This window comes from Nyctibius grandis, assembly GCF_013368605.1.
Source record: "Nyctibius grandis isolate bNycGra1 chromosome W unlocalized genomic scaffold, bNycGra1.pri SUPER_W_unloc_1, whole genome shotgun sequence".
Lineage (NCBI taxonomy): Eukaryota > Metazoa > Chordata > Aves > Nyctibiiformes > Nyctibiidae > Nyctibius > Nyctibius grandis.
In genome coordinates, this window is record NW_027167472.1 from 5,320,887 (window position 1) to 5,465,065 (window position 144,179).

The 144,179-nt window shown below is 43.3% G+C and overlaps 1 pseudogene; it reads right to left on the reverse strand.

Annotated features, from left to right (window-relative positions):
- Positions 1-25,110: 25,110 nt before the first annotated feature.
- On the reverse strand, positions 25,111-73,601 carry LOC137677097 (integrin alpha-1-like; annotated as a pseudogene).
- Between the last annotated feature and the right edge of the window lie 70,578 nt (positions 73,602-144,179).

Below are 144,179 nucleotides of genomic sequence, written 5' to 3' on the forward strand. Positions count from 1 at the left end.
GTCAGTGAGATTTTATGAGCTGGCAAACAACAAAGTGAGCATCAATGGCTATTAATTTGGGCTATGATATAAGAATAATCAGCAAGGTTCATGTATACAATTCCTCAAAAGGAAGGAAAGCTAATTACTTTTCTCAGACTGTGTCTACTGTCACAAAATTGCAAAACTTCAAATACTTTTTTAGGGAAAACTGAGGAGATCCTCTGATAAGATGCAAAGGCTTTGTAATGGAAGAATATATGAAGGAAACTTTCAGTAGAGAGAGTGATCCCATTCTATTACCCCAGGAGGAAGAATGATGTCACCCTTAATGTGAATAAACCTTAAGGACCATATGTAATACTGAACCAGATATGTGAAGCATTGCAATAAATATTAACTTCCAGTTATCAAATCAAGCTGAACCATAACTGAGAAGCAGGATTTCACTGTGGACACCTCTGAAAGTGAACAGATAGTGTGGAAAGAGGATAGACAAAGTGTGCCAAGACAACTGGCCTGCTAGATCTAAATGTGCAATCCACTTTGAATACTTCTGCTCCCTCTCACATTTCTTTAAAAATCCCTAGGAGGTGCAACATTCAGTGAGTCCTTGAGGAATGTCTGTCCTTTATGAGAAGACTTACAGCACTGAAAAAAGAAGGCAAAAGGGTTAGTGCACGCACAGGGAAAAGCAGTAAAGGAGCACCATACCCCACCTGTACTAAAGTCAGAAGAAAAAACTGCCTGAGGGTCTTTTACTCACCCTTTTTTTTTGACTGAATGAGCAAAGTCCAACATCTCTGGGGTATCAGCCCTCAGTCTTTGTAATTAAAACATGATTGCATTGAGGGTAGCTCACTTTATCATCCACTTCTTTAAAAAGAATCCAGTTGTGCTGTCTAAACTGCGGTATCAGCCCGTTGTTACTAAAATTTCAGTAATAAATAAGTTTTGACTCTTGATTCTTACGGGGCTCAAATCACACCCACCACATGAACTGCTATTGCTTTCAAACTGTGAAGTGTTAGGGCTACTTCTGCTAAACGCAATTAATTCTAATCCAGTTTTGTGCAACTGATGTATAATATTGCACTTATCGCTGTGAGAAGGTGATTATAGCTCTTTTTTAAATTCTATTGAAAAGCAATTTAAAAAACACACGTGTGCGCGCGTACACACACACACAGAAGTGGCTTTTTGTTGATTTTCGTTGAAATACTCGCATGGAAAATATCCAGCAAACTCTAATGATCAGATATGTAGAGAGTAGGACATTCGGTAAGCACTCCCCTATGACTAGACAGGATGTTGCTATTAGAGAATTGTGATTCAACATCAAAGTAGTCTCTGATAAGATAACAGTTAAGTAATTTAACCTTTACAGAATAGGTACGAGGCTCTGGGTATGGTAGACAAAGGACATGATGTGTTGAGGGATATTGTTACAGCTAACAGAAAGAATCAAGAGCTGAAGTCAACAAGCTCTCCAAGCAAGGCCACAGGCCAATCTCCTGTGTGCTTCCCACGGAGCCTCTGCATGCCAGACTTAGCACCTGCAAGGTCACAGGCCAATCTCCTGTGTGCTTCCCTCGGAGCCTCTGCATACTTGACCGCAGACATCACTGTGAACAGTGCTGGACTTGGCACCTGCAAGATCATGTTACAGCAGAGGGGGATGGTGAAAGGACTGACCAATGGGAGGTTGCAGAGGGGCACATGGACAGCGTGTGGCAGAAACGGGGCGATCAATCGGGTTTTGCATGGACAGTGCCTGGCTGCATGTACGGAAGCAAATATGTTATAAAAAGGGGCTTTTTTTGGTAATAAACGGCTTATGCTTGATTCATATTGGATCGTGTGCTGAGTCCTTTTCTCCGCAACTGGTGACCCCGACGTGATCGTCCGGTCGGCGAGACACGTTCGGAAGAAGGTTTTACTGGTGGAACAGCGGCGGGCAGAGCTGCTTTACCCGGGACTTAAGAGGACACTGTGGATTCGGTGAGCCACCAGGGGCACGATGGGGGGTACTATAACTAAAGAAGAAAGTACGGTCTTGTCTATGTGGCAGCTTGTCTTGAAACAACGGGGGGCAAGTCTCCCGGACCCATCGTTGTGAAAAATGTTGTTGTGGGGGAAAAAGCATGGATGTGATACATCTGCTACTACTGCCTTCAGTTTAACAGTATGGGAAGGATTAGGATCTGCCCTTTTTGAGGCAGCGACAAAGGGAGATAAAGCTGCCGTGGAACTGTTAACGACATGGCGTGTAATGAAAGAGACTGTACAAAAAGTAAAGCAACATCAAGCCAAAGAGGAAAAGAAGGAGGATTTGGAGCCTCCTGTATTAGTACCCAGCACTTCTGTGCCTCCTCCTCTGCCAAAGAATGAAGGGACAAATGTTCCAGAAGAAGGAAAATCAAAGAAGGTAATGACAGAAGAATCTACAAGTGCACCATCAGTTAAGGTGAAGTTGCCGATACCTACCACTCCTCATGCGGTGGCCGAGGATTATAAAGACTTATTGATCACGGGCACCCCAGAATCGGATGACGAAGGGGTGGTACAGAAGCCCCGGCACATAAAGCGACCACCCTCTGCGAACCCGAGATTGCCACCCTTCAGTGGAGCAACCCCGAAGATAACTGAAGGAGCTGCACATCCTTCTCCTTCTGCGCCACCTGCTGACGATGAAGAACTGTCTCAGGCGCTTAGTCGGCTAAGTATTAAAGCCCCTCAGCCCACACCAGATAAATCACTTAGTTTACCTGGGATTACTGTGTTCCCTCGGGATCCTGGGAAATTTTGGGAGGCTGTAAAATCATCGACAGCTCAGGAGGGGGAGTGGGAGGTAGTAGAGAAACTGGGAGGCATGGGAGGTGCAGCGGGTGAATCTGTGTCTTTTAGTACTGGTCCTTCTGCTTATCCTGTGATTTTCAATGACCCTGCAGCAGGACAGCCTCATTCACATGTTCCTTTTTCATGGAAGGTGGTACAAGATCTACAAAGAAATGTAGCTCGATATGGGGTGAATTCTCCCCCATGTATGCAAATGTTAAGGCTTTTGACAATGGATACTTTGACTCCTTGGGATTTTAAGCAACTAGGGAGGATAATTTTTCAACCTGTGCAATTTTCGGTGTTTATGTCAAATTGGAGAAGTGCATGTGAAGCGCAAGCTGTAATAAATTTTCAACTCAATCAGAATGACCCTAGGTATGGTAATGGGGTAGATGTTTTAATGGGAGAGGGTCAATTTGCTAATCCTAGCCATGAGGCTCAATGGGACCCTCTTATCCTGGAACAAATAAAAGCGCTGGGTATGAATGCAATTATAAAAACTGCACAATTGGTGTCCCCAATACGCAGATATACTACCGTAAGACAAGGACCCAAGGAGCCCTTTTTATCCTTTGTTGAGAGGCTACAAGAAGCAGTTGAAAAGCAAGTTTTTGATGTTGGTTTACGAGATACTCTAGTTAAGCAATTAGCTAGGGATAATGCTAATGCTGATTGTCAAAAAAATCATTGAAGCTTTACCTGGAGAGCCAGATTTGAATGCTATGATAAAGGCATGTGCAAAAGTGGGTACTGTGGAACATAAGGCTCAAGTTATGGCTGCGATTAGAACTCAGGAGATGCAATGTTATAGATGTGGGAAAAAAGGACACAATAAAACACAGTGTTCAAGGAATGAAGGCAAAATGACTCGACCTAATGTGCTATGTTACCGATGCGAAAGGTCTGGACATTTTGCGAAAGAATGTAAAGCAAAGTCAGGAAATGGGTGAAGGAGCGCGAATGGGCGCGCTCAGACACAAATACCCAAAACTCAGACAGGACTCAAGAATCAGAACTTATCGACACCCTCCATGGGGAGACCTCAGGGGCAGCAGGGATGGATGTATCCACCACCAAGTCAATAACAATCACGGACACAGTGGTCCATAAAGTACCATTAAATGCAAAGGGCTAAGTGCTTTATTAATAGGTAGATCTAGTAGCACAATTATGGGACTTACAGTACATGTAGGGGTGATTGATGCAGATTACACTGGGCGAATATCAGCTATGGTCTCTACAGCGACACCTCCTGTAACTATTCCTGCTAATACACGCATAGCACAATTGATACCATTCAGGAGTGCAGTTGCAAAAACCCTTGAAAATGAAAGAGGGGATCAAGGGTTTGGATCTACGGGACCTCCAGCTGTTTACTGGACACAAGACATTACTGCAAAAAAGCCAAATTTGATATGCACTATTCAGTCAGCCACACACCCACCCCGGTCCATCACCTTGAGTGGAATGTTGGACACAGGCGCAGATGTTACTTTGATTGCGCTAACTGCATGGCCAAATTCCTGGCCTCTAAAGACTACTACTCAAGGAGTGATGGGGGTAGGTGGAATTGCTATGGGACTGATTTCAACAGAGGTAGTAACAATCACTAATCCTGAGGGACAGCATGCTACTGTTCGTCCATATGTAACATCTGCACCAATTACCCTATGGGGAAGGGATGTGTTGTCCCAGTGGGGTGTTCGTGTCACCACGGATTTTTGACAGGGGTCACTGTCTTATTTGGTGTCAAGCAACCTACATTGGCGTTAACATGGACCACCGATACTCTGGTGTGGGTGGATCAGTGGCCCCTAACAAAAGAAAAGCTTGATGCCCTCCACCTTCTGGTGCATGAACAACTCACTGCTGGACATATTGAAGAATCACAAAGTCCTTGGAACGCTCCTGTATTTGTAATCAAAAAGAAATCAGGGAAATGGAGGCTATTGCAAGATTTGAGAGCAGTTAATAAGGTAATGGCTACTATGGGAGCGCTACAACCTGGGTTACCTTCTCCCACCATGCTCCCTTCAGAATGGAGAATTTTGGTTATAGACCTAAAAGACTCTTTTTTCACCATTCCTTTGGCACCACAAGATAAGGAAAAATTTGCTTTCACTGTACCTGCAATAAACAACAGTGGCCCTGCAAAGAGGTATCATTGGAAAGTATTACCTCAGGGTATGAAAAATTCACCTACAATATGCCAATGGTTTGTAGCTCAGGCCCTTAGTCTAATTAGAGAACAATTCAATCAGGAATATTGTTATCATTACATGGATGATATCTTATTGGCTGCTTCAACAGATCAGAAATTACAAGAAATGGAAAAATGTGCTATAAGTAGTCTTCATGCATTTGGATTCTGTATCGCACCTGAGAAAGTTCAGAGAAAAGCTCCATGGCTCTACTTAGGTTTAAAAGTATTGGAAAAACAGATTATCCCTCAACCAGTAAAATTAGAAATCAATATTCAGACATTAAATGATGTTCAGAAACTCGCTGGAACGATAAATTGGCTGCGGCCATACTTGGGGCTTACGTCGTCACAATTGCAGCCTCTATTCCAATTGTTAGCAGGGGACACAAATTTAACAGCACCACGACAGACTACTGCAGAGGTACAGCAATTGATTACAGAAATAGAAAGCAGGCTGCATTCCAAATTTATACATCATATTGATTTGAATCAGGAAATACAAATTATCACTTTGTTTGATAGGCAAATTCCGTATGCAATAATTGGTCAATGGAATTCAGAATGGTCAGATCCGTTACACATATTGGAATGGTTGTTTCTACCTTCGAAAACAAAGAAAACTGTCCCCATGATTGCAGAGCTATTGGCACAGATTATCATCAAAGGACGGATGCGATGTCGGGAGCTTGTGGCCAGAGATCCTGCATCACTAACCGTTCCTATTGCAGCTCAATACTTTGAGTGGTGTATGGCCAATAGCTTTGCTTTGCAAACAGCCATGGAGAATTTCTCAGGACAGGTTGTTTACCACTTGCCCTCCCATCCTGTTGTAAAATTGAGTGCGGAACTTCCAATTGCCACAGGAGTGTTATGCGCAGACACTCCTGTGGATGGAATTACCATTTTTACAGATGGATCTGGGAAAACAGGCAAGGCGGGCCTTGTCTGGTATTTTGAGGGCAAGTGGGAATCTATAGTAGTACAACAAGAGGGTTCACCTCAGGTGGTAGAATTACGAGCTGTATTAGAAGTATTTCAAAATTTCCTCACTCCCTTTAATTTGGTTACTGATTCAGCATATGTAGCTGGCATTGTAAAGCAATTGGATAGATCTGTCATAGAGCATACATGTAATCAGTGTGTTTTTGAATTGCTGCGAGCTCTGTGGCAAGAAATTCAAGTCCGAACTGCATTGTTTTATGTTTTATATGTAAGAAATCATACTAATTTGCCTGGGTTTATTGCAGAAGGCAACACCCGAGTCGACTCTTTGGTTTCTGACCCCACAAATTCTACTGCAATGACTGTACAGGTACCGGACATTAAACAGCAGGCACGTATGTCACGTGAGTTTTTTCATCAAGGATATCAGGCATTACGACGACAATTTCATTTGTCACACAGTGATGCTCGGAATATCGTGGCTATGTGTCCTGATTGTCAACAACTACCATGACCTATGCAGATACAAGGAACTAATCCTCATGGACTGCAGGCCTTGGACATTTGGCAAACAGATGTAACTCACATTGCTGAATTCGGCAGGTTAAAATATGTTCATGTAATGATTGACACTTTTTCTTCCTTGCTTATTGCTACAGTGCAAACAGGTGAGCATGCTGCCACATCATTCAACACTGGCGGAAAGCTTTTGCAACTGCGGGCATCCCTAAACAGATAAAGACTGATAATGGACCTGCTTATCGATCCACTAAAGTTCAGGCTTTTTTACTGGCATGGGGTGTTATTCATATCACTGGAATCCCTCATTCTCCCATGGGACAAGCGATCATCGAGCGAGCACATCAGACTCTGAAACGCATGCTTTTAAAACAAAAAGGGGGAATGAGTGGTGAGACACCTGAAGCTAGACTGGACAAGGCAGTATATGTATGGAACTTTCTCCAAATTCGAACTGATAAAACTGATCCTCCTGTTGTATTGCATTTTGGATCAATGAAAGGACGATCACAGATGGAACCTGGTGTAAAGTTTTTATTCGAGATTTGCAAACAGGGCAATGGACGGGACCACATGATTTATTAACCTGGGGACGGGGTTATGCTTGTGTTTCCACAGATGTAGGACCTCGTTGGATGCCAGCCAGGTGTGTGCGTCCCGCTGTGGGAAAGGAAAAAGAAGTAACTCAGAATCAGGAGACAGTCACTTGAAGATGGGAGGGTTGTATATAGCTGGTTTTCTATATACTCTCATAGCAAGCCTTACAGCATGGATACCATCTCAACCGAAAACCAATGTCTGGGTCACATTAAAAATTTTTGAAGCTTCTTTACTAGTGCCTGGAGCAGCTGCTGCTAGAGCGTTAAGTACCTTGAATAAGTTGGGATGCTGGCTTTCAAAACAGACCAATGCTACTTCTGCGGCCTTAAGTAATTTGCTGTTAAATGTAGACTCAGTTAGACACGCTACACTGCAAAATAGGGCTGCTATTGATTTTCTTCTATTAGCACATGGGCACAGGTGTGAAGATTTTGAGGGAATGTGTTGCGTGAATCTGTCGGATCACTCAGAGTCTATACATAAGGCGATTCAAACATTGAAAGATGGGGTCAGCAAGCTGAAAGAATCAGATGGATTTGGATGGTTGAATTCTCTTCTATCAGGTTGGGGCATTAAGGGATGGTTATTGGGATTAGTCAAGATGGGATTGGGTGTTATCCTTGTAATATTTTTGATATTGTTGTCTGGATGTTGTTTGTTGCGGTGTGTCTCAGGCATGATAGAATCAGCAGTGAAAAAGGTATGGATGGTTCAAGAACTTACGGGATCTGCTGATCCTATGATGCCTGAGGAAATGGTGGGAATGAAGGAAATACGGATGTATCCATGATCTTTTTAAAACAAAAAGGGGGAATTGTTGGGGGATATTGTTGCAGCTAACGGAAAGAATCAAGAGCTGAAGTCAACAAGCTCTCCAAGCAAGGCCACAGGCCAATCTCCTGTGTGCTTCCCACGGAGCCTCTGCATACTTGACCGCAGACATCACTGTGAACAGTGCTGGACTTGTGTCCTGGTTTGGCCCAAACCAGGCCAATTAGTCTTAGAGAAACCAAGGTCACTGCTAAATTCCTCACTGCTTATGAGTGAAGAGCCAAAGGGGGGTTGCAGCTGCAGGGGGGAGCAGACAGGGCAGGTGACCCAAGATTGACCAACGAGGTATTCCATCCCATACATGTCATTCTCACTTTCCTATTTATCACTAACCCACTGCCTCCTGGAGGTGGGGCCCAGGAGGGAGGGGCCCTCCTGTCTCCCACTGATTGGTACCAGCTTTGCCAATTCTCCAGTTAAAAGCCTGCAGGTGTGATGGCAGTGGGAGCTATTGCATTTTCCCATCTGCCCGTGCTGGGGGGCAGCTACCGCATTTTCCCCTCTGCCCGTGCTGGGGAGAGCTACTGCATTTTCCCATCTGCCCATGCTGGGGGAGCAACTTTGCCTGAGGAGGATTTCCAAGCTCTCAGTCTTGGTTTTGTATATATTTGTATATATTTGATTATTTCTATTATTATTGTTATTATACTCTTTTTCATTATTATAGTTTATTAAAACTGTTTTAACTTTCCAACCCATAAGTCTCTCTCCCTTTTCCCTTTCCCTTTCCCTTGGCGGGGGGGGGAGAGGGTTAACAGAGAGCATCTGCCACCTGATTAATAGCTGGCCCAGCTTTAAACAGTGACAGATTTAATTGGTGCCCAACGTGGGGCTCGGAAGAAGCTCCAACAGGTTGCTCTGATAAGTTGAATCCTGGCTCTGGTGGGAGGAGACCCGGAGAGCTCAGCTGAGAGAGTAACAGATTTCTTCCTTTGAGATTTACAAGGGGTTGGAAAGTTAAAACAGATAGTGAAGATGGTGATGTCATTTTTGAATGCTGTGTTATCTCATCTTTTTATGGAGTTTCTTTCACAGTTGAGTATTGCAATGATGCCTTACCTGCCGTGGGCACTGTGTTATTGCTTGCTTCTTATGAATGTTTACATGCAGTTTAGTAGTGGGCGCTGGTCAAAATGTATTGTTTTGGTATGGGGTTCGATACTGATTTATGCTGTGATAAACTGGGCAGTTAATATTCCGATCTCTTATCTCTATGACACAATGATGGGCAGCTTTAATCGCGAATCAGTAGCAGCAACTTCATCTGCACGCTCCAGGCGCCCTTTAGCAGATTCTGTTAATGATTACACTTCCAGTTTTACTTTGGGAAATAGTACCTTCTCCTTTTCTGCCAAGCTGATTCCACTAGATTTTGCGAAATTAGGATGGTGCTGTCTAGGTGGCATGTTTTTATTTTTGGTTGTCCTGAATGTGTTTCTGATGTGGGATAAGATTAAATATCGGTGCAGGGACAGTTGTAGGTGTTATGCAGCCACCTCAGATCCTACAGTGTGTACTGCCGCTACAGCCACTAAACCCACTGAAGCCTCGGCAGCCTGTACCACAGCTGCTACACCCCCCAAGATGGCCACTGCAGCTACTCAGACTCTCAGCACTCCCACGACAGCCACTGCATCTACTCAGACTCCAGCATCTATTGAATCTGTACCAATTGCTCCTGTAACCAGGAAGAAATACCAAAAGAAATCAGCTCATGAAGAGAAGGATGATGACTCAGAGCCTTCTAAGGCAGAGCCATCATATGACCCAGGTGAGGGCCCTTCTCAGGCAGAGTTAGGGCCTGACACAGATGGGGGTTTCCTCGATCGTCCTTTTAAAGCAGACCCATCACAGAAGAAAGGTCCTTCTAAAGCAGAACTATCACAAGAGGAGGACTCGGACGTAGAGATAACCTACCACTCTTTATCCCTGAAGGACCTGAGAAATATAAGGAAAGACTTCAGCCATTATGACGGTGAACCTATTATTACCTGGTTGCTCCGATGCTGGGACAATGGGGCAGACAGCATGCAATTGGATGGCAGAGAAGTCAGACAGCTGGGATCCCTGTCCAGAGATGGTGGTATTGATAAGGCGCTCGGAAGAAAGTCAAACACTGTCAGTCTCTGGAGGCGACTCTTGTTAGCTGTAAAGAGCAGGTATCCCTATAAAGATGATGTTATGAGTCACCTAAGCAAATGGACCACTATAGAAAAAGGTATTAACTACCTTAGAGAACTGGCTGTGCAAGAGATTACTTATAGACACCCACGGGAAGTTGTAGATCCTGTAGATCCTGATGAAGTGGAATGCAACCGATCCATGTTCCGGAAGGCTGTGAAGAGTGCTCCACCGACATATACCCATACATTGTCAATATTAGTATGGGGAGAAGATGCTATGGCATGATCTAGTGTGGGCGAAATGGCTAACTGTATGCGACAGTATGAAGATAGTATTTCTTCCCCACTGCAGGCCCGTGTCTCGGCTGTGGAAAAACTGACTAAGGAAAACAAGGACTCATTTAAACAACTGTCAGACAAACTGTCCAGGATCGAGAATAAACTTGACTCTCTACCTACACAGGCGCGCGTTGCAGCCTTTAGGAGAAAACGCTCTCCTACAGGACCAGCTCAAAGGAAACGGAACACATCACGAGGTATCCTGTGGTTTGCCCTGCGTGGTTATGGGGAGGACATGAGCAGATGGCATGGACAACCTACCAGTACCCTACAGGCACGAGTACGTGAGTTGCAAGCTAAAAGAAATACCAGAGAGAATTTTTCTAGGAGGATGGCTGCTCCAGTTACCAGTGAGCAGGACCCCAGTCAGGGGAGATGGGCCTCAAATCCCTTTTTCCCAAGTGTGAATAGGAGAAATGAAGGTCCAGTCCCTGTGAGCAGCACGAATCCATTTCTTAATTAGGGGGGCCCTGCCTCCAGCCAGGTGGAGGAGAGGGACAACCGAGTTTATTGGACTGTGTGGATTCGATGGCCTGGCACATTAAAACCACAAAGGTATCGAGCCTTGGTAGACACTGGTGCACAGTGCACCCTAATGCCATCGGATCATAAAGGGGCAGAACCTATCAGTATTTCAGGAGTAACAGGGGGATCTCAAGTGTTATCTGTATTGGAGGCCGAAGTGAGCCTAACTGAAAATGAATGGAAAAAGCACCCCATTGTGACTGGCCCAGATGCTGCATGCATCCTTGGCATAGACTACCTCAAGAGAGGGTATTTTAAGGACCCAAAAGGGTACAGATGGGCCTTTGGTATAGCAGCTGTAGAGACTGAGGACATTAAACAGCTGTCTACCTTGCCTGGCCTCTCAGAAGATCCTTCTGTTGTGGGGTTGCTGAAGGTTGAAGAACAACAGGTGCCAATTGCTACTACCATGGTGCACCGACGACATTATCGCACCAATCGAGACTCCCTGATCCCCATTCATAAACTGATTAGACAATTAGAAAATCAAGGAGTGATTGGCAAGACTCGCTCACCCTTTAATAGTCCTACATGGCCAGTGCAAAAGTCTGATGGAGAATGGAGATTAACTGTGGACTATCGTGGCCTAAATGAAGTTACGCCACCTCTGAGTGCTGCTGTGCCAGACATGCTAGAACTTCAATACGAACTGGAGTCAAAGGCAGCCAAGTGGTATGCCACCATAGACATTGCTAATGCATTTTTCTCTATTCCCTTGGCACCAAAGTGCAGGCCACAGTTTGCTTTTACCTGGAGAGGTATCCAGTACACCTGGAATCGACTGCCCCAGGGGTGGAAACACAGTCCTACTATTTGCCGTGGACTGATCCAGACTGCACTAGAAAAGGGTGGAGCTCCAGAACATTTGCAATATATTGATGACATCATTGTGTGGGGTGATACAGCAGCAGAAGTTTTTGACAAAGGAGAGAAAATAATCCAAATTCTTCTGAAAGCTGGTTTTGCCATAAAAAGAGGCAAGGTCAAGGGACCTGCCCGGGAGATCCAGTTTTTAGGGATTAAATGGCAAGATGGGCGTCGCCAGATCCCGATAGAGGTGATCAACAAAATAACAGCTATGTCCCCACCTACTAACAAAAAGGAAACACAAGCCTTCTTAGGCGTTGTGGGTTTCTGGAGAATGCATATTCCAGATTACAGCCAGATTGTACGCCCTCTTTATCAAGTGACCAGAAAGAAGAATGATTTTCAGTGGGGCCCTGAACAGCGACAGGCTTTTGAACAGATTAAACAAGAGATTGTGCATGCAGTAGCCCTTGGACCAGTCCGTATGGGGCAAGATGTTAAAAATGTGCTCTACACCGCAGCTGGGGACAATGGTCCTACCTGGAGCCTCTGGCAGAAAGTACCAGGGGAGACTCGAGGTCGACCCCTAGGATTTTGGAGTCGAGGATACAAGGGCTCTGAGGCCAATTACACTCCAACTGAAAAAGAGATACTGGCAGCATATGAAGGAGTTAGAGCTGCTTCAGAGGTAATTGGTACTGAAGCACAACTTCTCCTAGCACCTCGATTACCAGTACTAGGCTGGATGTTCAGGGGTAAGGTTCCCACTACCCATCATGCAACTGATGCTACATGGAGTAAATGGATTGCATTAATTACACAGAGGGCTCGAATAGGAAACCCTAATCGCCCAGGAATCTTAGAAGTGATCATGGACTGGCCAGAAGGCAAAGACTTCGGAATGCCACCAGAAAAGGAGGTGACACGTGCTGAAGAAGCCCCACCATATAATGAACTACCAGAGGATGAGAAGCAGTATGTCCTGTTCACCGATGGATCCTGCCGTCTTGTAGGAAAGCATCGGAAGTGGAAAGCTGCTGTATGGAGTCCCATACGACGAGTCACAGAAGCCACAGAAGGACAAGGTGAAACAAGTCAATTTGCAGAGGTAAAAGCCATCCAGCTGGCTTTAGACATTGCTGAACGAGAAAAGTGGCCAAGGCTGTATCTTTATACTGACTCATGGATGGTAGCAAATGCCTTGTGGGGGTGGTTAAAGCAGTGGAAGCGAAGCAACTGGCAGCGCAAAGGGAAACCTATTTGGGCTGCTGAACTGTGGCAAGATATTGCTGCTTGGCTAGAGAAACTAGTTGTGAAGGTACGTCATGTAGATGCTCACGTACCTAAAAGTCGGGCAACTGAGGAACATCGAAACAACCAACAAGCGGATCAGGCTGCTAAAGTGTTCCAAATAGATTTGGACTGGGAACATAAAGGTGAACTCTTTTTAGCTCGGTGGGCTCATGACACTTCAGGTCATCAAGGAAGAGACGCAACATACAGATGGGCTCGTGACCGAGGGGTGGACTTAACCATGGACTCTATTGCACAGGTTATCCATGATTGTGAAACATGCGCCGCAATTAAGCAAGCCAAACGGTTAAAACCTTTGTGGTATGGGGGGCGGTGGTTGAAATATAAATATGGGGAGGCCTGGCAAATTGACTATATCACACTCCCTCAAACCCTCCAGGGTAAACGCTATGTGCTTACCATGGCGGAGGCAACCACCGGATGGTAGGAAACATACTCTGTGCCCCATGCCACTGCCCGGAACACTATTCTGGGCCTCGAAAAGCAAATCTTGTGGCGACACGGCACGCCAGAGAGAATTGAGTCGGACAATGGGACTCATTTCAAAAACAGTCTCATAGACAACTGGGCCAAAGAGCATGGCATCGAAGGGGATATGATACACCCATATCATGCACCAGCCTCTGGGAAAATTGAACGGTATAATGGGCTGTTAAAAACTACCCTGAAAGCAATGGGGGGTGGAACCTTTAAAAACTGGGATAAACATCTGGCACAAGCTACCTGGTTAGTTAACACCAGGGGCTCTATCAATCGAGCTGGCCCTGCTCAGTCAGACCTTCTACATACAGTAGAAGGAGATAAAGTCCCTGTGGTGCATGAAAGGAATCTATTGGGAAAAACTGTCTGGATTCTTCCTGTAACGGGCAAAGGTAAACCCATTCGTGGGATTGCTTTTGCTCAGGGACCTGGATGTACTTGGTGGGTGATGTTGCAAGATGGTGAAGTCCGATGTGTCCCTGAAGGTGATCTGATCCCGGGTGAGAATACTTAATTCTGAACTGTATGTTGTTACTGCATAAGTGTCTTTCAGGTTAAGACAGTGGTGATGGGACCGGAGCTAGCTTCATCAAGTGGCGTCCAGTAACCTCCTCGAGTCTGACATCTTTAACCTGCAACCCGTGGGCACGAACCATGACAAAAGAGAGACTGCTAGCCAGAAAGACTGCTGAGAGACTGCTAGCCAGATGGAAACCCACAATCCTGAACCAAATGAACTTAATGAACTTTTTGTATAGAGATGAATCATAAACTAGTGATATGTGTATATATATATTTGAAAATGAAAAGGTAGTGGTGATCTGAGTATGACGTGAATGGTATGGAATAAGGGGTGGAATGTCCTGGTTTGGCCCAAACCAGGCCAATTAGTCTTTGAGAAACCAAGGTCACTGCTAAATTCCTCACTGCTTATGAGTGAAGAGCCAAAGGGGGGTTGCAGCTGCAGGGGGGAGCAGACAGGGCAGGTGACCCAAGATTGACCAACGAGGTATTCCATCCCATACATGTCATTCTCACTTTCCTATTTATCACTAACCCACTGCCTCCTGGAGGTGGGGCCCAGGAGGGAGGGGCCCTCCTGTCTCCCACTGATTGGTACCAGCTTTACCAAATCTCCAGTTAAAAGCCTGCAGGTGTGATGGCAGTGGGAGCTATTGCATTTTCCCCTCTGCCCGTGCTGGGGGGGAGCTACCGCATTTTCCCCTCTGCCCGTGCTGGGGAGAGCTACTGCATTTTCCCATCTGCCCATGCTGGGGGAGCAACTTTGCCTGAGGAGGATTTCCAAGCTCTCAGTCTTGGTTTTGTATATATTTGTATATATTTGATTATTTCTATTATTATTGTTATTATACTCTTTTTCATTATTATAGTTTATTAAAACTGTTTTAACTTTCCAACCCATAAGTCTCTCTCCCTTTTCCCTTTTCCCTTTCCCTTGGGGGGGGAGAGGGTTAACAGAGAGCATCTGCCACCTGGTTAATAGCTGGCCCAGCTTTAAACCGTGACAAGTTGGCACCTGCAAGATCATGTTACAGCACAGGGGGATGGTGAAAGGACTGACCAATGGGAGGTTGCAGAGGGGCACATGGACAGCGTGTGGCAGAAGCGGGGCAATCAATCGGGTTTTGCATAGACAGTGCCTGCCTGCATGTACGGAAGCAAATATGTTATAAAAAGGGGCTTTTTTTGGTAATAAACGGCTTATGCTTGATTCATATTGGGTCGTGTGCTGAGTCCTTTTCTCTGCAATGATGAGATAGAAGAGGAGGAATCTCTGCAAGTACTCCCACCAAAGTCAGATCAACCAACCCCTCGCACCAAAAGCCACATTAAGACCAGTGTAAAGAAGAAACAACAGCGAGTTATGATTACAGGTGACTCCCTCCTGAGTGGAACAGAGGCACCCATTTGCAGACTGGACCCTCTTTTCAGGAAAGCTTGCTGCCTCCCTGGGGCCCGAATCAGGGATGTCACTGGCAAGCTTAGTACAGCCTTCGGGCTATTACCCACTCCCGCTGTTTCATGTGGGTACTAATGATGTCGCAACAAGAAGGCCAAGGTCGATCAAAAGAGATTTCAGGGCCCTGGGAAGGATGCTAAAAGATTCAGGAGCACAGGTAGTGTTTTCCTCAATCCTACCAGTAATGGGGAAAGACTTTGAAAAAACAGGCGAGCCCAAGATATCAATACCTGGATCCAGGACTGGTGCCTCCTCCATAACTTTGGTTTTTATAACCATGGAAGAGTCTTTGAGGCACAAGGTATGCTGAGGCCTGACGGGATCTACCTGTCCTGATGGGGGAAATGCATCTTTGCTTGTAAGCTGGCAGGACTGATTGAGAGGGCTTTAAACCAGAATCGGTGGGGGAAGGGGATACAATTAGGAGAGCTGAAGGTAAGCCAAGGGTTGGCATGGCATCGCCTGAGGGTGGCAATGCTAAGTGGGAACATTTACGCTGCTCCTGGGAGCACTGAGGGCTTAGGAGCATATCTGAAATGCCCATACACCAACGCATGCAGTATGAGAAACAAACAGGATGAATTGAAAACATTGGTCCATTCCCAGAGCTATGATATCATTGGTATTAGTGAGATTTGGTGTAATGAGTCCCATGACTGGAGTGCTGGGATGGAGGGCTACAGACTGTTCAGGAGGGATAGACAGGGCAGGCGAGGTGGAGGTGTCACACTGTATGTAAGGGAGAGGTTTGATTGTACAGCCCTTCCAGTTAGGGATGATGTGGTTGAGAGCCTCTGGGTGAGGATTAGGGGGATGGAAAACAAAGGAGATGTTGTAGTGGATGTCTACTAATGATCACCTAGCCAGGATGTGAGCACTGATGAGTTATTCTATAGGCAATTAGGAGAAATCTCTGGATTGGTAGCCCTTCTCCTTGTGGGAGATTTTAACTTCCCAGACAGCCACTGAGAATATCATACTGCTGTGACGAGCAAGTCTGGGAAATTACAGAATCACAGAATCAACCAGGTTGGAAGAGACCTCTGGGATCATCGAGTCCAACCGTTGCCCTGACACCACCCTGTCAACTAGACCATGGCACTAAGTGCCATGTCCAGTCTTTTCTTAAACACATCCAGAGATGGTGACTCCACCACCTCCCTGGGCAGCCCCTTCCAATGTCTAATAACCCTTTCTGAGAAGAAATTCTTCCTAATGTCCAACCTGAACCTCCCCTGGCGAAGCTTGAGGCTGTGCCCTCTTGTCCTATCGCTAGTTGCCCGGGAGAAGAGGCCAACTCCCACCTCACTACAACCTCCCTTCAGGTAGTTGTAGACTGCAATAAGGTCACCTCTGAGCCTCCTCTTCTCCAGGCTAATCAACCCCAGCTCCCTCAGCCGTTCCTCATAGGTCATACCCTCCAGACCCTTCACCATCTTGGTCGCCCTCCTCTGGACTCGCTCCAACACCTCAACATCTTTCTTGAAGTGCGGGGCCCAGAACTGGACACAGTACTCAAGGTGCGGCCTCACCAGTGCCGAGTACAGAGGGACGATCACTTCCCTAGACCGGCTGGCTACACTGTTCCTAAGAGAGGCCAGGATGCCATTGGCCTTCTTGGCCACCTGGGCACACTGCTAGCTCATGTTTAGCCGGCTGTCCATCAGCACCCCCAGGTCTCTTTCTGCCGGGCCGCTTTCTAACCACTCTTCCCCCAGCCTGTAGCGCTGCATGGGGTTGTTGTGGCCGAAGTGTAAGACCCGGCACTTGTTCTTGTTGAACCTCATGCCGTTGGTCTCGGCCCATCTATCTAACCTGTCCAAATCCCTCTGTAGGGCCTTCCTACCCTCCAGCAGATCGACACTCCCACCCAGCTTGGTGTCATCTGCAAATTTACTGAGGGTGCACTCAATCCCTACGTCTAGATCATCTATAAAGATATTGAACAGCACCGGCCCCAGAACTGAGCCCTGGGGAACACCGCTAGTGACCGGCCGCCAGTTGGACTTTGCCCCATTCACCACCACTCTCTGGGCTCGGCCATCCAGCCAGTTTTTAACCCGTCGAAGAGTCCACCCATCCAAGCCCCGGGCAGCCAGTTTGTCTAGGAGGATGCTGTGGGAGACAGTGTCGAATGCCTTACTGAAGTCTAGATAGACTACATCCACAGCCCTGCCCTCATCTACTGAGCAGGTCACTTGGTCATAGAAGGAGATCAGGTTGGTCAAGCAGGACCTGCCTTTCATGAATCCATGTTGGCTGGCCCCGATGCCCCGATTGTCCTGCATGTGCCATGTAATGGCACTCAGGATGATCTGTTCCATCACCTTGCCTGGCACCGAGGTCAGGCTGTCAGGCCTATAGTTCCTATAAAAATATGGAGAAGATCATATTGGGTGCTATTGACAGGCATTTAAAGAACAATGCAATCATCAAGCACAGTCAACATGGGTTCACAAAGGGAAAGTCCTGCCTAACTAATTTGATACCCTTCTACAATAAAGTCACCTGCCTAGTGGATGAAGGGAAGGTGGTGGATGTAGTTTTTCTGGATTTTAGTAAGGCTTTTGCTACTGCTCCTCACAGCATCCTTCTGGACAAGTTGTCCAACTGTGAGATGAGCAGGTTCATGGTGCACTGGGTGAAGAACTGGCTGAAGGGCAGGGCTCAAAGGGTTGTAATGAATGGGGCTACATCTGGCTGGCAACCATCACCAGCGGTGTTCCTCAGGGCTCAATTCTAGGGCCAGTTCTGTTCAATATTTTTATCAATGATCTGGATGCAGGAGTTGAATGCACCCTTAGCAAGTTTGCGGGACAGGAGGCCTTGCAGAGGGATCTAGATAGATTAGAAAATTGGGCAATCATAAATGGCATGAAATTTAACAAGACCAAATACCTGGGATGGAGTAATGTGGGACACAAGTATAAATTGGGAGAGGAGTGGCTGGAGACCAGCCCTGCAGAAAGGGATCTGGGGGTGCTGGTTTACAGGAGGCTCAATATGAGTCAGCAGTGTGTCCTGGCAGCCGAGAGGGCAAACCGCATCCTGGGGTGCATCAAACACAGTATAACCAGCTGGTCAAAAGAGGTAATTATCCCTCTGTATTTAGCATTGGTGCAGCCTCACCTTGAGTACTGTGTGCAGTTTTGGGCCCCACAATTTAAGAAGAATGTTAAGGTACTTGAATGCATCCAGAGGAGGGCAATAAAGCTGGTGAAGGGGCTGGAAGGCATGTCCTATGAGGAGTGGCTGAGGACACTGGGTTTGTCTAGTTTGGAGAAAAGGAGGCTGAGGGGTGACCTCATTGCTTTCTACAGCTTCTTGAGGAGGGGAAGTGGAGAGGGAGGTGCTGATCTCTTCTCCCTGGTATCCTGTGACAGGACATGGGAAGCTGCATCAGGGGAGGTTTAGACTGGACATTAGGAAGCGTTTCTTTACCGAGAGGTTGGTCAAACACTGGAACAGGATTTCTAGAGAGGTGGTCGATGCCCCAAGCCTGTCGGTGTTTGAGAGGCATTTGGACAATGCTCTCAATAACATGCTTTAACTTTTGGTCAGCTCTCAAGAGGCCAGGCAGTTGGACTAGATGATTGTTGTAGGTCCCTTCCAACTGAACTATTCTATTCTAATTACATGGTTTGTAATATTTTTAAAAACTTAACTGTGATATAAAATGTGTAATCGTTGTCTTCTAGGAAGATTTGATACAAATGTTTAGTAGGCTATTAAGGAAGATGTGCTGAGGGAGCTGGCGGAAGTCATTGCTAGGCCACTCTCCATCATCTTTGCTAAGTCATGGGCAACGGGAGAGGCGCCTGAGGACTGGAGGAAAGCAAATGTCACTCCAGTCTTCAAAAAGGGCAAGAAGGAGGACCCGGGTAACTACAGACCGGTCAGCCTCACCTCCATCCCTGGAAATGTAATGGAACAACTTGTCCTTGGTGCTGTCTCTAGGCATATCAAGGATAAGAGGATCATTAGGGGCAGTCAACATGGCTTCACCAAGGGGAAGTCATGCTTAACCAACCTGATAGCCTTTTATGAGGATGTTACCCGGTGGATAGATGATGGTAAAGCTGTGGATGTGGTCTATCTTGATTTCAGTAAAGCGTTTGACACGGTCTCCCACAGCATTCTCGCAGCTAAACTGGGGAAGTGTGGTCTGGATGATCGGGTAGTGAGGTGGATTGTGAACTGGCTGAAGGAAAGAAGCCAGAGAGTGGTGGTCAATGGGACAGAGTCCAGTTGGAGGCCTGTGTCTAGCGGAGTCCCTCAAGGGTCGGTACTGGGACCAGTACTATTCAATATATTCATTAATGACTTGGATGAGGGAATAGGGTGCACTGTCAGCAAGTTCGCTGATGACACAAAACTGGGAGGAGTGGCTGACACACCAGAAGGCTGTGCTGCCATTCAGAGAGACCTGGACAGGCTGGAGAGTTGGGCGGGGAGAAATTTAATGAAATATAACAAGGGCAAGCGTAGAGTCCTGCATCTGGGCAAGAACAACCCCATGTATAAGTACAAGTTGGGGACAGACCTGTTGGAGAGCAGCGTAGGGGAAAGGGACCTGGGGGTCCTAGTGGACAGCAGGATGACCATGAGCCAGCAATGTGCCCTTGTGGCCAAGAAGGCCAATGGCATCCTGGGGTGTATTAGAAGGGGTGTGGTTAATAGGTCGAGAGAGGTTCTCCTCCCCCTCTACTCTGCCCTGGTGAGGCCGCATCTGGAATATTGTGTCCAGTTCTGGGCCCCTCAGTTCAAGAAGGACAGGGAACTGCTAGAGAGAGTCCAGCGCAGAGCCACGAAGATGATTAAGGGAGTGGAACATCTCCCTTATGAGGAGAGGCTGAGGGAGCTGGGTCTCTTTAGCTTGGAGAAGAGGAGACTGAGGGGTGACCTCATTAATGTTTATAAATATGTAAAGGGCAAGTGTCATGAGGATGGAGCCAGGCTCTTCTCAGTGACATCCCTTGACAGGACAAGGGGCAATGGGTGCAAGCTGGAACACAGGAGGTTCCACATAAATATGAGGAAAAACTTCTTTACAGTGAGGGTAACTGAACACTGGAACAGGCTGCCCAGAGAGGTTGTGGAGTCTCCTTCTCTGGAGACATTCAAAACCCACCTGGACGCGTTCCTGTGTGACATGATCTAGGTAATCCTGCTCTGGCAGGGGGATTGGACTAGATGATCTTTCGAGGTCCCTTCCAATCCCTAATGTTCTGTGATTCTGTGATTCTGTGAATCATTTACAATTATGCAAGACAACAGACTATTTGGGTCACAGGAGTAAGTTGTACGGAAAAATTACTGGATAGGAAGAATGGTTAAATGAGTGAATGTGTCTTCAACTTTTATGTATAGAATGTCATGAAAACAAGTCTATGTCAGGAAGTCATATGGTCCTTTGAAAAACTTTCAAATGTGGCTATAAGTACAAAATCCATACAATTAATGGTAATATATTTCTGAAAGCTTGACCATATTCAAGCTTTCCTTGATGTTATGCTGTGCAAGAACACTTATTTCTACAATAGCTTTCTATTGACAGGCAGATGGATTTGGTTTTAGGTACTGAGATTCCTTTATATTCATCTTATATCACTGAAAAGCAAACAAACTACACAGGAGGTTCACTAGACACTTTTAAATTTTTTTTTTAAATCAGTAAAACACATGGAATAATTTTACAGGAAAAAGAAAATTCTGTGCAGAATGTGATTTCTCTTTCTTAGAAAGGATGGAAATTCCTTCTCATTCCTGTTAAGTGGTATAATTAACAATGGTACATTCTGATTCTCTTGCTCTGCTTTTTTTTTTTTTTTTAAATAGGATCATAATTTATAGAATAGTTAATCCAAGAAATTAAAACAATTCGACTATGTGGAATTCATTAGATTATAGTGTCCCTAACTCCAGCCTCTCTGTGCCAAGTGAGAAAATGAAAACCCTTGGCTACAGTTGAAGGTGGATTCCCCCTACTCAAGCTCTGCAGAACAGGGACATCTCATTCCTGTTAAGTGGTATAATTAACAATGGTACATTATGATTCTCTTTCTCGGGGCTCAGGTAAGGGGTCAGTATAGGTGGGTTCTGTCTGCAGCAAGGGCTCAAAATACAGACCTAGAGCGACACCATACAAGCACAAGAACATAAGCAGCAGCCCAGGGAGATTGCTCTAATGTAGATGCTGTTTTCAAGTCTTCTAAAATTATATAGGGGATTGACAATCTCTAGAACAGCCTCAAATTGAAGCAGGAGTGATAGATTAAAGCTCTTGCTCCTTTCCAGAGTTGTTCTACGCTATAGCTTGTCCCTTCCCTCTAACATTAGCTACTTCAGTGCTGAAGTTCGGAACTGAGCTGAGCCAGACTCCCTCCATCACTTAAGATCTGGTTATATACCCAATTTATTTTTTCCTTTTTTACAGGCTTTTATTTGAATGAAAAAATGTTTAGCTTGCTAGTTATTAGAATCATATTACAACCCTAATGTGTCTTTTTATAGGAACAAAACAGATTACATGCTGTTCTGTTTTTGTGCCTGCCAAATTTCAATGAGATGTTCCTGATGTTTGCAATATTGCTTTCAGTAGGCTTTTCTGCTTTATATAGTGAAAAGCAGTAAAATACTGCTCTTGCAGTGCTGTGTGGAAAGGCTCTATGGATAAAAATAGTGATTTTACTAATTTAGCCTGTGTAAGAGTAATGTGCTATAGTGTTATTCCCTTTACATACTTATATTTTAAATAGATATTATAATTAATTGAAAATCTGATAATAGGACAAACATGAAAAGGGAAAAAGCATGATGACAAAGGAAAGCAGTGTGGTTATATGAAGCTTATTACTGCTTTTACAGTGCAAAGTGAGTCTAAAAAGAATGGAACACTGATCTCAAACATACTTTTCATTGATAAAATACTTATGTATTTGTGTGTAGTCTTTATCTAGGGAAATAGACTGTTCTATTGACTTTTTTTTCAGTTAGGCTGATGCTCTAAAATAAGACATGAAATGTCATCAGAAAAGCAAAAAGCTCTGGTTGACAGATTATCATAACAAAAAAGTGAAACACAAAAAAAAAGTATGCTAGATAAAGATGATGTGTGGCTTGTACAACTTAGTGTGATTAATTTTATGAAGCCAGGAAAAATGACCTCATCGTTAACAAACTGGCTGAATAATAATAAATATTTCTTCTGCTACTACAGACTTTCTATGTGTACATAGGTGAGTCACAATTCCTTCATAATTCTGTTCCTTTACAAAACCATAATAGGATAATAGCACTGCTATGCTTTTACAGAGATACTATAAGGATAAACCATTTATAATTCTGAGGCATTCAGATGCTACGGTGACAAGTGCCATTTAAATCTTTCAAATTGGCAAAATCACACATTTTCTTAAAATAAAACCTGCATCTCACATGGGACTGAAAACACCTCTGCAAATATTAATTTATTTTCATTGTTCAACAAATGGATTTTTGCCTTCCTTCAAGGACAATTTAACTCACATGATGAATGAAGCAAGGATCTTATCCACAACTTCTCTATGTCATTTTTTTTGCTTCCATTCAAGTTTTCCTTTTGTGTTCAGAACCAGGGCAACTCATCTTGTACCCCTTTGGATCGGGTGCGCTTTCAGGTGTGCAGACAAGCACAGCAAGCAAGTCTACTGACTTGGTGGCTCTCCCAGGCTCCACAAAGCACAGCCACCCACAGTGTTCCCATGGTGGGCTTTGCCCTCTTCTCTGAGTCATGCTACTACCTTCAGCAGACTTTTGTTATGAAATAACTGCCTTTCCCACAGACACAAGGAGTAATTTCAAACACCTTCAAACTTAATCCTACTTGCTGCATTCACATAAGTCTCAGCCTTTCCCAATAACTACTCTCTCTAATTTAGGAACTAAATAGAAGGGACTTAAGAGTGACAGCATCTTTCAAACAATAAAGCATCTTCTGGCACATTTCCAGAGTTGTACTTGCCAGCATGTTCAACCCAATCTATGGTCTCTGCTTAAAAACAAAAAAAAATCTTTATAAAATATATTACTGCTTTTTAAGCTATTACTATAAAGTCAGTGGAGCCTATCTGCTAAGTTAAAACCTTTTGAAAAACTCCGGTGATTTTTTTCATTTCAGTGAAATTTGTACCAAGAAGAGGAACAAATTATCCTGGCTTCCTTAGCAAGGCAAAGGCATTTCTGCAAATGAGTACACCTTTAGAAGTGTTCCTCAACATTTTCTGATCTAGTGGCAATCAATACTGAGTCATCTCATGCTGAGGCAACATTGCACTTTGCCTGTGGGCCTGCATTTTCTTCTGTTAATTTTGTGTGGCTGCGTGTAATGTAGGAAGCTCTTGAGGACAACGCACAGCCCAAGAGACCTGGGAAGAGATCGTCATGGAAGGAAAACAAGTGCATAAAAGAAAAAACCTGAATATTCTAAGTTTAAAGAAATCTTTTGCTATCTGCATTTCAGTGTATCCTCATATAAACTTTTAATCTTTGACACAAAATAAACATAATTTAAGTGCTTATTTAGTATGCAAATTCTTCATCACTTCTTAAACTCATAAGTAACAAAAGTGAGGTGTGGCTTATAATACTAGAAGCAGCTTGCCAGTGCTAAGTTTCCTATCTGTGCTCTTTTGTTAATCATCATTTTGTACACTTTAAACTCATTGGATTAAATAGCTACACAATAAATTTACAGTGACAGTTTATGAAGCACCCTCTTGGCTACTCCAAGATATACAGCAAGAGTCAAACTTTCAGGGTACCTCTAAACATTTTTTTGCATAAATATGGACATTTCAATTTGCAGATACGATTGTGCCCCTGCTTATTTGAGTACAGTGTGCAATCAGATGGGCTTGAATGTTTTGTGCATACATTTTTAGGCCTGCCAAAAATCTGTTTCAAGTTCAAAGGGTTACGTGATTTAACGGATCAGTCCTTTATGGTCCTCTTGACCATAAAAATCTCTCTCTTGGTGTATGCTTGGTTCAGCTGGACACACTAAAATGAGCAGAAAGAGAAGTCCAAGGTGTTTCAGTAATTTTCACCCAAAATTCTGCAGGTGTTTCTATCTTCTGAATTGTCATTACAGTATTTGGTGCATTCTCAAAGTTTGCATGTTCTACTGACAGTCTGCTTTCACAGAACTGACATAAAGAGGAAATTTTGAAAATGATGCTTTTTCCTTTTGAAAATCGTAAGATGATTAAAAAAAAGGGATTGCTACATACAAGCTGACTTGTTGCATAATTTGAAATGAAAAATGATTCCACATACATAGGTATATAAAAATATGATTACACATTTTCCATATTAAAAAAGTTAGAATCTTTGAACTCAGTTACTCTCCACAAATGAGTAACACTTGAAAGTATGTCCTTGAGTATCACAAAATGCCATAAGGCTGTTTATTCTTCCTTTGCATCATTCACCTACGTGCTTGACTTGCTTCTTGTTGTTCTGCTGCTTTTTTAATGCACCAGAGTTTAGAAAACATTGTGACCACTGCATGTATATCTAAGTTTATAATTTTACTGTAACAGTTTTGAGGCAGACCTAAGCAAAATTTTCTGCATTGGCTTTTTTCTTCATTTCTCCATTTTCTTCTTTAGTGGTCTCTTGAAAAATCCAGCCTGCAGAAGAGAAAAAAGTGACTAAGCATACAACCCATATTGGTAGCATTCATATGCTGGTTCTTACTACTATTTTAATACTTTCAGTACAGTAAAAAGTCATTTAATATTTTATCAGTGAAGAACAACATTGTTTTTCCTGGAACGGAAAAACTAAAGAGACATGTCATGAAAGCAGACAAAAGGAGTACAGTTAATATATAGTGAGTGATTACTGAATCATTGTTATGCTCACATAATGTCAAAGGCTAAAACATTTAATAATAGTTAGTACTCAGTTGAATAAATAATATTTTATATTTGTCATTTTTTTCAAGAGATTATGCATGTTGAAATTATAAACTGTAACCTTCTAACAAAAGTATAAACTGAATATTTATCTTGGAGAAGAGTGCCCACTTGTGGCAATACACCACAGGCCTAGCATCTCTTGCACTGAGAAAACCTGGTTATCAAAGGCCACAGCCAAAGCTAATAAACAAAAAAACCCTTAATAGTACTAAAAATCTCTTTTAATTTTTATTTTCATAGCATACTGGCAGTACAGGTTTCGGTTGGTTAGCATTGCATATTACACTTCAGAAAAATGTAGTGTTATTAGTTATTTTGTCGTTTCTACAAGATTTCACTCTACTTATTAGATACTATTAGTGTCTGTGAGGTTCTAGTTATGAGAAGGACATGGCAGAGAAGTTAAGCATATTTGTTTATTTTCATGAATACAAAAATGTGCAGCTTACCTTCCACAAAGCAAATATAAGCAGTGCAAGAATCAAAAGTCCAGTGAAGATACTCATGAGGATAACCCATAAAACCACAGAAAAGCAGTGCATTAGCCACCATAAACCTCTTGGAATAAAAAGTATTAAAGGATAAATAACAAATCTAAGAAAATTTCTTTCTACATTTCTCTTCATATCTGATACCACTGCTACAATGTTATATACAAGTTCTTATTAATAGCCTATGAATAAACAACTCTGGATTTTAATAGGAGCTCATTAGTGCAATGTTGTTTCAGATGTAGCATGTAAGAAAATGACAGGGAACTTCTGAAAAATAAAAGATCCTGTTTCAAATATATGTCCCGGGTAATGAAATGGAAAGAAATAATAAATAAAGAAATAATAAAGTAAATACAATGTACAAAGTAGGATCACTTCTAAATGACCCAGAACAATTTTAAAAATACTATCGATTCATTAAAAGAATAATTTTAATTATGCTTTTAATTTACATAGATGCAGGAAGCATTTATACTGCAACAGGCAGAAATACTTTATAGTACTTTTCACCCAGGTGCATTGGTGGGTAACAAGATTTCAGTATCATCAGCTGGCTAATTCTGACATTTTCTACTGTAATATGAAATCACTTACTTGTAATGAACTTATCCTACTCTGAATACAACAGCTAACGATCAGTTCACTAGTAATGAATGATAACGAATGATTCAGTAGCAGAATAAATCCTATGAAGAGTAAATCCATGAATTATCATGTTCTTACCTCCAGTTTTTGATGGTCATTTCTTAAAATCAGTGGTGAATTTTCACACCTAAGTAATGCTTTCACAACAAGGGTTAAGCTGTGAATATTTGCCTGGAAGAAGAGAGAAATGTCTATGGTTTATAATTAGGTGTTTTGAAGCCAAAAGCTTTGTAGAAATGAGAAGGGTGAAAGCAAAACTTAATACTAAAGTTTTGGGAGAGATGCTGAAAAATGTGTCAGTGAAGCTGCTCACGTGTGTCACCTTCAGCACACACATCACTGTTTGCAAGACAGCAATAAAGCTTTGAAAGAGTAGAAAGCCGATATTTCAAAGAAATACTAATCAATCCTGGAATACTACTTTGGCCACAGGGACAGATTCAGGCTTTCTAAAATTCTGCTGTATCTCCCCCTCCTGTCCCATTATTTTCCAGAGAAAAACAAAGATACAAAACAGGAACCCAGCATCAAAAATTCATCAACTGAGGAAAATAGACAACATTCTGGTGTTTGTCATAACCATCAGACAATACTGAGGTGTGCTCTGAGGTGTACTCTTGATACCAGACAGTTTAGTAAAAGTAGGCCTCAAAGTAGGCCCTAAGAGGCCTACTTTGTGTAACCTTTAAACAGAACCAATTTTCCTTTCAGTAATTTTCCTTTCAGCTAAAATAACTGCACTTTCTGAAGCTAACTGCATGTTTTGCAGACAGTGTCTGCTTCTAGGACTGATAATGCTTAAAGTTATAGTTATCACTGAGATACCAGTAGGAATGGTATGCAGAAAGACTCTTGCTTGTGCTTATTTTTAGAGAATCCAAGGTGTCTCTTAAATTCCTCACTAATTACAAAGAAGGGACAAAGATAAACAAGACTGCAAACAACATATTTGTTGTGTCTTAAATGACTTGATTCACAACTCTGGCGCCAGGAGAAGAGATAAATCCTGTAAGAACCAGAACAGTATCTTTTCCTTGGAGCGACCTCTGTGTGTGTGTGTGTGTGTGTGTGTGTGTCAACAGAAAGGCATCAACCATGCTTGTGCAGAAGCAGGGTCATACAGTGGACAGCAGAACTATGGGGGGGATTACAACCACTAGAGATCACCAGAGACCACCAAAGACCCCTTCCCCAATTTAGTATGCATACGCAAAGACAGTTACATAATGTATTAGCATATGCATAAGGTTTCTTAGAATAGGCGGGCTTTTCTCGGGAATTGTATGAATATTCATTTTTCTATAACGTATATAATGAGTGTGCTTTTGTCCCTAGGTGGACATATTAGGTGGAGTGATCCCCCATGTCCCTCAGACAAATAAAGTAATGCCTGCTCGTTAATGCTAAACCCAGCATTGAGTTTTATTCCCAATTTCGGTGACAATTTTGGCGACCCAGATGGGACAACACTTCTGACACTCGATGGATTCACAGGATCGTGAGGACTCCGGCACCACCAAAGTTTTTTCGGGGAGATCCTTCGATCCCCTGATCTGGTGAGTTCAGAACAAGACCCCTGGGATTTGTTAAGGCATTACTGAAGGATATATCCATCCAGTAAGTCAGGAGATGCTCTCCAGCAGGATCGGGTATTAAAGGATATAAGGGGGGTCCGGACAGGGGCTTGATTGCATGCTAATATGGGGATGCCTGGAGTGCCAGCCAGGGTAAAGGATAAAGGCTTGCTTGCACCTGGAGTGCCAGCTGACGGGTTACAGGGTATTAGTTACTGTCGAGTCCGTGATTGTAATTTGTATGTTTTGTTTTGTTTGATATTGTAGTGTTCATGTGTGTAACTTGTTTCTTTTGTGTGTGTAACTCGTTTACTTTGTTTTAATATGGGGTCTAGTCAATTGTCTAAGGGGTCTAAGGGGTTTTTCTATAATGTATATAATGAGTGTGCTTTTATCCCTAGGTGGACACGTTAGGTGGAGCGATCCCCCATGTCCCTCGACTGAATAAAGTAATGCCTGATCGTTAATGCTAAACCCAGTGTTAAGGAGTTTTATTCCTGATTTCAGTGACACTCATTCTTCTCTGCTCTTTTTGATCAAAAAAACCCTTTCTAGACCTGAGAAATCTTTCCAGATTAAAACTTATTTTAAAATTATATACTTCTATGTACCCCCTCCTTACATCTGCTGAATTAGAATTTGTGGATGCATAAATAACTAGCAAAAAAAAAGGACCATCAATACAGAATAAGGGGTGTGGTTTTTAATGTGTTTTGAAATTCCTGCTAAGTTCTAAGTACCTACTTTAAGAATAATAAAATGCATGTAAGTTAGTTTTGAGGAAATTTAAAAATAGCAAGAGAAATTATTTCAAATACTAGAGGACTATGGAAACTTAAGAAAATTAAAGATATAATTTCAATAGACATTACAAACAGCAGCTTAAGTTTTTCAAACCCAAGACTATTCCGAATGCAAATAGGATTTACTTACTTTTATGATGGTAGGTTTCCATACTCTTAATGAAACATTCACTTGAGATATGGCAGATGGGACCAGGACACAATTAATAGATGCACAGCTGTATGTATCACAGTCCTGTTTAAAAGTCACCAGCATGAGTTAATAGTAAGATATTTTTCACATTATTAAAATAAAAACATGTAAACTGGTACATATACATATCGTAGATTTTCTGTGACATCAACACTAAATTGATATTAATTACTAGGGCTTTTTACGTAAAAATGACACTGCAGTCTATAAAATGAGTTGAGATATTCATGCTGTGGTAGAATAGTCCCAGTTTTTGCAAGCTCACTTAGCCTTGAGGAAGCTCTGTTACTGTAGGCACACAGCAAAAGGCATCAGCAGAGCTCCTAAAGGAGGCATAGCCTGTAACAGCAAGAAGCGTTTTTATGCCAACACAGCTACGACTTCTCTGCAGTGTTTCTTAACCCTTTCAAATCGTGGGACACCTGAATCTTTCAAGCGGGGCATGGTGTGTGTGTGAAAATTTAGGTATCTTTACTTCCCAGTATCATTTGCCATCTGGGAGGGCAGCAGTAGTATGTTCAACACTTTGGAAACATTTGCTTAGCCTAGACCTTTATCACCTCTGTGAAGGACATATAATAAACATGGCAAAATGCTCCTCTCATGGCTTGGTTTCATTCACACCAGAAACTCAACTTGTACCACTATGCTGAGGAGGTAGTATGATGGTTTTCCCCTGACATGCCAACATAACTATGTCAGCAAAATTATACTTTGCAACACTTCCATCTAAATGTGAGAGGCTAATCCTTTCCAAATGGGGTCATCAATTATATTTCTACCAACTGTATGGAAAATCCGCCAGATCAGAGTGATAGCATTTGAAAGTATTTTCAACTGCATGTCTAAAAAAGTTGCAAGGGACATGAGAAGCTTTAAAAATATTATTTATTAGTTACACTGGGAATATAGAAGGTGAAGATTTACTCAGCCGTCAGATGTGCTACTGTTATTTATACATTTACTAAATGAAAAAAAAAACCCAACAAATTCAGTTCCACATACAGTTTTGTAGCCAAATAAAAATAAAAAAATATAGCTAGTCTACATAAAGATGCCTTTTCAGGCTATTAAGACAAAGTGAGTTACCATAGGATACAGTTTGAAAGAAGCTTTTACATATCTATTGCAGAAATACTCAGCTCAAAGATCTGGGATGAATATATATACTATATATAGGCTTATCATAATTGTAGCCTTTGTAGGGTTTTTTGGCAACAGAAATGTTTTCCCAATGCTGATCTTTAAGGGATCTACAGGGTAACTAGTTTGGCAGATGGCATTCTGTTAGCAAAATACAAATATTATTCTTATTGTCTGAATATCTAACCTATTACCAAGAAAAGCTCTGGAAACAAGCCAACATTAATAACATTAATAATATTTACTAACTGCAGTAAGTCGCTAAATGCAATTGTCACGGTTTAAAGCTGGGCCGGCTATTAAACCGGTGGCAGACGCTCTCTGTTAACCCTCTCCCCCACCCCAGAAGGGAAAGGGAAAGGGAAAAAGGAGAGAGACTTACGGGTTGGAAAGTTAAAAGAGTTTTAATAAACTATAATAATGAAAAAGAGTACAATAATAATATTAGAATAATCAAATATATACAAATATATACAAAACCAAGATCGAGCTCCCCCGATGTCGGCCATGTCACCACCGGCACTGCAGGGCAGGCTCTGGGAAGGCCCAGGCTGGGCCCAGCGACAGACAGGAACTGGATTCAGGGATGCACGGATCGGGATCAGGGGCAGCAGGAAAACGGACAGAGTCCTCTTTGGACACTGGCCAAAGGCTCAAGCCGCAGAAGCAGCCCGAAGCAGCAGAAGCAGCCCAAGCAGGCAGAGGCCCCCAAAACCAGGCCGAGACCCTCGTGATCCCCCCTGCTTTATACTGAGAATGACGTGTATGGGATGGAATACCTTCGTTGGTATTGGCCTGGTTTTAACTTTCCAACCCGTAAGTCTCTCTCCCTTTTCCCTTTCCCTTTCCCTTCTGGGGTGGGAGGAGGGTTAACAGAGAGCGTCTGCCACCGGTTTAATAGCCGGCCCAGCTTTAAACCATGACAATTGCATTTAGCGACTTACTGCAGTTAGTAAATATTATTAATGTTATTAATGTTGGCTTGTTTCCAGAGCTTTTCTTGGTAATAGGTTAGATATTCAGACAATAAGAATAATATTTGTATTTTGCTAACAGAATGCCATCTGCCAAACTAGTTACCCTGTAGATCCCTTAAAGATCAGCACTGGAAAACCATTTGTGTTGCCAAAAATAAAAGAACCTACAAAGTCTACAATTATGATAAGCCTACATGTAGTATATATATTCATCCCAGAATTGGCCTGGTTTAGGCCAAACCAGGACAGCAATAAAACTGCATATTGGGAGAGTGCAGAAGAAGAAATTCAGATGGTGTAGGTATTGAAGTATCATTATTCAAACAACAAATGACCTTTTTATGAGATAATTTAACCTAAACTCTATCCAGCTACTTAAACATCTGTAGAAGCAAACAAGAGCTTTCTGCAAGATGACCACTACATGAACCAGGAAGAGCTGGCTATTAAGAGAGCTAAACAGCTTTTGCACAGGAATCCACAGAGCTTCTGCCTTAGCAAGCAGACAGGAAGGTTAAGTGCAGGATTCAGGAGCCTCTGTTGTAGTGCCTGGGGAGGAGGAGTGGGTGCTGGAGCACTTCTAGCCCTCCATGGCTCCTTCAAAGGCAGCTGGCAAATCCTTTGGTGTCTTCAGTGCGGGGAAATTTGGTTTTTTTTGGTCCAGGTGATTCACTTTCAGATTACTAGTGTGAAGAGGATTGCAAACCCCCTGCAGTGAACTTTGGTACACTACTATCACTGTTTAGCTAATCGTAGATGAATTATACATACAGAAAAATGCAGACTTGTCACCTTATGTGCAAACTTGGGTCAAAATGTGGTGGTTGCCTAGGAACAAAAATAATGGGAGAAGGAATTTAAGAACAGACATAATTTCTTTGCAGTCTAAACATGAAATATTTTGTTGTTTTTTTTTTTTTTATTTTTAATTTTTTGTTTTAAAGTGAACCTTGAACTTTCATTTAGATTGTTTCTTTTGTTTTTCATTGGTGCATCACCTCAAAACTAAGTGAAATATTTGGAGAAAGGTGAGCATGCATGTATCTGAGAGAAAGATAAAAAAAAGAAAAAAGGAGGTTCAGGTCACAACTTAGTGATATTTGGGTTGTTCAGCCATCCAGTTATTGATATAGCTCTAGTTTTAATATCTACAGATCTGGAATCATGGGACTTGCTGTAATTGTGATCTCCTCCAGAGCAGCTTGAGGAGTAAATTGGAAAAACTAATCACCCTCAAATGAGGGCTGCAGTGAAGAGCATTTGAAAGACATGACCTACCACCCCCTTCAAGATGTCTCAGTGCCCCAGATAAGGAAGAAGCCAGAGGATTGTTAGTGCCGGAGAGCAGAAATTCAGGAAGACTAATTTCAGTAACAGAAAGAACTGAACAGGAGACTGAGCTCTAGATTTACATAGCAGAACTAGAGCATTTGCAAAACTAAGAAAGGAACTCCTGTCCCTCATATCTCAGTCTGGACCCCTCATCACTTGGCAATATATCAAATTAGCCTTGTTATAGTCCAATTATTGTTCAACACCATGTTAAATTTGCTTGTTTCCTTTTAAGAAAATTTATATCTCAGTCTTCTTATGCACATCTTTACATACTCTCAAAACACCATCATCTTGTCTTTTAGACTAAAAGCAAGATCTGCCTTGAAGCAAGGCATAATCCCAAATGTTTGCACTTTGCAGTTCCTTACACCAAAAAAAAAGTTTCAAATTTAAAATAATAATAAAAATAAAAATTCCTAGCTTACTTGGGAATGTGACAATGCAGTAAGGTAGAGAAGAGTATTCTTGGCTGCTGATACATCGGGAAATAAGATCTGCAGTGTAAGGTTTGGCATTGGAAAGTATTCACCATTTTCAATCTGTAAGAAAAAAATGTTTTTATTAGTAATTTCCTTATTTTACTGTGTTTTTTTTTCCCTTTTCTATGTTTTTTCTTTTCTTCTGTGTGTTTTTTTTTTATTTTACATTTCCACAGTCAGTTATGCAAAAAGTGTGATGAACTCTTACTTTTTCCCCTGAGAACAGCCTGTTGTGACTTAGCCGACACATTCTCCTGTGGTCTTTGGTAATGGAATGCTGTATTGAAGGAAATCAAATGAACAGGATGAAAGGGGCCATTTTGACATAAATTCCTTCTTGTTATCTTGTTTACTGCATCCTCTTACCATCCAGGACTTCTATCTAAGGTCATTTCATTGCAATTTTTAATAAAGCCCCCAAAATGCTTTAACATGGGAGAGGAGCCAATGCTGAGTACAGTGGCTCCTGCCGGTTCCTCCTCAGGCGTGCTGAGGCAACAGGCCACCTGCTCCTCTCCCCTTTTTTCCCTGAGAAGATCACAGGACATATCTGTAAGCTGCTGCTGCTCCTTCTGAACAGGCCTGCTGTGGCCGAGGATATAAAAAAACGCATTGGTGGAATTGGTGGCAGGGGAATTGGCAATCCTGTCTCAGAAGTGGACGAGCTTATTAAGTACTCAAGATCTTGTTTAACTTTTGTCTTCTGACTACTCATTTGTGATAATCTGCTTGCAGAGATGAGTTGCGCTCATGAGTGGTATGCTCTGCAGTCTACCAGCTTTTATATTCAGAAAGCAAAGATTTTGAAATGAGATTAATGTCTTAAACATCCACAAAAAACCTCAGGATTACTGGATTTGAACTTTTAGAATAAAAAAAAGTAGCTGAGTAAAACACTGTGGGTTAAAAAAATAGGAAAAAAAACCCTTTGCCATTGCTGTTTAGTGGGAGTGAGACCTTTCCCATGCCCATTTTTTATGGACAGAAAGTTGATTCAGGCACTTTTATCCTTTGTATATGGGACCCTTGTTCAGCTTTGGATTTGACACTGGGCAACAAGGACGTTCTCAAGATAACTAAATTCAGTCCTACTGCAACTTGAGGCTGGGCTTCTAGTCCATTAAATATCTTTTCCAAGTGATTTTAGTTTGCAGTATTCATTCCATTAGGAAGACAACGTTCTTAGAGTATGGCATTTGCCTTTTACAAAGCTGACCCGATTTTGGAAATATCTGTTCTAAACTGCAATGAATGTAGGTCAAGCTCTCATTTACCAGGGCATGCTCTCTTTACCCTGCTGAGGGCAGCAGCTCTAAAACCCACCAGAACTACTCCACAGGAGATGGACCACTCTGAGAACCTCTGACTCATCTTATTACAAAGCAAGCAAGGAAAAAAAAAGTGTTAAACACAAAATTCTTATGTAGAAGGTTTAACATATTGCATAGCTGCTACTTAAGTAATAGGTTATCACATTAAGTGATTAAAACCAAATTTAAAAAAAAAAGAAAAAAAAAAGAAGATATGAAGCCAGTACCTATATCATTCAGTTTTAATTGTTTCTTACCCTATAATGCAGAGTAACTTCATCCCAAATCTGCTCTGTTGTGTTAATAGCAATAGAGACGATATCATTTGCTGCAATTATAACATGGTGCTCTTTGAAAACACTGCAGGTTAAAAAAAAACCAAAACACAATAAGCACAAAAACTTCATAAAAACTCTAGCAGTTAATAATATGTCTTTTCATTATTTCATTAATCCTCCAGGACTAGTCTTGCAATTAAGAGTGCACTGCTACTTCCACTAAAGTACAACTCATCCATTTTCTGAGTAGTGCTCCCTTTTTATTATGTACATTTCAAATGTTTTGTTCAGATAAAACTATGAAATGAGCAAATATTGTTCCCAAAAATAATACATCAGGGCCTGATTGTGCTGTTCTTATTCTAGCTGTGTAGTTCCTTGTCCTAAAAGTATTGCCATGTGAAACAGGAAGTGTCCTATAAAAGAGAGGACAAAGTAAAAAGAGAACAAAACCAGCATGTTCTAAATTCAACCTCGTTCCCTATGGGACAAACAAAGGCTGGATTTGAGCTGTGAAATGCATCCAAAAGGAATTTGACTTAATTATTTACACCTGCACACCATGCAATGTACTTTACTGATAATATTTATAATGGTTTTCAGAGATGACTTTTAACTGAATTCTAGCTATTTCTGAAAATAAAATACACTACAAGACCTTCATTAAAGTTTATGTCTGAACTGATAAAACCAAACCCCTGAGAATCTAAAATTAAGGTTAATTTTTGAAGCTGGAAATCAAACCCTACACCATGCAATATTATAGTGATACAAACTCATGGCCATCAGGAAGCTGGAAGTGTTTGCTTTCTTATGTACCTGAAACACCTTTCAATGAATAGAGCAAAATACAAGAATCAACAAAAGCTGCTGTTGTACTTGCAAACTGCAGATCAAATATAAATAGATAAAAAGGCGCTACAGCAAGATAGGGACAGTGACTGCTCCATTATTTCATATAACTCCTCTTTTCAATGCAGCCTGTGCCTCCTATTTATGAGACTAGAAGCTGTCATTTGTAGATACTGAGCACAGCTCAACAACAAAACAATACTATATTCTCTTTGAACACCTGCTATTTATTGTGCTATGAAATAGAAGTACAGAGAAGCATCGATACCTTACAAATATTAATCCTACTTCATATTTTACTGGAATTGTAATGTGTCCTCTGTTGTCACTCAAGGTCTCAGGTAGTTCTTCACTGTCACTAAAATAAAACAACATATGCCACTCCGATCAGACTGTGATATCCATCTGCACATGCAACAGGACTACTAGGTGGGAAAGGACCTGAAGAAACTGAAATACCTACAGCTCTGGGTATGAAAACATACCACCCATTTCCAATTAATTACTTTCTCCTAAAAATAAATTCAAAAGACTATTTCCAGTAACTAAAAAGGTAAGTCCTGCACCAGTCCCAGCTCAGAGATGCATCTTTGTTAAAATTAGACTGCAGTTGACTGAATGAAAATGGACCAAATAAGGGCCACTACTCTTGCACCATCCCTGTATTATGCAGGGACAGTGAACACTCAGTGCATTCCTTTTACCCATCCAGCTCTATCACAGAAAACTTCTGCAGTGCTCTTGCTCTTTGAGGGCCAGACATTTTTGTTTAGCATAAACTGTGATTCATGCTAAAGTATGAGGCAATTTTGTAAGAGAATAAACCTTTTCTGAAAGCAAAACTACTGGGAATTATGACTCACTTATGATCCTCAGGCTCTAGAGACAAACAGCTATTTATTTAGTCCACTCAGTCTACTGCTGGACCAAGTACATCCATAAAGCTGCCAGCTCTACAGATTGTTTAACCACTTCTGAGTTTAGAAAAGTCATCCTTGTTTTACTTCGAAACACAAAGCTGTAGAGCTTTCTAAGAAAAAAACACAAGGTAAAAAAGCAATGACTGCAACTAACCTTGCTACATATACATGAATAGTAGCTTTTTCCAGGAAATATGATGCATTGAATTGGAATGATATTTTGAAGGGAATCTGTTTGGAGAAATACATTGCACATTTTAAAAGAAAAAAAAAAGGAAAAAAAGCACATTAATAAGGCTTGACCTAATGAAAAATGAGGAAAAATTTGCTACTTTTATCTATCTATGGAATCCTTATTCACATTTTAACCCTTTTCTATGAAGGAATCCACTTTTTTGAATTTGCCCCAACCAAGAAGGAAATCTAACAGTTATCACTTATTAAACAGACGCCTCCAATTTTCAGAACTGAGAAGCCTCAGTAAAACTTGTTATATAGTATATTAGAAATGCATAGATAAATAATTCTTAATACAAATCAACTGGTCTTGCAAGCAATTTATTTTTTTTCTCCAATGAGAACCGTCAAAGCCTGGCAATTGCAGTGGAGATGAGCTGCCTAGATAAGGCTGATAGAATCTCACTTAATATATAGTAAAACACCTAGAATACTGCACAGAAATGTTTACAATGTAAATAAATGACTACTAGGTCTCACAAAAATTCCCTACTGTCCTGGTTTCACTGGGATAGAATCATAGAATCAACTTTCTGTTCAGAAAAAGATGCACTTTTGAGAAGACTGCAGCACCCGATACAGTGGGAATAAAGTTGATAAGACACTTTGTTTTAGTTTGCTGCCAGCCATGGCATGTGGGTTTCCATAGTGATCAAGGCCATTAGCAGTTTCGAGTTAGCCAGGTGCTTAAGCTAGGAGGAGTGAAAGCCAGGGCAGCTGACCCAGGCTGTCCAACGAAAGTATTCTATACCATAAACGTCACGCTCACTATAAATTGGAAAGTTTGCTGGGGACGGCCCTCTCTCTCTTCAATGGTCGCCATCCCTGGAGGGTCTCACTCGTCATTCTGCTCCCAAGGCCTACTCTCCCATTCGTTGTGACCGTTGCGCTTTCGCTGGAGCTGTGGTGCTCGCAGTGTTTGACATCGCATTCACTGCTGGGAGTGGGAAGCTTGCGACCACTATATGGGCTGAGTATAACTGTGTATTTTATATTAGCATTAGTATTGATATTGGTTTTCTTATTTTATTAAATCTGTTTCCATTTCAACCCACGAATCTCCTTCCTTTTCCCGATTCCCTTTCTCAACTGGGGAAGGGTCATTGGGTGATAGAACAACTGGTTACTGTTTAGCCCTGGATGCGGGCTAAATAAAGACAGTTTATTTGGTGCCCAACTTAAATAGCTTACCCAGGAGAACCACAGACTTTTAATCTGAGAGTTTTGGAGGGTTGAAGTTTTAACAGATTTGACCGGATTCATTATGAGAATTCATTATGTTGGAGCGGGTAACGTGGTCTTTGGGTGGAATTCTCTGGTATTTCTTTTCAGAGTTGCTTTTGGAGTTTTGGGAAGCTTTACCACTGTTTGTTATTGGTTTTGTGCAGATTATTGCTTCTCAGCATGGGGTTATAGGTATTGTTTTGCTATGTTGTTTGGTGTTCATTTACGGTATTACAAATTCTTTTGTAATTGCTCCGATTTCTGATTTCTATGGAATGCTAGTGGGCGAAGTGCCAAGCAAAACAGCAGCGGCGGATTCCTCTGAATACTTTGGGAGTCAGATAGTGGACTTTGTTGCTAATTATACCTTTTTTTTCTTTTTGCACAGTCAGGCTGAGAGGGAGACATCTGTTTGGTGATTTCCTTCTCTCTCGAGGCTAATTTCAACAGTTTTTGAGAATTTTGAATACCCTTGGGATGTTTCAACAACCATGCTCATATTGTCAGGCCTTCTGAATGTCTTTCAGTTCTTGGTCTTGCTTAGAGTACAACATCAGTATAGGTGTGGGTACCGTGCAGCTGCTGCAACCCCCACAACAGGCACCGCAGCAGCTCCAGGCCCTACAACAGGCACCGCAGCTGCCCTGGCCCCCACAACAGGCACCGCAGCAGCCTCGGCCCCACAACAGGCATCGCAGATACTCAGACCCTGCCAGCCCCTACATCAGGCATCGCAGCTACCGCAGAGGTTAACCATATTTCTGCAACGGGTACTGTGATTACTCAACTCCAGGCGATACTCGCTGCGATTACGCAGACTTTGGCAACAAGCACTGCAGCTATTCAGCCCTCAGCGATGGGTGATGCAACTGACCTAGGGATTCAACCAGTGCTAGTATCAGTCACCCCTGAACAGAAGAAGAAATACACAAAAAGAGCAGGTTGTGAAGGCCTACCAGGGACATCACGGGAGGAAGAACCAGAGGTAAGCACTCGATCTCTATCCCTGAGTGAGCTGCGAGATATACGCAAAGATTACAGCCGTCATGAAGGTGAGCAACTTGTTACTTGGCTGCTCCGCTGCTGGAATAACGGAGCCGATGGTTTGGAATTAGAGGGTAGGGGCAAGCAGCTGGGACCAATGGCTAGAGAAGTGGGTATTGATAGTGGTCTTGCAACAGACGCACAGGCCCTCACTCTCTGGAGGCGACTCCTGCTGAGTGTGAGGAACGGATATCCCTTGAGGGACGATGTCGCATACCACCCAGGCAAGTGGGCGACCATTGAGAGAGGTGTTAAGAATCTAAGGAAAATATCTGTGTGGGAGCTGATTTTTGATGACCTGGACAACCCGCAGACACCAGTAGATCCAGATGCACTCAGAGTTACTGGACCCATGTGGCACAAGTGGGTACTGACCAGGCCACTGTCATATGGCAACACATCAGCATTATTTAGCTGGAAAGATGATGACGAACCAACAGTGGGTGACATAGATAATAGAATGCAGCAATATGCAGATAATCTCTCTTCCTCCCCACGGGCCAGCATCTCAGCTGTGGAAAAACCATCTGAAAAATCCACAGAACTGCTCAGTAAGGTGTTGGAAAAATTGTCCCAGATGGAGGACAGACCCCGCTCCCCACCTGTACTGAAAAATGTCTCAGCTATCAGGAGACAGCGTTCCCCTGCAAGAAATGCTCAGGAGAGACAGTACACATCATGAGGCACCCTGTGGCTTTTCCTGCGTGACCATGGAGAAGACATGAGAAAATGCGATGGAAAACCTACCTCAGCTTTAGAGGCACATGTATGTAAGTTGAGAGGTAAGACAATCACAAAAGGGGTTCTTCCAGGAAAATTGCTGCTCCAGTTTCCAATGGGAAGTTCTCCAGACAGTCTAGGTGGGCTTCGGATCCCTTTTTAGAAGACGTGAGTAATGGGGATGGGGGTCGAATCCCTGCGAGCCGCTTGAATCCAGATGTCGATAACAGACACTATCCTCAGGATTAGAGGGGCCTTGCTTCCAGCCAAGTGGAGGAGAGGGACAACCGTGCTTATTGGACTGTATGGATTTGATGGCCTGGCACATCAGAACCACAAGAGTATAAGACACTAGTGGACACTGGTGCACAATGCACCATAATGCCATCAAACTATAAAGGGACAGAATCCATTTGTATCATCTCTGGCGTGACAGGGGGCTCCCAAGAGCTGACTGTATTGGAAGCTGAAGTGATTCTGACTGGGACTGAGTGGCAGATGCAGCCTATTGTGACCGGCCCAGATGCCCCATGCATTCTTGGTGTAGATTACCTGAGGAGAGGGTATTTCAAGGACCCGAGGGGGTACCGGTGGATGTTTGGTGTAGTGGCTGTGGAGATGGAAGAAATTAGAGAGCTGTCTACCCTGCCTGGTCTATCAGAGGACCCTTCCATTGTGGGGCTGCTGAGGGTTGAGGAGCAAAAGCTGCCCGTCGCTACTATGACAGTGCACTGGCGACAATATCACACTAATCGGGACTCCCTGATCCATATCCATGAGCTGATCCATCAACTGGAGAACCAAGGAGTGATCAGCAAAACATGCTCACCCTTCAACAGTCCCATATGGCCAGTGTGAAAGTCCAGTGGGGAATGGAGACTAACTGTGGACTATTGTGGCCTGAATGAAGTCACACCACCGCCGAGTGTGGCTGTGCCAGACATACTAGAACTCCATTATGAACTGGAGTCAAAGGCAGCCAAGTGGTATGCCACGACTGACATCGCTAATGTGTTTTTCTCCATTCCTTTGGCAGTGGAGTGTAGGCAACAGTTTGCTTTCACCTGGAGGGGCATCCAGTACATGTGGAATTGACTGCCCCAGGAGTGGAAACAGCCCCACCATTTGCCGTGGACTGGTCCAGACTGCACTGGGGAAGGGTGGAACTCCAGAACACTTGCAATACATTGATGACATCATTGTATGGGGTGACACAGCAGGAGTTTTTGAGAAAGGGGAAAAAGTAATTAAAATCCTTCTGGAAGCCGGTTTTGCCATAAAACAAGGTGAGGTCAAGGGACCTGCAAAGGAGATCCAGTTTTTAGGAATCAAGTGGCAAGATGGCCGTTGTCAGATCCCAATGGATGTGATTGATTAACAAAATCACAATTATGTCTCCGCCAACTAACAAAAAGGAGACCCAAGCTTTCCTAGGCATTGTGAGTTTCTGGAGAATGCATAATCCACATTACAGTCAGATTGTGAGCCCTCTCTATGAAGTGACTTGGAAGAACAATGATTTTAAATGGGGCCCTGAGCATCATCAGGCTTTTGAACAAATTAATCAAGAGAAAGTTCATGCAGTGGCCCTTGGACCAGTCCAGATGGGACCAGAAGTAAAGAACATCCTCTGTACTGCAGCTGGGGAGAATGGTCCTACATGGAGCCTCTGGCAAAAGGCTCCGGGGGAGACTTGAAGTCGACCCCTGGGGTTTTGGAGTCAGGGATAGAGAGTATCCCAGGACCTTTTTACTCCAACTGGAAAAGAGATACTGGCAGCCTATGAAGGAGTTTGAGCTGCCTCAGAAATAATTGGCACTGAGGCACAGCTCCTCCTGGCGCCCTGATTGCCAGTGTTGAACTGGACAGACCCCATCCGCACATCATGCAATTGATGCTACGTGGAGTAAGTGGGTTGCATTGATTACTCAGTGGGCTCGAATAGGGAACCTCAATTGCCTGGGAATTTTGGAAGTAATCATGGACTGGCCTGAAAGCAAAGATTTTGGTATGTCGCAAGATGAGGAGGTCACACGTGGTGAAGAGGCCCCACCATACAATAAGCTGTCAGAAAATGAGAAGCATCATGCCTTGTTCACTGATGGATCTTGTTGTATTGTAGGCAAACAGCAAAGGTGGAAAGCTGCTGTGTGGAGTCCTATATGCGACATATAGATGGGCCCATGACTGAGGTGTGGATTTGACCATGGACACTATTGCACAGGTCATCCATGAATGTGAGACATGCACTGCAATTAAGCAAGCCAAACGGTTGAAACGTCTCTGGTATGGAGGACGATGGCTGAAATATAATTATGGGGAGGCCTGGCAGATTGACTATATCTCACTTCCACGAACCCGCCAAGGCAAGCAGCATGTGCTCACAATGGTGGAAGCAAGTACCGGATGGTTGGAAACATATCCTGTGCCTCATGCCACCACCCAGAACACTATCCTGGGCCTTGAAAAGTAAATTTTGTGGTGACGTGGCACTCCGGAAAGAATCAAGTCAGACAAGGGGACTCATTTCCGAAATAGCCTCATAGATACCTGGGCTAAAGAGCATGGTATCGAGTGGATATATCCCATCCCCTATCATGCACCAGGTGCCGGGAAAGTGGAACGATGTAATGCACTGTTGAAGACTACACTGAAAGCAATGGGTGATGGGACATTCAAAAATTGTGATGAACACTTAGCAAAGGCCACCTGGTTAGTTAACACCAGGGGATCTGTCAATTGAGCTGGCCCTACTCAGTCAGAACTTTTACATACTGTAGAGGGGAATAAAGCAAAGGCAAACACTTTCATGGTATTGCTTTTGGTCAAGGACCTGGGTGTGCCTGGTGGATGATGCAGGAAGATGGGATAGTTCAATCTGTACCTCAAGGAGATTTGATTTTGGTTGAGAATAGCCAATAATATGAACTGTATGATGCTAATTGTTATACGATACTGCTTGTCATCATTTCTCTAGTTATTTATTACAGTAAGAATCTCCACAGACCATGAACATGGGCCACACCAGATACACCAGCTGTGAGCTCCAGATGCATGACACATCATCCTGCTGCGCCCAACTTCACCAGTCCATCACACTGTATAGAAGCCTGGTCCCAATCTGCTGACCAAGTGAATCCCACATAATTTTTTCCTGCCTGAAAGACTATTATGACAGATTGAACTCACGGTTTTGGACTAAATTAATTCAATGAACTTTTTAGAGAGATGATCCATAGACTAAGGGAATGATATCTGCATGTATATATGTGTGTGTATTTATATATATGTTGAGAGACATGGAAAATAGTAGTGACTTGGGTGTGACGTAAATGATATGGAATAAGGGGTGGAATACTGTCCTGGTTTTGCTGAGATAGAATCATAGAATCAACTTTCTGTTCAGAAAAAGCTGCACTTTTGAGAACACTGTAGCACCCGATACAGTGGGAACAAAGTTGATAAGACACTTTGGTTTAGTTCATGGCCAACCATGGTATGCGGGTTTCCATGGTGATCAAGGCCATTAGCAGTTTCGAGGCACCTGGGGGCTAAAGCTAGGAGGAGCGAAAGCCAGGGCAGCTGACCCAGGCTGGCCAACGGAAGTATTCTATACTATAAACATCTCTCTCACTATAAATTGGAAAGTTTGCTGGGGACAGCCCTCTCTTCAATGGTTGCCATCCCTGGAGGGTCTCGCCCGTCATTCTGCTCCCAAGGCCTACTCTCCCATTCGTTGTGACCGTTGCGCTTTCACTGGAGCTGTGGTGCTCGCAGTGTTTGACATCTGGCATTCACTGCTGGGAGCGCGAAGCTTGCGACCACTATATAGGCTGAGTATAACTCTGTGTATTTTATATTAGCATTAGTATTAATATTGGTTTTCCTATTTTATTAAATCTGTTTCCATTTCAACCCACGAGTCTCGCTCCTTTTCCCAATTCCCTTTCTTGGTCAGGGAGGGGTCATTGGGTGATAGAACAGCTGGTTATTGTTTAGCCTTGGAGACACGACTCCATCCCAGTACAAGACTTTAGATTTTGTCCCCAGTTTTAACACTGCTGCTGTAAAAATTCAAGATGCCTCAGAACAAAATTACTCATTTATCAGTCTGGGAATTGGAGAAATATTTTTCATAGAAAAAAGATTATTCTACACACTTAACTTGCTTTGAGAGGGAAATAAAAAACAAACTTCCATGTTCTAGCATTCCTGGACACTGGAGCAATTCAAATTTGGTTCTAGACAGGAATTTCATTGCTAAAAATTATTACAGCTTCAAGGATGACTTTTTCTTTAATTATCTCTAGCTTTACAAAGGAAACCACTGAAAATTTGTGTGCTAATGGATTTAACTTTAGTTTTATGCCTTTATATTAAAGATACATTTTCAAGAAAGATGTTATGGTTCCATACCACCTCATTGTACCAATACAGAGAGATAGGAATGGAGAAGCAACAATCCAATGCAGCTTAAAAATTAATGAGAGAAAACAGGTGATTCCAGTATAGAATACACAAATACAGTGGAGAGTTCATACCAAATCTATCATTAATTTTTCCAAATTTCTCTATATGGGTTAACCTCCATCATGTTCATTCTCTCATTCAGCTACTAAGTTTGCTCTATGTGAAAATGACAACCTTAGAATGCCAGCACACATAACAGCCATAATAAACCTATTTTTTTTGTTGATGGTTTACATTTGCCTTTTTTTTTTTTAAAGTGGGTAATGTGTCTATAGAAATTGCTCAGATCATCTGAACTAATCCACTCTGTTCAATATTGCTCTTAACAAAAAGGATTAGATTTTATACTGCCCCTTAAACTCTTTCTCCTTTTTCTTCACACGCACACACGCCTGTCATCACCAGGAAGACAGATGCTTTTTCTTATGTTCTATAAAATCAGAAAGCAAATTTTTAATGTTTTTTTAAGCATCTTTCTTTTTTTCCTCTCTGAAATGATATTTCCATAAAGGTTCTGTGAAATGAACTTTTTAAACAGACATTATATTTGGAAGATGAAACATGCTTTAAAGATTCTGAATTTTTCCCCATTTTTCACCTACAGCAATAGCAAATCTCTGAATGTTTTCATCTTCACAATTATCAATTGCTTCTTTTAATCTGTAGTTGTCATGTGATTCCCCATCAGTCACAATAACCATTACTTTTTGTACTCCTCGTCATGCACCATGAGCCTCAGTAAAAGCCTCTTTCCTAAAGGGAGCATAAAGGGTTTGGAGAAAGACAATGTCAGCATTTAGTACATGCATCATTTTTGCAGAGTCAACCATACACTAAAAGATTTTATATTAATTAAGAAGCAGGAAAAGGAAATTATTATTAACCATGAACAAATACAAACAACAACAATTGGAACTTACACAACAGTTCATAGCCAAAGAGTTTCACAAGCATTCATTCATCTTTCATTCATTTGAGAGCGACAGCAGAAAACACAATGCTGGATAGTGAAGAATTCTTTTCCTATCCAAATAAACTTTTGACACCTTAAAACAGCTTTTGGCAGCTAAAAAGAAAAAACCCAAAACCAGCCAACACCCCCCTCTCCCCAAACCCACATACAAAGAAAAACTCTTTCCACCCTACAACAGAACTTCAAGTGGTCAAAGTATTTATTCAGCTACAAGCACATCTCTGCACATCTACAGCAAAATTGGTTGTTGTGGATGTGGCAGAAGTAGTTTGCAGGTGAGCGGAGGCAGGTTGGGGTGACCAGTTGAATTCTACAGCCGCAGATGGGCAAAGGGGCACTGAGGTTTTGGGCAGCTGCTCACCCAGAGTCTGGAGGGGACCAGAAAAGGCAAAGCCAGATTAGGGCTCTGGAGGAGAAGGAAGGGAAACAGGGCTTCCTCATTTTAGAAAAATACCACAGAGCTCTAAGATTGGCCACACGGATGAAAGCTAAGATCCACCGTTGATGATAGCCAAAAGTGGATGGGTAGGAAGATTGCAAGAACAGAGGAAGCTTTTCCTGATACTTCCTGTATTTACAAGCCTGCAACAGTTCATGGTGCACAGGGACTTTCTGAACCACATATGGTTTCTGAATATTTGGCAATTCTCAACTGGCTCTGCTTTCATGAACTTGTTAGGACTCCCTCAAACGTCTACTTGTATCTAATGAAAACATTACCGGTGAATATGTAAGAATTTCATTAGTTTTAAGACATAATATCAACAGAACTTTAATCAGATAATCAAATAGTTCATGAGAAAGATGCTGCACATTTCAACTAGATGGTTGTTTGGAAAGGGAGAATACAATCTTTTATGGAATAAAGTCATGCTGTCATGTTGAAAAAAAAAGTAGAAAAGAGAAAAGATATGAAAGGTTTAGTAATGCAGATCATTGCTATATTAATGTTTATCAGTGAGGTCCATTCTTAGGTATCCTTTTGTGCTAACACTATTTATGAGCATTTTAAATTACTTTGGAAACAGTTTTTATTGAAAAGGGCAGCAAACTAATGGCAAACTGTCCATTTGAGCAAGTACTTTCAACTATTTGCTCAGTAATGATTTCAATGAGCGCAGAACCAGGACAACATTGTAGGGTTTTGTATTGGGTGTAAAGTGCCTCTCACTTTCTTCTTTTTTAATTGTCCTCTGGTTTCTTATCTTTCACATAGTCCATAACCAGGTCTGATGGGCTAGGAGTGGAAACGGATAACTGTCTGCATCAGTCATCTGGGAGTTTGATTTTGCATTTTACTGTCTGTTCTACAAAAGTCAGATTTCATTTTTCTCATAAAGGAAGCATTTCTAAATAATGCTATTGCTACAACAGATCTTTAATCTCTCAATGATCCAGAAGCTTCAAAGACTTCAGATATAAAATTTCTAGACTTGCTGACAATTGTGGGCTCAAACCCTGTATTAATCTTAACCTCATAAGGAAGACAAATTAACATTAAAAAGTTCTATTTTCTCCCGTTTCCTCTGAAAAACTTAATTTCCTTGATCCCTCTACACACACAGTTCCTACCTGCTCTATGTGGAAAAAGATTGTCATCCCTTTGCTTAGGACTACAACCTTGTTTCCATGTCTTTTTTTCTTTCCCTATTTCCTCCATTCAAGAGACAGCTACCTTTTCTGGGTGCCATATACAACTACTCTAGAGGTTGGACAGAGTCTGTTTATCCACTCTCCTAAATTTCATTTGCTTAGCTAAAATTAAGTCAGATGCCAGCCACATCATATTTTTGATTTATAAAATCAGAACTGAGACCATTCCTACCATATGCAGGACAATATTTTGTGAATGTACCTCGCCGTATCTATTCCAAGGGCTGTCATAGTTTGTGTGCCACCCCACTGGTGTATTCTCATAGCCGCAGCCATCACGTCTTCTGTTATTGAGTATGTATTCAGGAAAAATTCATGGACTACAGTCTGTCTGTACTGAACAATTCCAACCTAAAACACACAGTTTATGTTAAAAATCAATCACCCTTAAAGAAAGCATGTCACTCTCTTGCAGTGGTGTAAATGCCTGTCTGTACCTAAGACAGGAAAAGAATTGAACTCTGTGTGTTTCCCCCAGTATGAAACACCTATTAGCATTTGAGCAATATTGGCTAGAAAACAGTCGATCTCATGAAATGTTTTGAATTTTCTACATTGGTTTTATTAAAAATAGGGACAAAGCCAAAAGCAGGCTCAACTCCTTGCTTTTCCTGACTTGCAGTAACCTGTGCTGCAGCTCTGCTCTCCTCTAGGCCAAGGCAGACTAATGCCCTAACCATCAGTCATAACTTCAAAAAATAGTTTTCCTTATAGCATATGAGGCTATGTTTCACTTTTACAACTTTGTTTGTTTTATCCAATTATAGTATTCCTATACCCAATAAGCTATTTACCCTAAACCTAGCCTAGAAATGGCATTGCAATGACAAATTTAGGTCCTCAGGGTGAGAGGAAGACCCAAATACCCTTCTCTTGATGAAGACAGCAGGACAGTCCAGGACATGGCCATTCTCCCAGCAGGAGGTCAGCCAAAGAAAGACACCTGACAAGTGCCAGAGGGCACAACATGGATAAAATAGTGGCTCCTGGAATAGGAGGATGATGGAAAGACTAAAGATGACCTCAGAAGGACAAATCTTTTTGTGAAAGAGCAACATATGGGATTGGAACCCAACCACAAATGCCTGAGGGAATCTGCTGCAAAAACAAACGTGAAATAAAAAGATGATAAGCAATATTCTTAAATATTAATTAATTTATCTCATTCATTTCTGTCAGTTTTAATGTTTTGGTAGGTTCCTGACAGCTTTTACTGGGAAGAATCCACACAATGTTCCCTTAGCATATTTCAATTTTACGTTACACATGGCAATTTATAGATGTTATTTAGGATAATGCAGTATTATGTGGCATATTTATGTCTCACTCATCTATTGTTAAAAGCACTCTAGCATTTAGATACTGAAGATCAATATGACCTCTAGGATGTTTACACCATCATATCATTTTAGAGGTGGCTTAGTATGTACTTTGCAATTGCTTTATAGGTGCTTTCATAAGCTCTCAGATTCTGCACAATGTTTGTTTGCCGGCATCCATTCCTTGTATTTAAGCCAAAAGGATGACTTATAGTAGAAGGGTTAGAGTTGGATAAATATTTGATGCTAAACATCAATATCACGATCATTATGAAAACCTAGTTACATAAGATTATGAGACTATAATTATAATGGTATGCGGTAGCAAAATCTATCCTACTTAATTGCTGTATCCTTTTGAAAATACTGGAAGAACTGATGTAAGTTCAAAGTTACAAGTTGCTCCCTTTAAAGATATTTTAATTGTCTCTTGGAGGCACGTCCTCCTCCACCTGCAGCCGAGAGCGTCCAGATGCTGTACATTCTTGTGGGCAGCGGCCTATTAATCCTGCACAGTGTTTACACAACAGGCTGGGGCACACTCTGTATTACAGCTCACAGCAGTCATGTGGCACCGACTAAATGCCAAGCTGAAGATGAAAGTTTTAACCTGTTCCCTCCAAGGCAGATATTTCGTGGCATGCATCTAAAGTGACATACAACATAATCTGAACAGGATGCTGCTGGTCATTTAAAAAGACCGCCGTTAACTGTTGATAAATGAGAACTCTTCATCACCCTCGGTCTTTTGGAGTGGGAGGAGTGCATCAAGTATTCCAGGATCATGCACAAGCATAGCCAGAGACTGTTGTACGCAAGGGAGCCTGCCACTGTGGATTCACAGGCTCCTTATCTGCAGCTTTGAGGATTTTATTGCTACCAAGGATTAAATCAACTATTGACTGCTGCCAAGATGAGGGTGAAAAGTATCTGCCAGTCTTTCATGATTCTAGAGACCCATGTTGATGTTGTCTTTTTCCTAAAAAAGGATTACAGGCTGAGACATTGAGTTGTATCATTTCCTATTTGAAAGGAAACACAGTCCATGATCACAGCAAGTAAACATTTTGAGCATTTCCTTCTCAGGAAGTGAATGGGAAGAATATCAGAATCTGGAAAACTGCACTGTGCTGCATAGCTTGTAAATCAGGAAGGAAGGGTGGGCATGTGTTTATCTTATGGGATACAGCTGTTCTGTGGGACCCTTCCTTAGCACTAGCTTTGAAAACACTGATCATCATGTTCTACCTATTTCATAGCATCAAATATGAGCCATTCTTCAAAAAAGGGTAACAAAAAGCTTCCCAGAACTGACAAAATACAACTAGGCTGCATGTTCCAGTCTCTTGCAGGATCAGAGAATCAACTCCACCTTGTAAAATTAGAATTATATTCTATTAGAGAGCAATGAAGGTTTGAGCTTTTACAGCATTTTAATCTAATGGAAAACTATAAATACATCTACGTGATGCAAGTGTGCCTTTATGGAACAATAAACCTGTTCAAACTGCATAACTTCAGCAAGCCCCTAAGAACGATACTTACAGGTATTGTATGTTTTGATTTGCTTGTTTGATTTAAATCTGGAAAATGCAACAGTACTAACACACAAGGACGTAATTCTGCTCTGCTCTAGGAAACCTAATATTTTTCCCAGCATTACTGACCATAATCTATTGAACATCTTTGTGTTGTAAAAGAGAACAGGCAAGTGAAAGACTCTTCTACTTGGGGACAAAACATTTTTGAGGGCAATTATTTATTGTTGTTCTATTAGTGAATGCAGGCCCTTACTTGGAAAGCATATTCTTACTTTGTGTATCAGTTTTGGCTGGGATAGAGTTAATTTTCTCCATAGTACCTGGTATGGGGCTGTTTCAGATTTGTGCTGAAAACAGTGTTGATAATACAGGGATGTTTTTGTTATTGCTGAGCAGTGCTCACACAGCATCAAGGCCTTTTCTGCTCCTCAGACTGCCCTGCCAGCGATTAGGTTGGGGGTGCGCAAGACGTTGGTAATTGACACAGTTGGGACAGCTGACCCCACCTGACCAAAGGGATATTCCATACCATATGACATCATGCTCAGCAATAAAACTGAGGGGGAGGTTGGTGAGGGGGCCACTGCTCAGGGACTGGCTGGGCATTGGTCAGTTGGTGGTGAGTAATTGTTTTCATTTGCATCACTTGTCTTTCTTGGGTTTTATTTTCCTCTTTGTTATTTTTTTTCCTCTTTTCCTTAATTTTTTAAAAATTATTATTTCTTTTTAATTAAACTGTCTTTATCTCAACCCACGAGTTTGTTTCTCACTTTTACCCTTCCAGTTCTTTCTCCATCCCACCGGGGGGGGAGGGGAGTGAGTGAGCAGCTGTGTGGTGCTTAGTTGCTGGCTGGGGTTAAACCACAACACTTTGGCAATAAATTATTAAACTAATCTATTCAGTACAAATCAACAAGAACAAAAAAAAGCAAAATGAAAGGAAAACCATTTAGTACATGGAAATGATATGCTAGGATTTCTACCATTGGGATGTGGAGGAAAATCAGAAATACTATTTTTTGTTGTACTTAAATCATATTTAAGGTAAAAGCAGAGATGCCTTGGGAAGCACTAATGGATAATACATTTTATCATAGGGAGAGCTTGCTAAAAATACCTGAATCAAAGCAAAATTGAATTAATTCTGGTACATTTTGCTTGCTCCCAAGGACTCAGACAGAAACTACTTGTAAACTATTGCAAAGGTCTGTCTTCATCCTGAATCTTTTTAATACCTCTTTAATACACTTCCATTCTTCTGGAGATAAAACTGATCATAAGATACGACATGGTATGACTTATTAGTCCACTGGTACAGTCTCTTTGGAGATATAATAAGGTACAGGTCAAACACCTATAACTACCTATTTCATATATTAATGGAGAAATAAAACCCATCTGAAAATTTTTGAATGACATTCCAACATAGCTTTAAAGCTGGAATTGAACATATCAAAGTATTGTGCTTTCTCTTTTGATATTCTTCTACCACAGAAGGTTGCTCATACATAAAGGATTAAAAAAACCACACCCTCATATTAAAAAGACAATTATCTCTACAAAAGTTAGAGACAAAGAGAAAAGTAAAAGTGATGTTGCTTTGCAGTTACATTAAAATGTAGAATAAGGCAGGGAGAAATATTTTGTTCCTATTTGTACCATTTTTTCCTCATTTAATTCCTTCTTCCATTTCCACTTTTCTATCTTCACTTTCCCTTTACTTCTTTTATCCTTAAACTCAGGAAATGCAGCTTAACCATCAGTACTGTGTTGCGGATTTTTTGGAGAAAGGAAAGAGGAAGTACTTCTGAAAAAATTATACCATAAACTTTGGATTTTGCATCTGAATCTTCTGGCTTTCAAATTTCCCAAATGTGGGACACCAAGAAATTTCTCTTCTGACTTGCCACAAATCTAATGACTGTTGCTCATGGAGGGGGTAAGCGAGAGTGAAAAATAAATAAAATAAAATCTCCCAAGCCTCTAATCAAAACACAGTTTTGAACAAGTCACACCCAAGCCACTAAGGAGTTATTCTGTAATCACCTCATTCCTTTCCCATACAAGAAGAAAACAATCTGAAGTCAGTTAAAGTCCACCGATTTCAACGTGCTCAAAAATCCCCAGAAGATGAACATGGAAAAATCAATTTAAACAGAAAAAGTAAACAATTATTCCTTTATTTCTATTCTGTGCTCCCAGAGGAGATGGGAGAAACAAGCCTGCTCTGTTGTTTCTCCTCTTCCCCATTCAATAGTCATTTAAACACAGTTTCTGAGAAAGGAGACAGTGTGGGTAGAAGAGACTGTATACATTTCTTACTACCTTTAGCAATGCCAGGGTTATCATACAGGGAGCTCAAAGGAAAGGAGAGGGATGAGATATATTCTGGGGAGTGGGGGGAAAATTAAGAGGTCCTGAGAAAATTCCATCTAGTTTTTGCCTTCCATTTCCAGTTTCAGTCTTTCTTTCCCTTTTCCCATTCTTATCTCCCTCTCAAATGTTTCTGCTCTTTAGCAACCAGAAGCTGGTGTTCTTGAGTGAATAAGTGTACATGTGAGAAGAGGGGCAGCTATACCAAATTGTGGAAAGAATGGATTTTGTAGGTGGAGATGGCTGGTTGCTGGAGTGCAGGCAAGCAAACGAACCGTTTGTGAGTGACCCACGCAGACAAGGCAGGATTCAAAAAACAAACATGAGAAGTGTGGCAATGTAAAATTTAGGAACTGCAGGGTGAGGAAGAGGGGTGAGGGTGCAGTAGAGTTGATTGCCATGTTTACTATTCCAATGAAGTCCTTTGGGCAAAAGGCAGTGATGATTTCCATGCAGCCATTGTCCCGTACTAGGAAGTTCAGCTTTAAGTATTTTCCCAAGATGCCACGTGTTTGAGTAATCACCAGCTTAAGGGACTGGGAAGATTTTTTTTTTTCACCTCTCCTTTCTGTTATATTTGACAAAGTGTTTTTCCTTCTTCCTCACAATATCTGGAAAAACAGTGTGTTTAAAAGAACAGGACACGATTGTAATGTTGACAGTTGTCAAGACAACAGTTTATAAGTAATAATTTTATCATCCAGTGCTCAGTATAGACAACAGGGGAGTTGAGTGGTAACTCACAAACCCCAATTAACTTGGAAAATGACAGGGATACTCTCTGCAGACAGGTATCCTTTACACCTCCTCAGTCTCCTTTGTGAAAGTAATCTTAGGCGATTCAAGCATGAGCTGAATGTTAGGAGCTAAGTATTGGCCTATAGCATGTCAAACATCATACAGGATACCAGAAAATCCTTGATTTTTTTTGGGGGGGGAGAGGGGGGAAGGGAAGGGAGAAGTGAAAGGAAGACTCTTCTCTCTTCTGTTGCTGTTAATAAAGCTGTCTGTGTTAAAATGTATCCCAGCATCCTGGTGCTTTTCAACATCTTTGTCGGTGACATGGACAGTGGGATTGAGTGCACCCTCAGCAAGTTTGCCGACAACACCAAGCTGTGTGGTGAAGGGATGCCATCCAGAGGGACCTTGACAGGCTTGAGAGCTGGGCCTGTGCAAACTGCATGAAGTTCAACAAGGCCAAGTGCAAGGTCCTGCACATGGGTCGGGGCAATCCCAAGCACAAATCCAGGCTGGGCGGAGAATGGATTGAGAGCAGCCCTGAGGAGAAGGACTTGGGAGTGATGGTTGACAAGAAGCTTAACATGAGCCGGCAGTGTGCGCTTGCAGCCCAGAAGGTCAACCGTATCCTGGGATGCATCAAAAGCAGCGTGTTCAGCAAGTCGAGGGAGGTGATTCTGCCCCTCTACTCCGCTCTCATGAGACCCCACCTGGAGTACTGCATCCAGCTCTGGGGCCCCCAACAGAAGAAGGACATGGAGCTGTTGGAACGAGTCCAGAGGAGGCCCACGAAGATGATCAGAGGGCTGGAGCACCTCTCCTATGAAGAGAGGCTGAGAGAGTTGGGGCTCTTCAGCCTGGAGAAGAGAAGGCTCCAGGGAGACCTCATAGCAGCCTTCCAGTACCTGAAGGGGGCCTACAGGAAAGCGGGAGAGGGACTTTTTACAAGGGCATGTAGTGATAGGACGAGGGGGGAATATTTTTTAAATACCTCCAGGGATGGGGACTCCACCACTTCCCTGGGCAGCCCGTTCCAATGTTTGATAACCCTTTCGGTGAAGAAATCTTTCCTGATATCCAATCTAAACTTCCCCTGGTGCAACTTGAGGCCATTTCCTCTCGTCCTATAATTTGTTCCTTGGGAGAGAAGACCAACACCCATCTCGCTACACCCTCCTTTCAGGTAGTTGTAGAGAGTGATAAGGTCTCCCCTTGGCCTTCTTTTCTCCAGACCAAACAACCCCAGTTCCCTCAGCCACTCCTCATAAGACTTGTGCTCTATACCCTTCACCAGCTTCGTTGCCCTTCTTTGGACTCACTCCAGCACCTCAATGTCTTTCTTGTAGTGAGGGGCCCAAAACCGAACACAGTATTCAAGGTGCGGCCTCACCAGTGCCGAGTACAGGGGGACAATCACTTCCCTAGTCCTGCTGGCCACACTATTTCTGATACAAGCCAGGATGTTGTTGGCCTTCTTGGCCCCCTGGGCACACTGCTGGCTCATATTCAGACGGCCATCAATCAACACCCTGAGGTCCTTTCCCAATGGGCAGCTTTCCAGCCACTCTTCCCCAAGCCTGTAGCAGTGCGTGGGGTTGTTGTGGCCAAAGTGTAGGACTCGACACTTGGCCTTGTTGAACGTCATACAGTTGGCCTCGGCCCATCAATCCAGCCTGTCCAGATTCCTCTGCAGACCCTTCCTACCCTCAAGCAGATCAACACTCCTGCCCAACTTGATGTCGTCTGCAAACTTACTGAGGGTGCACTCAATCCCCTCATCCAGATCACTGATGAAGATATTAAACAGAACTGGCCTCAGTACTGAGCCCTGGGGAACACCACTCGTGACCGGCCACCAACTGGATTTAACTCCATTCACCACAACTCTTTGGGCCCGGCCATCTAGCCGTTTTTTTTACCCAGCAAAGCGTATGCCCGTCTAAGCCATGAGCAGCCAGATTTTACGGGAGAATGCTGTGGGAAACGGTGTCAAAGGCTTTACTGAAGTCTAGGTAGACAACATCCACAGCCTTCCCCTCATCCACTAAGCGGGTCACCTTGTCATAGAAGGTCAGGTTAGTAAAGCAGGACCTGCCTTTCATAAACCCATGCTGACTCGACCTGATCGCCTGGTTGTCCTGTACATGCCATGTGATGGCACTCATGATGATCTACTCCATAACCTTCATGGGCACCAAGGTCAGACTGACAGGCCTGTAGTTCCCTGGGTTCTCCTTCCATCCCTTCCTGTGGATGGGCATCACATTTGCTAATTTACAGTCACCTGGGACCTCCCCGGTTAGCCAGGACTGCTGATGATAAATGATGGAAAGCGGCTTGGTGAGCACTTCTGCCAGCTCTCTCAGTAGCCTTGGGTGGATCCCATCCAGCCTCATAGACTTGTGTCTAAGTGATGTAGCGGGTCACTAGCCATTTCTCCTTGGACTATGGGGGCTTCATTCTGCTCCCTGTCCCTGTCTTCCAGCTCAGGGGGTCTGGATACCCAGAGAACAACTGGTTTTACTATTAAAGACTGAGGCAAAGAAGGCATTAAGCACCTCAGCCTTTTCCTCATCCTTTGTCACTGTTTTCCCCCGCATCCAATAAAGGATGGAGATTCTCCTTGGCTCTCCTTTTGTTGCTAATGTATTTATAGAAACTTTTTTTTATTGTTTTTTTTATAGCAGTAGTCAGATTAAGTTCTAGTTGGGCTTTGGCCCTGCTAATTTTTTCCCTGCATAGTCTCATGACATCTTTGTAGTCCTCCTGAGTCACCTGCCCCTTTTCCAAAGGTTGTAAACTCTCCTTTTGTTCCTGAGTTCCAGCCAAAGCTCTCTGTTCAGCCAAGCTGGTCTTCTTCCCCACTCTCGTCTTTCGGCACATTGGGGATGGCCTGCTCCTGCGCCTTTAAGATTTCTTTCTTGAAGAATGTCCAGCCTTCCTGGAACCCTTTGCCCTTCAGGACTGCCTCCCAATGGACTGTGTCAACCAGGCTCCTAAACAGGCCAATGTCTGCACTCTGGAAGTCCAAGGTAGCAGTTCTGCTGATGCCCCTCCTTATTTCTTCAAGAATTGAAAACTCTATCATTTCATGATCTCTATGCCCAAGACAGCCTCTAACCATCACATCACCCACAAGTCCTTCTCTGTTCGCAAACAAGAGGTCCAGCGGGGCGCCTTCCCTAGTTGGCTCACTCACCAGCTGTGTCAGGAAGTTATCTTCCACACACTCCAGGAACCTCCAAGACTCTTTCCTCTCCACTGTATTGTATTTCCAGCAGACACCCAGTAAGTTGAAGTCCCCCACAAGAACAAGGGCTACTGATCATGAGACTTCTCCCAGCTGCTTATAGAATATTTCATCTACCTCTTCATCCTGGTTGGGTGGTCTATAACAGACTCCCACAATATCTGCCTTTTTGGCCTTCCCCCTGATTCTTACCCATAAACACTCAACCCTATTGTCACCATCCTCAAGCTCTAGTCAGTCAAAACACTCCCTAACATACAGGGCCACCCCACCACCTCTCCTTCCTTGCCTATCCCTTCTGAAGAGTTTGTAGCCATCCATTGCAGCACTCCAGTTGTGCGAGTCACCCCACCATGTTTCCATGATGGCAACTATGTCATAGTTTTCCTGCCGCACAATGGCTTCCAGCTCCTCCTGTTTGTTGCCCATGCTGCGTGCATTGGTGTAGATGCACTTCAGTTGGGCTATTGATCCTGCCACCTTTTTGAGGGGAGAAGCCCTAATTCCTGCATGACCATTCTCTGGCACTTCTGTGGTTTCTAACCCACCAAAACCGCTTGCATCTCTGTTGCCACATCGCTCTCCATCCCCTGCCTCCACTGAGATGGCAGACCAAAGGACCCACTAGCACACTGACAAGAAGTGGTTGTGGAAGGAAAGGAAAGTGGCAAAGGACAATGTTCAAACAGCCTTACTTAATGCTCTTAAGTTTTCTCTCTAGGTTAGAAAGGCGGTTTCTCCAGAATGTCTGAGTGGTGGGGGAGGGAGAGTCTCCCCAACATCACTGCTTGGCAGCAGACACTGACTTAGTTGTGGTTTCAGCTATTTCGTTTTAGTACCCCATTGCCATAAGTTCTTATAATTGAAGAGCTTCATAGATGACCCTCCCCTCCGAAAATGAAACAATAAAATATCTACCATGTTACCTGTGTTTGCTGAGGACCTATATCCATGCCTTCAGGAGGCTGTTTAGGAAGGCTGTGACATACTCTCATGGATAAATGCTGTTGGACCCATCAAGGACTATGATGATGTCCAACTGGGTTTTAAACTCTGCAACACAAGTTGCCACATAAGAATTGATACTAAGAAGGATCAAATATATCATAGAATCATAGCATCATAGAATGGTTTGGGTTGGAAGGGACCTTAAAGATCATCTAGTTCCAATCCCCCTGCCACAGGCAGGGACACCTTCCACTAGACCAGGTTGCTCAAAGCCCCATCCAACCTGGCCTTGAACACTGCCAGGGAGGGGGCATCTACAACTTCTCTGGGCAACCTGTGCCAGTGTCTCACCACCCTCACAGGAAAGAATTTCTTCCTAATATCTAATCTAAATCTACCCTCTTTCAGTTTAAAACTATTTCCCCTCATCCTGTCACTACTTGTGCTTGTAAAAAGTCCCTCTCCAGCTTTCCTGTAGGCCCCCTTCAGGTACTGGAAGGCTGCTATAAGGTCCCCAGGAGCCTTCTCTTCTCCAGGCTGAAGAGCCCCAACTCTCTCAGCCTGTCTTCATAGGAGAGGTGCTCTGATCATCTTCGTGGGCCTCCTCTGGACTCGTTCCAACAGCTCCATGTCCTTCTTCTGTTGGGGGCCCCAGAGCTGGATGCAGTACTCCAGGTGGGGTCTCATGAGAGCGGAGTAGAGGGGCAGAATCACCTCCCTCGACTTGCTGAACACGCTGCTTTTGATGCAGCCCAGGATACGGTTGACCTTCTGGGCTGCAAGCGCACACTGCCGGCTCATGTTAAGCTTCTTGTCAACCATCACTCCCAAGTCCTTCTCCTCAGGGCTGCTCTCAATCCATTCTCCGCCCAGCCTGGATTTGTGCTTGGAATTGCCCCGACCCATGTGCAGGACCTTACACTTGGCCTTGTTGAACTTCATGCAGTTTGCACAGGCCCAGCTCTCAAGCCTGTCAAGGTCCCTCTGGATGGCATCCCTTCCCTCCAGCGTGTCGACCGCACCACACAGCTTGGTGTGGTCGGCAAACTTGCTGAGGGTGCACTCAATCCCACTGTCCATGTCACCAACAAAGATGTTAAACAGCACAGGTCCCAATACCAACCCCTGAGGAATGCCACTCGTCACTGGTCTCCACTTGGACATCAAGCCATTGACCGTAACTCTTTGAGTGCGACCATCCAGCCAATTCCTTATCCACCGAGTGGTCCATCCATCAAGTCCCTGTCTCTCCAATTTAGAGACAAGGATGTCATGTGGGACAGCATCAAATGCTTTGCACAAGTCCAGGTAGATGACATCAGTTGCTCTTCCCCTATCCACCAGTGCTCTAACCCCATTGTAGAAGGCCACCAAATTTGTCAGGCATGATTTGCCCTTAGTGAAGCCATGTTGGCTGTCACCAATCACCTCCTTGTTTTCAGTGTGCCTTACCATAGTTTCCAGGAGGATCTGCTCCATGATCTTGCCAGGCACAGAGGTGAGACTGACTGCCCTGTAGTTCCCTCTGTCTTCCTTTTTCCCCTTCTTGAAGATGGGGGTTATGTTTCCCCTTTTCCAGTCAGTGGGAACTTCACCAGACTGCCACGACTTCTCAAAAATGATGGATAGCGGTTTAGCAACTTCATCCGCCAGTTCCCTCAGGACCCGTGGATGCACCTCATCAGGTCCCATGGACTTGTGCACCTTCAGGTTCCTTAGATGGTCTCGAACCTGATCTTCCCCTACAGTGGGCGGTTCTTCATCCTCCCAGTCCCTGACTCTGCCTTCTGCGACTTGGGTGGTGAGGCTAGAGCACTTGCCAGTGAGGTAAAAAAGTCCTTGAGTGTCTCAGCCTTCTCCATATCCCAGGTAACCAGGTCTCCCATTTCCTTCCAGAGAGGGCCCACATTTTCCCTAGTCTTCCTTTTATCACTGACATACCTATAGAAGCATTTCTTGTTGCCCTTCACATCCCTGGCCAGATTTAATCCTATCAGGGCTTTACCTTTCCTAACCTGATCCCTGGCTGCTCGGACAATTTCCCTGTATTCCTCCCAGTCTACCTGCCCCTACTTCCACCCTTTGTAGGGTTACTTCTTGTGCCTGATTTTATCCAGGAGCTCCTTGTTCATCCATGCAGGCCTCCTGGTGTTTTTGCCTGACTTCCTCTTTGTTGGGATCCATTGCTCCTGAGCCTGGAGGAGGTGATCCTTGAATAGTAACCAGCTTTCTTGGGCCCCTCTTCCCTCCAGGGCTTTATCCCAAGGGACTCTCTCAAGCAGGTCCCTGAGGAGGCCAAAGTCTGCTCTCCTGAAGGCCAGGGTGGTGAGCTTGCTGTGTGCCCTCCTTGCTGCCCTATGGATCTTGAACTCCACCATTTCATGGTCGCTGCAGCCAAGGCTGCCCTTGAGCTTCACATCCCCCACCAGCCCCTCCTTGTTGGTGAGAACAAGGTCCAGCATGGACACCTGTCCTCATTGGCTCTTCTGTCACTTGGAGAAGGAAGTTATCGTCCACGCATTCCAGGAATCTCCTGGATTGCTTATGCCCTGCTGTGTTGTCCTTCCAAGAGATATCGCGGTGTTTGAATTCCCCCATGAGGACCAGGGCCTGTGAACGTGAGGCTACAACTATCTGTCTATAGAGGGCCTCATCCACTCAGTCTTCCTGGTCAGGTGGCCTGTAGCAGACACCCACTATAATGTCTCCATAATATTCTCACAGCTCCAGTTACTTTTGTGATTACTAACAAACACATATCCTTCTACAGTTGGGCTGAACTGATGTGTTTGATGCAAACTCATTCATCAATATTTGCATTATATTTTATGTGGTTTGGTGTTCCCTTTATCAGCAAGGCACTTTCTTGTAAGCAGAAACTTAAGGATGAGATTAGAGGATCACATAACTGAAGTATTTAACAGTGACCCCTAACTTCTTCAGTGTCAATCTACTCCTCTTTGATTTTCCAAAGGACCAGGTCTTTAAGATTTTTATCTATATTACTAAATTTGGTTTGTATTAGGTCTTAACATGCCATCATTATTGAAAAAGAGTCTTTTGGCCATAAGTAAAAAATATAAGCAACTATTTTTAGCAATTGTTTCTGGATGTTACGTAGCCCTCTAATGATTATTTATACTGAGATAAATTCCAAAATTTGAAAAAAAATAGGCTATATATGGACAATGAAAACATTTACTTTACTTAGTAATGCTGGCAGCTAAGGAAAACGGTTCATACTTTCTGGTATGCCTGTGTATACACATTTGTTTTGTTTGGCACTTTGTATTTTCAGACACACATGAGAATTCCTGTGGCATGCATACCTTGCACAGACGGAGCAATCACTTTGACAGTTTCAGAAGTGGAGCTGACATTAGAGCAAACTCCAGCTGTGTAATGCTGTAATGTTGTTTTATAAGCATAAAGTGGTCCACATGCCTGTACTGGTTTGGACTAAAGCAGAACCAATTTTCCTTTCAGTGATTTTTCCTTTCAGTGATTTTTCCTTTCAGTTAAGCTTCTTCTAAGTAACTGCACTTTCTGAAACTAACTACATGTTTTGCAGACAGTGTCTGCTTCTAGGACTGATAATGCTCAACGTTTATAGTTATTACTGAGGCACCAGTAGGAATGGTATGCAGAAAGGCTCTTGCTGTACTTATTCCTAGAGAAACCAAGGTCACTGCTAAATCCCTCACTAATTACAAGTGAAGAGCCGTAGAAGGGTCGCACCTCCAGGGAGGAGTGGACAGACAGGTGTTGGGGTCCATGCGAGGAACGGACTACAGCACACCAATATGATGCTCTAATAGTCCACTTTATTGTAGTTAACACACTCTTTTATAACATACATACTTTTCTTATCTCTCGGTCACGCCTTAGGCTATTGGCTGCAAGCACTGTGCACACTCTGTCTGCGCGCCACTTCTACTGTTCTGATTGGATACTTGCTATGAGCCTAAGCAAGCCACATCCTTATGCTTTCTTGCTGACTCATGCTCTTACATAACAGTGTACTCGTATGTTCTCTCTATAGTTCTTCCACGATCCAGGCCCCAACATCTCCCCCTTTCTTTCTTAATACAATAGCAATGGTTCTTGATATCATTCCCTGCAAACCTTTTATGATACAGAGTACCAAGACAAAGATGAATAGCAATACTTGTGCCAAGCCTTTCACTAGGCTGGCTATCCACCCTCCAATTCCCAGATCACCCAACCAGTCATCCAAAAACCCATGATGTTCCCGCATTTTCTGTTCTGGATTCAGATTCTGGAGCCACGGCCAAATGATACGTGCAAGGCGGTGATCACGCCTCCTCAAGGCCTCTGGTGTTAGAGTTGCCTGGTCCTGTAGCGTCGGCTGGTTCATCTAGCCACGGCTTCACCCATTTGGCCGGAACCCATTGGCAGTTATTTCCTGTGGAGACACAAGCATACCCTCTGCCCCAAGTTATTAATTGCTTTGGCCCTTCCCAAGTGCCTGATTCTGGGATGAATACCCTTACTGGTACGTTTGTATTACTGAGGTCTTTTTGATTTCCCTGCCCGTGAGCTATGGCAGGTGGTGTTTGCGAGTTCTGCTTAGGGTTTAGCCAATTCAATACAAACAATGTTTTATGTAGCGCATCCTGTGGTCCCATCTCCCCCTGTTTTCGAATAATTTCTAAATGCTCTTTTAATGTGCGATGCGCACGTTCCACAATTGCCTGCCCTGTAGAATTATATGGAATACCTCGTACATGTGTAATACCCTATTTCTGCATAAATTCTGCAAGCAATTCAGATCGATAGGCAGGGCCATTATCAGTCTTAATTTGTTCCGGCTGGCCCATTACTGCAATAGCTTGCAACAGATGTTTTTTAACAGCCTTAGCCGTCATGGAGGTCAGGGCTGTAGCCCACATGTGACCGGAGCAGGTGTCAATTGATCCATGGATATATTTGAGTCAGCCAAAGGCAGCATATTCAGTGATGTCTGTTTGCCAAATCTGTCTGAGTTGGAGTCCCCTGGGATTTGCTCCCACAATCTGTAACACAGGTATTCTAGCACAATCAGGGCAAGAAGCTATAATTGCCCTTGCATCAGTCTTTGTCAATTGGAATTGCGATCGCAATGCTGCTGCGGATTGGTGAAAAAACTGGTGAGATTGCTGAGCCTCTGTTAATTTTGCCTGTGGGGATCTGTCCACCGGAAATGTGGATACCAACTGATTGGCTCGGGAGTTTCCTTCCACCAAACCTCCGGGTAAACTGGTATGGCTTCTAATGTGGGTGACAAATACTGGGTGTAGACGGTGTTGCATTTCATGCCATAGGTCGAAAAAGGCTTTGAACAGCAGTTCATTGGCGATATGGCGAAGCAACGATCGGTGTATGCGTTTCACAACCCCTACCACGTATAGGGAATCCACTACCAAATTTAAGGGTGCTTCGCGCCACTTTTGTAAGGCCAGGAGTACAGCTTGTAATTCTAAAACCTGAGCAGATCCTTCTGCTACGATGACATGTTTTCTCCATTCTCCCTGTTCTTGCCAGACAAATCCGGCTTTTCTGGTGCGGCTACTTGCATCGGTAAACACCGTGATTGCTTGCAACGGCTCACTGATGACAAGAGGCCGTTCTTCCAGCGATATGTGAGTTTTAAAGATGGGGTGTGACGGATAGTGATTGTCAATCTGCATCGTCGTGTTCAATAGGGCTAAGGACATAAGTTTTTCTCGTTGACATACGTCTGGTAGGTAGTCGAGGCTGATTGGAATAACAAGCTTGTCAGGTGTTCGTCCAGCCACAGCTAATAGCTGTGCAGTCCCTTTGAGAATGACTTGAGCGATAGCTTCCCACCTTGTAGTGATAGTCTTTTTACCATGAGAGGGTAAAAACACCCATTCCAGTACTTGAAGTGGATTTGACTGAGATGGGTCCCATTGTCCTAATATGCCTGACACTTCAAGGTCCATATTATAAATGTACAAGTCCACGGGTAATTCAGGCACTACTCGTGAAGCACAAGACAAGGCAATCTTTTGAGTTATTACTTGCAGTGCAGATCGAGCTGCTTCTGTGAGCTCGCGGGATTCTTGAGGTGCGGAACCCTTCTGAAGCATTTCGAAGAGAGGTTGAAGGTCTGCATTGGTGATGCCGCAGACAGTCCTTATCCACTGAATGTCTCCCACTAATTTCTGTACATCGCTCAGGGTCTTTACATTTGCTCGAATCTCCAGTTTCTGAGGTGGAACAGTGGATTCGGTAAGCGATATCCCTAGATATTTCCAAGGTGTTGACAGCTGCACCTTTTCCGGGGCTATGACCAGGCCCCACTTTTCCAGATCCGACTTCAATTCTTCTACCACTTCGCTGGCGATGGTTCCCTTTTGACAAAGTAGCAAGTCATCCATATAATGGTAAATCAGCATTCCCTCATGCGTCTTTCGAAATTTCTGTAGAGCCAGATCCACGTACCACTGACAAATTGTTGGAGAATTCTTCATACCTTGTGGCAATACCACCCAATGATACCTCTTCGTTGGTGCTGCACGATTTATGGAGGGAACTGTAAATGCAAATTTTTCACAGTCGTCCGGATGCAAAGGTATCGTGAAGAAACAGTCTTTGAGGTCGATCACGACGATATCCCATCCTCGTGGTAACATAGTAGGTGTAGGGAGCCCTGGCTGTAATGGACCCATGTCTTGCATGACAGCATTAACAGCCCTTAAATCTTGCAGTAATCTCCACTTCCCTGACTTTTTAGGTATTGTAAATACAGGTGTGTTCCATGGACTTGTTGATGGTACTAGGTGACCTGCATCAAGTTGTTCTTGCACCAACTCCTGTAAGTGTGTGAGCTTTTCTTCGGGTAGCGGCCATTGGTCCACCCAGACGGGTGATGTTGTTAACCAAGTAAGCTTCAGTGTAGGTCGGGTGTTGCTCGCCGCAATGGCCGCTTCTAAAAAGGCGTTTGGAGAACGCATCCCCATTGCGAAAGCACATCTCGCCCCAGAATCCAAATAGTGGTATGTAACACATACGGTCGAACTCGAGCCGTTATTTTCTCCTGACAGTCCTCGATTGTTACAAAACAAGTGCTTACATGTGTGGGTGAAGCGCCTCCGATTCCGACCACAGTGGTATTAACTGATTCAAGAGGCCATGCTTCTGGCCAGGCCGCACAAGGAACTATGGTAACATCAGCTCCAGAGTCTAACAACATCTGCTTCTTGGTTAACGTTATGTTTCTGGGTCCTCTGATATTAACTGTTCGACAGGGTTTGGCAGCAGTTATTTCATGCACAAATGCGACTGTGGGGGCTCCAGTGGAACCAAAACCTTGGTTCCCTCTGACGTTGTCAACGGCTCTAGGAATGCTGGATCGGAACAGAACTATTTGAGCGATTCTAGTTCCTTGTTTCAACATCACAGGTGGGTGTAATACTCGCAACATGATTCCAGTTTGGCCAGTGTAGACCGCGTCGATGACGCCTGGTAGTACCAGAAGACCTTGTTTGGTAGCTGATGATCTTCCTAACGACAATCCACTGAGTCCATAGCCTAAAGGTCCGCTAACGGTTGAGGGAATTACGTGTATGGCGCCATCTGTAATTGTTACATCTGATCCCACGGCCAAATAGATGCCTGCGCTTCCTCTGGTGGAAGCTGAGAGCTCTGAGAGACAGCCTGAATGGGGTAGGCTGCCGGACGGTATTGTGGTGTCATCGCGCCCCGTTCCCCGGCGCTGTTTCTCCAGTTTCCCTGCAACGGGGTTCCATCTTTTTTAAATCTTGATCGGCAGTCCTTTGCCTGGTGCCCAAATTTATTGCAGCGCTTGCACAAACCTGCAAGCCCAGCGGATCCTCCGGGGCTGCTCCCCTTGTTTGGGGTATTCTTCTTGGGGCAATTCCGCTTCATGTGTCCCTTTTCTCCACACTGATAACATCCTGTCCCAGATGGGCCTTGGTTTTCTTTCCCTGTTTTCCATGGTGGCTTTAAAACTGCGGCTAAGGTGTCAGCATGGGCTTGAGCATGAATCCGCGCCTTTTCCGCCTCCGCTTGCAGTATTGGAACTCTGCCACAAGCCTCAATCATATCTGCCAATGTGGCCGCCTTTCCCAAACTGTCAAGAATCTGCTGACATTGTGGGTTCACATTCATGACTGCTAAATCCTTCCTGACTGCGGCCTTAGCTTCAGGAGTTAAATTCGGCGATGCATCAATGGCGTCTTTTAAGCGATCAACAAATTGCATATAAGGTTCACCTGCCTTCTGTTTGACTGTCGTGTAAGGGGGCTTAGGTGTCCCTATATTTGGCAACTCCTTTAATGCAGCCAATGCTAAGGCCTGTGATTGTTGTAACACGTGCGGGTGTAAAGCAGCTTGTGTCGCACCATTGGCGCACTGACCTTTCCCTAATAGTGCGTCAAGCAGTGCCAGTCTCAAGGGGTCCCCGTCAGCTCGGCGTACGTTCTCAACAGCGGCTATCTCCAGCTTTTGCTGCCGCTTTTCCAAAAATAACAGGTACGCGGTGGGTGGTAACATCAGTTCGCCAAGAGCGCGTATGTCCACTTGTGTTAATATTTGGTTTTTAAAGAATGATGTTAGCAACTGTATCACATGTTTATTGTCCATTCCGTACTGCATCACTGCTTCTTGTAACTGCTTCACAGTTTTCCAATCAAACGGTGCCCATTGACAACGATCTCCTTGTGTGAAAACTGGCATTGCGGTGATGCTATGCGGTAACATTACGCCTTCGATGGTAGCCTCTCGAATGACGCCCCGCCATTGTTGCCCTGGATCATAACCAGGTAATGCTTCAGGCCGTGTATTCTGTTCGTCACCAGGATCGTCAGAATCTGGAGTCTGGCAGTGGCAGAGATGGGGCTCGAGCTCCCCCTGCTGGTCTTTGAGTGCTATGCTCTTGTCGAGGAGGGTCAGTCAGTCGGCGCATGCACGAACGAGAAGACGATGACCCGCCCTGGGAAGACGATGGCCCGCCCAGGCCGCTCCCATATTTGTCGCATAGGTACGCGTCAGCTGCTGCCTCCTCCCACTCCCCGCACCGTCGCGCCCATTTCCGGATTTTTTTTCCTCTTTGTGCTTTAGCTCTTCTGGAGTTAGTTTCGCTTCTGCTGGCAGACCTGTCTGCTTCTCGATAGCCTGCCCAAGAGCCTCTAATCCACTAGATATTGCCTGCGAGGCTTTATTGTAAGCGAGTTGCCGCGGTCTTACTAGCTCCTCCATCTAGCTTCTCCATTTTTTTTAATATTTCCTGCATTTGCTGTTCTTGTTGCTGTAGTAACTCTCGCAAAGACGCGTGACCGTCCGCTTCAGGAGCGGCGTCTGACTCATTTGTTTCTACTTCCATGGGGAGGGGTACAGTTTCAGGATTCACCGGCGGCTGTTTGCCCCTGTCATCCTCCGGAGGGGGTACCGAGACCCCAGATGTCGCCTCCGTCCCCATTTCATGAGGCATTAACGGGGCTGACGGGACTGTTGATTCTCCACCCCAAAACTCTTCCTCAAGTGCAGGGTAAGCGGCGGGCACCGAGCCTGCGGGGGGGGGGCGGGGGAAAGAGTCCTCATAGGGAGGGGCTGCCTCTACATGGTCCATCGGTGACCGCTCTTTTCCTCTTAGTGCTTTTTTGAGAGCGGATTGCACTTTCGCCTCAGAGGACATAGTCTCCAGCATATCCCTCACCTTCTTCCAAGATGTAGCTTGCTTTCTAGCCTCTTTATTTCCCACCATAATTGATTTCCAAAGTTCTTGCCCTAGATTGTCCCAGCAAGCTGCAGAAAACAACTGATAGGTGGTTTTTAGCAAGCCTCTTCGCTGACTCCATCCCAGCAAAGTTTCTACTTCTTTTCTTTTTATCTCAGTCTCAGTTTGTGCGGCTATCTGCAGAATACACTCCACCGCCGCCTTTTCCAGTGCAGATACTGCACCACCCATCCTGCCGTTAATCACGTAGGCCTACGATTCCCGTCTCTCTCGAACGGCCCGGCTTACCTCCACAGGCACGGCAGCCACCCTCGCATTTTCATCTGGTCCCCCTTCTTCTCCATTGCGAAGATCATGTCGGGGTCACCTCAATGTTGGGGTCCATGCGAGGAACGGACTACAGCACACCAATATGATGCTCTAATAGTCCACTTTATTGTAGTTAACACACTCTTTTATAACATACATACTTTTCTTATCTCTCGGTCACACCTTAGGCTATTGGCTGCAAGCACTGTGCACGCTATGTCTGCGCGCCACTTCTGCTGTTCTGATTGGATACTTGCTATGCCTAAGCAAGGCCACATCCTTATGCTTTCTTGCTGACTCATGCTCTTACATAACAGTGTACTCGTATGTTCTCTCTATAGTTCTTCCACGATCCAGGCCCCAACAGACAGGTGATCCAAAACTGACCAATGACGTATTCCATCCCATACATATCATTCTCAGTATAAAGCTGAGGGATCGTGAGGGTCTCGCTCTCTTCTTCTATGGCCGGCATCCGACAAGGACTCTGTCCGTTTTTCTCCTGCCCTCGATCCCAATCCCTGCATTCCCGAATCCAGTTCCTGTCCATCACTGAGTCCAGTCTGGCCCTTCCCAGAGCCTGCCCTGCAGTGCCAGTGGTGACTTGACCATCATCGGGGGAGCTTGATCTTGGTTTTGTATAAATATGTACATATTTAATTATTTCCATTATTATTATTATAATCTTTTTCATTATTAGAGTTTATTAAAACTGTTTTAACATTCCAACCTGTAAGTCTCTCTCCCTTTTCTCTTTTCCTTCCCCTTCTGGGGTGGGGAGGGGAGAGGGTTAATAGAGAGCATCTGTCATCGGTTTAATAGCCGACCCAGCTTTAAACCATGATAATGTCTTTAAAAGATGAAAAAGGGTGGTGTTTGGTATGGTACCTGAGGAAAAAAACGACTTCTAAAACTGGCAAGAAGTCCTTTCTTACCAGAAAGCCTCCTTTTGGGTTCGTCATTAATGTTGTTCCAAGAGTCATGTTTTCTTTTACTTCTGTGACATCAGGAACTGAAGTAGCAGCTATAAATATATTTAAAATGTTAAATATTTGGGAACGTGAAAACAAAATGTTAAAGTATATATCCCCTAGCACAGAGCTTCCAGCTACTAAAATAAACCCAGACTGACACTGTTTCGAAATATTTTAGCATCCTTCCTCCTCCTTCTTCTTCAATTGCAACAAACTAGAAAAAATTCCGAGATTGGCTTTTATCCTAGAAAATTTGTCTGGATTGCTGTCTCAAATAGTTTTCTTGAACGTAAAAAAAAGATAAATCAGCACAATGAAAGCAAGAGATTACTGTTCACACAGTTTTGTTAATTAGAACACAAGCATTCATTTTTTTCACCCTGTCCTGCTATAAACGAATTACAGCTTTTGTGTTTGCTACTGTTACATCACTGACATTTAGGTTTTCAAGGAAAAAGAGGAGAAAAAATACCATGACAGGTGTATTTAGTGAAATTCATATTAACAGGAAGTCTCTTCCTGTCTACATCGTGTATCTCTTGACACAAGCAAGAAAATTATTAATATTTACCTGTACTGTATTAAGGTGCTTCAGCCTGGTTCCAGCTAGTTATGTTCTCATCAAAAGCCTACTGGTGGCATTATGAAGGCTCTCATTAGCTTCAGAGAGCTTTGCAAAGGGCAACCCATGAATCTATGCTCCACGGCCTTTCTGGCTCCATGGCCAGGACTGCCAACCAGAGTCAATTAATGCCAGTCATAATAATGTTTTGATAACACAGACAAATGCCCATTCTAAAATGATCAGCACGTTTTCCGTAGGAGAATGAGAGGCTTTAAAAGAAAATTATTTTTGATGTTAAAAACACAACTTCCTTCACATTTAGCTCTGGAATTCTAAGTAAATTTTCCTCTATAGAAACAATTCCAATGCATATTTATTAGCTAAAAATCTCCCAAGATCTGACCTCATTTATTCCTCCACATGACACAGCTTTATTTTCTTTCATACCTAGTAAGTTCAATTTTATGCAGGGTGATTGGTTGTCCTTTCCTACAGGGCATTTGTATACATCTCCTGTTCTTTTCTCAGGTTGGCCAACTAATGGTGAATCAATAAGTATCCTGCAAATGAAGTATGTTAGCTGAAATTTCTTCTTTCTTAAACGGCGTGAAAGTCAGCAAATACAATTTACAGAGAGAGCACAGCTGCAGCAAGCTCTACGCATAGTACAGGATGGAGAGCAAGAAAAGTATCTATTATTCTAGTTCTACAAGGAAAAGCAGCCATTCTGTCTCCTCTTTAATAAAGGACACAGAAAGGAAATGTGCCTATATACTAAATTACACAATAGAATAAGATTTAAAAACCTCCAGTGGAAAATATAAGCAGTATTGGTGGGTGGATGACAACTATTACAAATAATACATAAGGAAATATCTGTTTTATTTAGTATCTCCTTGATTTTAAAATATTTTAGAAGAAAATGTATTTTCAATTCTGAGATCCCAAATGTCAAAGGAGAGGCTCACAGGCACCCAGAAGAATTCAATCATCTTAAGTAATGTGAGCCAGAAGTGTAAAATACATCATTTTTCCTCTCATTAATTAAAAATAATGTCATTTACAGGGCTAATTACTAAAACCAATTTCAATTTTTTAAAATTTTAAGGCTTTTATCCTGTGCACCTCCCCCCCAAATTTGGCATGATCAAAAAATTCACTATTCTCATATAGTACTTTGTAAGCACCACAAATTAGTATCCACTCCTAAATCCAGTTTTCTGCAGGAAATGCTGTTTAGAAACGGACACTGTTTTTATTCTCAAATCTTCATTAGCTACACTAAATAGCCCAGCATTACCCAGCAGATAACAACTGGCTCCATCAAATGTGTAAGGAAGAACTTGTATTAAATTAGAATTCACAGTACACACTGGAAATTGAAATCCTGCCATTAAGGGCAATAGTTCAGTAAGATTTGCTCTTGGACACTTAGGTGATTGTGAAGAGTTATTGAGAGAATCATTTCTACCTTTAATCATAAATTAATGAATCCAGGCAGAAGATATTTGAATAGAATGACATAATAGGTGAAGTGTAGCCTACGGATTAAAAAGAGACAGAAAGGAGAATTTTAAACCCTTTACACAATCTAGCTTTTAAAAAGCCATACTGGAACAGCTCATTGTGATCCTAATAGATTTTTAAATTAATAAATACTAAAGCAAAATAAAATGCTCCAAGTATATATTGGATCTGACTGCTCTTTCAAGCTATATGCTGTAATGTATGTATTTTTTACAATAAAACTTAGAAGCAGGCACCCCAACCTATTATGCATCCTTGACTCTCATTTCACTGCAGAGAAGCTGAATGTGCTTGACATCCCACAGGAGGTGATCAATGCTCAGCAGGATTATATCCCTGCATTGTTCTTTTCTCACAAAGAGCAAGCCCCGTGAACAGAGAGAAGTGGTTTGAAAGGTTATTTTGTCTGTTTGCACAGAGGATTTTTTTTTTAGGGGATCCTGGTTTTAATCGAGAAACATCTAGTCAGCTTTACAGAACATCTGTTGCTGAAAAGCTCTATCTGTGGTATCTAGGTAGTGTTATAGCAGTTGACAAAGCATCACAAAGCTTTGTATATTTATTTTTAACTATCAACCTACAGATTTCCTGCTCTGTATGTTGCTATGCCGAAAGCAACTTGAAAGCTTGAAAATTTAACAGCAGCTCTGGAGTTTAATTTCAGAGACGTTCAGACCTATTGCACTGGTTTAGATTCCTTTCTTCCTTCAGCTACTGGAAGAGTCGCCTTTCCAGCTCATATTATATTTTGCTCTTGAAAGGTTTCAAGATAGTTTATAACAATATAGCTTACTTTGCAAAACCCCAGCTCCTAGAATGAATACCATTTCCTGAAAGTCTAAATTAGCTCAAAGAAAGTCAGTATTAGTCACCTATGACCCTCAAGCAGATGTATATTTAAACATACTACAATCTGGGCAATCAAGAGCTAGCATTTTCAAAAGTGGGCTCTGAAATTTCATTTCAGTGAACATCCTCTATGGCTAATAGTGAACACGGAGTTGCAGTGGTGGACAGACTATCAGTGCCACACAGCCCTGGCACTTGCGGGGGAGATTGTTCAGGCACTGCAGAACAGTCTGACCCGGCTGTCAAGCAGCCACATGCCCATCATCCCAGGCTGCCAGTAGGAGTCCCTGGGGTTAACCAAGAATGTCAAATTACTGGCAAAGCTCTTGGAAAAAACAGAGAAATCTGCAAAGAACGATGGAGATCTCAGGATTCCCAAACCTTTTACCATTCAATTATTATTTCAGTCCTCCAGCCCAGTGATTAGCCTGTGAAGTTTGTTCTTACAAGGGAAAAGCATAAGCAGGTGTTTATCAAAAGACTGAGAAGCAATGATATCAGTAAGCACATCAAAATGCAACTTCTAATTCAGGAGAACAAGAAGAAGGAAAATGCAAGTTAAGAAGGCGGCTCCAAGTCCCAAATACGAATATATTACCAGTTACAAGACATAATTAGCCCTCCAAAAGGGAAGACAGAGTACTGTATTAATAAATATTTTGACAGAGAAATCTTCCCACCAGTTTAAAACCTCAGTTCAGGCAACCTCGGACAAAAAACTTTAGGGAAAAAAAAAATACAGATTAGTTAGGCAAAACAGGAGCAATTTCACTGGCAATACTTTAACACGAGGAAAAGATAAATAATGATTTCATTCAGTAAATGGCAAAAAGAGGGCTCAGGCATAACACAAAATTTTCTCAGCTCCAGCAAGGAGAGAATTTACCCACTTTGTGAATTCATTTATGTCTTTGAAGAAATAAATGTAGATATAAATTTGGATGTTTCAGTCTTCCAGTCTTTCCAGGGTTCTTTAGTACTGTGCATTAGTTTAAGAAATAATATGACTAAGACTGACGGAATCTGACCCTTAGTTATGGGGTGTACTTACAAATAGTAGTATAGCACCCGAGTCACTGAATATCTGATAATTTGGAATTTATTCTTAAGAAAAACAAAACAGCTTACCATTTTCCTTCCTCATTTTCATACTGTTGAACTGTGTACCCGAACATGTCTCCCAGAGGCCCACTGAAGGTCATTGCATTTTTCACATCAACATTGAAAGAGCCGAGGAGGTGAAAGAAAGCTTTAAAAAAAAAAAAAAAGAGTAATATGTAGCAATACATACAAACCCCAAGACTTTTAAGAAAACAAGGTTTAATTATGACTTACTGAGGGTACAAGTTGAAAATGGCAATTTGGGCATATTTATCACAGCTGGTAAGAGATTTAAAACGTACTTCCTCACATATACGTATGCAGCTATATTCAGAGATGTTAGCAACTGGACTTCTGTATCCAAAACCTATTTCGCAAAGTCCATCAGTCATTTGTAAATCACATTTCCAAAAACATTATGTAAATATTATTACCTTTAATAGTAAATAAAATAACAGGTGTTTTTACTCCCTTTAGCTCCATGCATTTCTAATGTAAGAAATTTACACAAAATATTCCTTCCCTCATTCAGGGTAGTAGTTCTCAAGTTTTCATAAATTTGAGAATTAACTGATTTTCAACTAGTTGCAGAAAGAAAAGAACGATGAAAATGAGGAAAAGCTTTCAGATGTATTTAATTTTAATCTACATTAGAGAAAACAAAACACAAACCAAATAGTTTTCTCTTAATTCTGTTCTAGAGTGCCTGCAAAACTTTCCTATTTGGAAAAGAACAGAATAAATTTTTAATACAACCAGATGTTATCTCAAAAGTACCTGTACGAGACTATTTGCAGAAATCCAACATTTACCCACTTAGGAAAAGTTGCTCTACAATGGTGGTGTTGGACTATGATGAGATAAGTCATGAGAGCTGATGCTTCTTCAGACTGATTTCCTGTACACGAATACTCAGTGATCATCATCATGGAAAATACTGTAAAAATGTGACTGTGTGTCGGGTTCCAGATTAAGGTCTGCCTCAAAAGCAAATCTAGAAATAAAATGCAGACAGCCTACGTAGGCCGTAGGCCTGCCTAATTAGTCCTCAAAAGCAAATCTAGAAATAAAATGCAGACGGTCCCCGAGAGAGAGACCCGCCTAATTAGTAACTCCAGTGCAGCCCATGTGCGGCGTGCCTGGTTCAATGCAGACAGCCCCCCCCCACGCGGGGCCCACCAAATTATCACCCGGTATGCTTAACCTGCCTGCAGGTAAAGCACCCCCAAAAATCCTGACCCGAAATAAAATAGATTTGTGATCCTTGAGTTCGGACAAAGCACAACCGAGGCACGGTATCAACAAACTTAACTCTGACTTTATTAAGTCCAACAATGAGGCAACTCAATGAGCAAGGAAGGGGGGGAGAGAGAGAGAGAGAGAGGAGTAAAAGAAAGAGAGGAAAAGAGAACAGTTGAGAGAGAAAGAATAGTCACCACCCCGAGTTCCAGCGGCGTCCCGCAGGAATCCTTTGTTCCTTCTCGGAAAATGGCGGTGGGGTCCCGCGTGGTCGAGCGATCCGGCCTCTTTTATAGAGTTTTTCCGGCAGAGTCATGTGACTTGGAGCCGCCAGTCAACAGTTCGCACCAATCAGAGGTCCGAGGGCGGGACATGTCCGGTTCCTGCGCCGTAGGATTGGCCCATTGCCAGGCTGTCACATCCCGGATGCGTCTCTCCGGAGGCGGGTGGAGCGGGGGGGGGGGGGGGGGGAAGATCTCCCTCAATCCGGCGCCTACCTTATTGCGTCATCAAACGTCGCCAAGGCCAGGCATTCCGGCAACCCCCACAAGATGGCGTTTGAGCACATGGCATACGGTTTCTGAGACAATGCCGAAAGGAAGGAAAAAAAAAAAGGCACACGGAGCCAATCCCCACACTGTGTAGTAAATTTCAGAAAGATTAGGCATGTAGGGTGAAAATTCCAGCTTGAAGCTATAAGCAGATCCCACTGTGAGGCTCATTAAGAAGCCAAAATTACTATTTATACATACAAATAAGGCTATTTATCTTTTCTTTATTTTTTATTTCTTGCAGTGATCTCTTCCATCCTTGTCCTGTTGAAGTCAATTTCAAAAGCAACCACTGACTCTCCAGCTGCAGAGCTGTGTATTTAATACACAAGAGCCAAAAATTAGTTGAATTTGTAGATCAAGACTAGTTAAAAACCAGTTATACACAACTTCCATTTCAAAGCAGCATTTCATGATCATTTGCTGACATTTAACAGCTACATAAAAATACCCAAATCCATAATACTTGCTGCATGTCAAAGCATCTAAATAATGTCCAGTTACTAAAATACATGTTATTCACCACTGAGATGATTATATTCTCATATAAAGCTTGTTACTATAATTAAGCTCCCAAGTTGTCAATGCTAATCTCTCTCAGCATCTTATTTCCTGCTTAATGCAGTAAAACTATCACAAAAGAGTATTTATCACCTAGTGGGTATTTCCAGTTTCACTGGACAGCAAAAAAGGAAGAGTTTCATTTGTGTTATTTTAGTTTTTCTTTCTCCAGTCAGTCAGGAAATACAAAGAAGTGAACAAATTAAAACAGAGTTTATGTTTATTCTTCAGAAAAGATTAATCACAAAAAACTTAATGGCTGACTGAGGAGAAGGAACACGCCTCCACAAAATCCAATGTGAATCAAAGTGAAGACGTTTATTAAGCATAAGCTGTCCCTTTTATACATTTTGTACTTTCCCTGGCTATAAGCATGTGCATTGCTACTGGTTAATATTACTAAACATACTCTTCTTTGATGTGTTGATTGGTCACTGCTCTGCCACTGGTCCTTCCTTAATTGGCTCCATCAGTTCTTGTTTCTTCTCCTCCGTGTTCGGTTCCCACCGGCTACTCCCTCAGTTCTTGTTTGCTCAGCTGCTGTTTTTCCTCATCTCTCCAAGGTCGGCTTGTTGACACTAGCTACATGAATCTTGTCACGCAGCTAGGCCCTCACTCCATACTCTCATACTTCTGGCTCATTACATGACCATTCTGCTCCAAAAACCCCTCTACAATTCCCCCTTTCTTTTCTTGAGCCAGAAAGGCCGTGTTTATTGTGCGCTGCAGGGCCCTTTGCAAGCAGGAGAATAAACACGGTAATACAAGGATGATAATACAAATCACAAACAATCCCATCAATAGCATTTTAATCAATCCGACCAGCCACCCTCCAATTCCCAAATTACCCAACCAGTCATCCAGGAACCCATGCTGTTCCCGTATTTTCTGTGTGGCATCCATGAGCTCTTTGATCTGCTTATGAATTGACCTGGAATGATCGTTCAGATCCATGCAACACATCCCATCAAACTCCTGACATCCGTGACCGTGCACTAATAATAAAAAATCTATAGCAGCTCTATTTTGTAAGGTAGCATGTCGGATACTATCTACATCATTGGCTAATGTTCCTAAAATTCTAGAAGTTTGATCAGCTCTTTTTGCAACCCAGCAAGCTAAATTTCGCAATTGTGTTAGTCCTTGTGCAGCAGCAACACCCGGTGCAAAAATAGAAGAAAGAACTACTTTGGTCCTAGACCATAGTTCTACCTCATCTTTACATTCTTTCCCTAAGGTAGTGACACTTCTTTTAATCTTGTGTAGGTTAGTGTGGTTTAATATGACCTTTCGTGTAGGCATTAGTAAGCTTAATTTACCTATGGTACACGGACCTCCCAGTTTTTTACTGGGCAGCCCTGGCCAAGCCCTATCTCCACAAATTAGGAATAAACCTTCTGGTAATTTTCTAGGCATGGCCAAATCCAGTGTGGGCTCTGTTCAACTGCGCCCTACGTTTGCACACCAGATAGATTCATTTTGCCACAATGGATTACTGGGTGTGACATTTTGTAATCTCTTTATGTTGTTCTGATAAATGTTTGATCCCTCTGTGTAATTGAAAAACACACAGGATTCTGCCTCTAAAGTTCCTAGGATGTCAAGTTCTTGGGGCTCTAAGGGACTGACAGGCAAGCTATCGTCCCATAAATCCCAATGTTCGCCACATTTCATTGCATTCTCACAGAGGCTCTGTTTCAGCACATTCAACCCTGCCACTATCTCCTTACTTTCAGATCTGTTTAAGGGGACCCCCACTAGACATGTATGAAAGGGTTGCTCAGGCTGAGCTAAGGAGGCACAAAACTGCGTCTGGTTCAAGCTCCGCATCAGAGTCACCCAAACGTTGTGACTCCCCTTCCACGGTGTCGGTGGAAGGACTATCAGTTGATGACCTTTTGTCAGGTCCAGGATCCAAAGCAGGCTTAACACAGAAAAAACAACCCCTGGTTTCATTATGACTGCGCCTTTTGCTCCCTTTTCTATACCTCCCACGCAAACCTTTTTTCACACTTCCCGCAGTCAGGGCACTGGATCTCTCGAGAGGTCAGTATTCCGAGGCAGATCCTGAGTTGGCTCCTGTAGTTCAGGTTGTTTTTGTAGCCACGGCTTCACCCACTTAGCTGGTACCCATTTGGCTCCTGTATCTGTAACGACACATGCATACCCTCGACCCAACGTTATTAATTTAATTGGACCTTCCCACACACCAGTCACCCCATTTTTTACCATCACTTTGGCTTGTTCCTGTTCTTTCTGAAAAGCCTCCATACCTCCCTTTAATCCTGCACCATGTTTTACTGCTGGAGGTACAGAGTAGTCCTGTGGCAAGCGTAAAAAGTTTAGTACATAAAGCGCTTTACACAACCTGTCAGGAGGAGATAGCCCTGGCTCTCCCCCTTTTTGTTTTTGTAAAAGGTGTTTCAGAGTTTGATTCATGCGCTCCACAATAGCTTGTCCCGTTGGTGAATGTGGGACACCTGTTACATGTGTTATACCCCACAGTTGGAAAAAGTCCTGTGTGGCACGTGCCACATAGCCTGGGCCATTGTCCGTTTTAATCGTCTGTGGAATGCCCAGGGCTGCAATAGCAGAATGCCTGTGTCGTTGAACGTGTTTGCTGGATTCGCCTGTTTGTGCTGTAGCCCAGGTAGCAAGGGAGAAACAGTCAACACTCACGTGGACATATTTCAGTCGTCCAAATTCGGGGATGTGTGTTACATCCATTTGCCATATCTCCAACGGTCCAGTACCGCGGGGGTTGACACCAGGTGCTAAACCACCCCCAAGATGTTGACAGTCTGGACAGGACTGGACTATCCCACGTGCATCTGCACTGCGTAGCCCAAACTGACGCCGCAGTACCTTAGCAGATTGATGGAAAAAGGCATGGGATCGTTGTGCTTGAGCGAAGCGATCAATTGAAGGCACAGCCCAGGCAGGTGCGACAAGTTTGTCTGCCTGAGCATTGCCTTCAGCTAAGCCTTCCAGGAGTCCTGTGTGACTACGGATATGTGTGATGAAATATGGATGCAGTCGCTCTGTCAGCAAAAGCCATAATTCATGAAAAAGTTGGTATAGTTGTTCATTAGCTATCTCTTTGAGCAGAGCACGCTCCATCCTCTGGACAATCCCTACGACATATAAAGAGTCACATACCACATTAACAGGTGCTGTGTTCCATCGCCTGAAGACCTCCACCACAGCTCACAATTCTAATTGTTGTGTAGATCCTTGAATGTCAGATAAAATTACATCATGCCACTTCCCATTGTCTAACCATGTTAGTGCTGCTTTTGGGGCTTTGCCTCCAGCATCTGTAAAAACGGTGACACCACTGACCGGACGTTCTGACCTTTTTGGTAATTCTTCCCATTGACCCAATTGCAGCACAGAGAAATATTTGTGAGGGGGTAGATGTACCTTCAACTCGCCCCTATAATCCAATAACGCAACTTGTAATGGTATGGAATTTTGTAATGCCCATTGTAGATACTCTGCAACCAGTGGAATAACCAAAAAAGCAGGTTCGACGCCTGCTATCTCTACAACCCTCTGCCTTCCTTTCATTACAAGTTGTGCTATGGCCTCTACTTTCGTAGTGATGGTACGTTTTGGTTGCATAGGCAAAAAGATCCATTCCAGCACATGTAGAGGATCCTTGTCACTCACCCACTGCATAATTAATGCCAGGGGGTGGCGATCGTGATTGATAACCAATACTCCAATACTGTAATCTGGGTCCCAACGGTGAGTGTATGCCATAGCTATTTTGGTACTCAGGTGTTTCAATGCCTGCTCAGCTTCCTGTGTCAATGTGCGGGGGGCATCTGCACCGCCTCCTCCCTTTAGCAATTGCATCAAAGGTGCCAGTTCAGCATTGGTGAGACCACACAGGGTTCGCACCCAATTGAGGTCTCCCAACAGTTTTTGTACATCATTTAAAGTACTGATATCCACACGAATTTCTAGTTTTTGGGGTCTAACAGTTGTTTTGGTAATTTCCCACCCAAGGTACTTCCAATTTTCCTCCTGTTGTACCTTTTCTGGGGCTATTTGCAATCCACCTTTTGCTAGTTCAGTCTGCAGTGTATTAATCAGTTGTTTTTTATCCAATTGTTTCCCTGCTATTAGAATGTCATCCATATAATGGTATATAATCAAATTTGGAAAATTCCTTCGCACAGGAGCAAGTGCCCAGGCCACATACATTTGACACATTGTCGGTGAATTTTTCATTCCCTGTGGTAACACAACCCAATGATAGCGCTTCATAGGTGCAGCTTTGTTCACTGATGGCACCGAAAAAGCAAATTTCTGATAGTCATCAGGGTGCAAAGGGATGGTGAAGAAACAATCTTTTAAGTCAATGATTAAAATGTCCCAGTCTTTAGGGATCATATTGGGGGATGGGAGCCCTGGTTGTAGGGTTCCCATATCATCCATGACCTCATTGATTTTTCGAAGGTCATGTAACAAACGCCATTTGCCACTTTTTTCCGGAATAGTAAATATTGGGGTGTTCCATGGGCTTGTTGTGGGCTCAATATGACCTTTTTCCAGTTGCTCCTGTACCAAGCTTTCAAGGTGGGCGATTTTTTCTGCAGACAGCGGCCATTGATCAACCCAAACTGGGGTTTCTGTTTTCCAGGTTAGTTTTAGGATTGGTTGCCCTTCATCAATGGCCGCCTCTAAAAACCCTCACTGTTAGTTACCAAACGTGCCCCTAATTGACTTAATGCATCTCTCCCCAGTAAACAAATGGGGACAGGCATCACATATGGTCTTACTGTACAGGTACTCCCATCCTGCAATTTGCAACAAATCACATTTGTACTGATTTTAGTGGTCTGTATTCCCCCGACCCCCAAAATGGGCATAGGGGGGATCTCCAAAGGCCACGAATGAGGCCACGCTGCTTGACTGATTATTGTAACGTCTGCTCCAGTATCAATCAGCATAATGACCACGCAAGTTTTCCCACCAGGTTCTTTTAGTGTTACCCGTTCTGTTGGTTTTGCCTTACTGATATCCATTGCCAGATAAATGTCAGCCTGGCCTGTTGATCCAAAACCCCCAGCCCCTCTTATCTGATTCCCAGCTGTGGGCACAGCTGATTTAAAGGGGACCAGTTGTCCAATTTTTTCTCCTTTGGGTATATGAATTGGTGGCAGGGGGGTCCATACCATAATAGATATGACCCCTGTAAAATCGGCATCGATTATACCGGGTAAAACGAAAAGACCTTTTCGGGTCGTAGAGGATCGCCCGATAAGTAAGGCACTCAACCCGTGACCCAGTGGGCCTTTCATATCGGTGGGTATACATTGTACTTGCGGGTCTATCAGAGTCACCTCTACTGCTGTGGCAATGTCCACCCCAGCACTCCCTCTTGTGGCGGCGGCGACGCCATCCAGGCAGCCCAGGTGGAAGACCTGTTTTGTGTCAACGCGCTGGGTCTCCTCGCGCTCACCCCCTCCCCCGTTTCCCAGCCGAGTTCCCTGCTTAGTGAATCTAGATCGGCATTCATCTGCACAGTGACCGTATTTCCGGCAGCGATTGCAGGTCCCTGCAAACTCGTGACTTTTTACTCGGCATTGAGCCTTAAGGTGTCCCGGTTTGCCACAGTTGTAACATTTTGGTCCCTGATGGCCTCTCCCTGATCGTACTAGAGGTTTCACCGCAGCCGCAAAGGCTGACGCCATGTATCCTGCTGTTTCTTCCGTTGTTCCTACGCGCTCACACGCATCCATCATTTCTGCCAGGCTAGAATTTTTGGGTAATGTCTGTAAAATGCGCTTACAAGTAGGATTAGCTTTGTCGACTGCCAACGACATTAGCAACGCCTCTCGAGCTACATCGGTCAGCGATGCCCTTTCCAATGCTTCACGCAATCTTTCTAAAAATGTCATATAAGGCTCAGATGGACCTTGCCTTATTTTTGTATAGGCAGGAATTACTTTCCCATCTTCTGTGAGGGTTTTAAAAGCCTCTCGGGCTAAGGTGGCAGTAAGTGCCAAGGCTTCTGGTCTAAGTCGTGCCTGTCGTTGTGGATCACTAAACTGCCCTTCTCCCACCAGTTGGTCAAATGTTATCCCTAAAAGTGGATCATTATCTCCCCTCCCCAGGTTTTCCACCACTGCAGCCTGTGCTGCGTCATGCCACCTCGTCCGCCACAAGAGTTCCTGCATCGGGGTTAAAATCATCACCATCAATTGCTTAAAATCAAAAGGTGTTAAAAGCGTAGACATAAAGATACTATTTATAAATGCTTGGGTATAAGGTGCATGCAACCCATTTTGTTGTACCGCTTTCCGTGCCTCCTTAACAATCTCCCACTGTAATCCTACCCAGCGCGGTGGTTCTCTCTGATTTCCCAAAATAACTGGGAAAGCTGTGGGCAGAATCTCCCCCTCCACTAGCGCATTCTGTATAACTCCTCGCCACCGTAATCGCGGATCGTCTCCTCCCCCGTCCCCCATGACAGAGTGCATACCAACATTCCCATCCATGTTTCTCATGCGGCTAGTCCCAGCCGCCTCAGCACCCCCCCCGCCCCCCCTGGCCCCCCCGCGTAGGCGTTCCCTTTCTTCTTCTCTCCTCTGCTCCTCCTTATGTTGTCGCTCAGTTAAGGTCGTCTGTCTTTCCAGGTCTTGTAATTTTGCTAACAATTTTTCCGCCCAAGCCACCGGATCCTTAAATTTCCCTGGACCGCCGGCAGGCGATGGGGGAGACGACGGGGGCAGAGGGGGATATTCGTATTCGGCGCGATTTGCGAGATTGGCGGCTCGCGGAGGCTTGAAGGGTGGGGGGGTGGGCTTGGGCTGATGCTCATCAACCTCCATTTCCTCCGGTTTAGGGGGCTCCCCTGTTGGTTTAGGGGGTATTTCAATTTTCTCCTGCTCTTCTGGTGGTGCGGAGGGGGTTGAAAAAACCGGTATTGGCGGCTGACCAAAAACACGAAGACCTCTCGCCCCAGGGTTAACCTCTGTTGGACGCAGAGCCGTAAAAGCCCCTGCTGCAACAGCCCTCTCTGCTTTCATTTCTTGAAGAGCAGTAAGAACAGCCCTCCATGCAGTTGCCAGTTCTATTGCCTCCTTTTCCCCACTGCTTATCGCTTCCCATAAACCCTTTCCAATATCTTCCCAAGTGTCCACCTTAAAAGCGCTCTGGGGGTCCGAAGGGAACCCATGCTCTCGACACCAAACTAAGTCTCCGGAGCAAATGCTCATCATATTTCACTCCTCTCTTAGAGAGGATATGTAGGAGAAGCCTTACTATCGCACTTTCTTCTTTAGAAATATTTTGGCCCATCTCCTTTTTCCCCCGGCTGCTCACCTCACTAAGTGTCCCGTTGCAACGTTCTTTTCTTTTCTTGCGAGTCATCCTCCGTCTCGCCCCGGTCTTCAGACCTGCTGAGCCGTACTCCAGCCAGTGTACCTCCTTCTGGGCTATTCCCCGAACTTGCTGTCGATCAGCGTCTCATCAGGGTCACCATCTGAGGAGAAGGAACACGCCTCCACACAATCCAATGTGAATCAAAGTGAAGACGTTTATTAAGCATAAGCTGTCCCTTTTATACATTTTGTACTTTCCCTGGCTGTAAGCATGTGCATTGCTACTGGTTAATATTACTAAACATACTCTTCTTTGATGTGTTGATTGGTCACTGCTCTGCCACTGGTCCTTCCTTAATTGGCTCCATCAGTTCTTGTTTCTTCTCCTCCGTGTTCGGTTCCCACTGGCTACTCCCTCAATTCTTGTTTGCTCAGCTGCTTTTTTTCCTCATCTCTCCAAGGTCGGCTTGTTGACACTAGCTACATGAATCTTCTCACGCAGCTAGGCCTTCACTCCATACTCTCATACTTCTGGCTCATTACATGACCATTCTGCTCCAAAAACCCCTCTACAGCTGACAGTCTGACGGAAAATAATTTGCCAGAAAAGTAATCCATGCATCTTTTGTCTTCCATAAACATTTATATTTAAAGAAATTCTGCTATGGCTGTTCACGTGCAATAGGTGGTTTGCTTCCCCTACTCTCGGTTATCAAAGCATAATTAAAAATCAACAGTGTCTCCCTTTTAAAACTTCAGTAAAATTATCATTGGTTCAAATCTTTTTTCTTAAATTTTAGAGTAAAAATAATTGCTATTATTTTTGACACTACGTGTTGGATTCAGGCCACATCATTTGGACTCCCAATCTACCTCCTAGACAATCATAGAATCGTTTTGGTTGGAAAGGACCTTTAAGATCAAGGCCAACCATCAACCTAGCATTGCCAAGTCCACCACTAAACTATGTCCCTACGCAATGAAACAGTTCTAATGAGATCTCCTGCTAAAGTGTCTAAGTTCCTTATTTAGTCAAAGCAGCAAGGTAGATGCAAAATCCAACCATGTCAACTTGCCTCAAAGATCTACAGAAGTCTGCTCACTTTAACCGCTGAAGATGGACAGAATGTCCTTCTAGAGATCTTCAGAGGCATGTCTTTTTCCCCTTGCTCACCTTATGATATTTAAAACATATTTTGAGATGAACTATTAAAGGCCACAGATTCCAGCTCATCTCTTCAAGTTTAACTTCTCCTAAAGGTTACATGTACACTCTGTGCTCTATACACTCCATTGTGATACCCTCCAACATCATTCCATCATCTGCTGACAAACAAGGAATTTCTTCACAATGATGCAGTAATAACTGTGATTTTTAATGTGTATTCACTGTACTAAATGGTCTTGAAGTTGCCTGAATTTGTTAAGTGATATACTCAAATCTCAATTTTAAAGAATACACTTCTATCCTTATAGCTATAACAGAATGTTTGAAAATGTGAAATGCTAAAACAATCAAACTAGAAGACAAATAGAAAGTGCCAACTCTTTGCTACTAACCCTCCAACTCCTTGTGCTTCTGAGTGAGGTCAAATTAGAACCAGCAATAATAATAAATATTCTTCTTAAAAGTAAAGCTAAAGGAATCAGAAGCAGCTAAGATGGGCCAGACTGGTCAGAAATAAAAAGGAGGTGACTCCACATAGCAGGGAATAGACCTTTAAACCTTGTCGGTAAAGGATGTTTCGGATGCTAAACGTTATGTGTTCAACAGGTAATAAACACAGTCTGTATTTGATCCAGTATGTCTGTCCTTTTCTCTCCCAGCTTTCTGTTCTATCTTAGCCAGAAATCAGATGCTTTGAAGTTTGATTTTGTACACAAACTGTGGCATATTTTAATATGCATCTGCATTACATGATCTTCTGTGGCTTCCATGTATTATGAAACATCATGAGTATAATGCTTTTGAATAAAAGTAAGGGCCATGATAAGCAATGCAAGATTAACTTATAAATAATTAATAGATTTAAAGGTATCTTATTACATTTTCCACAGATTCTGTAAAAGGAAATCTTACTAGTCAAAGATATGTTCAAATCTGCAGATGGTAAATGGAAAAGTAGAGTTTATGGTGAACCACGTTACACTGTCAACTAACAAGAATTAGTTCACTTGTGGCAACATGACTTTCACATTTTGTTTAATTTTTCAGTACAAGGAACATTGTATACATGAGCTGACGATTCAGAACATTTAAAAATATTGCTGATCATGACTATGAAAATGATACTTTATATTAATAACAATATCTAGTTTGTTCTCCTCCAAACTTCCAGCTTCTAAGATGTTCACATTCTCATCTGTTTCTAGCAAACTTATGTAGAAGTAGTAAAAAGACTACTGGCAGAAACAATGGAAAAAGAAGAGCTACAGGGAAGTTGGAGATAATTCTTTTGAGAGTTATGGGGATTAAGGAGAAAAAAATTTGGGGAGGGGGTCATGTAATATTTGACTGTATACTTAATCACAATTATTGTAGGTAAATTAATATTTTGAACTATTTCATGTTGTGTTAACAGAATAACTAAAAATTCAGATCAAAGTACTGATCAGAAATGTCGAATATAAATGCTTATCAATGGATAAAACTGAAATTCCAGCTTTTAACTTCTTGTTATACAAGAAAAAAGGCACTGTAGAAAACCTGGGACAATGTCCCTCACTTCTGATTTAAACTGAGGAAGAAAACTAGCTGGTGCATGTGGCATTCTTTGCTGAGCACAGTTTGTACCTATAAGTGAAAGGTTAGTACTCAGTCACCAAGACAACAACCCAAATATTATTTCTATTACAAACCTAGAGTAGTAGCTCATACTTGTCTAGTAGCCACTAATAATTTTTTTTCTGTTTTATTTAATGCAATCTTTTAATCAAACTTTTATGCTGTATGCCTGGTCATTCTGCTTCTAAACCATGCAAAACTAGATTTCCCTGGCACTTGTCCACATGTATATTGCCTGGCCTTTGCAAACAGAGAACTGCAGAATAGGCACCCATATTTTTCTAGAATAGATGATATAAACATAACCCGAACTGTAGAACAAAGTCTAACACCTGGCTTTTTACCAATGAAAAAAAGATCACTGCAAATCACCCACAACAAATGATATCATGAAGACTGATTTAACCAAGAGAAGAGAGTAAATTCAGTTCAGATATTCTACCAGTGTGTTTTCTATAGCAAATAACAATTGCATCCTCTATAAACAGTGGTTATTCCGAGAACTACAAATGTTTTTTGCAAAAATAGGAAAGGATAAATTTGCACTTTACATTGAACAGGGCTTACACATTGGCCATACACTACTTCTCCCCACCAGCATATGGTCAAAGTGTTCCAAAATAAGATTTTGAATTACTTCATGTTGTGTTAACAGAATGACTAAAAATCCAGATCAAAGTACAAAGTTTGTTCCATTCCACACTTACTGCTATAGCATTTCAGGTGCCCTTATTAATTCCTCTGCATTTTGCAAGAAGAGACTGAAACAAAGCAGGTCTCAGTGCAATCAAGAAGTAGAACAAACTAAGTAGAAATGTCTTGCAAAAGTATGCACAACTGGAAAATATTGGGAAACTCCAAAAAAGTTATTAGCAGAAAAAAATTCAGACTGTTTCCATCCTGGACAATAAAAGAGGACAGAGAAATTTAAGATGAAGATTAAAATAAGATTAACATTTTATGGAGTTCCCGTATTCCTGGACCTCTTGGGGAAAAAAAAACACACACACATAACAACAAACAAAAAAAACACAACAAAAAACCCACCACCACCCCACAAAAAACCCACCAAATTGCTTTAATGTCTTGTACAGCACAGCAAATATTACAACAATATATTACAAGTGATGCTATAAATGTATTTTAAAGACCTGCAAATGACACAGGAGTGCAGTACACCAATACAAAACAGTGCATCTGATCAAAGTGTACTGAAAGGTATGCAATATTAGGAAGGATGTCCTAGTTTATAAGACAATAACTGCCTTTAAAAGTATTTTATGCTGATATTGCAAAAGACTACCTGCCTCTGTTGTGTTCTTTGAAAGCATATGAAGCAAACAGCATAAAAGGAAGTATCTGGGATGTTGGTGACAGTTACTCAGTGAGGGGAGCAGGACTGGGAGTAATGGCTTGGCCTCCCACAAAAGCTTAATGTCAAAACAGTGGCAAATAGCATCATCCTCTGCAATTAGAAAACTTTCACTTGAGGAAATTGATACCACTGAGTGTTGGCATGTGCAAGCTTGTGCTGCTGCTCTCAGCTAGCTGAAATCAAGCCAGTAACAGAAAACAAGCTGTTTCCTTCAGTAAGTGCAGCACTGAGACTGAGCAAATACAACATCCTGAAAGTTGGATCTTTTAGCTGCATCAACACAACACTTTGGATTTAGGTTCAGGGCTAGACTGCATCTGGCTAGTAGCAAGGGAAGATTAAAATGCATCTGCTTACAAAGACATACCTATAAAAATGCTATTTGTGAAATCATGGCTCAAACACATGAAAGTGGATTCTTTGCTGGACCAGTAAATGGGAGAATCTTCACATTTTATTTTTTGCTTCATTTGTGATAACGTCACTGCAGGATTATATAGTCTTGTCTTATGAAAGAGAGATTTAATGACAGACATCCCAAGTGGAAGAAAATATGATGGTGTAGTACAATTGCCGACTGTGAGCTCGGAGGCCACAGTGCTTTGGCCTAATAGTGGAAGGCCAAGGAGACTGTGGTAGGAGTTCCTGCTGTATTCAGTTCTGGATTGCTAAATATCAATGTATTTCAAATAAAGCTGTATATTTAAAAAAAAGTTTCAACTTCTGAAACTTTTTCAGTGCTACTTAAATCAAGCCTTTTATTTTTCAGGGCTACAAAAGAACCTTTGTATAATTTTGCCTCCAGCATTTTTTCTTTAATCTTTAACCTTTGAAGAGCAAAAGACTGACTTTCTGGAATGAGCCCAAGTAATTAAAAAAAAAAAAAGACTTCTTATTGAAAGTAGATAAATATCCCAAAAAAAGACAAAGAAATATATATTTGAAAGTGGTTCCAGATTCAGTAGACACATGCTTTTCAAAACCAATTAAATGCTTTGTACAACCCATTAAATAAAGCTTCCTTTGCTGGTTTTCTACTGAATAATTTGTACTGGAAAATAGCTTTATAATGTGGTGTCAAGCCTGAAAATATACTGAATCCAAGCTTTGTAATGTGGTCCCAAGTGAGTAACACAATGCAATAGGCAAAACTTTTGAAAATACAATACCATAGACCAAGAACGTGTGCTTCACTCAGTTGACAGTCATCAGAATAAAGCCATTTTGTACAAAGTTTGGAAACTAATCCTCTCATCGGCACAATTCTTAGCACTTGGCAGTTTCTCACAGAAGGAAGAAAAAGCCTTGGAAATATGCAGTCACATACAGAAAAATTTGTGAGGTCAGCTACTAGACTTGTACAGCGGCTTAGAAAATTTAGCAGCTTGATGAAAGTGAAATAACTTATAGAATAGAAAATGTTTCAACTTGTCTCCAGTGATCTCCAGTCCATCTTTTGGATGTAGTACTTGCATCAATACTTAAATCCATTCAAGTCCCTACAACCTCTGTGTTCCCCTCTAGGCCTATCCTCTTTTGCTATCAAAAACAGACCATTTCCTCCTGAACATCCCACTATAACTTTTGTTTCCCACCATCTAGCTTTATCTATAAGCTCCCAGGACCCTTTATCTCTTGACTTTTTTTTTTGGACATGGAAGGTATTTATAGCAATCTGTATTTAACTCAAATTTCACAATTTCACACCAAAAACATGGTTAAAATGATCACATGTGGTTTTTTTCTGAAATAAAACCCAGAAGCTTAAAAAGGAGCAAGAGATTAATTTCATGCAAAAAGTTAAGTGAATAAACAAGAACTCTTTAACCTAAAGAAAAATGTGTTTTTCACAATACTCTCCAAAACTGCTCATGGACCTGTAGGATTTCCACCACTCAAAATTACTCTAGGTTGATAGGAAGAGTCAAGTATGATGTTCAGGTTGGTTTTCTACAAACTTTCTACTTGCTCAGTTATGCTAAATCCCAGTTTTGCAGGCTGATGTCCTGCTTCTGTAAACTTTCCACTGTGTAGCCTTGTTGAAACCAGCACAGTAAGCCAGCCAGTTGCAGCTATTGCTGTGGGAAATACACATTAAAATCCTTAGCAAGCCCCAAAGTCACTTTTTCCATAGTGACTTTTTAATTAGACTTCACATTGCTAACGGGACTGCTTTTCCTACACTAAAAGGCATACTTTACATATTTGCATTAATTTTGTTGCTGTTATGCTAAATGAAAAGGCCAAGTAGATTCAATAAGAATCTTATGTATGATGTTATCTTAAGTATGATGCTAACTGAGTATCCAAAGCCTTATTCTTATCATGCTAAATAATTCCTAACTATTTCTAAGTATTCTTTTCAGATTTCCTAAGAAATTAAATTCTGTAACACTTGCTTAACAGGAGGAAGCAAACCCAATTTTTTTTCTGCTCTTAAACAAGTAGCTCCCATACATTTTCTAGCTTATGTAATCACATAAATCACTTCACCTCAAGCAATAGTTTCTTCAATATTATGCTTATAATTCAATTCAAAGATGTAGCTGGATTGTGCAATAGATAGCACAAATGGTTAAGGAGGTTAAGCCATCACTACCTGTTTAAAAAAAATAATAGTATGACCATCCTTACATAGCACCACTCCATTATGGTTAATAATCAGCTAGCTTAAATGCATCTTTGAATTAGAGAAGTATTTTACAGTATTGGAGTAGAAGCTCATAATAAAAACATATGAAAGTTTATAGAAATACATCAGAAATTTTGAGGCAGAGATGTTAGTGTGATATGTGTTCAATAGTACTTGTCATGCCTATTCTCCACCAAAAGGATATTTTGAGAAGATGGAGACTGGTGACTTATTATGCAGTATGCTCTATACCTTTCGTAATCTCAATATACTAGTATGGGATCAAGGAAAGAAAAAGCACTGAATACTCATCACACTGGCCAATCCTGTGAGTTGGAGTAAATTGCTACCCATCAGTGTTCAAATGTGAATTGCAAATGCCATTGTCTACATATTTTTAAGTTTCTTTTGAATCCATGCTTTCCCTTGCCAGCTAGCAAGCTATCTTTGAAAGATGAAATAAAAATATTCTGTCAAAAAAAAATTATCAGAGAAAACTGCCAAACACTGCAGCCAAACTAATGTACTTCTGAGGGTGGGTATTTTGTCACTATGCTGTTATTTACACATAAAATATACTATTCTCTTTCAAGAGAATGTAAACCATAGCGCACATAAAAAAATAATCAGTCTATCTGATCATTCTAAACTTAGTCAGTCTAGCCCACTGAATTTAAAATCGCCCATCTATAAAACTCCCCAGGAGGACAGAAATGATCGCAATTCCCTTTGAACATTCTGGGAAATGTGATAATCATGGAACTGATGCAAAAAACAATGCCTAGCTGAAAACTCATGTTACTATCTCCCCACCAGGATGAAGGACAATTATTTTTTCTTTTTCTCTTCCTGATCTGGTATCATTATTCATTAATTTCTTCCAAGGATTGTTAGGTAAATTTTCTCAAAGGTTCGCAGTCATAAGGCTAATATCAGAGTAGAAATGCTTTGGTGGCAATAAAGGATTTCTGAAAAGCATCAACTTTTTCCATTTCTTTACTTCACAATGGCTACAAACTCCTGCCTTTCATCACCTTAGGCCAAGCATAATAATTGGCTTGCTCTCAGTCACAGAATCACAGAATGGTTGGGGTTGGAAGGGACCTCTGGAGATCATCTAGTCCAACCCCCTGCCAAAGCAGGTTCACCTAGAGCATGTTGCACAGGGTTGTGTCCAGGTGGGTTTTGAATATCTCCAGAGAAGGAGACTCCACAGCCTCCCTGGGCAGCCTGTTCCAGTGCTCTGTCACCCTCAAAGTAAAGAAGTTTTTCCTGATATTCTGATGGAACTTCCCATGTTCCAGTTTGTGCCCGTTGCCCCTTGTCCTGTCACTGGGCACCACCGAGAAGAGTCTGGCCACCTCCTCTTGACACCCACCCTTTAAGGTATTTGTAAGTATTGATAAGATTCCCCCTCAGTCTTCTCTTCTCCAGGCTAAACAGACCCAGCTCCCTCAGCCTTCCCTCATAAGAGAGATGCTCCAGTCCTCTGATCATCTTTGTAGCCCTCCGCTGGACTCTCTCCAGTAGTTCCTTCTCTTTCTTGAACTGGGGAGCCCAGAACTGCACACAGTACTCCAGATGTGGCCTCACTAGGGCCGTGTAGAGGGGCAGGATAACCTCCCTCGACCTGCTGGCCACACTCTTCCTAATGCACCCCAGGATACCATTGGCCTTCCTGGCTACAAGGGCACATTGTTGGCTCATGGTGAACTTGTCCACCAGAACTCCCAGGTCTTTCTCTGCAGAGCTGCTTTCCAGCAGGTCATCCCCCAACTTGTACTGGTACATGGGGTTATTCCTCCCCAGGTGCAGGACCCTACACTTGCCTTTGTTGAACTTCATGAGGTTCCTCTCCGCCCAGCTCTCGAGCCTGTCCAGGTCTCACTGAATGGCAGCACAGCCTTCTGGTGTATCAGCCACTCCTCCCAGTTTTGTGTCATCAGCAAACTTGCTGAGGGTACACTCTGTCCATTCATCCAGGTCACTGATGAATAAGTTAAACAGGAATGGACCCAGTACTGACCCCTGGGGAACACCACTAGCCACAGGCCTCCAACTAGACTCAGCACCGCTGATCACAACCCTCTGAGCTCTGCCATTCAGCCAGTTCTCAATCCACCTCACTGTCCACTCATCTAACCCACACTTCCTGAGCTTTCCTATGAGGATGTTGTGGGAGACAGTGTCAAAAGCCTTGCTGAAGTCAAAGCAGACAACATCCACTGATCTCCCCTCATCTACCCAGCCAGTCATGTCCTCATAGAAGGCCATCAGATTGGTCAAGCATGATTTCCCCTTGGTGAATCCATGTTGACTACTCCTCATAACCTTCTTTTCCTCTACATGCTTAGAGATGGCATCCAGAATGAGCTGTTCCATCACCTTTCCAGGGATGGAGGTGAGGCTGACCAGCCTGTAGGTGCCTGGGTCCTCCTTCCTGCCCTTTTTGAAGACTGGAGTGACATTGGCCTTCCTCCAGTCCTCAGGCATCTCTCCTGTTCTCCATGACCTTTCAGAGATGATGGAGAGTGGCTTGGCAATAACATCTGCCAGCTCCCTCATCACTCGTGGATGCATCCCGTCGGGGCCCATAGATTTGTGGGTATCCAGTTTGCCTAAATGATCTCTAACTTGTTCTTCCTGAACCAAGGGAAAGTCTTCCTTTCTCCAGACTTCCTCTCTTACCTCCAGGGTCTGGGATTCCTGAGGGCCAGCCTTAGCAGTAAAGACTGAGGCAAAGAAGGCACAGTCACATCACTCAAGGCTTCAGGAAGAGAAGAAATCCTCCAGAAGGAAGTGCAAATATCCTGATATAACCCTCTCATACCCAGCTAGCCAAAGCACTATAGAACTTAAATCCAAGACAGTTTTTATATAGTACAGCAAAAACATATGCAAAAACATATGCAGTCAACACGCATGCTAAAAGCCAATAGCTCATATTTAATGTCTTATAAAACACATCAATATCAATTCAGCTGTGATCCAAAAACTGTATTAAGTGCAGTGGAACAGAAAAGATGGAAGCTTACGAATATCTCTTTTCCTTTGTTCCAATACAGCTCTGCTATGCAGTGATTTGGGAGGGGGGACACCAAACCCAAAAGCAAGCAGAGAGCTTGACCAAGGAGAAATTCCAGAGCCAAGCAGGGATGTACACACTTCAGAATTAAATCTCAGATGTGCATATTAAAAGGAAAAAAAAAAACACCAACCCACACACCAATTTGCAAACTATAGTGAAGTTGTATAGAGAACACCTTTCCTAATATTTCTGATAATACAGCGTCTATGATAATTTTCATTGAAACACAACAGAACATTTGTTTTCTTTGTCCGAGTCATCTTCTAGTAGAGTAAGAGGGAACCGCTATGTTGCTCCAGCTTCTTATGTCATGGCTACATAAAAAAAAAAGAGAATTCTGTGTTTCCCTGTTCACAATACTTACCAACTTACTTCAACAGGGACTTGAAAACTCTTAAACTTTAAACTGTTTCTTAGCACAAAGACTCTTACATTATTTTTCAAACTCATTATATAAAGTGCTGCTAACAGGTTCCAGCAAAATGTAAATCAAAAGGATTTTTACAAAACTGAACTCCATTTAAATGGCATAGGGAAACACTACAACAGCCTAAGATAAAAAACACTTTTACAAATTTAAGTATCCTACTAAAGTTTAACCTTTTTTTTTATTTAAATAATCATACTTGCAGTTTTCTGAGAGCAAAACTGGAAAGCAATGGATGAAACCTACTGTTGCTAAAAGTGAATTTTGAAAGGTTTAAAAATGCTTGACATTGAGCTTAAACTGAAAAAAAATGAACCATATAGTTGATAAGAGATTGCAGGGTCTGGGATTCCTGAGGGCTGGCCTTAGCAGTAAAGACTGAGGCAAAGAAGGCATTCAGTAACTTCGCCTTCTCTGTATCCTCCGTCACCAGGGCACCCTCCTCATTCAGCAGTGGGCCCACATTTTCCCTAGTCTTCCTTTTGCTGCTGATGTACTTGAAGAAGCCCTTCTTGTTGTCCTTGATGTCCCTTGCCAGATTTAATTCCAAATGGGCCTTAGCCTTCCTCATCGCATCCCTGCATACTCTGACAACCTTCCTATATTCCTCCCAAGTGGCCTGTCCCTTTTTCCACATTCCATAGACTTCCTTCTTCCATTTGAGTTTTGCCAGGAGCTCCTTGCTCATCCATGCAGGTCTCCTGCCCCCTTTGCTTGATTTCTTACTCATAGGGATGCACTGATCTTGAGCTTGGAGGAAGTGATGCTTGAATATTGAGCAGCTCTCTTGGACCCCCTCCCTACCTTCTAGGGCCCGATCCCATGGGATACCCCCAGTAGGTCCTTGAAGAGGCCAAACTTAGCTCTCCTGATGTTCAGGGTTGTGATCCTACTTATTGCCCTGCTTCCTCCACACAGGATCCTGAACTCCACCAGCTCATGGTCACTGCAGCCAAGGCTACCCCCAACCTTCACATCCCCAACAAGACCTTCTTTGTTTGTTAGCACAAGGTCTAGCGGCGCACCTCTCTGTGTTGGCTCCTCCACCACCTGTGTCAAAAAGTTATCATCAACGCTCTGCAGGAACCGCCTGGACTGTGGATGCCTAGCTGTGTTGTCTTTCCAGCAGATATCAGGGTGCTTGAAGTCCCCCATGAGAACCAGGGCCTGCGATCGTGAGGCTACTTCCAGCTGTCTGTAGAAGGCCTCATCTCCTTCCTCTTCCTGATCAGGTGGCCTGTAGTACACACCTACAACAGTGTCACCCATATTAGCCTGCCCCTTAATTCTTACCCATAGGGTCTCGACTCGTTCTTCATCCACCCCTAGGCAGAGCTCAATACGTTCCAGTTGCTCTCTCACATAGAAGGCAACTCCACCTCCTCGCCTTGCTGGCCTGTTCTTCCTAAAAAGGACGTACCCATCCATGACAGCATTCCAGTCATGCGAACTATTCCACCATGTCTCTGTGATTGCAATGGGATCATGGCCCTGCGACCACACACAGATCTCTAATTCTTCCTGTTTATTTCCCATGCTGTGTGCGTTGGTGTATAGGCATTTCAGAGAGGTAGTCAAGCATGAAGGTTTCCCAGAATAGGTGCAAGAGGATCCACCATAGCTATGCATACCCTTGAGATGGTTGGCCTTTTGATTCCCATCTTGGGAGGCAGCTATGGAACATTTCTTGCTGTTCTGATTGGCCTGGCTTATTCCCCTGTTGGAAACGACGGCACGAACATTACCACTCTGGGCCCCACCCCCCCAAGTCCTTCAGTTTAAAGCCTGCCTCACCAAGTTGGCCAGCTTGCTGCCAAAGATTCCCTTGCCTCTTTTAGACAGGTGGATCCCATCCCTCCCTAACAGGTTATAGTTGTCAAAGAATGTCCTGTTGTCATAAAAGCCAAAACCCTCATGATAGCACCAGCCACGAAGCCAAGAGTTGATTTCTGTTATACGTCTATTTCTGGCTGCCCCCTTTCCTCCGACTGGCAAAATGGAAGAAAAGATAACCTGGGCACCAATATTTTTCACTTGCACCCCCAGGGATTTGTAGTCTTCCTTGAATCTACCCAGGTTCCGGCTTGCAGTGTCAGTCATGCCCACATGAAAGAGCAGCAGTGGATAGTAGTCTGTTCTCTTAACAAGTTGTGGCACCCTCTCAGCAATATCTCGCACCTTAGCACCTGGAAGGCAGCATACCTCTCGTGACTCTCTGTCAGGTCATCAGATGGGCACCTCAGTGCCCCTCAACATAGAGTCACCAACTACTAGCACTGGTCGCTTCTTTCTACGGTATCCACTGCGTGCTGCAGGTACGGTTTCACCTTGTGAATCTTGCTCATGGGTATCTATAGCTGTTAAAGCTTCATATCTGTTTTTAGTTGTGATACTGGAGGATGGAGATTGAGGCGGAGTCCTGCTTTTGTGGGTCACCAGGGTCCAAGGAGCCTCTTTCTCAGTGGTGTCTTCTAATGGGGTGTGGTACTGATACCGCCTATCTATCTATGCCTTGGCTCCTGTAATACTGCACAGCCTTCTAACTGTTTCCTTCAACTCAGCCACTTCATGTAACAGATCATCAACCCATGCACATCTTATGCAGGTGTTATAGACGCTCGTGATAAATCGGGAAAGCCAATCTATATTAATCACAAGAAATTTTATTAACATGAATTTAGCAAGCGATAAATGAGCAAAAAACAGCGCTGGGCGACCGGGGGAGTAACAGCTCCGCCAGCGGTTCGCACCGAATCATATGGGAAACATCAATTTATTAGGTAAGGCTTACATATTCATTAAGATGGGTTGGGTTATTATAATTACTTCTGGGAGTGGGTGTGATTATATTAATTAATTTCAAGAACTCATTATCATAAGTCTCCTCCTTTTAGCGCTTGCGCAGTGTCACCTGGTGGTCGCTTATAGGGGTCTTCAGGATGAAGGCTGTAGTCTTCCTCACTGTGTTCGCTGATTGACCTCGCTTCTGCACAAGCGTGATTGATGCCTTGCAAAGTTGTTGCATATGTAGGCTGGCCCCAAGGAAAAGACACTATCCAGCCCCCGCAGGACTTATCTCTTTCCTCAGGCAGAGTTGTAAATCACAACAATTAAGGCACAGCAGGGGTATTGTTTTTGTTCCCAAGGCCCAGCCATCCGCATCCTGGCGCCTCCTTATCTATACATTTGCCGTTTGTTGGTTGAGTTGGTATTTCCTTATCTAGTTACAAGCTTGGGATATGTTATTCTAAACCTACTATCCTACATGACAGAATGTTTGTTGCAGCAAAGCCTTTACGTCTACGTGTGATTTTATGAACAAAGTTAACCCGTCCATTACACAGGTACTTACCTTTTCTCCAGGGAAAGGGTTGGGGCACCCATTGCAGCCTACCACCTGTACTGAAGTCTCTTTCTTTACTGGTTCCGTCTGGGTGGAAGCATCAGACTTCACACGGGCTTTCTCTACAGGAACGCTGGGTTTGGCTCTGAGGCAAGTGCTCACCATTGTGGCAGGGAACCTAGCGCACTTCCCTGGGCTGTGGACCTACAGGCGGTTTGCAGTGCCCTTCCTGCACGCCCTTCCGCGCGAAATGCCACGCCATGTCCTGGTCGCTGGCGCTCCCAAGGCCGCCTTTTGTAGGAGGGGCCGCGGTTGCTCTGGCAACGCCCCCGCCTGGTCAGCGACTCTCCGCGAGAGCTGCCGACTCCGGGCGGCTCTTGCCGCTGCCCTGGCGTTTCCTTACCTCAGGAAAAGCCCCTGTGCGCCGAGATCTGCCTCTCCGCTGCGGGAGCGGGCCGGCTCCAGAGCAGCTCCCCTCGGCGACTGACTGACCTCAGACTCTCTTCCTGTGAGAACACATGCTTAATTCTGTTAGCGTGAATAGTTTCACAGAAGGAAGCTGGACCACCCAAGGGAATATAACATAAACACATGCATAACTTTGTTTAATTTGGGCTTGTACATACTCATAATTTTGTATTAATGTTTTGTGGCTTAGGCAGAGAGTGTGCATTCAGCTTTTCTTTAGGATTTGCTTTCACTTATCTATGTAAATGATGTATGGGGAATTTATGGTGAATTTTCATCTTTACATTCTTTTTGATCATAAAATTGCAAGGGTAGACCTCATGCTATTCTTTCAAGAAAAATTAGCTGTAGTGCTGTTGGAACGAGTCCAGAGGAGGGCCACGGAGATGATCAGAGGGCTGGAGCACCTCTCCTATGAAGGCAGGCTGAGAGAGTTGGGGCTGTTCAGCCTGGAGAAGAGAAGGCTCCGGGGAGACCTCATAGCAGCCTTCCAGTACCTGAAGGGGGCCTACAGGAAAGCTAGAGAGGGGCTTTTTACAAGCACAAGTAGTGACAGGACGAGGGGGAATGGTTTTAAACTGAAAGAGGGTAGATTTAGATTAGATATTAGGAAGAAATTCTTTCCTGTGAGGGTCGTGAGACACTGGAACAGGTTGCCCAGAGAAGTTGTAGATGCCCCCTCCCTGGCAGTGTTTAAGGCCAGATTGGATGAGGCTTTGAGCAATCTGGTCTAGTGGAAGGTGTCCCTGCCTGTGGCAGGGGGGTTGGAACTAGATGATCTTTAAGGTCCCTTCCAACACAAACCATTCTATGATATGGTCTGTTCCAGTCTTGGTAAAAGATTAAGACTAAGTGTATAACCTGAGAGTTCTTGCCATTTATCACTTTTTAAAAAACAATTTTTTAGATACTAGGAATTGCAGCAATTTGGCATTCACAGACCTTCTTGAGCACAGAACAAGACAAGAGAAAAAATGGTGATAGCATATATTCACAGGGTTTTTGGAGCCATGCTGTCTTTGAAAGATTATTGTTTCGAAAACACTTGAGACACACTGCCCTACATCTTCAAGTCTTGATCAACTGCTTTATGAGGATTGGTTGTGTACAGATTTTAGACAAGCACAGGTCATGTTCATAGGAAACCCCCCTCTCCCCCATATTATAGCTATTGTAGCTAGAACTCATGCAAACACACTAAAGTCCTGGATAAGAAAAAGATAGTGGGAAAGAATCTCAAATAAAGGGGGAAATCTGCTGAGAAATGTTAGATCTTATTGTTGCAAGAGCAAAGGAAGATAAAAGATAAAGATGGAGAGAGAAACGGGGAAATGTGTTTTTTCATGCTTTCCCCTATCCTGTGTCTGTCCTGTCTTTGCAGGCTCTGGACAGAGACCACTTCCTTTTCTGCATACAGTTCTGTCTTTTTGATTACTGGTCTTTTCTTTTATAAAGATGAGTACTCTTAATTAGTATCAACAACACTATCATCACCCATGAGGAGAGAAAAAATTCCAGGAGGGAGCAGGCTAAGCATAAAACTAAGTGAAGAAGTGCTAAAAAGTAATGGAACCCCTTGGATTGATCTTTCTTTCTCTTTTGTTGAAATGTAGGGCTTGAGGAAACTTCAGCAGATCCCTACGCAAACCACTTACACTGAGGCCAGGTTAAGTAAACCTCAACCATCCCTGACAGGTGTTTATCCAACTTCATCAAAATTTTCAGTGAAGGAGATTATAGAGGGGTGTTTGTTGTTTTTTTTTGGTTGGTTTTTTTTTTTTTTTTTTTTTTTTTTTTTTTTTTTGTAGCCTGTTATAGCAATTCATTACCTGAAGAGTAAGAAAGTTCTTGTGAATATTCCTTAAGTTTTTTGCACAGCAAGTTACGTTGATTTTCTCATGTCCTTTGTTGGACATGGAGAACCAACTATTCATCAGTCTCTTTATAAACCAACATATGCAATACAGAAAGCCATGAGCAAGTGCTCTCTCAAAACAAAGAAAACATCGACATTTGGAAGAATATTCTCAGGTAATAACACTTTGGTAAAAATGTATATTTGAAATGCTCAACACTTTGCCCTTAGTTTTGTCTCTTCTACAGAAACAAGTCTAATTTGTTCAGTCTTTCTTCATAGATCAATTTCCTCAACTCTTACCAGGCTTGTCACTTCTCTGTGCACTCCTGCCTGTTTGTCTGTATCTCTCTGACTTCCTGTACTCAGGATTCTCAGAGGCCTCATCAATACCAAGTTGAATTTAAAAAAAAACAAAACAAAACAAAAAAAAAACCCAGTATAAATAGACAAACATACACTTCTATTCACCTCCTTTATTTTACATTGGTTTTGACTGCTAGTGCATGCCAGATTATTTGCCTTTTTTTTCTTTTTAAGAGGAGCACATAATAAATTTGTAAATTTATTCTGCTGTAATTCTAAAACTCCTTGTCCTTATTTTTATTACATTTTGACTTGTTTATGTAGGATTATTTCTCTTATTTATCTGAGACAATGTGAATACCATTCTTGGTATCTGTAGTGCCTCTTCTTATTTCTAAGTGTATTCTATTTCACACCAACTTTTTTAAAAAAGAAAAAAAATCCCAACCAACAACAACTAGCAAGCCCCTGACAGATTTGGGTGGGACCTACCCTTGAGACATCTTCCTATCTGACAATAAGCCTTTTTTGTCATTACTGGTGAATTATCTGTCAGTAGTACCAGTGGCAACTTTGCAACTCTGAAGGGAAGTTGTGGTACACTAAGTTGTTGCCACTTTACAAAGCCTCCTTCTGTAAAGGAATACAAACAAAAGCATATTTTGGAGAATATAATCATGTAATAAAGACATCTATGAAACAGGGCTAAATATGGCACACCAAAGTACTACATTCAGATTTTCATGTTTTCCTGTATCTGTTCTTTCTTGCACAATAAGCACAGAGTGAAGAGGGAAAAACCCTAGTCTTGCCTTTTCCCCACTTGCTGCCACCTGCATTTTGACAATTTTTATGAAATTCATTTCCTCCTCTGTACTGCCACAGGTTCACTGTGTGCTAGTGCTGGGGAGCTCAGTGTCAAAGTTTGCAAGCACATGAATCTCAGCGTTGCCTTAGCCTCTTTGACACTTGGTGGATTCCCCCAAATTCAGCTCCAAAACATTACTACAGATTGACTAGCTAGGGGGAATGTTACTTGCTGTATTTGTTTTGCTACTCCCCCCCCCAAAATAAAACCCCAAAACCCCAAAAAAACAACCCCCCCCAAAAGAAAACCCCCAAGTAAATCTGTTACCAAAAAATAGTAACCAAGAAAACTCTCCAAACCAAATGATAGTTTAGAAAGCCGACATTGGTTTATTGCAGTGCTGTGTGCATGGGGGATCTCTCCTCCTAGCATGCACATCGAGGGACAAAAGCACACTCATTATATATATTATAGAAAAAAGGATATTCATACAATTCCAGAGAAAAGCATGCCTATTCTAAGAAACCTTATGCATATGCTAACATATTGCAAAACTGTCTTTGCACATGCGTACTAAATTGGGGAAGGAGTCTCCGGTGCTCTCTAGTGGTCATAATTCCCCTATAGTTATGCTGTCTGCTGTATGACCCCGCTTCTGCACAAGCGTGGTTGATGCCTTTATGTTGACACATGCAGGTCGCTCCAAGGAAAAGATCCTGTTCTGTCTCTACAGGATTTATCTCTTCTTCTGGTGCCAGAGTTGTAGGCCAGAGCTGTGAATCAAGTCATTTAAGACACAACAAATATGTTGTTCACAGTCTTGTTTATCTTTGGCCCTTCTACAGCTCCTCACTCGTAATTAGCAAGGAGTTTAGCAGAGACCTTGGATTCTCTAGGAATAAGCACAAGCAAGAGCCTTTCTGCATACCATTCCCACCAGTACCTCAGTGATAACTATAACTTTGAGCATTATCAGTCCTAGAAGCAGACATTGCAAAACATGCAGTTAGCTTCAAAAAGTTCAGTTATTTAGCTGAAAGTAAAAAAAAATCACTGAAAGGAAAATTTGTTCTGTTTAGAGGTTACACAAAGGGGGCCTTTTAGGGCCTACTTTGAGGCCTACTTCTACTAAATTATCTGGTATCAAGTTGTAACAATAAATGAAACCCTAAAAGGAAATATTACATATTCCATCTCCAGATGAATTCATCTTTCTGAAATTAGTTGGGTGCAGTTAACCACTTCCTCACTTCCCCTTTTACCACTCAGAACATCTGAAAGCCAAAGGGAGGAAAATAGAAAAGCTACCCTAATTAAAAATAGTTGCCAGGTGCACATCTTTTTCCAAGCTAGCTTCAATAATAGTATTTCTTCTCACCCTTTCATCCTCATCTAGCATCCCTCCTCCCCAATTCTAAGACTGATTTAGGGATTAAAGCTCCCAGAGAAGCAAACCAAAGAAGTCCCTCAAGAGCTCCTGCTGGAGGGCAGCTCCAGACAGGGCATTCCCAGGAGCATGTGGAGGGACCAGGGCACACAATCTCTCAGCTGCCAGCCCCCAACAGCCTCACTCCCCTCCCACAGGGAGAACTGCTTTCAGGACCTGAGTTTTCAAAGCAAGAGAGAAAGGGGAGTTTCTTCACCTGTCAGCATCCAGTAGGAGAGAGCCATACCTGCGCTCCTGCAAGCCCAGGAGCAGGGGTGGCAGGAGCAGTCCTGCCACCAGCACACCCTGTGGTGCTGCACTGTGAGTGGAGTTCAGCACTTTATGCCTCCTATCCACCTTGCAGCTAAATTAAGCATTTCCTGTTTGTTATTCAGTCTTTACGTTGGTTCTTCACATCAAGAATAATTTAGCTGCTTCTCCCTCAAGCCCCAAAGATCTCTAAGCTTTAGAAACCCCCATAAAGCTAGCCTAGCACTAAGCTATACAAACAAAACCTAATCTCCTCTCCCCTCAGCTGCCACCTCCAGAGAGCTGAGCAGACCTTAAAGGGGCATCTGCCTGCTCATAATTAATTAATTAATTAATTGGTGTATCCTACCAGCTACCCCCTTGCCAGTAAGGCAGGAGAGAGCTAGGCATGCTCCACAGCTACTTCTCTCACCCTTCTCAGCAGAAACACATTGTTGAGGTATGGAGTGTGTTTGGCTAGTCAAATTTAATTTCTCTTACATCACACCTGTCCTGGTTTGGCCTAAACCAGGCAGATTTTTCTTTCAGTGATTTTTACTTTCAGCTAAGTCTCCTCTAAGTAACTGCACTTTCTGAAACTAACTACATGTTTTGCAGACAGTGTCTGCTTCCAGGACTGATAACACTCAAAGTTTGTAGTTATCGCTGAGGCACCGGTAGGGATGTTGTGCAGAAAGGCTCTTGCTGTACTTGTTCTTGAGAGAAACCAAGGTCACTGCTGAATTCCTCACTGCTTACGAGTGAAGAGCCGAAGGGGGGTCGCAGATGCAGGGGGGAGCAGACAGGGCAGGTGACCCAAAATTGACCAACGAAGGTATTCCATCCCATACACGTCATTCTCGGTATAAAGCGGGGGGATCACGAGGGTCTCGCTCTCTTTCTGCTATGGCCGGTGTCCAAGGAGGACTCCGACTGTTTTCCTGCTGCCCCCGATCCCGATCTGTGCATCCCTGAATCCAGCTCTCGACCGTCGCTAGGCCCAGCCTGGGCCTTCCCGGAGCCTGCCCTGCAGTGCCGGTGGTGACGTGGCTGACTTCAGGGGAGCTCGATCTTGGTTTTGTATATATATTTGTATATATTTGATTATTCCAATATTATTATTATACTCTTTTTTCATTATTATAGTTTATTAAAACTGTTTTAACTTTCCAACCCGTAAGTCTCTCTCCCTTTTCCCTTTTCCCTTTCCCTTTCCCTTTCCCTTCATGTGGGGGGGGAGGGTTAACAGAGAGCGTCTGCCGCAGGTTTAATAGCCGGCCCAGCTTTAAACCGTGACAACACCTTAAAAACACACCCTATGGCTGGTCATTTGCCTGTAGGAGGAAGCTAGCCACCCTCTCCCCATTCTTAGTGGCTCTGGGTGTGAGAAACGAGCCTCAGTCTGAAACGCCAATTATAATTTTGGTTTATTGCAAAGCAAAGGCAAAACAGCACTGGGCAGCATGGGGGGTAATCCCACCAAAATCGTGCGTGCCTTTCACAGTAATTCATTTTGTATTTATGTGGTAAAGTGTTACATATTCATCATAATTTTAAGGACGCCTATACATATTCATGACTGTCCCGGAAAGGTGGTCTTTATTATAACGAGCCCCGGGAAATCATTTCCATAGTCTCCACCTTTAATTCCTCCTGGTTGCGCACGCGCAGTTTCTCCTGGTGGTCGTGGGCTGGGGTCTCAGGGATGAAGGCCGTATGTCTTCCTTGCTGTGCACTTTTTACCCCAACTGCAAAACCTGCTGAGATCAGCTTTCTTTTGACAGCAGTTATGTGATTTCCTTGACGAGTCCCTTCCTCCTATACATTCTACTCTATCTTATCTTATGTTTTTCCTGTGGTTAGTAGTTAGTTCCTATCTAGGGTCTGAGACTATAGATTTATAGCTTAAGCTAAACAATGGTCCTGATGGTCCTGTTATTAACCCTTAAGTGTTAGTTTCTCCTCATCACAGTGGCTTAGTATTTTGTGGTCACTTATTTATACATTGCCAAGAAGTCTCTACTTTTTCCTCTTTATTCTGACACGAGTCATTTTTCACTTCTCACATGGGGATGCAGTAACTCTTCTGACAGAGGATGATTTTCTCAACTCTCTCAGTGCTTTGCTGCATAGAGGAAATACCAGATAACTGCTTTTGCCCTCATCTACCGAGCGTTTGCATGGCATCCTTTCCCTGCCCCCCTGAATGACTTCACTAATAAATCACTGAATAAATCGCAAAGGTAATAATCAGCCAGATTCAGGCTTGTGAGTAGTGATTTTCAGGGTTCATTAAACACTCGGTAAAAGAGAAGTTTGCAGGACTTTTTATTTTTGCATTTACCAGAGTGATGCTCAGGTGGAGTGGCATCCCTTCAGCAGTGTATGAGTTTTTGCACTGGACCTGCTGAAAAATCATTTTGTTGTTTGTAAAACAAGAGAACCCAAGGTCCCTCAAGCAAGAAAAAGAGAAGTCAAAATACTCTATAAGGATTTGGAGACCTTGGTGCTACTAGAAAAATCCTCTATTTTTTCTTTGAATTGGAGCAAAGAATTTGGTGAATAAGTGGAAGTTAGTGGAATTTTTGTAAGTTCCTCTGAGGCTAATAAATTACAGCTGTTAATCATCACTACAATAGTTAAATACATCTTCCAATTTCTGTCTTACATTTTATGAGAACACATTGGGTTCACCTTTACTTGTAGGTCTGTGGAAATACAGATTTTAGAAAGTAGTGCACAATTTCAAAGCTGGATTTAAGAGCAAAGGTCCTCATTCAGCAATAATTTATGCATATGCTTGCCTTTACATGTTATAAAATATATTTAATTACCACAGTGGCACTACTCAAAGTTGATGAAATTAAGCACGTGTGTAACTTTTACTGAATGAGGATCTGAGCTCCACTGGTATCACTTTAAGAGACTAGACACATTTTTCCAGTTAAAGATTTTATGCATAAAATTAAAGGAAACCAAAGTGGCATTCAAACAAAAGGAAGACTGAGATTTTGGAAAAAGCCGTAATTTCATTTTTTTGGAAGTGAGTTGTTTTACTACTGCCGGTTTTACCCCAGTTTCAAAGGCGGCAATAACTTCCTATATTTTTTTTAAAACAAATCCTTGTATTCCCTTTCTATCATTATACTTCAACTAAATGCACATGGAACAGTTGAGCATGCTTTCAAATCAGAGTGAAGGATTTCTTTCTGTGATACAATTAACTACTCCAGAGGAATAAACAGGGAGACTAAGGACTTTCACATAGATTAAAATAATCAGTTCAAACCTGTTTGAAGTATACATGATATTTGGTACATATGTGGGGAATGTACATCATGGTGGACAATAAGACTCCTTGAGAATAAAAAGAAACATTCCTGATGTAGAATTATTCTTAATTTCTTCCAAATTATTCTTGGCATTATTATTTATTCATTTATTTTTCTGGTAGTATCCTATGTATCTTGCATCAGACAATGTCAAAAGGAAGACACTAGAAAAGATGAACTGCTGGACTGAGCTAGCATTTCTTATTACCTTGTACACATTCAAAAAAGTAAAATGCATTACAGACCATTATTTATTTTGGAATGCAAGCTAATTCAGAAAAAAACAAACTCCTATTGCTTGTAGAATAGCTGCTGCATCCTTTCACAGTCTTTGTTGCTTTGGGTGCATTCATTCAGGCAACTGTTCAGAATATATTGCTAAATACTCTTCTTGGAGTTTAAAGTTTTATACATTAGTAGTAACGAATACATATATATTAAGCAGGAATGCCCAGATGAGGTGCGCTCAGGCTCAGAAGTAGTTAAGTTATTGGGTAATTTCAATATCTGCATAACAAATATTATTAGTTTCAGTGGATCATAATAGTATAGAAAATCATTACCTATAATGATGGATAAAATAAAAAGGTCAAATTACTTTAAAGAATATAATTGTTTTGCACATTCCTTTATGCCTTTCTAAAGTATCACAGAATGCTGATGAAGGATTTTTTTTCTAGTGCTATAAATTAAACATTTGTCATTTTGAACTCTGCCTCCCAATCCAGTTTCAGCAAAATATTTTAGAATATGCATTATAGAATAAGTACACTAGTAGTTCCATGGAATCTGATAGAAGTATTTGTGATTAAAGATTAATTTAAAGACTTCGAAGGATTGGACTCTGAAAAGACAGCAAAAAAAAAAATATCAGGAAGACCCAATTTTTCTCCCTTTTAAGTGGGTGTTATTCCTACCAAAAAACAGTGGAAATGCATTCTGTCCCAAAGGTGAGGTGTGAAGGAACAGGAACCAAAGCTTTTCAAATAGTTTCAAAGGCAGGCGGTCTTCTAAATAGTGTGACTATAGTGTACATAGAACTCATTTACATGGAAACTGCTCTTCAATTCTTATAGAGATGAGCAATTTTCATTTATTTTGATTGTTTAAAAGGATCTCTAACCTGTAGCACAATGAATAACCTGTAGAGCAATGAATAATGCAAGACTCTGACTTCAAATAGCCAGAAGCATGCTTAACTTACTTCCATTAAAGGAATAGTATGACAACATCAATAATTGTGAGAGAGATGTAACATGTTTCTGCAATGTACACTGTTGTTATTATGCTGGATTATGCACTGCTTGGAAAATACTACAGAGCTTGTTAATATAGCTTCTAAGTGAAGATTTATCATTGAAAGCTGTTATTATAATCTTTGATGGTTTACATTGTACTGTAGTTTAGTGATAATTTACATTTACACTTTTTTCTTACACTTGCTTATTCAATCTCCAAGATGTCTTTCACCTTGATTACTCTGTTGTTCATTTTCATAGTCTCAATTTTTTCCTATCTGATTCTAGGACCGTGTTAGAATTCACTTGGCAGAACCTGTGGGACTGTAGTCTTAATTTTATTATGTCTGAGATACTCCAGGGCTCCTTCTTCAAGTACCAGAACTAAGACCTTGCAGGATTTGTTATGGTTCCAGCAATACTCTATGCATAAATCTTTTCATGTTTTGCAGCTCAGCTTTTAGCTAATACTTAATGTTCTTGGAGAATGCCCATGTTTCTTCTCCATCTGTATTAACCAGTGGTACAAATGTGCCAAAACCCCTTTTTACTGTTGTCCTGGTTTCATTGGGATTTGGTTTCAGTTTGTAGCCAGCCATGGTAACCAAGACCATTAGCAGCTAAATCCAGGGCAGCTGACCCTGGCTGGCCCACAGGTATATTCTATATCATTAACATCAAGTGCACTATAAAAAGGAGGACTTGGTAGGAAGAGGTGGGCTTCTTTTTGCCGTTTTAATCACTCTTCCTCCTTTCCAACAATTGTAGTTCCTGGAGCAACTTGTCTGTGCTTTATAGATAAGTATAGTTTTGTCTCTTTTGTGTTGTCATTTATATTGATTTCTTTATTTCATTAAATCTAGTTAGCTTTAATCTACAAGTCTCCTTCCTTTTCCCACTTCCCTTCCTCATTTGGGGAAGGGACATTGGGTGATAGAAAAACTGTTTATTGTTTGGCCCTGGGTGGAGTCTAAATGAAGACAAATGTACAAAGGGATCTTCACAAAAATTTTATTTGCAGCTTGTGTTAGTTTAATTAATGTTGGTAGGAAATGTTATTGAAAATGTCTGTTGTGTTCTGTGTTAAATTTATTCTCTACAGTATCTTTTATGTTTTCTTGGTTTGTCTTTCTTGGAGTATATATCAGCTATCATATAGTATTCCTGAATTTTTTTCTTTCTACTCTATATAGATAAAAACATTAACTCTCCTTCCCTTTTTTCCTTGATGCATACACACATTCCTCTTCTATTTTTGTTATTTTACTCTTTTAGTGTAAAAGCAACATTTAAATACAGATTGCTGACCAGGCTTTCCTTTAATCTTCATGAGCAGGAAAAAAAAAAAATCTTGCTTTTTACAGGAACATGAGCCTGGTCATGATGCCAGTATATGCTTTATAGCATACATTAAATAAAAAAATAGCATGCACACAAGAAAAATATCCCTGTAGTGCAGAAACTTCAGCTTTTGCAATGATTACCTTTTTATTTTTTAACTATGTGATTTTAAGACAAATTGAGTTTGCAATAATTTCTCTATAATGAGCAATACATTGCTACTTTTTTAGTGGATGTCCTGGTTTGGCTCAAACCAGGCCAAATAGTCTTAGAGAACCCAAGGTCACTGCTTACATGTAAAGAGCCAAAGGGGGTTGTACCTGCAGGGAGGAGTGGACAGGGCAGGTGACCCAGGATTGACCAGCAAGGTATTCCATCCCATACATGTCATTCTCACTTTCCTGTTTATCACTAACCCACTGCCTCCTGGAGGTGGGGCCCAGGAGGGAGGGGCCCTCCTGTCTCCCACTGATTGGTACCAGCTTTGCCAAATCTCCAGTTAAAAGCCTGCAGGTGTGATGGCAGTGGAGCTATTGCATTTTCCCTTCTGTCTGTGCTGGGTGGAGCTACTGCATTTTCCCTTCTGTCTGTGCTGGGGGAGGTACTGCCTTTTCCCCTCTGTCTGTACTGGGGGGAGCAACTCTGCCTGAGGAGGATTTCCAAGCTCTTGATCTTGGTTTTGTACATATTTGTATATATTTGGTTATTTCTATTATTATTGTTATTATATTCTTTTTCATTATTATAGTTTATTAAAACTGTTTTAACTTTCCAACCCATAAGTCTCTCTCCCTTTTCCCTTTCCCTTTCCCTTGGCGGGGGGGGGGGGGGGGGGGGGGGGGGGGGGGGGGGGGGGGGGGGGGGGGGAGAGGGTTAACAGAGAGCATCTGCCACTGGTTAATAGCTGGCCCAGCTTTAAACCGTGACAGATTTATTGGTGCCCAACGTGGGGCTCGAGAGAAGCTCCAACAGGTTGCTCTGATAAGTTGAATCCTGGCTCTGGTGGGAGGAGACCTGGAGAGCTCAGCTGAGAGAATATCAGATTTCTTCCTTTGAGATTTACAAGGGGTTGGAAAGTTAAAACAGATAGTGAAGATGGTGATGTCATTTTTGAATGCTGTGTTATCTCATCTTTTTATGGAGTTTCTTTCACAATTGAGTATTGCAATGATGCCTTACCTGCCGTGGGCACTGTGTTATTGCTTGCTTCTTATGAATGTTTACATGCAGTTTAGCAGTGGGCGCTGGTTGAAATGTATTGTTTTGGTATGGGGTTTGATACTGATTTATGCTGTGATAAACTGGGCAGTTAATATTCCGATCTCTTATCTCTATGACACAATGATGGGCAGCTTTAATCGCGAATCAGTAGCAGCAACTTCATCTGCACGCTCCAGGCGTCCTTTAGCAGATTCTGTTAATGATTACACTTCCAGTTTTACTTTGGGAAATAGTACCTTCTCCTTTTCTGCCAAGCTGATTCCACTAGATTTTGCGAAATTCGGATGCTGCTGTCTAGGTGGCATGTTTTTATTTTTGGTTGTCCTGAATGTGTTTCTGATGTGGGATAAGATTAAATATCGGTGCAGGGACAGTTGTAGGTGTTATGCAGCCACCTCAGATCCTACAGTGTGTACTGCCGCTACAGCCACTAAACCCACTGAAACCTCGGCAGCCTGTACCACAGCTGATACACCCCCCAAGATGGCCACTGCAGCTACTCAGACTCTCAGCACTCCCAAGACAGCCACTGCATCTACTCAGACTCCAGCATCTATCGAATCTCTACCAATTGCTCCTGTAACCAGGAAGAAATACCAAAAGAAATCAGCTCATGAAGAGAAGGATGATGACTCAGAGCCTTCTAAGGCAGAGCCATCATATGACCCAGGTGAGGGCCCTTCTCAGGCAGAGTTAGGGCCTGACACAGATGGGGGTTTCCTCGATCGTCCTTTTAAAGCAGACCCATCACAGAAGAAAGGTCCTTCTAAAGCAGAACTATCACAAGAGGAGGACTCGGACGTAGAGATAACCTACCACTCTTTATCCCTGAAGGACCTGAGAAATATAAGGAAAGACTTCAGCCGTTATGACGGTGAACCTATTATTACCTGGTTGCTCCGATGCTGGGATAATGGGGCAGACAGCATGCAATTAGATGGCAGAGAAGCCAGACAGTTGGGATCCCTGTCCAGAGATGGTGGTATTGATAAGGCGCTCGCAAGAAAGTCAAACACTGTCAGTCTCTGGAGGCGACTCTTGTCAGCTGTAAAGAGCAGGTATCCCTATGAAGATGATGTTATGAGTCACCTAAGCAAATGGACCACTATAGAAAAAGGTATTAACTACCTTAGAGAACTGGCTGTGCAAGAGATCATTTATAGACACCCACGGGACATTGTAGATCCTGTAGATCCTGATGAAGTGGAATGCAACCGATCCATGTTCCGGAAGGTTGTGAAGAATGCTCCACCGACATATACCCATACATTGTCAATATTAGTATGGGGAGAAGATGATATGGCACGTTCTACTGTGGGCGAAATGGCTAACTGTATGCGGCAGTATGAAGATAGTATTTCTTCCCCACTGCAGGCACGCATCTCGGCTGTGGAAAAACTGACTAAGGAAAACAAGGACTCATTTAAACAACTGTCAGACAAACTGTCCATGATCGAGAATAAACTTGACTCTCTACCTACACAGGCGCGCGTTGCAGCTGTTAGGAGAAAACGCTCTCCTACAGGACCAGCTCAAAGGAAACAGAACACATCACGAGGTATCCTGTGGTTTGCCCTGCGTGGTTATGGGGAGGACATGAGCAGATGGCATGGACAACCTACCAGTACCCTACAGGCACGAGTACGTGAGTTGCAAGCTAAAAGAAATACCAGAGAGAATTTTTCTAGAAGGATGGCTGCTCCAGTTACCAGTGAGCAGGACCCCAGTCAGGGGAGATGGGCCTCAAATCCCTTTTTCCCAAGTGTGAATAGGAGAAATGAAGGTCCAGTCCCTGTGAGCAGCACGAATCCATTTCTTAATTAGGGGGGCCCTGCCTCCAGCCAGGTGGAGGAGAGGGACAACCGAGTTTATTGGACTGTGTGGATTCGATGGCCTGGCACATTAAAACCACAAAGGTATCGAGCCCTGGTAGACACTGGTGCACAGTGCACCCTAATGCCATCGGATCATAAAAGGGGCAGAACCTATCAGTATTTCAGGAGTAACAGGATAATCTCAAGTGTTATCTGTATTGGAGGCCGAAGTGAGCCTAACTAAAAATGAATGGAAAAAGCACCCCATTGTGACTGGCCCAGAAGCTCCGTGCATCCTTGGCATAGACTACCTCAAGAGAGGGTATTTTAAGGACCCAAAAGGGTACAGATGGGCCTTTGGTATAGCAGCTGTAGAGACTGAGGACATTAAACAGCTGTCTACCTTGCCTGGCCTCTCAGAAGATCCTTCTGTTGTGGGGTTGCTGAAGGTTGAAGAACAACAGGTGCCAATTGCTACTGCCACAGTGCACCGACGACAATATCGCACCAATCGAGACTCCCTGATCCCCATTCATAAACTGATTAGACAATTAGAAAATCAAGGAGTGATTGGCAAGACTCGCTCACCCTTTAGTAGTCCTATATGGCCAGTGCGAAAGTCTGATGGAGAATGGAGATTAACTGTGGACTATCGTGGCCTAAATGAAGTTACGCCACCTCTGAGTGCTGCTGTGCCAGACATGCTAGAACTTCAATATGAACTGGAGTCAAAGGCAGCCAAGTGGTACGCCACCATAGACATTGCTAATGCATTTTTCTCTATTCCCTTGGCACCAAAGTGCAGGCCACAGTTTGCTTTTACCTGGAGAGGTATCCAGTACACCTGGAATCGACTGCCCCAGGGGTAGAAACACAGTCCTACTATTTGCCACGGACTGATCCAGACTGCACTAGAAAAGGGTGGAGCTCCAGAACATTTGCAATACATTGATGACATCATTGTGTGGGGTGATACAGCAGCAGAAGTTTTTGACAAAGGAGAGAAAATAATCCAAATTCTTCTGAAAGCTGGTTTTGCCATAAAAAGAGGCAAGGTCAAGGGACCTGCCCGGGAGATCCAGTTTTTAGGGATTTAATGGCAAGATGGGCGTCGCCAGATCCCGATAGAGGTGATCAACAAAATAACAGCCATGTCCCCACCTACTAACAAAAAGGAAACACAAGCCTTCTTAGGCGTTGTGGGTTTCTGCAGAATGCATATTCCAGATTACAGCCAGATTGTACGCCCTCTTTATCAAGTGACCAGAAAGAAGAATGATTTTCAGTGGGGCCCTGAACAACGACAGGCTTTTGAACAGATTAAACAAGAGATTGTGCATGCAGTAGCCCTTGGACCAGTCTGTATGGGGCAAGATGTTAAAAATGTGCTCTACACCTCAGCTGGGGACAATGGTCCTACCTGGAGCCTCTGGCAGAAAGTGCCAGGGGAGACTCGAGGTCGACCCCTAGGATTTTGGAGTCGAGGATACAAGGGCTCCGAGGCCAATTACACTCCAACTGAAAAAGAGATACTGGCAGCATATGGAGGAGTTAGAGCTGCTTCAGAGGTAATCGGTACTGAAGCACAGCTTCTCCTGGCACCCCTATTACCAGTAGTAGGCTGGATGTTCAAGGGTAAGGTTCCCACTACCCATCATGCAACTGATGCGACGTGGAGTAAATGGATTGCATTAATTACGCAGAGGGCTCGAATAGGAAACCCTAATCGCCTAGGAATCTTAGAAGTGATCATGGACTGGCCAGAAGGCAAAGACTTCGGAATGCCACCAGAAAAGGAGGTGACACGTGCTGAAGAAGCCCCACCATATAATGAATTACCAGAGGATGAGAAGCAGTATGCCCTGTTCACCGATGGATCCTGCCGTCTTGTAGGAAAGCATCGGAAGTGGAAAGCTGCTGTATGGAGTCCCATATGACGAGTCACAGAAGCCACAGAAGGACAAGGTGAATCAAGTCAATTTGCAGAAGTAAAAGCCATTCAGCTGGCTTTAGACATTGCTGAACGAGAAAAGTGGCCAAGGCTGTATCTTTATACTGACTCATGGATGGTGGCAAATGCCTTGTGGGGGTGGTTAAAGCAGTGGAAGCGAAGCAACTGGCAGCGCAAAGGGAAACCTATTTGGGCTGCTGAATTGTGGCAAGATATTGCTGCTCGGCTAGAGAAACTAGTCGTGAAGGTACGTCATGTAGATGCTCACATACCTAAAAGTCGGGCAACTGAGGAACATCAAAACAACCAACAAGCAGATCAGGCTGCTAAAGTGTTCCAAATAGATTTGGACTGGGAACACAAAGGTGAACTATTTTTAGCTCGGTGGGCTCATGACACTTCAGGTCATCAAGGGAGAGATGCAACATACAGATGGGCTCGTGACCGAGGGGTGGACTTAACCATGGACTCTACTGCACAGGTTATCCGTGATTGTGAAACATGCGCCGCAATTAAGCAAGCCAAACGGTTAAAACCTTTGTGGTATGGGGGGCGGTGGTTGAAATATAAATATGGGGAGGCCTGGCAAATTGACTATATCACACTCCCTCAAACCCGCCAGGGTAAACGCTATGTGCTTACCATGGTGGAGGCGACCACCGGATGGTTGGAAACATACTCTGTGCCCCATGCCACTGCCCGGAACACTATTCTGGGCCTCGAAAAGCAAATCTTGTGGCGACATGGCACACCAGAGAGAATTGAGTCGGACAATGGGACTCATTTCAAAAACAGTCTCATAGACAACTGGGCCAAAGAGCATGGCATTGAATGGGTATATCACATCCCCTATCATGCACCAGCCTCTGGGAAAATTGAACAGTATAATGGGCTGTTAAAAACTACCCTGAAAGCAATGGGGGGTGGAACCTTTAAAAACTGGGATAAACATCTGGCACAAGCTACCTGGTTAGTTAACACCAGGGGCTCTATCAATCGAGCTGGCCCTGCTCAGTCAGACCTTCTACATACAGTAGAAGGAGATAAAGTCCCTGTGGTGCATGAAAGGAATCTATTGGGAAAAACTGTCTGGATTCTTCCTGCAATGGGCAAAGGTAAACCCATTCGTGGGATTGCTTTTGCTCAGGGACCTGGATGTACTTGGTGGGTGATGTTGCAAGATGGTGAAGTCCGATGTGTCCCTGAAGGTGATCTGATTCTGGGTGAGACTACTTAAGTCTGAACTGTATGTTGTTACTGCATAAGTGTCTTTTAGGTTAAGACAGTGGTGATGAGACCGGAGCTAGCTTCATCAAGTGGCGTCCAGTAACCTCCTCGAGTCTGACATCTTTAACCTGCAACCCGTGGGCACGAACCATGACAAAAGAGAGACTGCTAGCCAGAAAGACTGCTGAGAGACTGCTAACCAGATGGAAACCCACAATCCTGAACCAAATGAACTTGATGGACTTTTCGCATAAAGATGAATCATAGACTAGTGATATGTATATATATATTTGAAAATGAAAAGGTACTGGTGATCTGAGTATGACATGAATGGTATGGAATAAGGGGTGGAATGTCCTGGTTTGGCTCAAACCAGGCCAAATAGTCTTAGAGAACCCAAGGTCACTGCTTACATGTAAAGAGCCGAAGGGGGTTGTACCTGCAGGGAGGAGTGGACAGGGCAGGTGACCCAGGATTGACCAGCAAGGTATTCCATCCCATACATGTCATTCTCACTTTCCTGTTTATCACTAACCCACTGCCTCCTGGAGGTGGGGCCCAGGAGGGAGGGGCCCTCCTGTCTCCCACTGATTGGTACCAGCTTTGCCAAATCTCCAGTTAAAAGCCTGCAGGTGTGATGGCAGTGGAGCTACTGCATTTTCCCTTCTGTCTGTGCTGGGTGGAGCTACTGCATTTTCCCTTCTGTCTGTGCTGGGGGGAGGTACTGCCTTTTCCCCTCTGTCTGTACTGGGGGGAGCAACTCTGCCTGAGGAGGATTTCCAAGCTCTTGATCTTGGTTTTGTACATATTTGTATATATTTGGTTATTTCTATTATTATTGTTATTATATTCTTTTTCATTATTATAGTTTATTAAAACTGTTTTAACTTTCCAACCCATAAGTCTCTCTCCCTTTTCCCTTTCCCTTGGCGGGGGGGGAGAGGGTTAACAGAGAGCATCTGCCACTGGTTAATAGCTGGCCCAGCTTTAAACCGTGACAGTGGATATTGTAAACTAGACTTCTGCTGGGATTCCAGCTTCTGTAGAGTGCTATAACACTTTGTTTCAGGGGTACAACAATAATTTCTACCCACTGAGACCTGTAATCTAAATCGCACTACTCCATCTGCCTTTCCATGTGAATAATTTGTTTTTGTGGTCTGAAACCCTTTGATGGTTTTATCTTAGTGGTTAGGTCACTCTGGTAAGAAGACACAGTCATGGGCTTCATATAGAAGTCCATTTCAAGCCTGGGTATTTTAGTGCAAGACATAGACAGATAGGCATTTCTAGCCACCTCCAGGCCAGAGTCTGGAACCTTCCAAATGTGAGTTATATAGAAACAGTGGACAGCTGACAGAGAAGGTAATATACATCATTTAGCAGATTAATAAAGCACTCAGCTTCAAAGTCAGAGTTAAAGTTGGTGTACTTTTTCACATTAAAAGACTTTTAAAGAAGTATCATCTCTAATCTCACAGAATCATGTCAAAACCAGCAGGCTTTTGCCTAGTTGGCTGTAGCATTCTGTTGAAACTAATAGTGTGCACTGAAGAACCAAGGCTGCTTCAGGCTAGAAAAGGGTAGCAGAACAGTTACTCTGCAAGTCACTGTAATGAGCCTTTTTTTACCCCTGCAAACTGAGTTTCATAGCTCTTTATGTCATGAGATGTGCTCTCCTCAAGTAATCAATATGCTAATGTCTGTCACATGACTGAATACACATGTCTATGCCCTGTCAGATGAGTACAATGCAGATATTCCATGACATTGTGCTTTTGCATATCATACCTTTTATATATGATAGGCATATGTGTGATCATGTGATGAAAGTGCTGCCAGGCCCTCATGAAAGAGGGCGGCAAGAGACAAGGCTATTAGGACAATCCATTTAGTATGCTCCCTACTCTGTCACTATGTCCAATTATGCTGTCAATTTATCAGTTCAATTGCATATGTGCCATTTTCCTGAGTAATCTTTGAACCTAGCAGTCAGTTTCAGCTTATCCCATTTGAGGGAGAAGCAGAGGACTGAGTATGGTCTTACAAGTCTGGGGAAGTATGGACATTAGTCAGACAAGTAAGGGCAAATTAGAGCCTCATCTTTTCCACCAGTTCACCTGAAGGATGATGTTAGAGTCTTGATCAAGCAGTATATATTATACTAGATAGCTAATTGTTATGCTTAAAAGTTCAGTGTAGCAACAGCACTGTTGTCTCATGTGGGGGAAGGTGTTTGATAGGAGCTGTGGGCAAAGGGAAGGAAGGAGAAGTTGAGATCGTCACAACAGGGGAAGCTCATCTAAGCTAATTTTTATCTGACATGATAAAATTATTTCACAAAACACAAAATTCTCATATGCAACCAAGTGAAATAAAAATATGATCCTTTGAAGGCTAGAAAAGGGACATAAAATCTGAAAGCCAGGCACAAATAAATTAGATTCAGCCATGGATGAAATCTAGTGCCAATACAGTGCATATCAGATATGGGGGTTTTGATCATCATTTCTGTTACATTTCTAAACACCCCTGACCCTGAAATTCAGTACTGGAGAGGATTCCTTAGTAAGTCATGCCACTGCATTTTGTGGTAAGATACATCTTCCACATATAAAATGTGTCTGTCTAATCTAAGCTATTTGTCAAGGCTTGTTTCACAGTCAATGAAATGAAGGAAGTACCCCCATAGCCAGATCTAGTCTACTTTTCTCAGAACAGCTACAGTAGCTCTCCTGTACCTTCTTTTGTCCATCAACTCTAGAGGGAGCCTACCTGCCATCTTAGGCTAAGAGTTTAACCTTTAAATGGTTAAAGGTAGGGGAAGTGAAGTCTACCTTTTGTTAACTTTCATTGTCTATATACAATATGGAAATATTATCATTGTTATTAGAAAAATATCAATTAGTATCAACTAGATCATGATTTGATATATATGGGCATTTTTGTTTATTGCTTGTTTCCTACTCCTCTAATTTGCTAGCTTTGGAGTACTTTTTTTTTCCTCTTCAAATCCTTTGTTCGGTATCAAAATTTGATTAATGTTTTCTTGGAAGTTGTTCATAAGTTAGAGTATGGATTTTTTTGTTCAAGTCAATTAATTTGGAAGTGTGAAAGGAGATAAACAATGCATGACCTTGAATAAACTAACATCATCTTAACACAATGTGAGTGAACCTCCCATCCAAAATAAACAATGTGGCAAGTTCTTGAAATGATAGAACACATGCTGTTATCCATTAAAAAAGCACTGTGTGAATAACTCCACATCTGATCATTCAGGATAAAAATGTTTCACACCTTTTCCCAGGCACTTCAACATTCAGTGATGCAAAACAGCATTCCATTGCTTGTCTTCCAGCAGGAGAGCTGCAGTGATTTATAAAATGAAAACAGAGCTCTTATTCACTGGCAGGTGTCTAGCTGGGCAAATAGACTGAAGACAAGATAAAAAAAAAAAAAAAATGTATCTACTGATGTGGGGTTCCCACGGGACAATGGTGGGAATGAGGTACTGAACGAGCTATGTCCAGGGGGTGGTAATGAACTGACCAATCATAGCCAAGGCCCTTGTTCTGTATTATGAGACCAACAAGATATGTAGGGAAGTTGAAAAATAAGAAAGAATGCTGCACCTGCAAGATATAACTTTTTAGCATAGGCCAATCAGAACTAATATAGAGGCGTGTGAACAAAGCATACTAACCAATCATAATAGAAATGACATGTACACAGAGTGTGTACAAAAATAGAATAGTATAAATGTACCCTCAATGGAATAGTATAAATGTACCCTCAGATACGTAAATAAACGAGATCTGCTTAATGATCATATTGGTCTGCGTGCAGTGTCTCCGTGCCCTCTCGCGAACACTGACAAGTGGCGCCCGGAATAGGGACTCTTCGGCCCGGAGACTGTGGAGAAGCAGCGGACAGCGGACCGAAAGGGGGATGAGAGGAAGCCAGCTGTAGAGTGCTGCCCCGGCACTGGATTTTCGCACTGGGAAACAGAAACGGATGCGGTAAGCCTGAGTTTTGCTAGCAAAGGAAAACCTGGGTAGGGCTTCCCAGGCAGCTGGGGGAGGAATGGGGTCTACCCTGACCAAGACAGAAGTGGCAGTGGTGAAACTCCTCCAACATATACTCTCTGAGAGAGGAATTAAATATGACGAAGCTGCGTTAAAGCAGTTACTGTTTTGGGCAAAAGATAAAGGACATTTTACAACCTTTAATGATGTCTTTGAAGTGCCTTTATGGGAGAAGATTGGTGACTCTCTCTGGAATGCGGTGTCAAGTGGTGATAAGGAAGCCTTTAAATTGTCTGCTACATGGAGGCTGGTTAGCGAAGCGTTAAAAGGAATAAAAGCAGAGAGAGAAGTCACACATACAGCTTTTATGGCTTTAGGACCACAGGCGCCTACTACCCCCTCACTGTTTGTGGGACCAACACCTCCCACGGCCCCGGTGGCTGTACCGGTGGCAGCTCCTTTATCGCTGTCGGTACGGACGGCTCTGAAAAAAGCTGAGGAGCGGGGAGCGAGTAAAATAGATAGAGATCCATCAAAAACGGTAGTGCGCCCTACAGATCCATTAGAACCGGTAGTGCACCCTAAAACACGAGCTCGTTTTGGACTAATTGATTCAGACGCTGAACAGGACACTTGGCCAAAACCCCCTCCGAAACCCCCTCCTCTCATTGATCTCTCTACGGATGAGGCTGAGCAGAAGGACAAGAAGGAGGGTAAACCTGCTTTGTATCCACCTTTACCGGATTCGCCGTTTCCTGAGTCTGTTGAACAAAGTTTACATTCCGGCGCTAAACGACCACCATTAAAGTCGACATTTACGGAGTTAGCAGTACCAGAGTCACAAGGACTTAAAGGACCGTTCCCATCACGAAATGGACACGAACTTGACATGACAGAGCTTGGTAGATGACTGGAAGAATTAAAGACGGAATTGCAGCAGCGTCGTACAGCCAACGCCTCGGAACACGTGACTATGTCTCCCCAAAACCCCCCTCTGTGTTCGGGACAAGTATTAGGGCCACCTCAACCTCCTTTACAATTCCCTACTCCACCTTTAGATCAGGGCGGGGGGGGAGGTTTGCGTCCATCTGGTAATGTGGGAGGTGAGGGAGAGGATCAGGGTCCGCCCGCGTATACGGGGGAAGGGGGGGAGGAGTGAAATGGAAAGGGATCATTCGAGATGCGTTATTAGAAGGAGTTATAATTCCACAAGCATATCCGGTGATTGTGGGTGCGGGTCCTGAGGGAAGAAATATTTGGCAACCGTTAGATTGGAAAATTGTAAAGGAAGCATTGTTACTACAGTTAGCGAGGGACAACACAGGTGAGGACTGCAGGAGAGTTGTTGCAGGGATGGCGAATCGTGGCCTCACCTTAACTGAGCTAATGGATGCTTGTGGGAAGGTAGGAACCACTACATTTCAGATGGAGCATTTAGCAAAAACTTTTGCGGCGGCAGTTAAGGTAGTTCATCGTTGTTATACATGCGAACAGGAAGGTCACTTTAAGAAAAAATTGCCTTAAGAAGTTGAAGCTGACTGGGAGAGATAACTCTGTTTTGATGTGTCATTGCTGTGGGGAGCTAGGGCATTTTGTGAAGCTGTGCAGGTCTCAGTATAATGCTCAAGGTCAGCTGATAACAACCAGCTGCAGAATGTAGGGAAACTGAAGAAAGAACGGGGGGAGGAACCGCGTGCTGACACAAATGAATCTTCACAACCAGTTCCAGGCCTAAGCAGTTAACTCACAGCCTGAACCGCAGGGAGCGCAGGACTGATGTTTCCACGCGGGGTTAACCTGTGCAGCTGCCAAGCCTTGGACCTGTGGCAAACAGGGATAATGCTAATGCTGATTGTCAAAAGACCATTGAAGCTTTACCTGGAAAAACAGATTTGAATGTTATGATAAAGGCATGTGCAAAAGTGGGTACTGTGGAACATAAGGCTCAAGTTATGGCTGCGGCCGTACTTGGGGCTTACGTCGTCACAATTGCAGCCTCTATTCCAATTCTTAGCAGGGGACACAACTTTAACAGCACCACGACACACTACTTCAGAGGTACAGCAACTGATTACAGAAATAGAAAGCAGGCTACATTCCAAATTTGTACATCGTATTGATTTGAACCAGGAAATACAAATTATCACTTTGTTTGATAGGCAAATTCCGTATGCAATAATTGGTCAATGGAATTCAGAATGATCAGATTCGTTACAGAGCTATTGGCACAGATTATCATCAAAGGACGGATGCGATGTTGGGAGCTTGTGGCCAGAGATCCTGCATCACTAACTGTTCCTATTGCAGCTCAATATTTTGAGTGGTGTATGGCTAATAGCTTTGCTTTGCAAACAGCTATGGAGAATTTCTTGGGACAGGTTGTTGAGTGTGGAACTTCCAATTGCCACGGGAGTGTGGTGTACAGACACTCCCGTGGATGGAATTACCATTTTTACGGATGGATCTGGGAACAGAGGCAATGCGGGCCTTGTCTGGTATTCTGACGGCAAGTGGGAATCTATGGTAGTACAACAAAAGGGTTCACCTCAGGTGGTAGAATTACGAGCTGTATTAGAAGTATTTCAGAATTTTCCCATTCCCTTTAATTTGGTTACTGATTCAGCATATGTATCTGGCATTGTAAAGCAATTGGATAGATCTGTTATAGAGCATACATGTAATCAGTGTGTTTTTGAATTGCTGCGAGCTCTGTGGCAAGAAATTCAAATCTGAACTGCATTGTTTTATGTTTTACATGTAAGAAATCATACTAATTTGCCTGGGTTTATTGCAGAAGGCAATGCTCAACCGGACTAGACATTACCGGACTAGACCCAGATTATATCTATTTACCTATCAGAAAGGAATATCTACAGTGGTTAACAAATCAGTCAACTCTTTTTCAAATGGCCTTACAGGACTTTACTGGACAATTGTTAACACATTTACCAAAAGATAAAAAGCTACAGTTTATTTGCAAACAGGATTGGGAAGAAAAACCTATCAGATCAGAGATACCTGTGACTGGACTAACTGTTTTTACTGATGCAGGAAAGCGATCACATTCAGCAGTTATTACCTGGCAAGAGGATGGACAATGGAAACATTGCAAATTCTCAGGACAAACTGAGGACTCATTGCAGACACTTGAACTTTTTGCAATATACCAGGTCTTTATAAAATGGAAGGACTTACCTGTCAATATTGTAACAGACTCTCTTTATGCAGCAGGCATTGTAAATGGAATTGAAAGAGCTTTTATACAACCAGTGAAGAATATGCAACTTTACACCATTTTGCTACAGTTGCATCAGGCAATAAACCTCAGAGAGGTACCTTATTTTGTCACTCACATTCGTAGTCATCAATTTGATCAAGGTTTGAGCATTGGCAATAATAAAGCAGACACACTTGTGTCCTATACGTAAATATCACCAAATTTATTTGAACAAGCGCGCCTATCCCATCAATTCCTTCATCAATCAGCAAAAATGCTAGCGAAACAATTTCACCTCACCATGGCACAAGCATGCAAATTGGTCAGTGTTTGTCCTAGTTGTCAGAAAATTGGCATGGGAATTGGAATAGGGGTAAATCCTCGAGGACTGAGTGCGTTGCAACTGTGGCAAATGGACGTTACTCACATTACAGAATTTGGAAGGCTCAAATATGTTCATGTATCTGTTGATATGTTTTCACATGTAATATGGGCAACAGCACAAACTGGGGAAACGGGTCGTCATGTCAAACGTCATTTACTTGCTTGCTTTGCAAGTCTTGGGGTTCCACAACAACTTAAGACTGATAATGGACCAGCATATTGTTCACAGATTTTTTGTCAATTTTGTCAACTATGGGGTATTACACATATCACTGGGATTCCGCATTCGCCTACCGGTCAGGCGATTGTGGAACGTGCTCATAGTACATTGAAACAGCTTCTGCAAAAACAAAAAGGGGGAGAGGTGACTGAACCTTCTGAGAGACTTGCAAAAGCTGTTTATGTACTTAACCATTTAACTTTAGCAGGAGATAAGGAGCGACCCCCAATTGTAATACATTGGGAGGCAGTTCGACAGAGAGTAGCAGAAGACAGCAGGGCAATCAGGGATGCAGCAGAAAATAATTGGCTCAACAAAATCCTGCAAGAATTAGGTGGATTGTCTCTAAAAAGATAGTTAGCCGCATTGTTAGAGGGAATAGTTTATGTAGTTGTGATTATAGTTAGCATAGGGATCTGCGTGGGTTGTGTTAAGACAGTCATTGAGAAGAGTATATGGAAGTAGTGAGATAATAAATCTAACTACTTCCAAAGGGGGAAATTGATACCGGATGGTTTAGTAACGGTTTAGCAAGAGTAGGCCTCAGAGTAGGCTCTAAAAGGCCTGATCTGTGTTACCTTTAAACAGAATCAGCTTTCCTGTCAGTAATTTTCCTTTCAGCTAGAATAATAGAGAATAACAGTATGTTCTGAAGCAAACTGCATGTTTTGTAGATAGAGTCTGCTTATGGGAATGTTTAGAATAGGCATTATCCTACTTGTGTTACCCTGTTTGTTTGCATATTTGCAGAGAACTGTGCAACGAATGGTCAATACAGCCTTTTTGGCACAACAACAGAGAGCAGGATTTATGGGTAACCAAGGCTGGGATTCTCTGACCGGGCTCTGCGAGACACAGGGAACCAGGTTGAAGTAAGAAACAAAGACAAAAAGGACAGGACAGGACATAGCTCGTTCAAAAACAAAAAGGGGGATTTGTGGGGTTCCCACGGGACAATGGTGGGAACGAGGTACTGAACGAGCTATGTCCAGGCATGTCCAGGGGGTGGTAATGGGGTGGTAATGAACTGACCAATCATAATACAGAACAAGGGCCTTGGCTAGGAGACCAACAAGATATGTAGGGAAGTTGAAAAATAAGACAGAATGCAGCACCTGCAAGATATAACTTTTTAGCATAAGCCAATCAGAACTAATATAGAGGCGTGTGAACAAAGCATACTAACCAATCATAATAGAAATGACATGTACACAGAGTGTGTACAAAAATAGAATAGTATAAATGTACCCTCAGATACGTAAATAAACGAGATCTGCTTAATGATCATATTGGTCTGCGTGCAGTGTCTCCGTGCCCTCTCGCGAACACTGACATACTGAGGTTTTCCCTGCAACTATAATTTAATCCATGGGTGGTTAGAAGCTGGAGTGCCCTAGAATAATGAACTGTAGTAGAGCATGAGAGGTTTTCAAGCATCTACACAGGAGATCCTGACTAGAATTAAAGAAATTTCATAGAATCATAGAATAGTTTGGGTGGGAAGGGACCTTTAAATGTCATCTAGTCCAACCCCCCTGCAGTGAGCAGGGACATCTTCAACTAGATCAGATTGCTCAGAGCCCCATCCCACCTGACCTTGAATGTTTCCAGGGATGGGGCATCTACAGCCTCTTTGGGCAACCTGTTCCAGTGTCTCACCCCCCTCATCGTAAAAAATTTCTTCCTTATATCTAGTCTGAATTGACCCTCTTTTAGTTTAAAACCATTACCCCTTGTCCTATCACAACAGGCCCTTGCAAAAAGTTTGTCCCCATCTTTCTGATAAGCCCCCTTTCAGTATTAAAAGGCCACAATAAGGTCTCTTTGGTGCCTTCTCTTCTCCAGGCTGAACAACCCCAACTCAGCCTTTCTTCATAGGAGAGGTCTTCCAGCCCTCTGATCATTTGATCATTTTTGTGGCCCTCCTCGGGACTCGCTCCAACAGGTCTATGTCTTTCCTGTACTGAGGACTCCAGAGACAGATGCAGGACTCCAGGTGGGGTCTCATGAGAGTGGAGCAGAGGGGCAGAATTACTTCCCTTGACCTGCTGGCCACATTTCTTTTGATGCAGCCTAGGATACAGTTGGCTTTCTGGGCTGTGAGCACACGTTGCTGGCTCATGTTGAGCTTCTCATCGACCATCACCCCCAAGTCCTTCTCCTCAGGGCTGCTCTCAATCCATTCTCCACCCAGCCTGTATTTGTGCTTGGGATTGTCCTGACCCCCATGCAGGACCTTCCACTTGGCCTTGTTGAACTTCATGCAGTTTGCGTAGGCCCACTTCTCAAGCCTGTCCAGGTCCCTCTGGATGGCATCCCTTCCTTCCAGCATGTCGACCACACCACACAGCTTGGTGTCGTCGGCAAACTTGCACTGGTCCCAATACTGACCCCTGAGAAATGTCACTCGTCACTGGTGTCCACTTGGACATCAAGCCATTGACCGTAACTCTTTGAGCGTGACCATCCGGCCAATTTCCTATTCATCCAGGGGTCCATCCATCAAGTCCACGTCTCTCCAATTTAGAGACAAGGATGTTGTGCAGGACAGTGTCAAATGCATTGCACAAGTCCAGGTATACAGCATCAGTCACTCTTCCCATATCCACCAATGCTGTCACCCTGTCGTAGAAGGCCACCAAATTTGTCAGGCATGATTTGCCCTTAGTGAAGCCATGTTGGCTGTCACCAATCACCTCCTTGTTTTCCATGTGCCTCAGTATAGTTTCCAGGAGGATCTGCTCCATGATCTTGTCAGGCACAGAGGCGAGACTGACTGCCCTGTAGTTCCCCAGGTCTTCCTTTTTTCCCTTCTTGAAGATGGGGGTTATGTTTCCCCTTTTCCAGTCAGTGGGAACTTCACCAGACTGCCACAACTTCTCAAAAATGATGGATAGTGGCTTAGCAATTTCATCTGCCAGTTGCCTCGGGACCTGTGGATGCACCTCATCAGGTTCCATGGACTCGTGCACCTTCAGGTTCCTTAGATGGTCTCGAACCTGATCTTCTCCTACAGTGGTCAGTTCTTCATCCTCCCAGTCCCCGACTCTGCCTTCTGCGACTCGGGCTGTGTGGCTAGAGCACTTGCTGGTGAAGACTGAGGCAAAAGATGTCCTTGAGTACCTCAGCCTTCTCCATATCCTGGGTAACCAGGTCTCCCATTTCCTTCTGGAGAGGGTCCACATTTTCCCTAGTCTTCCTTTTATCACTGACATTCCTATAGAAGCATTTCTTGTTGCCCTTCACATCCCTGGCCAGATTTAATTCTATCAGGGCTTCAGCTTTCCTAACCTGATCCCTGGCTGCTCAGACAATTTCTCTGTATCCCTCCCAGGCTACCTGCCTCTTACCCTTGGTAAACCAACACAGTAGCCAAACTTCTTTTTGTTTCTGTAATTCTTCTTTACTTTCTCTTGTCAATAGGATTCCCAGAAATAACAAAACAATACTGTGGGCCTAATACCAAGAGTGCTGACATCTAGGGAATCTTTCCCTTCCCCCCCCCTCCCCAACTTGGCTTTTGGATCAAACCTGTAACTTAGGAGAGGAATATAATCTAACTGTGAGTATCTGCTAAATTGTTCTAACTCTTGTTTTTGTTGCTAGCAGGAGATATGGCTTTTATCAACAAAGATATTTTTTCATTATTACTTTGTTGTCTTCACTTTCACATACAGCTTTTTTTCTTTAGCTTCAGTTTTAAAATCTAGGAGTTGCTATGCTCACTTGCTAGATATGCTCATTTCCCTTATGAACAACAAATTTGTTAGGAAAACAGTCAGGCTATTAAACACCAACCACAGTTTTAGTGCATTATTGCTCATAGTAATGTATTACCCAATTCACAACTTTTTTCCCCTCTGAGGGACAGACTGAGACACAGGTATGATGCTGAACACCAAACGATACCTGCAGTATTCTATGAAACCCCTAGAAAGCCCGCTTTGTTCTCTGAAACTCCCATTCACTTGTTTCTACTCTTCCCCATACTTCTAGGGAGACATTCTGAAATCCTACTGTCCCTTAGCAATATCTTGAGCATCCAGAGGCTTCCCCAAGCTTTCCCAGCACTTTTCTTTGCCCTCACCTGCACTGAGCTGTTCCAACCTGCTAAAACTGTTTTTCCCAGGCTCCTTCCCACCTCCAGGACTTCCCAGACCCCTCCCATCTACTTGTACAAAAATACTACATTGCTGAGCACGAGACCAGCTCTGTTCAGGTAGACCATTACCAAGGTGTCTTCATTTAGCCCGCACCCGGGGCTAAATAATAACAATTTTTCTCTCACCCAATGTCCCTTCCCCAACCAAGGAAGGGAATCAGGAAAAGGAGGGAGACTCATGGGTTAAAATTAAAGAGATTTAATAAAATGAAGAAACCAAATATCAACGATAACACAAAATACACAAAATTATACTTAGCTATAGAGTTGCAGCAGGTTGTTCCAGGAATACCAATCATTGGGAATGAAAAAGAGGGACGCTAGAAGAGAGGAGAGCAAAAGAGCCCCCCTCCTCTTCTGCAAGCTTTCCCTTTCATAGAGAACATGATGTTAATGATACAGAATACACCTGTGAGCCAGCCTGGGTCACCCACCCTGGGTTTAGCTGCTAAATGCCCTGATCACCATGGCTGACCACAAACTGGAACAAAAAATCTAACAGAAACTTGATTCTACAAATTTTAATCCCATGAAACCAGGACAGGATTCCACCCCTTATTCTATATAATTTATATCAAGTTGCTACTATTTTCCCCGTCTCTCAACATATATATGTATCCATATATACACACACAGATATTCTCTTTAGTCTATGGGCTATCTCTCCAAGAAGTCCAGTGAATTAATTTAGTCCAAATCTGTGGGTTCCATGTCTCATAATAGTCTCTCAGGGCAGGAGAAAATTGGTGTGGGATTCACTCAGTCAGCAGATTGGGAAAAGGACTGGTGAAGTTGGGCACGGTGGGATGATGTATTGCATCTGGAGCTTGCAGCTGTTGTATCTGGGGCAGCTCATGTTCACCATCTGGGGTGATTCTTAAATGACAATTAGCATCATACAGTTATTGGCTATTCTGGCCCAGAATTAAATCTCCTTGGGGTACACATTTAACTTCCCCATCCTCCTGCATCATCCACCACATGCACCCAGGTCCTTGAGCAAAAGCAATTCCACACGTAGGTTTGCCTTTGCTCGAGGCAGGAGTAATCCGAACTGTTTTCCCCAACATATTTCTTGCATGAACCACAGGGACTTTATCCCCCTCTACAGTGCGCAACAGCTCGGATTGAGCAGGACCGGCCCGGTTGATAGATCCCCTGGTATTAACTAACCATGTGGCCTTTGCTAAGTGTTCATCCCAGTTATTGAATGTCCCATCACACATTGCTTTCAGTGTAGTCTTCAACAGTCCATTACATCGTTCCACTTTCCCGACAGCTGGTGCATAGGAGGGAAGGTGATATATCTATTCAATACCATGCACTTTAGCCCAGGTGTCTATGAGGCTATTTCAGAAATGAGTCCCCTTGTCTGACTCTTCTTTCCAGAGTGCCATGTCGCCACAAAGTTTGCTTTTCAAGGCCCATAATACATAATAGTATTACAGACAGTGGCATGAGGCACAGGGTATGTTTCCAACCAGCCGGTACTTGCTTCCACCATTGTGAGCACATAGTGCTTCCCTTGTTGGGTTCGTGGAAGCGAGATGTAATCAATCTGCCAGGCATCTCCATACTTGTATTTCAGCCATTGTCTTCCATACCACAGGGGTTTTAGTCTTGTGGCTTGTTTAATTGCAGCACAAGTTTCACATTCGTGGATGACCTGTGTGATGGTGTCCATGGTCAAATCCATCCCTCGGTCACGGGCCCATCTGATAGTTGCATCTCTGCCTTGAAGGCCCGATGTATTATGGGCCCACCAAGCTAAGAATAGTTCGCCTTTATGCTGCCAGACCAGATCTACTTGGGAGACTTTATTCTCAGCAGCTTGATCCACCTGCTGGTTGTTTTGTTGTTCCTCAGTGGCTCTGCTCTTGGGGACATGGGCATCTATGCGACCTACCTTCACAACCAGCTTCTCTAATCAGGTAGCAATATCCTGCCATAATTCAGCTGCCCAGAGGGGTTTGCCTCTGCGCTGCCAGTTGTTTTTCTTCCATTGCTTCAGCCATCCCCACAGGGCATTTGCTGCCATCCACAAGTCAGTATACAGGGAGAGTACTGGCCATTTTTCTCGCTCAGCAATATCTAGAGCCAGCTGGATGGCTTTTACTTCTGCATACTGATTCGGCCCACCATCTCCCTCAGCTGATTCGGCCACTCATCATGTAGGACTCCACACAGCAGCTTTCCACTTTCACTGCTTGCCTACAAGATCCATCAGTGAACAAGGCATGATGCTTCTCATTTTCTGATAGTTTATTGTATGATGGGGCCTCTTCAGCATGCATCACCTCCTCCACTGGCAACATTCCAAAACCTTTGCCTTCCGGCCAGTCCGTGATCACTTCCAGAATTCCTGGGCGACTGAGGTTGCCTATTCAGGCCCACTTACTCCACATGGCATCAGTTGCATGATGTGTAGAGGGGGTCTGTCCTTTAAACATCCAGTTCAACACTGGCAACTGGGGTGCCAGGAGGAGCTGTGCCTCAGTACCAATTACTTCTAAGGCAGCTCAAACGCCTTCATAGGCTGCCAGTATCTCTTTTTCTGTTGGAGTACAACAGTCCTCTGATCCTCTGTATCCCCTGCTCCAAAACCCCAGGGGTCGACCTCGAGTCTCCCCCGGTGCCTTTTGCCAGAGGCTCCAGGTAGGACCGTTCTCCCCGGCTGCAGTATAGAGGACGTTCTTTACATCTGGTTCCATCCGGACTGGTCCAAGGGCCACTGCATGGACTCTCTCTTGTTTAATTTTCTCAAAAGCCTGTTGTTGCTCAGGGCCCCATTTAAAGTCATTCTTCTTTCGGGTTACTTCATAGAGAGGGCTCACAATCTGACTGTAATGGGGAATGTGCATCCTCCAGAAGCCTACTACGCCTAGGAAAGCTTGTGTCTCCTTTTTGTTAGTTGGCAGAGACAGGGCTGTTATTTTGTTGATCACATCCAGTCGGATCTGACAGCAGCCATCTTGCCACTTGATTCCTAAAAACTGGATCTCTTTTTCAGGTCCCTTGACCTTACTGCATTTGATGGCAAAACCAGCTTCTAGAAGGATTTGAATTACTTTTTCCCCCCTTCCTCAAAAACTTCTCCTGCTGTATCACCTCATACAATGATGTTGTACTGTAGGTGTTACAGAGCTCCACCCTTTTCCAGTGCAGTCTGGTCCAGTCCATGGTAAATGGTGGGGCTATGTTTCCACCCCTGGGCAGTCAATTCCAGGTGTACTGGATGCCCCTCCAGGTGAAGGCAAACTGTTGCCTATACTCCACTACCAAAATAATGGAGAAAAACGCATTTGTAATATCAGTCATGGCATACCACTTGGCTGCCTTTGACTCCAGTTCATAATGGAGTTATAACATGTCCGGTACAGCAGCACTCAGCGGTGGTGTGACTTCATTCAGGCCACGATAGTCCACAGTTAGTCTCCATTCCCCACTGGACTTTCGCACTGGCCCTATGGGACTGTTGAAGGGGTAGCACGTTTTTCTGATCACACCTTGGTTCTCCAATTGACGGATCAGCTCATGGATAGTGATCAGTGAGTCTTTATTAGTCCGATATTGCCATCAGTGGACTGTTGTAGTAGCAATGGGCACCTTTTGCTCCTCAACCCTCAGCAGCCCCACAATAGAAGGGTCCTCTGATAGGCCAGGCAGGGTAGACTGCTGTCTAATTTCTTCCATCTCCACAGCTGCTACACCAAACACGCACTGATACCCCCTCAGGTCCTTGAAATACCCTCTCCTGAGGTAATCTATGCCAAGAATGCATGGGGCATCTGGGCCAGTCACAATAGGGTGCGTCTGCCACTCAGTCCCAGTCAGACTCACTTCAGCTTCCAATACAGTCAGCTCTTGGGAGCCCCCTGTCACACCAGAGATAGATAGAAATCGATTCAGTCCCTTTACAGTTTGATGTTATTATGGTGCATTGTGCACCAGTGTCCACAAGAGCCTTATACTGCTGTATCTCTGATGTGCCAGGCCATCCAACCCACACAGTCCAAAAACACAGTTGTCCCTATCCTCCACCTGGCTGGAAGCAGGGCCCCTCTAATCCTGAACATAGTGTTCATTATCGACATCGCGGTTCGAGCAGCTCACATGGATTTGATCCCCATTATTCACATCTGGTAAATAGGGATCTGAAGTCCATCTATGCTGTCTGGAGAGCTTCCCATTGGAAACTGGAGCAACAAGTTTACTGGAAGAAGCCCCATTCCTAATCGGTTCACCTTGCAACTTACATACACATGTCCGTAAAGCCGAGGTAGTTTTTCCATCCCATTTCTGCATGTCTTCTCCATGGTCACGCAGGAAAAACCACAGGGTGCCTCATGATGTATACTGTCTCTCCTGAGCATTTCTTGCAGGGGAACGCTGTCTCCCGATGGCTAAGACATTCATTGGTGCAGGTGGGGAGTGGGGTCTGTCCTCCATCTTGGACAACTTTTCCAACACTTCACCAAGCACTTCTGTGGATTTGTCAGATGGTTTTTCCACAGCTGAGACGTTGGCCCATGGGGAGGAAAAGAGATTGACTTCATATTACTGTAGCCAATTATCTATGTCACCCACTGTTGGTGTGTTGGCATCTGCCCAGCTAAATAATGCTGATGTGTTGCCATATGACTGTAGCACGCTCAGTACCCACTTGCACCATACGGGTCCAGTAACTTTGAGTGCATCTGGATCTACTGGTGTCTGTGGGTCATCCAGGTCAGCAAAAATCAGCTCCCGCACAGCTATTTTCCTTAGATACTTAACGCCTCTCTCAATGGTTGTCCACTTGCCTGGGTGGTATATGACATCATCCCTAAAGGGATACCTGTTCCTTATGCTTTGCAGGAGTTGCTGCCAGAGAGTGAGGGGCTCTGCACCAGTTGCAAGACCCCTATCAATACCCACTTCTCTAGCCATTGGTCCCAACTGCTTGGCTTCTCTACCCTCTAACTGAAAACCATCAGCTCCATTATCCCAGCAGTAGAGCAACCAAGTAACAAGTTGCTCGCCTTCATGACAGCTGTAATCCTTACGTATATTTCGTAGCTCACTCTGGGATAGGGATCAAGTGGTTACCTCTGGCTCATACTGCTTTAATGTCCCTGGTCGGCCATCACGACTTGCCCTTTTTGTGGTTTTTGTCTTCTGTACAGGGGCGACTTATACCAGCACTGGTTGAGTCCCTCGGTAGCCACCTCACCTATCACTGGGGGCTGATTAGGTGCAGCCCTTGTTGCCAAAGTCTGGGTAATCACAGCAAGTGCTTTCTGGAGTTGAATAATCACAGTACCCAGTGCCGAGATCTGAATAGCCTCTGGGGTGGCCAGGATGTCTGCTGTAGGGACTGGCAGGGTCTCTGAGTATCTGTGATTCTAGTCATGGATGCTGGGGCAGCTGCACTGTCTATCATAGGGGCTGGAGCTGCTGTGTTGCCTGGTGCAGGGGCCAGGGCTGCTGTGGGGCCCCTTACAGTGGTTGCAGCAGGTGTACTGTATCCACCCCTCTACCGCTGTTTAAGCAAGGCCAAGAACTGGAAGACATTCAAAAGGCCTGACAATATGAGCATAGTGGTTGAATACCCTTGGGATGTTTCAATATTCTCAAAAGCCATTGAGATCAGCCTCAAGGGAAAAGGAAAGTTCATGTCCCCCATTCCCATTCCATAGAAATCAGAAATGGGCACAGTTCCAGAAGAGTTTATAATATCATAAACCAATGCCAAACAACATAGCAGTGATACGTCTCAGTCCATTCCCAGAAGTGATAAACCACACAAAATCAGTAACAAACAGTGGCAAAGCCACACATTTGATTAGCCACCACAAAAGCAACTGTAAAACCAAACCCCAGAGAATTCCACCCAGTGGCCCTGCTACTGACACCAACATAATGAATGCTTGTAACAAAAGCAGTCAAATCTGTGAAAACTTCAACCCTCCAAGACTCTCAGATCAAAAGTCTGCAGTTCTCCCAGGTGATCTCTTTACATTGGGCACCAAATAAACTGTCTTTGTTTAGCCCACACCCAGGGCTAAACAATAAGTTTTTCCCCTCACTCCATATCCTTTCCCCAACTGAGGAAGGCAATTGGGAAAAGGAGGGAGTCTCATGGGTTAACATTGAACACATTTCATAAAAAATCAAGAAACTAAATGTTAAAGAAAATTGGCAGAGTCCGGGTCTCTAGGTTTGCTGATTTTTTATTGAAGCAACTCAGAGTTGGACCACCACCGCAGTGAATGGTACCCAACTCAAATTCCCTATCAGTTTATATAGAAACTAATAAGCAATTACATCATAAACTTCTCATAAGCTTCTGTTAAAATTCTACTAAGTATTTCAATTCCTCTTTCTTCCTTCATCAAGAGTCCACAAAAGTCCATTCTTTTCCATTGGTTAGCTGATCTTTATGTTCTGGTTCCGCTCCGGTCGACACCCCGTCCTTAATGTTCTTGCTGTGATCAGCGTCCCGTCTTGATCCGGGTCGACCAGAGTCTGGTTTCCACTGCCAGCATCTCCTAAGGATTAACCTAAAATAGCTAAAGTCTATTTAGAACTTTATTTCTATTAATGTTTATTTCTAAGTATCCTATATTTCTTTTAAGGTAAAGAGAAGGTTAACCATACATCCCCTTTACTAAAATCATCAGAAGGTAATACTTCTAGGCCTACTCCTGCTTAGCTACTCATTAAGCTTTGATTGATTTGTTCAGTCATAGGTCAGGATTACACAAGGAGCTTTGAGAACAATATTCATGGATTGTGAAAGCCCACCTGTGTTTATCAGATTGACTTATATTTATTATTTTATTCTTAATTCATGAGAACTTCTATAACAATTTATGTGAAAATTTCTACAATTCCCTCCTTTTGTTTTCATTGCATCCCTGCAATCATTTGTATCATCACGATGATTTTATTCTTGAAGCAAGAGAAGAAAAATATCTTATACAGCATTGTCCTAACACTAGTATAATCACAAGGATAATAATTATAAACAAGACAATTACAATCAGCTTCTGAATCCATAAAGCTAAGTTTGGGAACCAAGATGTGAGCCAAGAGAGTGTTTCAATAAATCCTCATGAGGTGTCGTCCTTTTCTGCCTTTTGCATCATAGAACTCACTTCCCAAATTTTGTGCACATCTGTGAGCAGTTCTCCAGATCGGTCTGTGTACATACAGCAACTGATACTTAAAACTGTACGCACTCCTCCTTGTGAGGCTAATATATCTAGAGCCATTCTGTTTGGAATTGTAATTTTAGAGAGTTTTGTAATTTCTTTTTGCAATGTCAGAAATCCATGCATTGAGGCATTGGCTAATTTTTCTATCATCTCCCCAGATATATTTATTATTGTTATTTTCCAAATTGATAAATCCTCTGGGCTCAATCTTTGGATAGCTAGACGTAAAAATGAGTTCCCCAGTCTTTGTCTTAATTGCTGCAAAGAAGCCTGCAGACTGCCAAGAACAATTATAAAGCACACAAGAGGCATTGGTATTGGAATCATGGTAACGATAGCAAATTTTACACAAGGTGAAATAGCAACATTTACAGATGGAAGAAAAAGGAACAAACTAAAATATTTCATTCTTCCTCAGGTTCTTTGCAGACGTGAGAATGATGGATCCAGGTTTCTTTCCCTGCAACTTTGACAGCATAAAAAGAAGTTAAAAGTACAACATAGGGTCCTTCACATTTTGGCTCAAATCTATTTTTCCTTTTGAAGTTTTTTATCAATACTTTGTCTCCTGGTTGAATACTATGTACTTGTATCTCAGGAGATCCACCTTGATACCAATAGGCATGCTTTCACATTCAAAGAACAAATTTTGCAAATACAGTATATATTGTGTCACTTGTTCATCTCCATCCAATAAAATTGTTTTTGCTGGCAAATAAGTGCCTGGAACAGCCAAAACTCGCCCAAACAATATTTCTGCTGGCGATAACCCAACAGGTTGTCTGGGTGTGTTCCAAATGTCCCATAAAACCAAATTCAAAGCCTCTGGCCATTTCAATCCAGTTGTTTTACACACTTTAACAATCTTTTCCTTTATGGTCCTATTCATTCTTTCTACCTGTCCAGAGGATTCAGGATGATAGAGTGTATGTAACTTCCCTGTGACTCCTAAAGCATTGTAAACTTGGAACAGAATCGCTGCCGAAAAATGAGCTCCTCTATCTGAATCAATTACTTCAGGAACTCCATATCGGGGTATTACTTCTTTTAACAAAGCTTTAACTACAGTTTTTGAATCATTCTTTCTTGCTGGGAAAGCTTCTACCCATTCTGATGATTGATCTACAATCACTAACAAGTATGAATACCTCATTCCTTTTGGCATTTCAGCATAATCACTTTGTAATCTTTGAAAAGGAAACACCGCGGGCAGTCTTTTACCTTGAGGTGGACGAATCTTAGTTGTAGCATATTGTCAGCAAAGCTTACAGCTTTCAGTAATTCTTTTCACTGCGGAGTAGGTTCCGGGTGCAGCCCACAGCCATTGAATTCTCAGTGCAAGTCCCTCAGGTCCCCCATGGCATTTTTCATGGAACCATCGAACAAGAGGTAGTAAATACCTTTTTGGGAGTAGGGGCTTGTTGTCCAAGGTCCATTGTCCACCTGATTGTTCCGCTCCAAGTTGTCTCCAAAATTTCATTTCCTCCTCTGAGCGAGCCTCATACATCTCTTCTGCACTTGGAAGCCTGTCAAGTTTCTCTGGCACACACAAAGCTACCATAATAAGGTGAATTTGTTTAGCTGCAGCTTTCGCAGCTTGATCAGCCAAGCAATTTCCTCACGACAGTGCATCTTGGCGGTTCGTGTGAGCTTTCATATAAATTACTGCTATTTGTACAGGTAACTGTATAGCTTCTAAAAGTTCACATACCTCCTTTCCATGTGCAATGTTTTTTCCAGCTGAAGTCAAAAATCCTCTTTCTTTCCACAGGGTACCTGTAGCATGACAAACTCCAAAAGCGTATTTTGAGTCACAGAATCACAGAATGTTAGGGATTGGAAGGGACCTCGAAAGATCATCTAGTCCATTCCCCCTGCCGGAGCAGGATTGCCTAGACCATATCACACAGGAACTCGTCCAGGCGGGTTTTGAATGTCTCCAGAGAAGGAGACTCCACAACCTCTCTGGGCAGCCTGTTCCAGTGTTCGGTCACCCTCACCGTAAAGAAGTTTTTCCTCATATTTATGTGGAACCTCCTGTGTTCCAGCTTGCACCCATTGCCCCTCGTCCTGTCAAGGGATGTCACTGAGAAGAGCCTGGCTCCATCCTCATGACACTTGCCCTTTACATATTTGTAAACATTAATGAGGTCACCCCTCAGTCTCCTCTTCTCCAAGCTAAAGAGACCCAGCTCCCTCAGCCTCTCCTCATAAGGGAGATGTTCCACTCCCTTAATCATCTTCGTGGCTCTGCGCTGGACTCTCTCTAGCAGTTCCCTGTCCTTCTTGAACTGAGGGGCCCAGAACTGGACACAATACTCCAGATGCGGCCTCACCAGGGCAGAGTAGAGGGGGAGGAGAACCTCTCTTGACCTGCTAACCACACCCCTTCTAATACACCCCAGGATGCCATTGGCCTTCTTGGCCACAAGGGCACACTGCTGGCTCATGGTCATCCTGTTGTCCACTAGGACCCCCAGGTCCCTTTCCCCTATGCTGCTCTCCAACAGGTCTGCCCCCAACTTGTACTCATACATGGCGTTGTTCTTGCCCAGATGCAGGACTCTACACTTGCCCTTGTTATATTTCATTAAATATTTCAGTGTAAATATCAGCTCTTTGACCTTTTGCCAACTTTGCAGCCTCAGTAAGCGCTATGATTTCTGCACCTTCTGCCCCTACAGCAATAGGAAGAGGATTAGCTTTTAACACGTTTTTTTCTGCTGTTACTGCGAAGCCAGTATATCCTTTTCCTTCTTCGTAAAAGCAGGAGCCGTCTGTCAAAAGTTTGATGTCTGGGTCACTCAGGGGTTGGTCTTGAAGATCATTGCGCGGTTTACTGGATACTGCTAATACCTGGGTACAGTCAGGTTGATCTTTTTCCCCTTCAGTTGGCAAAGGTATTGAAGTGGCTGGATTCAAAGTATTGCACCTTTGAAGTGTGATGTTGTCAGTCAAAAGTAAAACCAGTTCATATCTATGTGCCCATTGTGGTGAAAGCGATTTTTCTGCATATTGTTTCAATAATATTTCAACTTCATGGGGTACGCATACAGTTAGGGGATGTCCCAGCACTATTGATCTACATTTTTCTACCATTTCTGCTGCCGCAGATACTGATTTTATACAAAATGGTGTTCCTTGTGTAACTGGATCTAATTGAGCAGAGAAATATGCTACTGGTCTTTCATGTGGTCCTAAAGTTTGGACTAACATTCCTCTAGCGTTTCCCTTTTGCTCATCACAATATAATTTGAAAAGTTTGCTATAATCTAGTAAACCTAAAGCCGGTGCTTGCATTAAGGCACTTTTCAGAGTTGTAAAATCTCTTTGTCTCTCTGGACCCCATTTGATTGGTTCAATTTCCTTATTTTGTGTGGCAGCATGCAAGGGTTTTGCCAATTCACTAACATTTGGTATCCAAGGGCGACAAAATCCTACTTGTCCTAAAAACCCCCTAATTTGTTTCTTTGTTACAGGCCTAGGTAATTCTTGGATTATCTTAATTCGCTCAGGATTTCTCTCTCTCATACCTGGACTTAATATAAATCCAAGGTACTTCACTTTTTGAAGGCAGAACTGCAATTTTGATGGAGATGCTCAGTGACCTTTTGCAACCAACTTATTACATAAATATTGAGTGTCTGTAACAATCCTTCCTTGAACAACATACTAACAATAAATCATCTGGTTACGGCTGGTTAAGAGGTCTTCAAACTAGGTTCGATGGGGGAGGGGGATAAAACCAGGGCAACTGCAAATGAACCTAGGGGCGACAGGCCTGCGTCGGGGGCAAGGCCGCTAGCCCAACTGAAGTACATTTACACCAATGCACGCAGTATGGGCAACAAACAGGAAGAGCTAGAAGCCACTGTACAGCAGGAAGGTTATGATGTGGTTGCCATCACAGAAGCATGGTGGGACGACTCTCATGACTGGAGTGCTGCTATGGATGGCTATAAGCTCTTTAAGAGGGACAGGCAAAGCAGGAGAGGCGGTGGGGTAGCGCTGTATGTTAGGGAGTGCTTGGATTGTGTTGAAATTGAGGAAGATGGTGAGGATGACAAGGTTGAATGTCTATGGGTAAAGATCAGGGGGAAGGTCAGCAGGGCGGACATTACGGTGGGAGTCTGTTATAGACCACCCAACCAGGATGAGCAGGAGGACGAGGCGTTTTACAAGCGGCTGTCAGAAGCCGCCCGGTCGCCAGCCCTTGTACTCGAGGGTGACTTCAACTTGCCGGATGTCTGCTGGAAATACAACATGGCAGAGAGGAAGCAATCTAGGAGGTTCCTCGAATGTGTGGAGGACAACTTCCTCATGCAAGTGGTAAATGAGCCCACTAGAGGAGGGGCCCTGCTTGACCTGTTGTTTGTGAACAGAGAAGGACTAGTGGGAGACGTGAGGGTCGGTGGCCGTCTTGGGAATAGGGACCATGAAATGTTAGAGTTTGAGATAGTGGGGGAAGTAAGGAGGGGCAAGAGCAGAACTTCTGCCTTAGATTTCCGGTGGGCTGACTTTAGCCTGTTTAAGAGGCTGGTGGACCGAGTCTCTTGGGAGTCGGTCCTGAAGGGCAAAGGAGTCCAGGAAGGCTGGACATGCTTCAAAAGGGAATTTCTAAATATTCAGGAGCAGGCTGTCCTGGTGTGTAGGAAGACAAGCCGTCGAGGGAAAAGACCGGCCTGGTTAAACAGAGAACTTAGACTAGAACTTAAGGAAAAACAGAGAGCCTACTAGCTCTGGAAGAAGGATCGGGTAACTTGGGAGGTCTATAGGGACGTGGCCAGGTCGTGTAGGGAGAAGATTAGAAGGGCCAAAGCTCAGTTAGAGCTTGATTTGGTTGCTACAGTCAAAGATAACAAAAAAAAAGCTTTTACAAGTACATCAACAGCAAAAGGAGGGTCAAGGAGAGCCTCCACCACTTGCTGAATGAGGAGGGTAGTGTAGTGTCAGGGGATGAGGAAAAGGCAGAGGTGCTCAATGCCTTCTTTGCCTCGGTCTTTAATGTCAAGACCGGTTGTCCTCAGGAGACTCGGCCCCCAGAACCTGAAGTTAGGGACGGGGGGCTGTGTGAACCCCCTGTAATCCAGGAGGAGACAGTTAGTGACCTGCTGTGCCAGTTGGACACCCACAAGGCTATGGGCCCAGATGGGATTCACCCCAGAGTAATGAAGGAACTGGCAAAGGAACTTGCCAAACCACTCTCTATTATCTACCGGCAGTCCTGGTTAACTGGAGAAGTTCCAGCTGACTGGAAATTAGCAAACGTAACGCCCATCTACAAGAAAGGTCGGAAGGATGATCCAGAGAACTATAGGCCTGTCAGCCTGACCTCGGTGCCAGGCAAGGTGATGGAACAGATCATCCTGAGTGCCATTACACGGCACATGCAGGACAATGGGGGCATCGGGGCCAGCCAACATGGATTCATGAAAGGCAGGTCCTGCTTGACCAACCTGGTCTCCTTCTATGACCAAGTGACCTGCTTAGTAGATGAGGGCAGGGGCTGTGGATGTAGTCTATCTAGACTTCAGTAAGGCATTCGACACTGTCTCCCACAGCATCCTCCTAGACAAACTGGCTGCCCGGGGCTTGGATGGGTGGACTCTTTGATGGGTTAAAAACTGGCTGGATGGCCGAGCCCAGAGAGTGGTGGTGAATGGGGCAAAGTCCAACTGGCGGCCAGTCACTAGTGGTGTTCCCCAGGGCTCAGTTCTGGGGCCGGTGCTGTTCAATATCTTTATAGATGATCTAGACGTAGGGATTGAGTGCACCCTCAGCAAATTTGCAGATGACACCAAGCTGGGTGGGAGTGTCGATCTGCTGGAGAGTAGGAAGGCCCTACAGAGGGATCTGGACAGGTTAGATAGATGGGACAAGACCAACAGCATGAGGTTCAACAAGAACAAGTGCTGGGTCTTACACTTGGGCCACAACAACCCCATGCATCGCTACAGGCTGGGGGAAGAGTGGTTAGAAAGCATCCTGGCAGAAAGAGACCTGGGGGTGCTGATCGACAGCTGGCTAAACATGAGCCAGCAGTGTGCCCAGGTGGCCAAGAAGGCCAATGGCATCCTGGCCTCTCTTAGGAATAGTGTAGCCAGCCGGTCTAGGGAAGTGATTGTCCCTCTGTACTCGGCACTGGTGAGGCCGCACCTTGAGTACTGTGTCCAGTTCTGGGCCCCGCACTTCAAGAAAGATGTTGAGGTGTTGGAGCGAGTCCAGAGGAGGGCGACCAAGATGGTGAAGGGTCTGGAGGGTCTGACCTACGAGGAACGGCTGAGGGAGCTGGGGTTGTTTAGCCTGGAGAAGAGGAGGCTCAGAGGTGACCTTATTGCAGTCTACAACTACCTGAAGGGAGGTTGTAGTGAAGTGGGAGTCCACCTCTTCTCCCAGGCAACTAGCGATAGGACAAGAGGACACAGCCTTAAGCTTCGCCAGGGGAGGTTCAGGTTGGACATTAGGAAGCATTTCTTTTCAGAAAGGGTTATTAGACATTGGAATGGGCTGCCCAGGGAGGTGGTCGAGTCACCATCTCTGGAAGTGTTTAAGAAAAGACTGGACATGGCACTTAGTGCCATGGTCTAGTTGACATGGTGGTGTCAGGGCAATGGTTGGACTCGATGATCCCAGAGGTCTCTTCCAACCTTATTGATTTTGTGATTCTGTGATCTACATATTGTATTAATTCAGACTTGCATGGAAAAAACTAATCAGCCAAATCTCCTTTCAAAATTTGGGAAAATATTGTTGGTGAGCTTGTAAATCCCTGGGGTAACCGAGTCCAGGTTAATTGCTTCCCTTGCCAAGTAAAGGCAAATATGTGCTGGCTTTCCTCAGCCACAGGTGTGCTAACAAAAGCTCCAGTCAAATCCAATACAGCGTAAAGTTTTCCCCAAATAGGTATTTGAGTAATAATCAAATTTGGATCAGGTACAACTGGGTGGGGAACAATTACAAATTAATTTACTGCTTTTAAATCTTGTATAAATCTATATTCTGGATCCCCATCTTTATCAAATCGGTGTTTACTAACCAGGAGTATAGGCGTATTCTTTTAAAAATCCCTTTTTCCAAGAATGATTTTATTTGTTTTCCAGTACTTGGGATGGCTTCTGCCACAATTGGGTATTGCCTAATAGAAGGGGGAGTCCCTCCTTTTGTTTTAATCACTACTGGTTCTGCAGATTTTAACAGTCCAATATCATCTCCGGAGAGACTCCATAATTTTTTTAGGTATATCTTTTAATTCTTTCGGAATTTTAAGCTCACCTTCTTGAATTCCTACATTTTGCATTCCCATTATGATCAATCGAATTCCTTTAGAAGTTAAAGCTATGCATGTTCCCAATTCTTGCAATATATCTCTCCCAGTTAGTGAAATAGGAGAAGTTGGCAAGATCGACCCCATATGAAACAATCATCAAAAACAACAGGGAGGGGAAGAGAAACTGGTGACTTCTCTTCACCCAAAATTCCAGTAACCTTTACAAATTCATCAGGTAACTGTGACACATGAAAATTTAACAATGATAAAGTTGCACCAGTATCTATTAAGAACTTAACAGGAATGCCATTTACCTTAGCTGTGATAAATCCTTCATTATCTACCTTAATCCCAGAGTCCCGATCCATAAATTTCTCAGCGAGAATGTGGACGCTCCAGTCTTTCCGCTCCGTCTCTCCCACCATTGTTGGAAGGTGGTATCAGAGGACAATACTGTGTTATGTGTCCTAAGTTACCACAGTAAAAACATTCAGGAGTATCAGTTCAAGAGGGAATGAACCTTTATCTTCCTCAGTCTCCCCTTCCATAACCTCCACGACCTTGCAAAAAACCTCTTCCCCTGCCGGATTGGTAATTCTGAGTAATTGCGGCTGCCAAAAGGTTGATATCTCTCTCTCACTCCTTTCTCTCTTTTCTTTGATCTTGTTTCTTTTGCTCTTCACTTCTCCCATCATATACAAAGGTGGCAATACTAAGAATGTTTGTGAGGCTTTCGCCTTGCCACCCTGGCATATGTTTCTTGAAATATTTATTAATATCAGGTGCAGGCTGATCCACAAATACACTGATGGCAAGGGGTTCCTGAAAATTGTCCCTTGTCATTCCTCCATATTTCAGGAGGGTAGCTTTTAATAGACTCCAGTAATCACTGGGATGTTCATCAGGTTTTTGCCTACACTCCATCACCTTTGTCCAATTATTATTTTTTTCGCCAGCTTGGCGAACAGCCTCCACCAGTTGCTGTAAGGCATCTTGTTGGAGTCTGGCGCCATCCTCAGTGGCCAAATTCCAATTTGGGTTTTGATCAGGCCAGGGCTGTAGCCCTTGAGCTTGACCTCTTTGTGCAATTTCCTGATCTTTTGGAAAGATTTTTTTTTTTTTTTTCTCTCCTCTCTTTTGCTGTAAAGAGCTCTCTCATGAGGGTCTTTACATCATTCCAATTTGGAGAATAATCAGTAAAAATGCCAGATAGCATCTGAGCACATTTTTCAGCATCCTCTCTGATGCGTGGCATTTTTGATTGCCAGTTTACTAAATCTCCTTGTTTCCAAGGTTCATGTCTCACAACAGGTTGGATTGGTGGAACTTTTGGCAGAGCTCCAGGTCCAGCTCTAGGGTTTGGGATGTATTCCAACCTCATGGGATACATGCCAAATCCCTTGTCAGTGAAAGAATTCAATTCCTCCAGCACAGGTGCTGAGGGAATGAAAGGTTTCACTTGTTTAGGCTCCCTTTTGCCTTTCTTTGTATTTACCAAATAATACCAAATATACCAAAAATCAATATCTTGAGTCCCTTCATCATTGTCACGGTTTAAAGCTGGGCCGGCTATTAAACCTGCGGCAGATGCTCTCTGTTATTCCCCCCCCTCCCCCCAGAGGGAAAGGGAAAGGGAAAAGGGAGAGAGACTTACGGGTTGGAAAGTTAAAACAGTTTTAATAAACTATAATAATGAAAAAGATAATAATAATAATAATAGAAATAATCAAATATATACAAATATATATACAAACCCAAGATTGAGCTCCCCTGAAGTCAGCCACGTCACCACCGGCACTGCAGGGCAGGCTCCGGGAAGGCCCAGCCTGGGCCTAGCGACGGTCGAGAGCTGGATTCAGGGATGCACGGATCGGGATCGGGGGCAGCAGGAAAACAGACGGAGTCCTCCTTGGACACCGGCCATAGCAGAAAGAGAGCGAGACCCTCGTGATCCCCCCGCTTTATACTGAGAATGATGTGTATGGGATGGAATACCCTCGTTGGTCAATTTTGGGTCACCTGCCCTGTCTGCTCCCCGCTGCAGCTGCGACCCCCCTTCGGCTCTTCACTCGTAAGCAGTGAGGAATTCAGCAGTGACCTTGGTTTCTCTCAAGAACAAGTACAGCAAGAGCCTTTCTGCACAACATCCCTACCGGTGCCTCAGTGATAACTACAAACTTCGAGCGTTATCAGTCCTGGAAGCAGACACTGTCTGCAAAAACATGCAGTCAGTTTCAGAAAGTGCAGTTACTTAGAGGAGACTTAGCTGAAAGTAAAAATCACTGAAAGGAAAATCGGCCTGGTTTAGGCCAAACCAGGACAATCATCAAGGATTATCCTTAAAAATTTTAACTTATGTGCATCAAAGGTCCCTTTAGAGGGCCAGAGGTCTCTAGGTCCTCCACCTCGGACCATTCTTCTTGACACAAGAAAATAAATCTCTTTCCCACATGTCCCGGTCAACAGAATTCTATTCCAATTCTCCAAAACCTCAGCAAGGGGCATCCCCCTTTCAATGCTGAGTCCAATTCCCATTTTATTTTTTTTTTTTCCTAGTTTCCTGGGGTACCCCGTTTCCAAAATTCCTCAGCAATTTTAAACACACAGGCTCCTACTTTCTGAGTATACCCGCTCCCAAGACCACCAGGTGAACTCACCCTTGTTACCGGCAATTGGGTGTTGGAGACGGGAATGCTCAGAGAATCAGAGCAGTGTCCTAGAGTCCCAGCTGGGGTGCCAAATTCTGTTAAAGAAAATTGGCAGAGTCCGGATCTCTAGGTTTGCTGATTCTTTATTGAAGCAACTCAGATTTGGACCACCACCGCAGTGAATGGTACCTGACTCAAATTCCCTAGCAGTTTATATAGAAACTAATAAGCAATTACATCATAAACTTTTCATAAGCTTCTGTTAAAATTCTACTAACTATTTCATTTCCTCTTTCTTCCTTCATCAAGAGTCCACAAGAGTCCATTGTCAGTGTCTACAACACTAAATATCAACAATAACACAAAACACACAAAAGTATACTTAGCTATAGAGTTGCAGCAAGTTATTCTAATAGTAGCAACAATGAGAAAAAGAAAAGAGCAAAAAAAACCCTACTCCTTTTCCGCAAGCTTTCACTTTTGTAGTGAACTTGATGTTAATGATATAGAATACACCTGTGGACCAGCCTGGGTCAGCTGCCGTGGGTTTAGCTGCTAATGGCCTTGATCACCGTGGCTGGCCACAAACTGAAACAAAAATCTAATAGAAACTTGATTCTACAAATTTTATACCATGAAGCCAGGACACAAGGTTTAAACAGCAATATACTGGAATGTAAGCTTGGATTCAATAACAGTTCACAGACTACAGGAAATGCTATATTTTTTACAAGTGCTTCCTGGCTTCCATTAACTGGAAAGCATAAGACAAGGGACTTCTGTCAGGAGTTACAACCACTATTGCCATATCTCTAATCTAAGAAATAGAATTTGTTTTAATGTTCAATGGAACATATATATTTCTCTGCATCAGTAGACTCCTTAATTAAAGGTTCATAGCCAGAATCACTCTATGTAATAGAAGTCAATACCCAGCTATTCTTCAAAACACCTTGCTTAAGAAGCAGTCCCTTTTGGGTCAGATCTCCCATCCCTGACATGACTGCATATAGCAACTGCAGAGCTTTTTTAATGTAGAAGTTTGCAGAGCTGCTTTAATGCAGAAGTTGAGAAGTCTTCCTGATGTGGAAGAATACTGGTTATCAGACTGGGAGATAAGATCTTAAATTCAGTTAGCTTGCTGTGGGACTGATACAGATATGGGAACACTAATGGACTGTATTTGGTTTGTGTAGCAAGGTTTTGGTAGCGGGGGGGCTACAGGGGTGGCTTCTGTGAGAAGATGCCAGAAGCTTCCCCTATATCTGACAGAGCCAGTGCCAGCCAGCTCTAAGACAGACCCACCGCTGGCCAAAGCTGAGCCAATCAGTGATGGTGGTAGCACCTCTGTGATAAAATATTTAAGGGGAAAAAACCTGCTGCACAACAACAGCCGGGAGAGAGGAGTGAGAATATGTGAGAGAAACAACTCTGCAGACACTGAATTGCTGAGACCTGAGTAATAGGCCCCGAACTAAAGTTGACCTCTAGATGAACCTCCAACCACACATTATATAATATTAGTATCTGATTAATAGTGAAATATGCATGATTATTAACAAACGATGTAGCTTAGGTAAAATATAATACTTAGTGAAAATGAAAAGTCATGAGAATGTATCCATGTTATGAGAATGTATCTATTTTCCTTGCTTAGAGGCAGGCTGTCAAGGCTGTGAAACCAGGTGTCCGGCCTTGTCTGGGAACATGTAGTCAGAGCCAAATAGATAAAGACACTCCCTTAGTTCCTCCTTGAGCCCTGGCCAGGCTTTGGGTGGCATCTAATGGAGTGAAACCAGACTTTTGCGCATTTGAAGCTGGACCCTCTTACAGCGACTTTGGAGACCTCACCTATGAGTGGATGCACTGTGTAGGACCTCCCAATTGCTGGGAAAGGCTCTCCAAATCCTCACTGTAACAGGGGCTCCCCAGCGACTGCGGATCTGGATGATGGTAAAGTATTAAGGCAATTTGTGATGAATCTTTCTTAATCACTATGCTTAATTCTATGTAGTAATGATTAGGTGCATCACCTTGCTTTGTTTTGTTCCTGCTGTATTATTTTCCCTTACTATTCTATTGCTGCTTTAAACTAAAGTAAAAGTAAGCTTATCTTTTGAACCTGGTGTCTGTGTCCTTTGTGCTGACCCCATCTATTGGCAAAACAGACACCAAGGTCAGTGAAGAAGGAGGGGGAGGAGGTGCTCCAGGCACCGGAGCAGAGATTCTCCTGCATCCCGTGGTGAAGACTATGGTGAGGCAGGCTGTCCCCCTGCAGCCCATGGAGGACCCTACGCCAGAGCAGATGGATATGCCCAAAGGAGGCTGTGCCCCCATGGAGAGCCCGTGCTGGAGCAGGCTCCTAACAGGACCTGTGACCCTGTGGAGAGAATCCCATGCTGGAGCAGGTTTGCTGGCAGGACTTGTGACCCTGCAGGGGACCCACGCTGGAGCACTCTGTTCCTGAAAGACTGCACCCCGTAGAAAGGACA